General features: G+C 45.0%; 5 protein-coding genes and 1 non-coding gene across 24 annotated transcripts; 2 read left to right on the forward strand and 4 right to left on the reverse strand.

Annotated features, from left to right (window-relative positions):
- Positions 1 to 30,367: 30,367 nt before the first annotated feature.
- ZBTB9 (zinc finger and BTB domain containing 9) lies at positions 30,368 to 33,170 on the reverse strand. 2 transcript variants are annotated; one of them, XM_037134456.2, is made up of 2 exons: positions 33,026 to 33,170; positions 30,368 to 32,801 (listed from the first exon to the last, which is right to left on the reverse strand). In XM_037134456.2, the coding sequence occupies exon 2, from the start codon at positions 32,717 to 32,719 to the stop codon at positions 31,322 to 31,324; it is 1,398 nt and encodes a 465-aa protein (XP_036990351.2). In that variant the 5' UTR covers positions 32,720 to 32,801; positions 33,026 to 33,170; the 3' UTR covers positions 30,368 to 31,321. The 2 variants fall into 2 exon arrangements, with proteins under 2 accessions (XP_036990351.2, XP_036990352.2); XM_037134457.2 differs by having other exon boundaries at positions 32,963 to 33,041.
- Positions 33,171 to 34,048: 878 nt separating this feature from the next.
- Positions 34,049 to 64,779, reverse strand: SYNGAP1 (synaptic Ras GTPase activating protein 1). Of its 13 annotated transcripts, XR_005080991.2 has the most exons (20): positions 64,713 to 64,779; positions 61,472 to 61,593; positions 58,803 to 58,908; positions 52,716 to 52,807; positions 52,194 to 52,315; positions 50,284 to 50,437; positions 49,969 to 50,067; positions 48,331 to 48,957; positions 48,051 to 48,195; positions 47,717 to 47,861; positions 45,988 to 46,224; positions 45,671 to 45,872; positions 45,285 to 45,463; positions 43,121 to 44,180; positions 42,567 to 42,740; positions 40,705 to 40,916; positions 39,597 to 39,687; positions 38,688 to 38,767; positions 36,587 to 36,704; positions 35,858 to 35,945 (listed from the first exon to the last, which is right to left on the reverse strand). XR_005080991.2 is itself a non-coding variant. In XM_037134405.2 (18 exons), exons 1-18 carry the CDS (start codon positions 64,777 to 64,779, stop codon positions 35,799 to 35,801), a joined length of 3,975 nt encoding a protein of 1,324 aa, XP_036990300.2. In that variant the 3' UTR covers positions 34,049 to 35,798. The 13 variants fall into 13 exon arrangements, 9 of the variants coding, with proteins under 9 accessions (XP_036990300.2, XP_036990299.2, XP_036990306.2 ...); XR_005080994.2 differs by lacking the exon at positions 38,688 to 38,767; XR_005080995.2 differs by lacking the exon at positions 38,688 to 38,767 and having other exon boundaries at positions 39,597 to 39,700.
- Positions 64,780 to 66,922: 2,143 nt separating this feature from the next.
- CUTA (cutA divalent cation tolerance homolog) lies at positions 66,923 to 68,462 on the forward strand. 2 transcript variants are annotated; one of them, XM_037134416.2, is made up of 6 exons: positions 66,923 to 66,991; positions 67,405 to 67,586; positions 67,725 to 67,784; positions 67,892 to 67,937; positions 68,062 to 68,111; positions 68,244 to 68,462. In XM_037134416.2, the coding sequence occupies exons 2-6, from the start codon at positions 67,405 to 67,407 to the stop codon at positions 68,347 to 68,349; spliced, it is 444 nt and encodes a 147-aa protein (XP_036990311.2). In that variant the 5' UTR covers positions 66,923 to 66,991; the 3' UTR covers positions 68,350 to 68,462. The 2 variants fall into 2 exon arrangements, with proteins under 2 accessions (XP_036990311.2, XP_036990313.2); XM_037134418.2 differs by lacking the exon at positions 66,923 to 66,991 and adding an exon at positions 66,998 to 67,126.
- Positions 68,463 to 68,562: 100 nt separating this feature from the next.
- On the reverse strand, positions 68,563 to 73,969 carry PHF1 (PHD finger protein 1). 2 transcript variants are annotated; one of them, XM_037134415.2, is made up of 15 exons: positions 73,517 to 73,969; positions 72,608 to 72,782; positions 72,434 to 72,515; positions 72,211 to 72,306; positions 71,689 to 71,789; positions 71,441 to 71,589; positions 71,171 to 71,266; positions 70,894 to 70,962; positions 70,641 to 70,764; positions 70,467 to 70,534; positions 70,195 to 70,299; positions 69,886 to 70,069; positions 69,703 to 69,797; positions 69,354 to 69,431; positions 68,563 to 69,199 (listed from the first exon to the last, which is right to left on the reverse strand). In XM_037134415.2, the coding sequence occupies exons 2-15, from the start codon at positions 72,764 to 72,766 to the stop codon at positions 68,911 to 68,913; spliced, it is 1,695 nt and encodes a 564-aa protein (XP_036990310.1). In that variant the 5' UTR covers positions 72,767 to 72,782; positions 73,517 to 73,969; the 3' UTR covers positions 68,563 to 68,910. The 2 variants fall into 2 exon arrangements, with proteins under 2 accessions (XP_036990310.1, XP_036990309.1); XM_037134414.2 differs by having other exon boundaries at positions 69,354 to 69,434; positions 73,517 to 73,964.
- A 552-nt stretch (positions 73,970 to 74,521) lies between these two features.
- On the reverse strand, positions 74,522 to 85,216 carry KIFC1 (kinesin family member C1). 4 transcript variants are annotated; one of them, XM_037134458.2, is made up of 12 exons: positions 85,061 to 85,149; positions 82,385 to 82,481; positions 81,493 to 81,630; positions 81,229 to 81,328; positions 80,673 to 80,726; positions 80,501 to 80,551; positions 79,898 to 80,298; positions 78,529 to 79,308; positions 77,591 to 77,881; positions 77,429 to 77,502; positions 77,222 to 77,297; positions 74,654 to 74,908 (listed from the first exon to the last, which is right to left on the reverse strand). In XM_037134458.2, exons 3-12 carry the CDS (start codon positions 81,517 to 81,519, stop codon positions 74,864 to 74,866), a joined length of 1,899 nt encoding a protein of 632 aa, XP_036990353.2. In that variant the 5' UTR covers positions 81,520 to 81,630; positions 82,385 to 82,481; positions 85,061 to 85,149; the 3' UTR covers positions 74,654 to 74,863. The 4 variants fall into 4 exon arrangements, with proteins under 4 accessions (XP_053526651.1, XP_036990355.2, XP_036990353.2 ...); XM_037134459.2 differs by having other exon boundaries at positions 81,493 to 81,633; XM_053670676.1 differs by lacking the exon at positions 82,385 to 82,481 and having other exon boundaries at positions 74,522 to 74,908; positions 79,898 to 80,295; positions 81,493 to 81,633; positions 85,061 to 85,167.
- A 14,500-nt stretch (positions 85,217 to 99,716) lies between these two features.
- On the forward strand, positions 99,717 to 99,848 carry LOC119041255 (small nucleolar RNA SNORA51). Its single transcript, XR_005081009.2, has one exon. It is a non-coding gene; the product is annotated as a small nucleolar RNA SNORA51 (small nucleolar RNA).
- Positions 99,849 to 141,524: the final 41,676 nt, after the last annotated feature.

Genomic DNA, 141,524 nt, shown 5'->3' on the forward strand with positions numbered 1-141,524 from the left:
TGTGAATTAAATATGAAGGGCTAGGAATCACTAGCCCTGCTTCTTTCAAGTCTTTGATGGGGTAATTAATGTCTGCATTTCCCCCAGGGATGCAGTATTGCTTCTGGTTTAATTATCTTGGCAATGGGTGGAAGTTCTAGAGGCTTCCACTTGGCCCTGCCTACCATAGTGACCCCATAATGACCCCATAGGTCAGAGCCAATGTAGAGATTCTGTCAATTGCCAAGTATATCTATTCTAATTAGTTTCCAGTAACCAGGAAAATAACCACAGGATGAGTCGTCAGTCAACTGGGCCCACTGTGACTCAAAATAAGTTGAGATTCAATCTGTCCCCTGCCCACCATATACCCCTACTTTGAGTGGTGAGCCACAGTGGCATTTTGAATCCCAAAGAACTGGCATCAGTTTGAGCCAGTGTGTTGTAATTCTGACAGCTCTGGGTATTTCCTTTTCCCCAATGCCACTTACTCTAGTAAATGTCTGCAGGTCCCTTTAGGGAATGCTGAAGGAAGATTGAAGTGTTTATTTGTGAAGGTGATGCAAGGTCCTCCTTCAAGGGAAGCTGACCTCTTCCAGACTTAAGTCTGGAAACTGGGTGAAAAGGCAGCATTCTCTATTATGATGACTAAACTAGGGTGTTTGGCACCAGCCCTGGAGTTTTCCTGGTATATAGATCAAGCGTTATTCTAGTAGGCCAATTTTCTAGTTCATTCCTGGGACACCATGATCAGTTAGCTACCACTGAAGATCTATGCAGGACAAGGTGTTCTGATTGTGGAAACATCCCTGATGCCCTTTATGGTTGAAGTGCCCACCTTGTCTTTGATGGTTAAATGCTTCCACTGGCCCATGCTACAGTGGAATACCACCACCCTCACTGAAATCAGAAGCCCATCTTAAAGTTGGCACATACAGTCATAGCTGGCCTATAACGGGAGCAACCACAGAACTTTCCAAGGATGCAGGAGACACCCTCACTAATACATTTGTCACTGCCTTAGTATAGGGGCTGTCTTCTCAGGCCTTCACACAGAATGTAGTTAAGAGATAGGTCACACATGATGCATCCAATCTAACACTGCAGTCTCCCCATGCCTTTGGCTGTCCTCCTCCACTTCATGCCAGGAAACCTTTGACATCTTTACCATATTAAATTTAACCTCACTAAACCCGAATATTGAATTCAGGTTTAGATGAATTCCATATTGAATTCAAGTTTCAGTCAAATAACAAAATAAGTTAGAGACACCTCTAGCTACATGAGCTAACACATTAACCCTGGAATCTAGTAAGCATATTAATATAAAAAATTTGGCCTGCTATAGTATTATATTTTTCTCTGCTTGATCTACCAATCTTAGAATCCATTCCCACACACGTTCCTCAGGTTACTGTGAATATATATTAGCAAAGCCCTGCAATTCTTTTGGTGACTAAGCTACTTCCTCCTGGGTCACACAGTGTTCCTGTTTCTCTAGACCATGCCAAGGTTTGACACTATGTGTGGGCCTCGTGGCAACAGGCAATGGCTGTGGTGGATCCAGAGGCGAATGAGCATCCTCTCTCAAGGCATCTGCCTCAGATAAGATTGTCACAAGTTTTTCAAGTCCAGAAAACTTGGACACCAGAGGGCAAATGACTCCACTGATAAGGGGCCTCAGAATGACCTGACAGTTCAAGGCTTTCAAGATTATCACTTTTATTTGGACATCTCAATTCACTTGAGATGTTTCAGTTTCCGAGTTTTGTATCCTATTCCTTCATGACCAACGTCCTAACTTTCACATGAAAACCTTTGCAAGCTTCTTAATTCAACAGTCATTATAATTCATCTACCAACACAATTACATTTTATTTTTGATTTTCAGCATTATTTTGAAGCTACAAGAAATAAGAAATTCTTTTAGGGTTATCACGGAAGCTCTCTGGTTCTCATTCCAAGACTTGAGCTGAGAGTTAACAGGCCTGAGCTTGCCATTTTCTCCTTATAATAACCTGTCTTGTGCCATACGGTTATTATTACTGCCATAACAGGGAAAGGCAGCAGCCCATGAGCTCCCCAGACATGTGTGCCAACAGGCACTTAATCACACTAAACACAGGTGGCAGTTCGATATATTGTGATGCCACTGATTAGTATGGGTTACTGACCCCCATTTTTTATTGACAAAGAGGTCAGCACTGTGCTCAAACCCAAGGGCACAGACCAGTACCCAAATCCTACCTTCATGGGTCTATTTCTTGGGACATTCAAGGTATCAATTCTTTTTTTTTCTTATAAAGATTTTACCTATTTATTTTTAGAGGGGAAGGGAGGGAGAAAAAGAGGGAGAGAAATATTAATGTGTGGTTGCCTCTTGCACTCCCCCAACTGGAGACCTGGCCTGCAACCCAGGCATGTGCCCTGACTGGGAATCGAACTGGCGGCACTTTGGTTAGTGGGCTGGCACTCAATCCACTGAGCCACACCAGCCAAGGCCTGGTATCAGTTCTTTATTCGTGTGTGTCCAATCAAGACACAGAAACCACATAGTAATTTAAACTGCATAGTTTAATATAAAGAATTACTAAACAATGATAGGAAAGTAACTATAAAGATGTGTAGAAGATTCTAGAAAGTATCTTAGAGATGAATGAGGGAGCATCCCCAAGGCCCCAAGGCTGCGGTTCTAGGACCTGGATGGGAGAGCAGTTTGCTGTCTTGCCCAGACAGCTAGTCACCAATCACCAGGCAAGCAGGAAACACCAATCACCAGGTGCAGGTGAGCTAAGGCTGGTGGACAGGCATGCAGAGGCAACTGAGGTGCCTGGAGTATGTGGTGTTCACATCAGGAGGGTTGTGGGAAATAACTCTCTGGGGTGAAGTGAGCTGAGGCTGGTGGGAGGCCATGCCGAGGGAGTCAGGGCACTACCATGGGCATGAGGCTGGCAGTGTGCTGTGCCTGCATTGAGAAGGCAGCAGCTAAGTGATCACTGGGCCCATGCTGGGGCTTCCTGGTAGCCGAGGGGACTGCTTCACATGGGTACCTGGCTAGAGCAGAGCACCCCTGGATGGCTCCCCCTGCCTCCAAAAAATCATGTACACATTGCTGTAGACCATGTAGCAGGAGCGAAAAAGAAAAATGCATTGGAACTAGGAAGGAAAACTCCCTTCCTCCTGCATTGTTCCTCCTGTGCCCTCTCCATTATGCTCACTGTAGAGAAGAAATGCTTAAATATTCTAGTGCATTACTACAGAGTAAGTACCAAATAATAATTTAGAGCTGAGAGTTAATAGGTTAATAACTGGTATATGCTATCGATTCATTTGTAAGGAAAACTACTATAACATTTTAAAATATTTATTGATGACCTACTATGTACCAGGCATTGTCATAGGCCCTAGCATAATAGCAATGTGCAAGACAGATCAATTGCCTCTTCTCACAGAGCTCATGTTGTAGTGAGGGAAGACAGACAATGAACAAACACACACAAAGATGTCAATTGTACATAAGTGATATACAAAATAAAGCAAGAAAAGGTGTGCAGAGTGCAGATATTCCCTGTCTTAGCTGTAATGGACAGGCTTATAGCAGGCTAGCCCTCCCACCAAGAGCAAGAAGGACTAGATAAAAATAAAAACAAACAATTTTTTTTATTTGAAGTCATCAAAGAGCTACTAAGACAGCCAGAACTTGAGGGGCCAAGTTTCAAGAGAGAATGAAAAATCATTTAGGAGAGCCCAAATTCTACTTCACTTTTCATCCAAAAGGATTTGCCAGATTGTAAGTGGTATAGGTTGCGAGGCTAAGAAGTTTATCAGAAAGTGGGGGGGGGGGGGCGGCAGGGTTGGGAGTATAAGACAAAACTGTACTTGAACAATAATTAAATAAATCTAAATAAAAATAAAGAAAGTGGCCACCAAGACTTCTGGCCTAGATGGAGGCACAGGTAGATACACTTTGCCTCCTGGCACAACCAAAAGAAGGACAACAACAACTATAAAAAATCACCAAAACTATCAGAAAAATCAGACAGTATGAAAGTCCAACAACCAAGGAGTTAAACAAGAAACATTCATCCAGACTGGTGGGAGGGGTGAAGACAGGCAACCAGGGTGGAAAGGACTTGAGGAAGGAGGCAGCTGAGGACTAGGTGAGGTGGCAGCTGGCAGACTGGGTGGTCCCACATTTGCATGTGGATAAACCAGGAGGAGTGACTGGAGAGCAAGACAGACCATGCAACCTAGGGTTCCAGTGCAAGGAAATAAAGCCTCAAAACTTCTGGCTGTAAACACCTGGGGGAGTTCTGGTAGTGGTAAATACTCCCAGCCTCACAGGGGAGACTGTTGGAGTGACCCACAGGGTCTTAGAATATACACAAACCCACGCACCTAAAAATCAGCACCAGAAGAGTCCAATTTACTTCAGGATAGTGGGGAAGTAACTGAAACCCAGCCCACAGCCAAGTAAACTGCATGGCTCCCTCTTAAAACCCTCCTTGTACCCCAGCACCAAAATGCAGCAAGATGGGTTGCCCCACCCTGGCAAATACCTAAGGCTCCACCCATTACTACATAACAGGCATGCCCAGACAAAACAATATGATCCAAATGGAAAAAGAAAAAACGATGAAAGCTCCAAAAATAGAACTAATCAATGAAGAGAGAGTGAACATATCAGGTGCAGAATTCCAAACATTGATAATAGGGATGCTCACAGAACTGGTTGAGTATGGTCACAAAATAGAGGAAAAAGTGAAGGCTATGCAAAGTGAAATAAAGGAAGATGTATAGGGAACCAATAGAGAAGGGAAGGAAATTGAGACTCAAATCAATGGTTTGGAGCAGAAGGAAGAAATAAACATTCAACCAGAACAGAATGAAGAAGCAAGAATTCAGAAAAATGAGGAGAGGCTTAGGAACTTCTGGGACAACTTTAAATGTTCCAACATCTGAATCATAGGGCTGCCAGAAGGAGAGGAAGAGCAAGAAATGGAAAATGTATCCGAAAAAATAATGAAAGAGAACTTACCCAATCTGGCAAAGAAAATAGACTTCCAGGAAGCCCAGGAAGCCCAGGAAGCTAAGGGGATCCCAAAGAAGTTGGGCTCAAAGAAGCATATACCAAGGCACAACAAAATTACATTTTCCAAGATCAAAGGTAAGGAGAGAACCTTTTAAAAAAAATATATATATATATATTACTAATTATGCTATTATAATTGTCCCATTTCCCTCCACTTTATTTGCCTCTGCCCTGTACCTCACCCCCATTTCTTCCCCCGTAATATATGTCCATGGATCATACATATAAGTTCCTTGGCTTCTCCATTTCCCTTACTATTCTTTACCTCCCCCTGTCAAATTGGTATCTACCATTTATGCTTCTTATTCCTTGTACCTTTTCCCCCTCCCCCTCCCTACTGATGACCCTCCATGGGATCTCCATTTCTGTGATTCTGTTCCTGTTCTAGTTGTTTGCTTAGTTTATTTTCATTTTAGGTTCAGTTGTTGATAGTTGTGAGTTTGTTGTCATTTTGCTTTTCATATTTTTGATCTTATTTTTTTCAGATGAGTCCCTTTAACATTTCATATAATAAGGGCTTGGTGATGATGAACTCCTTTAACTTGACCTTATCTGTGGGGCACTTTATCTGCCCTTCCATTTTAAATGATAGCTTTGCTGCATAGAATAATCTTGGATGTAGTTCCTTACCTTTCATGACTGTGAATACTTCTTTCCAGTCCTTTCTTACATATATTTATCTTGAGAAATCAGCTGATAGTCTTATGGGAACTCCTTTGTATATAACTCTCTCCTTTCCTCTTGCTGCTTTTAAGATTCTCTCCTTATCTTGAATCTTGGCTAACTTAATGATTATGTGCCATGGTGTGTGCTTCCTTGGGTCCAACTTCTTTGGGACTCTTTGAGGTTCCTGGACTTCCTGGAAGTCTATTTCCTTTGCCAGATTGGGAAAGATTTTTTTTTTTTAGTTTTTATTTTTCATTAAGTTTTTAATTAAAAAAAAGTTTCATTATTTTTTCAAATATGTTTTCAATTTCTTGCTCTTCCTCTTCTCCTCCTGGCACCCCTATGTTGCAATGTTTAAAGTTGTCCTGAAAGTTTGTAAGCCTCTTCTCATTTTTTAAATTCTTATTTCTTCATTTTGTTCCACTTACATATTTATTTATTCCTTCTGGTCCAAACCATTGATTTGATTCTCAGTTTCCTTCCCTTCACTGTTGGTTCCCTGCACATTTTCTTTTATTTCACTTTTCATAGCCTTCACTTTTCTCTCTATTTTGTGACCATACTCAACCAGTTCTGTGAGCATCCTGATTACCAGTGTTTTGAATTCTGCATCTGATAGATTGGCTATCTCTGCATCACTTAGTTGTATTTTTTCTAGAGCTTTTGTCTGTTCTCTTATTTGGGCCTTGTTTCTTCTTGGTGCATCTGTTATGTAGTAAGAGGTGGAGCCTTAGGTATTTGCCAGGATGGGGCAACCCACATCGCTGGGTTGTGGTGCTGTATGTGGGGGAGGGGTCCAAATGGGAGCAATGCCTCTTGCTGGAGTCTCAGCCAGCTTTTAGTCAATTCTCCCACTATCCACAAGCAAATTGGCCCCTTCTGGTGCTGATTCCCAGGTGGGTTTGTATACATTCTAGGACCCTGTGAGCCTGTCCAATGAACTCTTCTGTGAGGATGGGAGTTTCTCCTGCCATCTTAACTCCCAGAGGTTTTTTCAGTGAGAGGCTTTATTTCCCCACACTGGAACCCTGGGTCATATGGTCTGTCTTGCTCCCCAGTTGTTCCTCCCAGTTTATCTGCATGCAAATGTGGGACCACCTGGCCCTCCAGCTGCTGCTTAGCCATGTATGCTCTCAACCCTGGCTGCCCGTCTCCACTCCACCTACCAGTCTGAATGAATGTTTCTTCTTTAACTCCTTGGTTGTCGGACTTCCATACAGTTTGATTTTCTGGCAGTTCTGGTTGTTTTTTGTTATTTAAGCTTATTGTTGTCCTTCCTTTGGTTGTGCAAGGAGGCACAATGTATCTACTACACCTGCATTACGGCAGGAAGTCAAAAGATAAGAAGGGAATCTTAAAAGCAGCAATAGAAAAAGACAGTTATCTACAAAGGAGTTCCCATAAGACTATCAGCTGATTTCTCAAAAGAAATCTTGCAGGCAAGAAGGGCCAGGAAAGAAGTATTCACAGTCATGAAAGGCAAGGAACTACATCCAAGATTACTTTGTCCAGCAAAGCTATCATTTAGAATGGAAGGGCAGATAAAGTGCCTCCCAGATAAGGTCAAGTTAAAGGAGTTCACCATCATCAAGCCCTTATTATATGAAATGTTAAAGGGACTTATCTGAGAAAAAGAAGATCAAAGATATGAACAGCAAAATGACAACAAACTCACAATGATTAACAACCACACCTAAAACAAAAACAAAAGCAAACTAAGCAAACAACTAGAACAGGAACAGAATCACAGAAATGGAGATCACATGGAGGGTTATCAACAGGGGAGTGGGAGGAGTAGAGAAGGGGGGGAAGGTACAGAGAATAAGTAGCATAAATAGTAGGTTGAAGATAGACAGAGTGAGGTTAAGAATAGTATAGGAAATGTAGGAGCCAAAGAACTTATATGTATGACCCATGGACATGAACTAAAGTGGGAGAATGTGGATGGGAGGGGGTGTGCAGGGAAGAGGGGAATAAAGGGGGGAAATGGGACAACTGTAATACCATAATCAATAAAATGTGTGTGCGTGTACATATATGTGTATATATATATATGTACAAATTGGGAAGTACAGAATAGACACAGGGATGTTAAGAACAGAATAGGAAATTGAGTATTAAGATAATTTATATGCATGGCCCATGGGCTTGAACAATGTGGGGGATTGCTGGAGGCAGTGGGAAGTAAAATATTAAAAATAAAAAAATTTTAATTTAAAAAAATTTAAATTTTTGTGTATCAAAAGACACTATCAAAAGAATGAAAAGACCACCAATAGAATGGGAGAAAATACTTTCAAATCATAAGTTACAGACAGGGAGAAATAGTTGGAAAAAATATATATATGTAAGGGCCTAGTATCTAGAATATGTAAAAAACTACAATTTAACAATCAAAAGAGACTTCCGCCAAGATGGAGACATAGGTGGAGGAACCACCTTGCCTCTGTGCACAACCAAATCTAAGAACAACTATTTTTAACAACAATCACAACCAAGCCACACAGAAAATCGACAATACGGAGTCCAAAGACAACTAAATACTCAGCTAAACCGGTAAGAGAAGCGAAGCCAGCAGCGGAGCAGGTTAGCAAGAAAAAATTCCTGGGTGGTGCGCGGTGCGCAAGCAGCCGAAGGCGCTGATCGCGAGCTAGCTACGGGAGTGCACAGGGAAGAGGCGTGGCAGGCTGTCTGTGGTCGGTGGTCGTGCATCTGCGTGCGGAGAAACCAGTGAGAAGGGAAGCCTGTGCGGGGCAGCAGGCTTGCACAATTCCGATCCAATAAACAAGGCTGGGGCGAGTGGTGTGACTGGATGGGCTGGGCTAGCGGAGAGGACCGCCATTGCTCCTTCTATGACCACGCCCCCACACGCAGCATCACAAACCAGCGACCTGGGTCGCCCCGTCCTGGTAAACAACTAAGGCTTCGCTCCGCTTACTTAACAGCATGAATAGACCAAAAATGGCTCTAGGACAACTCAGAGCCCCAGAACCGATAGATCTAAGCGATGAAGAAATAGCCAGTCTTTCAGATGCACAGTTCAAAACACTGGTTATCAGGATCCTTACAGAACTGGTTGATTTTAGTCACAAATTAGAGAAACATATGGAAGCTAAACTAATTGAAATGAATGGTAATACAAAGGAAACCAATAGTAATGGAAAGAAAATTGGGACTTAAATCAAGGGAGTGGACCAGAAGGAAGAAAAAAATGATCAAACACAAAAGAATGAAGAAATAAGAATTCAGAAAAATGAGGAGAAGCTTAGGAACCTCCAGGACATCTTTAAACGTTCCAACATCCGAATTATAGGAGTACCAGAAGGGGGAAAGGCACAGCCACCAGTGGAAAACTTATTTGAACAAATAGTAAAAGAGAATTTCCCCAATCTGGCAAAGGAAATAGACTTCCAGGAAATCCAGGAAGCTCAGAGAGTCCCAAAGAAGTTGGACCCAAGAAGGAACACACCAAGGCACATCATCATTACATTAGCCAAGATTAAAATGGAGAGAATCCTAGAAGCAGCAAGAGCTAAGGGGACAGTCACCTACAAAGGAGTTCCCATCAGACTGTCAGCTGATTTCTCAAAAGAGACCTTACAGGCAAGAAGGGGCTGGAAAGAGGTATTCCAAGTCATGAAAACCAAAGACCTACAACCAAGATTGCTCTACCCAGCAAAGTTTTCATTTAGAATGGAAGGACAGATAAAGTGCTTCTCAGATAAGACCAAATTCAAGGAGTTCATCATCACCAAGCCCTTATTATATGAAATGTTAAAGGGACTTACCTAAGAAAAAGAAGATAAAAAAGATGAACAGTGAAAGGACAGCAAACTCACAGTTAGTAACAACCACACCTAAAACAAAAGCAAACTGAGAGGACACCTAGATCAGGAGCAGAACCATAGAAATGAAGATCTCATGGAGGGTTAGCAACAGGGGAGTGGGAGGAGGAGAAGGGGGGAGAAGGTACAGAAAATAAGTAGCATAGACAGTAGATAGAAAATAGATAGGGGGAGGGTAAGAATAGTAGGGGAAATACAGAATCTAAAGAATTTGAGACACGTGTTCATGAACTAAAGGGGGAAATGGTGGGGGAGGGGTATGCAGGGTGGAGGGGAATGGAGGGGGGGAATAGAGCAAATGTAATGGCATAATCAATAAAAAAGTTTTAAAAAAACAATCAAAGGACAAGCAACCCCATTTTTTAAAAAATATTTTATTTATTTTAGACAGAGGGAAAGGGAAGGAGAAAGATAGGGAGAGAAATATCAATGTGTGGCTGCCTCTCATGCACCCTGCACCAGGAAACCTGGCCTGCAACCCAGGCATGTGCCCTGACTGGTAATCAAACCAGTGACCCTTTAGTTTGCAGGTTGGCGCTCAGTCCACTGAGCCACACCAGCCAGGGCACAACCCAGTTTTTTTTTTTTTTTAAGATTTTATTTATTTATCTGTAGAGAAGAAGGGAAGGAGAGAGGGAGAGAAACATCAATGTATGGTTGCCTTCGTTGCGTCCCCTGCTGGGAACTGGCCTGCAGGGAACCGGCCTGCAACCCGGTATGTGCCCTGACTGGGAATCGAACCGCGACTGTCTGGTTCACAGGCCCGAGCTCAATCCACTGAGCTACACCAGCCAGGGCTAACAACCCAGTTTTTAAATGGGCAAAATGTTAACAGGAATGTAAAATGGGGCAGCTGTTGTAGAAAACAAAATGAGGGCTCCTCAAAAAAAATATAGACATAGAATTACCATATGATCCAGCATTCCACTTCTGGTTACATAGTCAAAAAAAAAAAGGGAAACAAGAATTCAAATGTTCACAACATTTGTTCCTAATAGCATTATTCACAACAGTCAAAAAGTGAAACAGGCCTTTGACATCTCTGCCAATGGTGACAGGGTGCAGCTATGGGCACCCCAAGTGGGAATTTGTAATGGGGTCCAGAGCTCGGGGTGTCCAGGAAATTTTTAAAAAATATATGGGATGTCCTTACACTGCTCCCGGTCTGAACTGGAGGATGGGACACATGGAGCAGGGCCAGGGAGAGTTGTTTTGCACAGCAACTGTTTTACAAATAACCTCAGGCATGGTCATTTAACGTATTTTTAAGTTTTAACTGGTTTCATGGATATGTTAAATAGCTGTGGCCATGCATTTGAACCAGGGACATGGGAGTGACTTCCACCCAGGATGTAACTGGGAGGCAACTTTCCCTGGTTACAGTGCCTTCATGAGAGCTTGGAGATGATTGGCTCCATGCTATGGGGCCATGCCTGCCCAAACTTACTATGGCAGCCAAGAAAGGCTGGAAAAAAAAATACAAGAATGCTGGCAGGTGTAACTGATTGTGGGAGAAATTGGAAAAGGGCTGCAGAGGAAGATTGGTACTGGGATTTAAACCCAGGTGCAGCAACCATGCTGGAGGGTTGGGACCATGCAGCTTCGGGTATTCCCTTTTGTCATGTGCCTTAGGAAGCAGGAGAGACCTTGCTGGGAAGGAAAGGGGTGAAAGGACTCTTGCTGGTGGGCCATGAGAAGGTGCCACATGGTTTTGGATTAACTGGAGATCGCAGCAACGACACAGCTGATGGTGCTGGGAGCTGAGGGGCTACCTGAGCCACAGGCTTCTACATCTTTTCCTGAGATACAGTACCCCAGACTGGGCAGAGGGAGGACTGTGTGCCTTTGTGGGTATTCTAAAGGACTTTAGTATTTTAATGAAGACATTTTGTCATTACTCTAAGTCCGTATAATTCTTTGAAGAAACAATTCCCTTCCTTTTCACCAATCTCTGGCATTTAGATATGTCTTTCCCTGGTGGTGGGCAAGGCAAATCTAGTACAGGGGGCACTCCTGGAGCAGAAGGGGGCATCCATTTGGTAATAGTGTATCACACACACATACACACACACACACCGCCCAGGTCTGTTTGTAACAAGCCCTTGGGCTATGTCTCATTTGAGCTGTTTGCAGACAGACTTCCAAAGACAGTAGGAAACTTTCATACTCTGAGTACTGGGGAGAAAGGATTTGGTTATAAAGTTCTTGATTTTGCAGAATTGTTCTAGGATTTATGTGCCAGTGTGATGACTTCACACACCACAATGGCACAGGTGGCAGGTCCATGTACGGGGAGAAATTTGATGAGAATTTTGAAGCATGTCCTGGCATTTTGTCCATGGTGAATGCTGGACCCAACACAGAGAGTGCCCAGTTTTTCATCTGCAGTGCCAAGACTGAGTGGCTGGAGGGCAAGCATGTGGTCTTTGGCCAGGTAAGAGATGGCATGGATGCTGCGACAGCCATGAAACGCTATGCAACCAAGAATGGCAAGACCAGCAAGAAGATCACCATTACTGGCTGTAGAGAATTCTAATAAATTTGATTTGTGTGTGTGTGTGTTTTAAAGATTTTATTTATTTATTTTTAGGAAAAGAGGAAGAAAGGGAGAGAAACATTGATGTGTAAGAGATACACTGATCTGTTGCCTCTTGCACACCCCCAACCGAGGACCTGGTCCACCACCCAGGCATGTGCCCTGATTGGTAATTGAACCGGGCAGTACTCAATCCACTGAGCCACACCAGCCAGAGCTGACTTGTGTTTTATCTTAACCACCAGACCATTCCTTCTGTAGCTCAGGACAGCACCCCTTTTACCCCTGGTTGCTTGGAATGTTCTATAACCTTTGTGCTCTTACAGCAATTCATTGGGTTGCATATTTTCCTAACAGCTTCCAAGTCAAGTTGTATTACAGATTTAAGTTTATGATTATGGAATAAAAAATAAGCAAGAACGAATAGGTGGAAATAACCCAAATGTCAATTAATGGATAAATGGATAAACAAAACATGCTATATACATACAATGGACTATTATTCAGACATAAAGTATTGTTTTTATGTATTATTCATACTTAAAAATGCATGAAGTACTAATACATTGTACACAAACCTTTTAAAATTTATTGCTTTTAGAGAGAGGAAGGGAGAAAGAGACAGAACAAAACATCAGTTTGTTGTTCCACTTATTTATGCATTCATTGGTTGATTCTTGTATGTGCCCTGCCTGGGGATTGAACCCACAACCTTGGTTGGGATGACATTCTAACCAACTGAGCTAATAGGCCAGGGCCCTCTACATGAACTTTTGATACCATAAAGGGCACCTGGCCCTGAGAGAGTCTGCTTAGGGCCAGCCAGTAGTATGTGGGTTCTTGACTTAATGCAAAGAAGATTTCACAACATGAATCCAGATGACTATGAGGGTATGTTTATTAAAGCTGGGACAGTGAAACAAGGAAGGACTCAGCATGGAAGAAGCAACAGGATTGCTTAGGCTGGGCTGCCTTAGTTCACTGGGAAGTCAAGAGAAAACGGGGCCTTGGGGACAGGATCAGGGTGTTAACCCAAGATAAGCTGCCGCAGCTCATTGCTCCCCGGTTGCAAGTCTCATGGGGACCCTGGGACTTCTGGAGATGCCTGCCTTTGGGGGCAGGAGAGAGGAAAGGGAAAGTGAAAGGTGCAGGCATGCTCCTGTGCTCTGGGGAGGGAAAGTGTACCCTTGGTCCTTGGTTTTGAGGGTTTTTAAAGGCTGGGAGTTTAGGGGAGGTCTTAGGGGAAGGTTTCAATATAATATTCATCAGCTTTATGCTGATGTGCCAAAATGAGATTTATTCCCTCAACTTCACCTATTCATGGATATGGTTGACACGAATTGCACTAACTGGATTTCTGCTATCTAGCTCCCTGAGTAGGGTTATTTAAGCTATTCATCCTCTGGTTGCAGAGGAGAAGTGTAAACCATTTACTCTGAACTGTCCTTATTTAGGGAAGATAGAATTTTGAGATTTACCTGATGGCAGTAAACTGCTTGGCCATTTAACTGCCTGTCTCAGTTTCCCTGTTTCCCTTGTCTTGACTTACTGGCTTGTCTCATTTTGAAAACATGCTAAGAAGCCAAAAATAAAAGGCCACTTTTGCATAATTCTATTTATGTGACATATTTAGAGTAGGCAAATCCACCCTGGCCAGGTCCCTCAGTTGGCTAGAGCGTCATCCCCCTTATGCCAAGGTTGGAGTTTTGATTGCTCAGTCAGGAAACATACAAGCATGCATCAACCAATGAATGCATAAATAAGTGGAACAACAAATCAATGTCTGTCTATCTGTCTGTCTCTCCTCCCCTTCCTCTCTAAAATCAATAAATAAAAAATTTTAAAAAAGAATAGGCAAATCCATGGAGACAGAGCAGATTGAAGGAGCTGGTAGATGGGGAAATAGGGAGCAACTGCTAATGCACACAGGGTTTCTGCTTGGGGTGGTCAAGATGTTCTGGAACTAGACAGACGTGGTACTGCATGGCATTTTGGATGTACTTAATACACAATGTTACTTTAAAACAGTTAAAGAATTTAAACACATAGTTTAAATTATGTGTATTTTACAATAATAAAAACATTATTGATTCAATATTATAAAGCTATCAGTTCTTCCCAAGTTAATTAATAGATTTAAGGTACTCACAGGCAAAACCCCAGCAGGTATTTTGTGGAAATTGTCAAATTGACTCTAAAATGTGTATGGAATTGCAAAAGGCAAAGGATAGCAAAAAAATCTTAAGAGTAAAAGAACACAGTCAGAGGTACCATGACTCACCATAAAAATATAATCATCTTTAAGATGGTGTGGTATTGGTGCAAGGAATGACAGTCTAAGGTTACACGTTTTCTGTATCAACTTCCCAAATCAGAAAATGAAAATGACTGAAGTGGAAAATTGTGAAGAGAGCCAGTGAACCTACAAGACTAGAGAAGCATGTATATTGACAGTGATAAAGTTTTCTAAAGGTGAAAGTATAAAAAGATATCTGCATGGACATGCTCACATTTCTACTTACCATGAATACTGTACTTCCTGTGTGTGAGAAAATAAAAACATTATTAAAATGACATTGACTATGGAAAAATTTACAAATATCCTTCCAAGAAACATATTCCATTGGAAGAATAATGTTGGGAGGAAGTAAGTTGGAAGAAGAGGAGTGCTGTAGACCAAGTGGTTCCATAGTGTGGACTGTGTGGACCACACAGTTCATATGTTGAGGCCCTAATGCTCAAGGTGACTGCATTTGGAGGCAGGGCCTTTAAGAGGTAATTAAGGCTAGGCCCTGGCTGGTGTAGCTCAGTGGATTGAGCGCGGGCCTGCAAACCACATGATCGCAGTTCGATTCCCAGTCAGGGCACATGTCTGGGTTGCAGGCCGGTTCCCTGCAGGCCAGTTCCCAGCAGAGGATGCATGAAAGGCAACCATACATTGATGTTTCTCTCCCTCTCTCCTTCCCTTCCCCTCTAAAGATAAATAAATAAAATCTCAAAAAAAAAAAGAGGTAATTAAGGCTAAATAAGGTCATAAGAGTGAAGGCTCATCCAACCGTACTGATGTCCCTGTAAAAACAGAGACACCAGGAGTGTCTGTGCACTGAGAAAGGCCATGTGAAGACCCAGTGAGGAGGCGGCAGTCTGCAAGCCTCAGGAGAAACCACACCTGCCAGCATCTTGATCTTGAGCTTCCAGTGTCCAGAGCTGTGAGAAGACAAACATCTGTTTTTTAAGCTGCACAGCCTGTGGTATTCTGTAGTAGCAGCCCTAGCAAGCTAATATAAAGAGCCACTGATACTTGACAAGAAATATTTAAATGAAATTTTAGATCATGTAGAGAGGACAGTTTCTGTTGCTTACAAGAGATCATAATTATGACAAGAGCAGAGAAATCACATTAAAAAATGCAACTTCTCGCCCTGGCTGGTGTAGCTCAGTGGATTGAGCGTGGGCCTGCGAACCACACGATCACGGTTCGATTCCCAGTCAGGGCACATGTCTGGGTTGCAGGCCAGTTCCCAGCAAGGGACTCATGAAAGGCAACCACACATTGATATTTCTCTCCTTCTTTCCTCTCTAACAATAAATAAATAAAATCTTTAAAAAAATGCAACTTCCCGCACAGTATAGCTTGTTATGCAGCTATCAGAAGCTGCATAACTTAAGCAAAGGTAATGTAACACTTGTCCATTTTGCACTTCTTGTCAGCTTCGTCAATACTTTCACAAGATGACTCACTTCTGAAGACTCCATTGCCAAGGCAAGCAGACTATCCACTAGCTTTGTGGATCCAGGCCTGCGTGGGCCTTACCACTTACGGCTTCACTCCTTCTGAAGCTTATTCACCTTCACCCACCACTAAACGGCAGCACTGACTACAGCCTCCAGTTCTCCCTTCTCACCTCCAAACCTCACTCAGGAAACACTGCGATCTTCAGTAACCATGTTTAAAAACTTGCCTTGTTTATTTTATCATTGCTAAGTGTTATCCGCCTTCATTATGTGTCTTTAACATATTATTTCACTGTTCATTTGCATTACAGCACATGTGTTGCGGTTAAAAGGAAAATACGGTTCACATCCAATAATGTTCTTGCACAAAGAAAGTCATTAATGAGTAAATTAAGTGTTGAACAATTGGGTAACTGGTGTTTTAAAAGCATTATATTAAGCAAAAAAACCCAAAAAACCTGGTGGATTGTCACATGTATTTTTTACAGTGTTTCAAGTACTGAGAGAAATTGGTTGGGGTTTTTAGATGTCCTGGGAATAAATTATTATTATTTTTTCATTTAAAATAATTATGTAGAGAGTCCCACTATCTAAAAATTCAGTATCCAAGATGTTTTTAGGAATGGATTGTATCCTCTGAAGGACAACCGAACTAGGAAACAAGGTACTGGAAAGAACAAAGTCATATAGTTATCAAATTACTGTGTACTTATTGTTGCATTCCATTAGAAGACACGTGATCAACCATTCATAAGCCTAAGACTGACCCCCCAGATTAGGGTGGTGACACTTTGATCACTTGGTTTATGGTTAACATTTCTCTCGAGACTAGAAAGTACTCTCTGTGGTGTAACTTTGGCTCTATATGAATGTTTACAGCCTTCAATCATCCACTGGTTTTAACACCAATTGATAATCTTGCCCAAATCAATACTTTTGTGGAAGTTTGTAAGATTTTGTTTTTCTAATTATTTTATGTCTTTTACTAGAAACTATTTTATTTCTTTTGTTTAACCAGAATTCTGTGAAGATTTTTTTTTTCATTGACTATACTATTTGGTTATCCAAAAATAAATTTTTATTGACACACCAAAATAAATGGTTACTATTTTTCTTTTATTACCAATTCTCAAAATTAAGTAAACTGTTTTTAATAGTTGCCTCAGATGGTAACAAATCGGACTTCTTGATTTATTCTCATGTTGAGTCTCAGGGCAGAGCTGCTTTGACTCTGTCTTGGTAGTGTGACCTAATGTAGTAGGTGTCCTGTAGGCACAGCATCTCCTACCACCTAAGCTGGATACTGCAGGTGTGTCTGTGTGGACTGAGTACACCCTCCTCTTGTAGTTGAGCCTCGGTTGATGTTGGCAAATCTACGGGAGGAATTTACCCAGGCCAGTCATCTTCAAGGACTGGCTGTGACCACTGACCACCAACCTCCACTGTCTGTGGAGGATGAGCTGTGCAGGGGCAGGGTGGTGGTGCTCCAGTGTGGGCTGTAGCTGTGCACTGGGTATGCTGGCCTTGGGCTTTCCTGGGTTGTGCAGGTCAAGATCTGCTCCCACCTGTGTTGCCTGGGGGCACCCTGCCTTGGCTGTAAAGCAATCTGAGATGGCTGCTACTTGTGCTGGGCCTGGAGATTCCCAGGTGAATCTGACTTAGAATTGCCAAGCTGACTCTAATCTGGCTGCTGATAGAGCTCACTGATGCCAGCTGTTGCTTGTTTGATAGAATTTAGGGGCCACACCAGTCATTTTTACGGAAAAGCAGCTTGGGTGGGCCCATAAATTGGTTGGGGTAGAGCCTCTAGGGATCTCCAAGGTGGGTCAAACAGTGTTAGCCAGGTTGATGGAGTCTCAGATGGACTCAGATGGAGTCTAGCCTACCTGCTCTGTGGGGGGCTAAGGTTTAACAAAGGGACAATGACCTCTGCTTGTCTTGATGCCAGACATTTCAGTGTTGTACTGCTCTGTCATGGTTTTAGGAAATTGTATCTCGATCCCTTGTGGCTAAGGGCCAGAGGAACAACCTCTGGAATGCGAGCCACAGGAGACAAAGCCTGTCTCTAGTAGCAAACGCTGCCTCAGTTCCTCTCCCTGACCCAAAGCTTGGTTGGAAGTCCATGATGGGTAAGACCCCTCACAGTGGGGGGCAACCTAAGCCAGACTGGATCACTTGGGAGGCCTTCATGGAAGGACTCAGGGGCTTCAACAAAGAGCAATGGACTCTCGCCCCCGCCCCCTCTGGCTTTAACATAGCCCAAGTCCCCATGCCCTCTGGGAGAAGTACTTCCTGGCTCTAATCCCCTTAAGCCTGAATATCTGTTGGGGAGAGGTGCATCTCCTTGCCTTGCTAGAGCGTGTCCTGGGGAAAAATCTGACATCACAAAGACTTGCTGATAAACCTGTGAAATCTACTCTGCTAAGAGTGCTTTCATTCATATGATAAGAGTCCTCGAAGAAATAAGTATGTCTCACAAAGTTTCTGCAACTCTCTTCCTGACAGACACTGACTCAGACTCTGAAGCCCTCAGATTTCTTTCAAATGTTATCTACTGTTTGATCCTTGCTGCCCAGTATTCCTGTGTATTACAACCCAATAAAAGGCTATGGAGCAGGGCACTCGGGGCCTTCTCCTCAGAGAAACTGGCTGCCGCTGGCCATTGTCTCCCCTGAGAAACTGGCCACAGCCCACTTCTTCTCCCCTAAGCAGATCTCAGCATCTCTCGGCCATATTTATTCACTCATGTCCGTGGCACGGGGCGGGGGGGGGGACTCTCGAAGAAGTCACCCCCACACTTCAGTTTCTCCCTGTGTATCACTGGTGCCTTTCAAGCTGCTACCTTGCTGCTGGAGCTCAGAAGGAGTGAGTCTGAGTAGCTGAGTCTGTGTGTGGGTTCTCTAAGAGGAGCTGCCTGGAGCTCCAGCAGTTTCTTCCACTGACTCAATCCCAGCCAGAAGTTGTGGTGACTTACCTTCCTGGAACTGGAATCCTGGGCTGGGTGGGGGGTGCTGGTGTGGATATGGAACTCCTCGCTCCTGAGATATCCCTCCTGAATTTTTATCCATGTGGGCATTGGACCAGCCCATTCTGCATCTGAACCTCTCTTTCCAGTCCAGATGGATGTGGTTTCTTTAATTCTGCAGTTGATAGACTTCCATTCAACTTGATTTCTGATGTTCTGAATGACAGTCGTTCTATATTTTAGTTGTAATTTTGATGTAGTTTTGTGAAGAGGCCAGCCATGTCTGCCCACACTGCCATCTTGACCAGAAGTTTCATTATTTTTTTAGTCAGTCAGATTACCACAACTTTGTTTAGTGAGAAAACTTTCATATGGGCTCCTGTGCCCTTTTTACATGAAATTATCTTCAAAAACTTTTTGGCTTCTTTTTTTTTTAATTTAAATATTTTATTTATTTATCTTTAGAGGGAAAAGGAAGGAGAGAGGGAGAGAAACATCAGTGTATGGTTGCCTTTCGTGCGTCCCCTGCTGGGAATTGGCCTGCAGGGAACTGGCCTGCAACCCAGGAATGTGCCCTGACCGGGAATCGAACCGCGATTGTCTGGTTCACAGGCCCGTGCTCAATCCACTGAGCTACACTGGCCAGGGCCTTTTTGGCTTCTTAACACAAAAACATGTCCCAGGCACATCTTGTAAAGTGTCTGCTAAAGATTTGAATCAGAGGTTTCTAGAAGAATCCATACTTTGTTTTAATGGGGAATGGGATTAGAGATCACAACATGGGCACTGGGGTGCTCATTGCTTCTAGTTTATTGTATAGAATCAGATGTGAGAAAAACCATCTCCATCTTTGTGTCCTTTCATTTTTGTGAGCTTTTTTTTTTTTTTTTAGATTTTATTTATCTCTAGAGGGGAAGGGAAGGAGAGAGGGAGAGAACTATCAATGTATGGTTGCCTCTCATGCATCCCCTGCTGGGGACTGGCCTGCAACCCAGGCAATGTGCCCTGACTGGGAATCAAACCACAATCTTTTGGTTCTCAGGTCCACACTCAATCCACTGAGCTACACCAGCTGGGGCTCATTCTGTGAGCTTTGAGCAACCTCACTGTCCTTAGTAAGCATACCAAAACTTGCTAGTTGATGATTATCTGTGTAGCCAGCCAAAAATATTCTTATTAGTAACACCTGGAATGGCATGACAACTGAGATAAATATCAAACTGGTAAGGCTATGAATTATAATCATCTATAACAAGATCCCCTGGAGACATGGTCCCTGGTGCTACTGCATTCTTTGTCCCTTTGTCTTGTTGTTCAGGTATATATAGTATATACCTGGATTATACTATTTAGAAAGTACTGAAGCAAGGGTCTATTAGTGGAGAAGTTGTGCAAAACTACTGGATGTCTGTCTGCTATAGCCCAATGTTCCTGTAAGTAAATTACCCTATAATAAATTGCCATATTCTATGGAATTGTGATGCAGACACCAGCCAGCGGTGTCTGAGGTGTTGTGGATGAGACAAGATAAATTCACATGGACTACCGAGTCCTGTGGAGAAAAAGGGACAGGATAGCCACTCTCTCAAGGGGAGAGTGCCCCAACCCTTGCCTTAACAGGCTTTTATTGGCTTTCTAATAGCATACATCAAAGAAGGTTATCTTTCATAATGAATGAAAGAAGGTTTTCATTCATTATGCTTAGGTTTGCTTTAGGTAATTACTTTTTACAGATAGCAATGGAAGAGATGTTACTGATTATTTCTTATAAATTAACAAGAAAAATGTTGCAAATGCAAGGGAACAATAACAGTAATTGGTCTGGTTGCACTTTAGTCCTTGGGAGAATTAGCACAGACTTCAGGAAGTTACTTTACAGATATGCAGTAAGCATTTCTGTCTCGACTCAGGGTGAGGGAGTTTTAGCAAGAGCAAGTCACAAAAGCACCCTAGGTATAATGCAGGCCTGATTTCCCATGAAAGAACCAATCAGTGGGTTTGGCTTCTATGTGCCACAATGCGCCTATTGGGCTTTTCAATATGGCTGAGCTACAATTACCATTGCCAGGCAGATCGGTTCCCTATAGAATTGCCTACTTGTACTTCATTCTGAAGATACCTTCTCATTGTGGTGACCAGTACACCTTTGCCCCACTACAGGACATCCATTTCATTGGAGAGGGCCAGAAGATAGATATTTGAAAACTCATGAGTTTATATTTATTTTTAATTTTTAATACTATTATATTTTCATGTTTTCACTTAGTTTCTTTGGTTATATAATTCTATATCTTTTACAGCAAAATATTCATTCCTTACATTATTAATATAATTACTAATGTCATTTAATCTATTTATAAGAAAATACTGTGTTTTCAAAATTTCAGTACTGGAATACTATGAACAATATAACTTCTGGGAGAAGGTTAAAATTTAAGCAATTTTATTTAATATTTAAGGGTTTAGAGACTTCCGCCAAGATGGAGGCGTAGATGGAAACACCGTGCCTTCTCACACAACCAAGTTTAAAAACAACAAAGTTTTAGCAACAAAAATACAGCCAAACCACAGAAAATTGAACTATATAGAAGTCCGACAACAACGAACCCTTCAGCCAAACCGATAAACCAGTGAAGGAGTGAGCAGTGAGACGGACTGCACAAGCCCCAGTGGCAGGAAGCGGCAGAGGAGACCAACATTGTCCCTCTGTGACCCGCCCCCACGTACAGCGTCACAAACCAGTGACCTGGGTGGCCTTACCCTGGTGAACATCTAAGGCTCCGCTCCTCATATGTAAAGGCACGAACAGAAAAAAACATTATGGCTCAAGAACAACTCAGAGCCCCAGAGCCGATAAATGTAAGTGACGAAGAAATAGCCAAACTTTCAGATGCACAGTTCAAAACACTGGTGATCAGGATGCTCACAGAACTGGTTGATTTTAGTCACAAATTAGAGGAACATATGAAGGCTAAACTAATTGAAATGAAGGGAAATGCACAGGAAACCAAGAGTAATGGAAAGGAAACTGGGACTCAAATCAAGGGAGCAGACCAGAAGGAAGGAAAAAATGACCAAACAGAAAAGAATGAAGAAACAAGAATTCAAAAAAATGAGGAGAGGCTTAGGAACCTCCAGGACATCTTTAAACGTTCCAACATCCAAATTATAGGGGTACCAGAAGGGGAAGAGGAAGAGCAACAAGTGGAACACTTACTTGAACAAATAATAAAGGAGAACTTCCCCAATCTGGCAAAGGAAATACACTACCAGGAAATCCAGGAAGCTCAGAGAGTCCCAAAGAAGTTGGACCCAAGAAGGAACACACCAAGGTACATCATAATTACATTAGCCAAGATTAAAATTAAGAGAGAGAATCCTAGAAGCAGCAGGAGATAAGGGGACAGTCACCTACAGGTGAGTTCCCATCAGACTGTCATCTGACTTCTCAAAAGAGACCTTACAGGCAAGAAGGGGCTAGAAAGAAGTATTCCAAGTCATGACATCCAAAGACCTACATCCAAGATTGCTCTATCTAGCAAAGCTTTCATTTAGAATGGAAGGACAGATAAAGTGCTTCTCAGATAAGATCAAATTCAAGGAGTTCATCATCACCAAGCCCTTATTATATGAAATGTTAAAGGGACTTACCTAAGAAAAAGAAGATAAAAAAAAGATGAACAGTGAAAGGACAGCAAACTCACAGTTATTAACAACCACACCTAAAACAAAAGCAAACTAAGAGGACAGCTAGATCAGGAGCAGAACCATAGAAATAGAGATCATATGGAGGGTTAGTAACAGTGGAGTGGGAGGAACAGAAGGGGGAGAAGGTACAGAGAATAAGTAGCATAGACGGTAGGTAGAAAATAGACAGGGGGGAAGGCAAGAATAGTAGGGGAAATATAGAATCTAAAGAACTTGAGACACGTGGTCATAAACTAAGGGGGGAATGATGGGGGAGGGGGTGTGCAGGGGGAGGAGAATAAGGGGGGAAGGAAATAGAACTGTAATGGCATAATCAATAAAATATATATTTTTTAAAAAGTTTAAAGTTTGAAATTTTGGTTGGAGTTTTTCTGTTTTTGGGGGGGTGGGGTTTGTCCTTAGAGTACATCCCATTAAGGATGTAAAGTTTTTAGAATTAACTCTTTCTCTATGTGATTCTATCGCCAAGTTAATATGATTCATCTGTTCTCAAATTAAAAGAATTTAAAATTTTTGCCCTAGCTGGTGTGGCCCATTGGATTGAGTGCCAGCCTGCAAACCAAAAGGTTTCTGGTTCTATTCCCAGTCAGGGCACATGCCTAGGTTGCAGGCCAGGTTCCCCAGTGTGGGGCACACAAAAAGCAACCACACATTGATGTTTCTCTCCCTTTCTTCCTCCCTTCTCCTCTGTCCAAAACTAACTAAATAAAATAAATAAAATAAAAAATTTTACTTTTACTTTTGATCAGGTAATGGGATATATGATTCAGAGTACTGAAAAGTCCACTTCAGTGGCATGATGTGGTCATAAGCAAGGACTGTACATGCCACTGTTATTAAATGTCTATACTTGTATAAAGACTGTGAAATACCAAAAAAGAAAAAAAGAGTACACATATAGGAATCTTAAAGCACAGCAGTCTTGTTTCTGGCCTTACCTAACTTCCCGTTTTTATTGGTTTATTTATTCTAGCAGTGCTTCTTTTTGCAAATATAAGCAAATATTATATCTTTATTTCCTCCCTCCTTCACTGTCTCTCATATATACAACATAGCATGCTTTATATACTATTCTGTACTTTGCTTCTTTCACGCAACAATATATACTGGAGATCTTTCTACATCAATACATAGAGCAATTGATTACTTTAAGAGTCAAGAAGAAAGTTTTAACTTGGACCCAAACACAAACCAGAATGTATTTGTAATATAAAATATCTGATTAGACATTCTTAAAGTGTATAGCTATTTCCAAATTCATTTCTCAATCTTTTGAAAAGTGAACTTATACATACACAAGTTATAATTTAATTTATAGTTATCTAGAGCTCATATATATATATATTTGGCATTTTTATTCAATCCATAACTATGGATAAATTTATCTAATCATAAAAATCCAATGCCATAAAAAAGGGGCCCTTTTAAACCTTAACCACAATCCCAATATCAGTACTAAAAATTTTAATGATAATTCCCTAATGTCATCAAGTGTCTAGCCAGTGAGTTGAGTTCCTGGTTGTCTCATAAAAGCCATGTTTTAAAATTAATTTTTTTAAAAACTATGTTCCAAATAAGGTCCACACATTATAATTGGTTGACATCTTTTAAATCTTTCAAACCATAGGTTTCCCTTCATTCCTTTTTCCCCTTTGCAAATTTTTAATGAAGAAAATGTGTTGTTTGTTCCTTAGTATTTCCTACAGCCTAGCTTTGCAGATTGTATCACTGTGGTGTGGTTTAATGTTTCCCTGCCCTCTGCATTTTCTGTGAAATTAGTTATATCTTGAGACTTGATCACATTCAAGTTCGATATTTTGGGCCAGAATAATTCATAGGTGGTAGTAGTGGTGGTGTTTTCCATAAGAAGCAAATAATGTGTTTTTTTCTTTTTTTTTTTTTTTGTGGTGTTAACAGCTACTAATGCCCAATATCTAGATTCATTAGGTCATTAGTGGTTCATTTATTTATTTTTATTGTGGCAAAATATACATAAACTTTACCATTGAAACCAGCAGTCCCCGACCTCTTGGGCACTAAGGACCGATTGAGTGGCACACAATTTTTCCATGGACAAGGGTGGGGAGTCAAAGGGAGTGAAGCCTGGGTGGTAACTCGAGCAGCATCCATGGACTGGGAGGAGGATTGGGGATCCCTGATTTAAACAACTTAAAATTTTTTATTTACTTATTTTAGAGAGAGGCAGTGGGGGAGAGAGAGAGGGAGGGGAAGAGGGAGAGAGAGAAACATTAATTCGTTGTTCTATTTTTTATGCATTCATTTGTTGACTCTTATATGTGCCCTGACTGAGTATTGAACCCCTGACCTTGCTGTATCAGATGATACTGTAACCAACTGAGCTAACTGGCCAGGGCCTAAACCATTTTTAAGTGTATATAGTTCAGTAGCATTAAGTCCATTCACAATGTTGTGCAACCATCACCACTATCTATCTACAGAACTTTTTTCATCTTTCCAAACGGAAACTCTGTACCCATTAAACAATCACTCCTCATTCTCTGCCCCCAAGCACCTGGCAACCACCAGTCTACTTTCTATCTTTACAAACATGACTGCTCTAAGTTCTTCATGTAAGGGGAATCATAAAAGTATTTGTCCTTTTGTGGCTGGCTTATTTCACTTAGCATAATGTCGTCAAGAGTCATTCACGTTGTAGCCTATGTCAGAATTTCCTTCCTTTTTAAAGCTGAATAATATTCCATTGTACGTACGTATATATCATACTTCATTTATCCACTCATCTGTCAGTGGACACTTGCTGCAGATGTGATGTTTCTTAATGAATTTAACCTAAAATCATGAGGCAAAACAGTGCTTATATGTGAAATGTATATTGCAGCTAAGTCATCAAAGTTGTTTAACTAACAGGTAATGTGCTGTTAGGCCCACTCCCTGTGCTATCGAAAGTTAAAACATAAAGCAAGATCTCTATTTCCACATAAATCTGCAGCTTTCTCTGACTCAAAATATAGTCCCAGCAGTGTTTTCTAGACTTCACTGTAACTACAAAAAAAAAAATTCTGTACTTAACTTCACAATTAAGGGGCTTCCACCAGTCAACCAGATGTGATTAATCTACAGTGTAGTGGCATGATAAAAGGTGAGTATCAAAAGAAGAATATAACAGAATTCTATAAATGCCTTTTAGGTGATGAATATGCCCAATTAAAGTAATATACTTTGGATTATAAGTATTTGGCTGTGCTGTGTGAAGACATTTTCAAAAATGAAATGTGTAAAATCTCATTACAGATCAGCATTAAAAGAGATAAACATTTGCAACTCGTTTTGATGACAGGAAACGCTAACTTTGAATCCCAATTAAGCAGTGGACCTGTATTACAAAAAAAATTGTATTCAATTATATTTTGAATTCTGCCAATAAAAAATTTGATGTTTTAATTTTTATGTGCTTACACACTTTATTTTGCTTCTTGACATACAAACCCTAACATTTACTATCTGGTCTCACAGATTTTCCAACCCTGGCCTGGAAGAACACTGGACAGTTATACTGGGCTGCCCATTGAGTGCCTCTAGTCATTCAAACAAAAAAACCTTAATCTACTCCCAAGTTCTTCTATAATGTTAGAATGTCCTGTGTCTTCCCACCTTCAAATATAATAAATACCTTTAATCCATCTACTTCTCTCCCTATCTGCTGCTTTAACCTGCACTATTGAAAGTTTAATTGGTCTCCCTGCTTTCACTCTTGCCCCCTAAAGATGCAATATTCAATGTAGCCAGAGTAATTTCTTTAAAATGTTACTCCCCAACTTTAACCTCCTTTTTGCGTTCCTACTGCATTTAGAATAAAATCCAATTCCTCATCACAATCTTAAGGGATTTAAATAACCCAGCCCCAGCCCACCTCTTCAATCACATCTGCAATGGACTTAATATTTGTATCCTTCCCATCCCCAATTCATATGTTGAATTCCTAACCCCCAATGTGATGGTATTAGGAGGTAGAGCCTTTGGGAAGCGATTAGGTCATGAAGATGGAGCCCTCATGAATGGCATTAGTGCCCTTATAAAAGATAACCCAGAGAGCTCCCTTTCTCTTCCCACCATGTGAGGATACAGTGAGATGAAGGTCTATGAACTAGGGAGCAGGTCCTCACAACACAGAATCTACAGATGCTTAATCTTGGACTTCCAGGCCTCTAAAACTGAGACATAAATTTCTGTTCACAAGCTATACAGTCTATGGTATTCCACAGCAGCCCAACCAGATTAAAACAGCACCTCATGCCTCTCTAGCTGCATTGATTACCTTGTGAAACATACCAACCCCTTTCTCTTTCTTTTATTTTGTAAGGTTTTACTGATTTATTTTTAGAGAGAGGGAGAAAGAGGAGAAACATCAATGTGTGGTTGCTTCTCACGCACCCCCCTCCTGGGGACCTGGCCGTGCAACCCAGGCATGTGCCCTAAACCAGGACTTGAACCAGTGACCCTTTGGCTCGCAGGTTGGCACTCGATCCACTGAGCCACACTAGCCAGGGCCCCTTTCTCTTTCTTTATTTTTGCATTGCTAAACACTTTACAGGAACCAACTTCCTTGCTTTGCTTTGCATCTCTGGGTCTTCCTTTTCCTTTGGATACCAGATCAATGTACACAGTATACCTTCCTTTTGTTACTCTTCACCTTACTAGCTGGTTTATTTCATTTACGGCACTGGAATGTAATCTTATGAGGGCAAGCAATGTCTGCCATGCCCAAAACAGCATCTACATGTAATAGTGGATAGCTGGCAAATACCTTACCAAATAAAGAAAATTCCAAGAAAGTCTCATGATATGGGAAAATAAGAGTTAGTAGAGCACATAGCAAAGATCCTAATGATCACGAATATTTATAGAGGAAGTGATGTTTAAGCTGATATCTAATGAGAATAGGTATTATGCCATTGAGGGCTATTTCTGGGTAACTATTCCAGGTAGAGATGAGCAAGAGAAGCAGGGAAAAGAGCAGAGGCCTAGGGGAGACAGTAATGAGCAATAACACCAGATCATTTGGACTTCATGAAAGAGCAAGAGGAGGTAAATGAAATGTTTATGCTGAAGAAATGGTGAAACAGTACTTTTTTGCCTTAGGAAGGTCACTCTGGCCATAGTGTGTAGAGTGAAAAATAGGGGGAAGAGAGACAGAATACAACGAGTTAGGTTACAGTAGCAGTAGTGAGAATGAAGGCATGTATCAATTTGAAATATTTGGGAAATAGCATTGGTAGGACAGGTACAGGAGGTGAGACAGGTGTTAGGGAACAATCCTAGGTTTCAGTCTTGAGCATTCATTGAGAAGATGGAACCATTACTAAACCTGGAAAAAGTGGAGAAATAGCATTTGAGATATGTTAGGCTTGAAACATCTATGAAGTATCTACATAGCTAGTTTAGTATTTGTCTCTTAGATAATCCCAGGTCTAAGCCCTTGATACCGTCTGCTCTTTTTATCAGTGCCTGGTACACAGCAGGCATTTATTGTTGAAGGAAGGAAAGAACAAATTTAAGAGCACAGGTGGCAAACACAAGGCCTGTGTGCCAAATCCTGCCCTCCACCTTGTTTTATCCAGCCTGGCACCTTGTTTCTACCCAGCGGCAGCACCAAGCTCCTTGCCCCTAGTTAAGGAGGAGTTACATTTATACAGTCCTAAAATTACATTGAGCGCTTTGAAGGCAACCACAAGGCTAACATGGCCCCCTGTGAAAATGAGTTTGACACCGTTGTCTAAGAGGGCCTGGGGGCGTCAGTTAAACTGGATATAAAATTAGGGGTCATCAGTATGTAAATGGTTCACTCAGATGAGTGGATAACAACCACCCGGGAGTGTATAAAGTTAGAAGATGAAAAGAGCCTTGAAGAAATTTAGCTTTATGAAAAGGGTAATAACAGCAAGATAACTTCAAATCCTTACTGAGTGCTGTATGCCTCCTTTCCCTTTTAGTTGAAAATATTTTCCCTTTATGTAAGTGATCCCTGAGAGAACTACTCCCAGTAAAGATGTGGGTAACTGACTAATGTTCTCTCATGATAATAGCTAACATTTATTGAGTTGACTGAGTGCAAAGCACTGTTCTGAGCATTTTGCATGTATTCTCACAACTCATGAGCATGATTCACTGCAAATGAGGAACTACACAGAGTGAAGACACAGGACAGAGGGGGTAATTACACAAAGGTTCTGAGAAGGGGTGAGCCTTGGATAGTAGGAGGAACATCTCTTCCACTAAAGGAGAAAAACCAGAGGCAGAAAGGTACACATTTAAGTTTAAAATAAACTTTCATCATGAAAATGACTTTTTGTACAATACCTAATAACTTTTAGAATAAAATTCTTAACATGGTGTGTTACTTGGCTTTACAGAGTAATAACAAAGTGCTGTGGGGATTAAGGAGAGGACAGAAACGCTTCTGCCTTAAGTTCAGAGGGCAAAGGTGGAAGTTGGGCAGATTAGACCTATCTTGAATATCTATCAAGTCCCAAGGTGGGTAACATGTAGAGATGGTCTGGGGTGGGTCTCTGCCCTGTGGTCTGGCCAGCAACTATTCCCCACTCTTCTATCCCAGGACTTCAACTGCCCCCTGTCTACTCTGGGGGCAGGATGCCATGTTCACTCTGTTACTCTGATGGAACATATGATCAAGGTGCTCTGGCCAGAGCTCTCACCTGGGAAATTTTGAGTGACACAAGAAATAAGGAGGACTGGATCATTATCCCAAAATATATCACCTGAAGAGATTCCCAGGAGTTCCTGATCCCTGAACTCTCAAATGTGACCCAGGTCTTGTCTTTCCAAAGGCCGGTCCCTTCACATCTTCCTTCCATTTCAGGACCCACTCCACATCCTTTCACAGATTCATTTTGATAAGATTAAGTTAGTGCCAGCTTATATTGCTTAAAACCAAAGGATCCTGGCAAATGGATATAGACACCTACAGAAGTGTGCTAAAAGAATGGCAGCTGGGTGGGATTGCAGTAGACTGCAGATTGGAGCCTACTCCCTGACTCCTTTCCCAGTGTGTTCACAGTCCTTAATGGTACCATGGCATGGCTCTTTTAGAGAGGCTGACAGATACCAGCTACAATTCACCTTCTCAGCCACAAAGTCACATTTTTAAGCCTCTCTGGGTGCCATACCTAGTAACTTTTGAGGTACATGCTTTGGAAGAGTAAAGCTGTGACTTCAACTCATGTTCACCATTTCTAAATCAGTTCAGTCACCCACACCCATTGCACATGGAGTTCTTCGTGAAACCTCTGTGGACCTATAATAGGTCTTGGCTCAGCTTCCTTTGTGCCACTACACTAGCTAGTACTGCCCAATACCATAGACTTGTCATATTATATTGTCATTACTTGTCTAACTTCAGTAGTAGCTGTGAACTCCTTGAGAGTAGAGTATAAATCAGGGTCTGACACAGTGCTTTGCACTAAATGTCTGTAGACCAAACATTATACAAAATACATAAGATGAACAATATTATAGGTAAAGATGATGTAAACCAAACCCTTTTTAAAAAAGGCAGAGAATCAGTTAGGACATATATACTAACCCATCAAAAAAAAAAGTTAAGAGTTCAGACTCTGAAAGATAAGGTAAATTACCAGAGGTTACTCAGTGGCGGGTCTGGGTCTCTGGGACTAGAATCTAGCACACTGAAGTCCAGGACTATTTTCTCTGCACCAGTGTGAAACTATGCCCATTCTTTCCCCATCAACATAAGCCAGATGTAAAACATATCCAAGTCTCGGCAATTCTTTTTCATGTTCCCTCTCCCACATAAATTACTCATTCCAGCCCACTGTCAGCTCTTGATTTCAGGGCAAAGTTTATTTGAAGAAATTAAGTAACCTGCAACAATCTCCCCACTTCAAAAGCTGTTTGTCAACCAAGGAGCTGCCATGAGCAGGTGGGGATGGAAAAATAGGGGATGTGGTCCCACAATTATATTTACTCTCTAGACTTCAGTATGTGCTGTCTCAGCCCTGAATCCCTCTAACCAAGACGACTTATGCAGAGCAGTGGTGCTACCTCGAGAGCATTTTAGGTCAGTGGCCATTTTCTGAATTCACTGGTCACAGTCCAGTCACTATAATCAATATGAGTGACCAGTAGTGGTCAAAGTAGACCAGAGGCACAGGCTGTTGAGAGACCCTCTATTAAAGAGGGTTCTAATAACACATGGAATGCTCAATTTGTTAAAGTGCTCAACTACAACATAAAAATAAAGGTGTTGGGAAGATATCTACTGGTGAGGAATCAAGTTGTAATCTGAGGGGCTTTTAAAAAGATATAACAAGGAAAGTACATGAACTCTGCTCACATTTCAGCAATGATGAAGGAAAGAAAAGTTTAGAGCTTAGTCTCTGAATTACTAAAACTCTAAATCAAACACATCTCTAGATGGAGACCAGCTCCTTTGACTCCTCATGGAGGCCAAATGAAACCTTTTATCATTGTCTTTTTTCTCTAACTCTTCTCCAAATAAACCTCTAATCTGAAATCTGGTTTCCTGTATGGAAAGGTCTGTTATGGGCAAATGGCCAACTTACATATGACCTGTAAACCACTTTCCTGTAAGGTAATTTAATAAAAACCTGGAGATGAGAAATCTGTTTCCAAATCTGCCAGGAATAAGAGGTCCATAATATTTCTATCCTCTTGGCATGATTAGAAGATCCACAATTGAGGTGCCATGGTAGTGAGGGGCAAGTATCCATCAGCAGCATTGGCTCGTCCTAGAAGTTAGTGTGTGGCCTCAGTAGTCATTTGTAAGTCCAGTGAGCTGTGGCCCAGCCCTGGCCCTTGCATAGGTCCCGGTGGCGAAGGAAACAGGCATGGACTCGGAACCGACGACCACAATGGGGACAGGCATGCAGGGCTCCTGCATGGGTCTTCATATGCTCTGTCAGATGGTGCTTCAGCTTGAAGCGCTTGTTGCAGATGCCACAGCCAAAGGGCCGAAGGCTGAAGGTCAGCATAATGTGCCGGTCACGCTTTGGTTTCACTGCAAACCTCTTCCCACACAAGCAACCAAAGCATTTTCCATCTGCAGGGGGTGTCCCCCCTAGCTTCACAGGCCCATGAACAGCCTGCCCCGTTCCCCCAGGTCCCCCACCCCCAGACAAGATTTCATTACCATGAAGATCCACTGGTTTCCACGATGGACCTCCTCCTCCTGCAGATGCTGCCCCTGTTCCTGAGGGTGTCAAGAACCCTAGCTCTTCAGTCCCTTCAGTGTTCCCTCCAGGAAACACTGTGGTCTCCTCCTTTACTCCTCCAGCCTGAGTTCCTCCTCCTGATATCTCCTCCTTAGGCTCAAAGGGTTCCTGCTTAATGTAGAAGATTTTGGAGGGTGGTGCAGAAGGGGTCAGAGACTCAAGTGGTGCACTCTCATCGTCTGGAAGCCTACGGGGAGTAGCAGATATGGGCAGTGGATGGGATCCATGAGGATGAGGAACCCCTGATACTCTTGCAGGCTGAGGAGTCTGAGAGAATGCTGCTGACCTCTGGTCTTCATCCTCCTCCTCTTCTTCCTCCTCCTCCTCAACTTGAATCCGTAACACGTTTCCCAGTTCACTCCCGTCCCCTCCAGTGGGGTTCTGGGTAGAAGCAGAAGCTTGCACAGGACTCTGGAATGAGGAAGAGCGAATGCACCATCCTCCTGTCGAAGATGTGGAGGAAAGAAGTGTGCGATAAGGGGTTGCTCCACGGGCTGAAATTCCACCACCTGAGGTTTCTAATTCTCTAAGAATCTCTGAGCACTGATCTACTACTTGCCACATTTGGAGGCCACTGGCCACAAGGAGATGGGCAGGGAGAGCATCCAGTGGCAGGTGGAGGCGCCCTGAATAAATGAGCTGGAGCAGCCCCTCGAAAGCATCAGCTTCAATGACGCTGGGCAAGGTGAGACGTGGTGCATCCCCCAGAAGAAGCTTGTCATGGAAGTAAGGAGAGGCAGCAGCCAACACTGCTTTGTGAGCCCTAAGTTCCCGGCCCTGCACCAAAAGGGACACATCACAGAACTTTCCCTCTAGTCTGTGACGGTTCAGGGCTTCCAGAAGCAATGAGCTATGCTGAGAGAACTCTATCTGGATAGTCCGTGGGGCTGGGTTGCAGTTCTGGGACTGGGGGACAGGAGGCAAAGGTGTCGAGGTATCCATGGCCCCCTCGGAAGGAGATCCCAGAGGATCGAGTCCAGGACAGGAGACGAGGAGCTGGGGTAGACCCCGCGCCGAATGAAGGCTGTAGAGGAATGGAGACGGGGGTTACGAGAGCTCTGAATAAGGAGACCGTACCGCCTCAAACACCACATGCTTCCCCAAGCCCCCCGACACGTGGAAACTTTTCAGTGAAATAAGCCCCGCGCACTCCCCACCAACAAAACAGAAACAACCAAAACCAACCGGGGGTTTAACTTCCAGGCCTGTGGAAGATGAGGAGTTCCTTCAGCCACGAGCCTGACTTACCCCGCTGGCCCGGAACTGCGCCTGCTGCCGCTCCGTTTCCCCTACGGTGCCCACAGGGCCCGGCTACCGGGAAACCGGGGCCGCTGGAAAGCCACGAGAGCCGCCAGGCAGCCGGCACGTAGTACGTCTGCAGCTACCCCGCCGTCGCGGGCCGGAAGGCCCCGCCTCTGCCCGGAAGCCAACGCCGCCAGTGGTGGGCGGGGCTAGGCACAGCCAATTGGAGGCCTACGAACTTCGTGTGCTGGGTTGCGCGGGCGAGAAGGCAGTGAGTGCTTTGAGAAGCGGTGCTGGCCTCGAGGCGGCGGAGTGGGCTCTACAGAGCGCTATGCAATCGGAGCGGCTACGAGTGAGCCACCTCGTATCGAATGTGGCGCCTACACCCCATTAGGCGCAGAGAGCGAGATTAAATACGCACCTGTAGTGTGGGCTAGGCATTGTCCACATCATCATACAGCTTACCCCCTCCCTGCGAGGTTGGTGTTACCCCGTTTTCTGTGGCTGGCAAGTGGTGGGTCTGGGGTTGAGCCCAACTTGCTAAGGAACCGTGTTCTTTCCTCCATTCTGTACAGGAGCATTTTAACTAGCAATTAACCCTTATTTCTAGATGATTATTTCAAGGCACGTATTATAGCTAGATATTTGAAATCTTTTATCAGATAATGTGCTATTCCTTGGCCTCTACTTGGCATTAGTGAAGGGTGAGTTAGACTGGGTGTTTGGCCAGTGCAAAAACCCTGTTGAAAAACAGCAGGTCCAAAACGGAGTCACTTGTGCCAAGACCAAGTCTGCAAACTACTACTTAATATTTAACCTAACTGCAGTTTCACTTTCTCCTCAGAATGTAATCTTTAACCAGTCAGCCTGGATTACTTCAAGTACTGGTGAGGTAAACTGATCCCTTCCATGCCTTTTAGGAGGGCAGCCTTGCCTAAAACAATGCTTTCTTTGCTCCTAAACCTCCTTTCAAAAAGCAGGTATTATCACCTGGCTGGTGGTCCCAGCTTACGAAAGTCAGCATAACGATAAAAGAACAATCTCCGTTTATTAAACATGATTTTTCTGTTTCACCACACACTCCAGAAAAAAAGGAAATGGGGCTGGGAGTGGAGAAAAAGAGGCAGTGGTGGGGGTAAAGAAGGCTGGGAGTAGGGTTGGGTAGGGAAGGAAAACCAGAAAAAAATAAAACGAGTAGGAAGAGCATCTCCCTGCCCTTAGGGTGGTGGGTGGGGAGGGTAGCATGGGGGAGGGGCCCAGGAAGCTCTGTACACAGGGGTTGCCCCCAGCCCCCACACACACACCCCAGATATGTACAGTACAAACCCCAATAATTACAACAGCCAAATAAGAGAAGAAAGGGGTCCCAGGTAGGGTGTGAGGTTGGGGAAGAAAGGAAAGGGCACAGGGATAAAATTTCACATATTTACAACTTTTATATAAGTATAAATTTGGCCCCAGCTGGGTGTATGTAGTTAGGAGACTGAAGGGTTAGTGTCCATACAAAACAAAGAAGGGTGGAGTCTACGAAGAGTCTGAAACGCATGAAGGGATGAGGGGGGCAAGGCTGGGTAGGGGGCAGCAGTCAAGGAAGAGGGGGTTGTCAAGGAGGGGATTCTCCTCTCCCTGGACCTACCCACCCCAAACCCCATCCATCCTACCTCCCCTATCCCGCCAGAGAGCTATGTACAGAGAAACACCGAAAAATTGTGGAGCTGGCGGGAGGGAGAGAGGTGGAGGGAGATTGGGAGTGGGGAGGATGAGAGGGTATCCCAGCCCTGTCCTACCTCCCCCAGGGGACAGAGTCATGGAAAGGGGCCCCCAGCACCCCTCTTCCACACAGGTCCCCCATCCTGGGGGAGAGGGACATGGCTTTTCCTAGAGTAAGTTCCCCCCTCCCCCTGGGAGTAGAGGCCAAGAAGAGAGAGGGGAGGGGCACAGGGGGACAGTGTGTGTCATGGTAGGGCAGATCAGCTATTCTGTCCTCCCCAACATACACACCCTCCTTAAACCCTAACCCCTCACCCTAACCTCAATTCCACCCCACCCAACACACTGGGGGAGGGGGGGGCATCAGCCCCCTCACCCCGCTCTGGGACCAGCCAAGAGCAGATCAGGTGTGGGAGGAAAGGGAGACGGCTCCCATTTCCCCCCTTGCTGCCCCCACCCTGCCCCGGTGGCCCCACCACCCCATCTGGGTTCTGGGTGGGGAGGAAATAAATTTAAGAGTGCTAGGAGAAGGAGTTTGTGCGTGCTGAGCCCCCCCAGACGCTCCTGAGAAATCAAGGGGTAATAGGGTCCCCTCACCTGGGGTCCCCTCCCCATAACAAGGGGGACAGGGGAGGCCAAAATGGGGTAGTGGAGGGAAGTTAGATTGTCAGCTCTGGTTACTGCTAAAAAATCACCCTGAAGTTGAAAGTTTGGAGGTGCCACACCCCCAGGGTGGGTGTGAGGGTCTGTCCCCCAGTGCTCAGGGGAACGATGAGGCAGAGGATGGGGATAGCACCCCGGAGTGAAGGGGTCAGTGTGGGGTAGGGGTGTCCTGGGGCAAGGGTCCCTGGGGGTCACAGGGGGAAGCACCCCAACAGAAAGGAAAGAAGAGCAGCTAAGGTTTCCCGCTTTCCCTCCTGGAAATGGTGCAGTGGGGTGGGGGACTGGTGCCCCCTAAGGAGGCATTCAGGGAGGTGATCCCGCTGTCCTTCAGCGTCGTCCAGTCCTGGTGGTTGGTGCTGTTCCAGGGTGGGGTGCATGGGCAGGGAGGTCTGTGGTGCTGGGTGGGCTAGTGGTCCGCGGTGTTTCGGAACTCGCCGTTCTCGGTGATCTGCAGCCTGGGTGGGGGGGGTGGGGCTGGGGGGGCCAGGCCGTTCCAAGGTGGGGCCAGCGTCACACGCGGGTTTGTTGGACCCAAGGGGGGAAGCTGCCTCTCCTGCAAGACACCAAAGAGGAGAGCGCGGACTTATTGAGATGCTTCGCAGGGGCCTGGATGCCAGTCCCCTAGCAATGGGGCCTCCCCCATTGCCAGCCCACTTCATAAGCCATGTCCCATCCCCTTCCCCCAGGACAACCCTTGCCCCCACCTCCTATTTTGTTTCTCACCTTCAGTAGAAGTTACATCTTCTGGGATCAGAGAGAAGAGACTCTTACCCTAGATTCCTAACAGGGGCCCTTCAACCCAGGGAGTCACACCAGGACACCAGTTCAAAAGAAGCAAGTTCCTACCTCCCCCCACCCCCCCAACCTAACCCTTGTTATCTTCCCCTGCCCAGCCCACCCACGATTCCAGGTAGGAACTCTGTGTTGAGGGAACAGGGAAGGCAGTACAGCAAAACCTCATCGATCCAAACACCCATGGATTTGGAATTTTTTCATAATTTGAATAAAAACAGGGCTTGAGTTTTCATTTATGTATGAAGAAAGGGTGTGCTAAGCAAATGAATAGTGGAAATGTGTCTGTAGGAGGAACATTTAACCTATACCAGAAAACAACTTTTCAACACTATCTATTCATTAACACATGCTCCCTAACGGCCTTGAGTGGAAAAGCCTTATTCATTGAAGTTTACTTACTGTATATATTTTGAAGACATGCATTTCATTAAATAGACACTGTCATTCAGTTTTGTCACTTATTCAGAGTGGCCATCTTCTCAAATATAACATTCCAAATTAGAGAGGTTTAACTGTACTGGGGGGAAAGGAAGGGGATTCAGGGAAGTGATGTGGGAGGGCTGCCTCTCTCTCATGCTAACCAGAACCACCAGGAGCTCCTGCAGGGACACAGCAGGCCCCAGTCTCCGCACCCAAAGGAAGCAGAAACGCTTCATTCCTTCCCAAGCCCACATTCCTTTCAATCCCTCCCTGGGCTCCTACTCAAAAGGTGAGGTGCACCAGACCCTACTCCCATCCATGGTCCTATTTTATCTCTTCCTACCACTCCTGGACCAGCTCCTGGCTGCTGCCCTCAGCTCTGGCTTCTGTTCCTCTGCTGGGAGAGAAGAGAGCCATCTGTACTGTACTTTTGGTTGCTGCTCACTTGCCTTAAAATACAGGCAAAAATTAATTTTTTAAATAATGGCTAAGTTGTAGAGGCACCAATACCTAAAAGTGGCTTAGCAAACATTTCCAAATTATTTCCTGGGTGACAGGGCATTTAGGGCTGGCAACCCAGTTATGTCTGACCTTATCTCCAGAGAATACAGGGTCATTCCAAGTAGAAGCTCCCAAATCAGCTCTTTCTTCCAAATCAAAGAGCTCCCTCCCAGAAGGTCACTAAAATCCCAGCCATAAGCAAGCTGCCTGCCTTCTTAGCTTGCAGAGCATCTCACACACTTTCTACAAGTCAGCAAGAGAGGGAATGAAGGATGGTAGGAGATCCTGAGTATGGCTGGAGAGCAGGGGAGGAAGGAAGCCTTAGATTCCCTTCTTCTGCTTGTCTGCTGGCGACAGCACACAGGCAGGCCCCTACACCCCCATGCACCCAAATTTAGAAAGTAGATAAATTAGGGTGCCATTATTCATTTTACAAAAGAATTCACTGCAGGAGTCTTTTAAATGGTGAGGTCCCCTGGTGCCTTTCAGCATCTGTTTACAGATCACTAACTACTCTGACAGAGAGGCTGGGCAGGCAGAGTGTTAAATTACAGTGTGAGGAGCCACTGCCCGCTGCAGATCAATCCCATAGAAAATAAAGCATCTCAGAAATGATGTCAGGGACCGCCAGGTTCCCATTTATTAGTATTTTAGGTAGGGTTGTGTCTGGCAAGGCCACTGGGTGGTGGGAGAAGAGGAGAGAGTGGTATTAACAATCCTGGGATGTGAGCTCTGACAGGAAGAGAGGTTATTTAACATGCTGTTCCTAGCATCTCTGCCTGGAAATCAACATGCCCATGGAGCCCACGATCTTATCTAGGAAGTCGTCTTACCCCACTTGCAGCCGTCACACCACTCGGGCCAGTCCACATTCTATCATCTGTCATGGCTCCTTTCTTCCTCCTTCTTGTTCCACTCACCCTGCCTACTGTTCTGCCATCTGAAGAGCATTCTTTTCCGGCCCCCCAAAGCCTCCCTGAGTTAACTACCTTCTCCTAATTCCCACCTAATGGGGCCAAATAGGAGCCCCAGACGCCTTCTACCTCACAGATGTGAGAAGGAAAAGAGAGAGAAGCAAGTGAGCGGCAGAAGGAACAGGGACAGAGAACAAAGGTTAGGGAAGGGAGAGGAAACCCAACCTACCTGCTGCAGTCAGAACAGCCCCTCTAGTCAGGGTCCCCCATCCATCATCACTGCCACTCCTCAACAAACCCCACCCCCAACCCCAACCCCCAAGGACGCTCTGGTGAAATGGGGGGTGACAGACATACACTGGAGAGGAAAAGGAAGAGGACTAAGAGTGAAGAGGAGGCTGGGGGTAGGTTTTGTAGGAAAGGGCGTGTGATCTGAGAATGTGCTAGCCTGTCCAGGTATCACTGGCGTTGGTAAGGCATCACTGAACTGGCTGGGAGGTGGCAGAAAGTACTCTCTCTGGCCAGTGCCTCCAGAGATGGGTCTATGGGGGAGGTACCAGGAGGGCAGGGTCTGTGCAGGTTCTCAGGTGTGGAGGGCAGCAGTGAGGAGGGAGAGGATGTAGAGACTGTAGAGAGTTGGAGAGGAAATGGGCTTCATGACCAACCTGCAGTGGTCCGGAGTCACCTCCCCCTGTGTCCTCCACCCGTGGTCAAAGCAGAACCAGGAGAATTACCTGATGAGGAGCTGCAGGGATAGAGAGTGGGGTCATGGGGTCAGGAACCTTGGAGGTGGAGGGGAAGCCTGGCCTTCAGAGCAGGAGGAGAAGCATGGGTAGGACAGTGAGCAGAATTTGGGGACAGCAAGGGTGCAGGAGGACGGTTCTAAAAGCTGGCTGGTGAGAGAGAGAGAGGGCAGCAGAGAAGTGTAGAGCTAATTAGGTGTGAGGACCAGAGGAGGAAGTAGGCCAAAGGAGGCTGGACTTAAAACACTGAGGGAAGGGGAAGCTTACAGGGTAGGAGCGATCAAGAGCTGAAGAGTCAGGAAGACTGTGTGAGGGCTGCGTAGGAGTCAGGAAAACTGGGGGGCAAAGAGGACCATCCAGAGCCTCGGGGAAACTAGAATTCAAACTGCCTTATGCACTATTCTCGTGAAATGCAGCTTCTAGCCCTCCTGGCCCGAGAAGAACTCAGAGGAAGCTGAACTCCCTGACTGAACAGGAGCAGGCACTGAAGAGGCAAGGATTCCAGGAACTGGGTGTAGTGTGGGGGTGGAGAGAGTCAGGTTCTGGTAGGTCCTGAGACGCAGACAGAAGTGGGGAAGAGGGTGGGAAGGCACGGGGGGGTGGGGCTGACACTGCCAAGATTGACAAAGGCACAGACGGGATGCCTTTGGGATGGGGTGAAGATGGGGTCACTGAGAGGCGAGGCTGCTCAGAGCAGCCAGTGGACAAACGGAGGACAATGGGAGAGACAGACAGCAATGAGGCTGGGATGCTGGTGCAGTGAGTGCACAAAGGACCGTGGGATGGATGGGGATGGGACACAGAGAAGATAAATGACATTGTAATTTCCACCTGAGCGTCGAGCAGCCTCTTCTTGGGTTCGGGTAGCGGCTCAGCCATGGTGGGGTGGTCCCGGCGCAGCTCCTCCTCCACCAGCATCAGCCTGAAGGGACGGGCTTCAGTGGGGTTAGTGGCGGGCACTAACCTGCCCATAGGACTCCAGACCCCAGGGAACCCATACAGCTCTCAGGCATCCTCCTCCCCTGCCCTCATAATCCCTCCATGGTCCTTTATTCACTTCCTCTCCGGAACCTTCACATTTCTCTGCTAAGAACAGCTTTCTGAGACCTCTACAATTCAGACACCCCTGTCCTTCCACCCTCACATTCAGGACAGTGCTCTCCCACATACCCTCTGTGGCTGAACACCTGGCTTCCACGTCCCCCAAGCTACCTCCCTGAGTCTAGGCCACCTCCTGTGCAGCCCCAGTGATGCCCCTCAGAAGGGTCTCTATGATCACTGTTCAGCATTTCTCTGCCTTTGATAGAGATTCTCAAGGAGATTTCTCATATAGGACAGCAATTATACCAGTGGTTTTTTTTTTTAAAGTTTCAAATGACACCTTGTTCTTTTAACCTTACTCAAAAACATTTACAATGGATCAAAATGAAGCTGGCTCTGGCTGGAATGAGGCCCAGGGTACCACCCAGTCCTCAAGATAACTGAGCTCCGCAAAGCAGTTGAGTACGTGCACAGGCTTTATCAAAGAAGGGGTATTCCTTTTCTAATGGGACACCCTTCTAAGGCTGGAGAGGAAGGGTGGCCTAGGATGGGATGGTCAGAGGCTGCCCTGGCCAGGGATCCCTACCCAGGTTTAAGGTGAATATCACGGGCTGTGTTGAAAGTAACCAATGGGGAGTCCCAGCCTAAGCTGAGTCCAGACAGATAGTGACTGAGGGTTGGATAATAACAAGTACATTTTCCAAGGGCTTCAGAAGTTATTCTATCAGGACAGAAGTCGGGGTGTAGTAAAGGGACACGTGCTACACTAAGCAAGAAATTTCCTCCCATCTGTTGATGGGTTAAGTGTAGGGGAGTATAAGTTTCTAGACTTGGGGTCTGAGGGGCTCTCTCTAACCTCAAGCTTTCCCTCGCTACCCCTCCCCAGGCCGCCCCTCACCTGCCAATGATGCTCTTGATCTGTGAATCCTTCTCCACCTGCTGCTGCCTTAGCCTCTTCTCACTCTGCTCCAGTCGGGCCTGGTACTGCATCAGGATTTTGCTGGTCTGTTCTTCCTGGGAGAGCAGCCTTCGCTCATACTCTTCCAGCTTCCGGTTGGACATGTGCAGTCGCTCCTTCAGTGAGTGGATCTCCTCCTCATACTCCTTCACCTGCCCACCGGGCACATGACCCCGCACTGTGAGAGGTGCCCTGCCCTGACTCCAACACCCAGCCTCCATCCCTGCCTGCCAAGCCCAGTTGCTGCTGGATAAGGAACATCCCAACTACCTCCTTCATCCCTTTCCCTGCCTGTTGATCATACATACACACCCACTTTTTTAAAGGCCCTTCCATGGAGCTGAGGATCCCTCAAAGTGGAGCATGGTCATAGACTCCCACACCCTGAGAGTATATACATGTCCTCATATGTGCACCTGGACAAATGAGGACCCATACAAGAACCTAGACAGACTCACGCACACAACTTGAATGAGACCGTACCTAGAAATTAAACTTAAGGTAACTCCTTAGCCCCAACCCAGGCCAGAGAGCACATGTAGGAGGCCAAGAAGGAGAGATGTTTGCTGGGGAGAGAAAAGACTCTACCCTGGACAGAGGGTCTGGATTTCAGGTGAGCCCAGGCTGAGAATCTATGAATGCCTCTCTCTTGTTAATGACCCTGGAATTCTAAAGCTGGAAGAGTGCAAAAGAGTAATTTTGTCTGCCCTGTTGGCTCTAAATTCTGGAGCTGTGCTATCTAATATAGTAGCTACTAGCCACGTGTGGTTATTTAAAAATTAAACTAAAACTTCAGTCCCTCAGCTGCCACCAGCCACACATGCCCAATGGCTACCATATTGGACAGTGGGGATCATAGACATCTCCATCACCACAGAAAGCTCTACTACACAGGACTAGTCTAGAGCCTTCCTCAACAAAGATTCTTCATCTGAACCACAAAACAGAAAACAGTAATTTGAGAGATTCTTTTCCCATTATCTGAAGAGTGTACACACATAACCACCCCTATCCTAGAGGCTAAGAGATGTTAATTCACTACCAGCAGGGCTTAATTCTCTCATGAAGCTTGCTGAACCAAATTCATCTAACACAGTCCCAACGTTTTCCTATGTTCAAACCTCAATTCTCCCAAGTAAGCTCTCTCTGCTGCCCAAGTTGAAGCCATACATTATCAACATTAAACTAATTCTGCAGCCACTTTCCTTCAGGGTTCTTGGAGTGATGGTTTCTCTAAGGAACTCTCTGCTGAATTATCTGTGTGTGCCCCATAGCTCCTGCTGTCTTTTTCTCTGGGCTACCACCAGCTGAGAGTCTGAATGGTCTTTCCACACATGGGCCAATACAAACCATTTTGCAACACCAACCCTCTGTCACCTATGCCCACGGCACAGTGACTGGTTCAACTGGACATTGCTTATAGTGTAATTGTGACCCATCTGCTCTCGCCCAATTTATCAGCTCACACTGCTAGTAACTTTCCTTTTCCTGAGCAGTCATAGGAACCAGGGCTTATGTTCTTCTTGAGGAAGAACATGAAGATAAGCCTAATATATAACATGTTTCTCTCCAGATAGTCTATGATGTGTTATAACCCACAAAATAAAGAGCTGGAACTGAGTTTCAACAGACTGATTATATCTGGTCTCTCCTAACAGACTGAAGTCTTCTCAAGTGAACAAGTGTTTTTCTTTTTTTCCCCATAACTACCCAATCCTGGATGCTTCCCTTGGCAATGACAAGAGCCCTTCCCTTCGGGTAAAAGGAAGGACAGGGGCTTGGGGCTGGGAGGCCAGGCGTACCCTGTCCAGCCGGCTCTCATCCATCGACTTAGAGTACTCCTTGAGCTTGTACTCTTCCCGCTCAATATGGGCACTTTCGATGTCAGCTGACAGGTGAGGCATATTGGAGACCCAGGCCACTGTCCGCTCAGAGGCTGGCATTGTGGGGTTCAGTGTGGATGGTGTCTGAGAGTGCTGAGAGAGGACGAGGTGGGGACAAATAGAGAGAGGAAAGGTGAGAGAAGGCCGGGTCCATTTACAGTGAGCACAGACAAGAGAGGGTTCCCAATCCCAGTTCCCTGCTCTAACTCTGAGCACCTTGTGAATGCCATGCAAGTTACTCATTGTTATCTCCCCTCTGAATGTGAACTCCATGACGGTAGGCATTTTTGTCTGTTCACTGCCAAATCCACGGTGCCTGCGGCAGCACATACCATATAGCAGGCACTGCACAAATTTGTTTAACAAGTGGAAGGAGGTGAGAAAAGTGTAAATTCAGACCACAAACTAATCTACTTTCACCTCCCCAACCTATTTCCCTCTTCCCTTCCTGCCTTCCTTCCACCCTCACCTACCTGCTTGGTGATGGAGGGCTTTAGCCCCCCACCCCCTCCGCTGCCCCCGCTGCCCCCAATGCTGCCCTCCTTGCTGAGGCTCTGTTGCCGTGGACGGGCAGGGCCGTAACTTGGCTCCGGTGACTGCAATAGATTCCCGCTGGATGGCCGGGGTTTCTGGGCAGCGCTGACTGTCAACTGCTGTGACTTGCCCCTCTGCAATGGAGGCGGCTGACCCCCGCCACTGACCCCTCCGCCACTCCCACCTCCAGGCCCTGAGGGAGCAGGCCTCTGGGGACCAATGGTGATCTGGGGAGGGGACAGCATGTGCTGCAGGTTGTCCTGGAGTGACAGCTGCCGACGAGTGAAGTCAGTACCAGAGGGTCCAAACTCATCACTATAGCTGTGACTATGAAGAATGGAAGCGGCAGGGGGCTTGGGGACCCCTGAGGAGAGGTCCTCGCTCTTGCTATAGCCATGGAATGGGGCAAAGGTGTCCCCTGGGGGTTCTCCACCTCGGTGGTGGTGATGGTGGTGATGGTGGTGATGGGAGGAGGGTGGGCCGTGGCCACCACCCCCTCCATGGCCCCCTGGGGGACCTGGCCCATCAGCGGCCATGTGGAAGAGAGGGTTCTGGAAGGAGAGGGGGATGCGCAGTTGTTGGGCGGGGACACCGTCCGTGGTGACACCCATCTGGCTGAGGCGCATGCCAGCCGCCGTGATAGACGAGCCACTCCCCTGGGAGAGGCGTCCAGCGGGTGCAGGCCGAAGCCCCAAGGCGGCTGTCAGGGAGGCCTGACTCGAGTGCAGCAGGTCCCCGACAGCTGCCAGATTGGATACACTGCTGCTGTTGAGGCGGCCACTGGGCCCGTCACCCTGCAGATCCAGCATGGAGACACTCTTGTTGACACTCAGCATCTTCTGCTCCGGCTCTGTGATGTCTGAGCTACTCGTGCAGTATGCTGGCGAGGAACGGGCCAGGGGTGGACGGCTTACATAGAACAGGTCTTTTCCCCCACCAGGAGGTGGTGGGGGTGGTTTTTCCTTGGTTGGGGAGGGGAGGCGAGCCATGTCCATAGAGCTGTTGAAAGGGAAGGGGCACACAAGCAGGAGGTAAGGCCAGGGCAACTGGCAATTAGCCTGCTGGGGTTTGGCACAGGCCTCGGGGTGAAAAGTGGGACCTGCAGGGAAGGGCTGAGAGCTGGTGGTGGCAGCTCTGGACAGGGCAGGGAAAGTGGGAGGGGACACATGGGAAAAGGAAAGGACAAGACCCCTTCAGGAAGGGAGTGAGGCTTAGAGAAGGGGAGAGGAGGGCAGCCAAGAAGAGGTAGGAGGGTCAAGTCTGGGCAGATATGGAGGAGGTGAGGGTGCATGGAAGAGGACAGGAGAGGAGGAAGGTGAAGGCCACTGGAGTGGGAGAGGGGAGAAGAGGAGAGGAGGGCGGGGGAGGGGAGAGCCCCTCACCTGTTGAGGCCTCGCGCCATGAAGGACTGAAGGTCGATGGAGCTGGAGAGAGATGGAAAGAGGGGCAAGCACAGACAGAGAGGAGAGAGATGGGCAGAAGGCATGGACGAATGGAAGGAGAGGCAGGAATAGTGGAATGGATGTGGCACCACGGAGGGAGAGACACAGGCAGAGGAACAAGCAGGGCGGTCATCAAAATGATGAACAGCAGCTGAGACAAGCACTGCCCATCAGCACAGCCGCAGTGGCTCGAGTGGCCCTGCTAGGGGGTCCAGGTGTTACTTTTCTAGCACGGGGTGGTGGTGAGGTCTGAGGCAGTGCTTATTTCTAATTAGTACAGAGATATTGGAATGTTTGGATACTACACAGCTGGTCCAACATGTGCAGGCTTAACCTCAGCTCAGGGACGGGCATGGGCGAGCATGAGGACAAAGCAAGTAAGCAAGTCAGAGCTGGCAGTGGAACCCCCTAGGCTCACAGCAAGCTGGCGCTGAAGCCCCTGCACTTTTCGGGGCTCCGTGTTTCTTGCTCCACCTGGCTTTAAAGGGCTCTCATTGCCTAACCGCTAACTGTACCTGTCTCCTTACCATTTTCTCTGACACCTGCTTCTTCTTCCTTTCTTTTAAGCCCTACAGAGGTGCACATGGAGCCCAGTGAAGTCTACTGAAAACAGAAAAGTAGGGGTCCTAGGGCACAGGTGTGGGGCTCCCAAGGTGCTCACCTGTTGAGGTCCCGCATCATGTAGCCCTGCATCTCGGCCGACGGGCCCCGAAGCACCACAGGCTGAGGCCGGGGTCGTTCGCTCTGGCGGCTTGGCTGCCTTTGGATATTGGGGTTCCTCAAAGCTGTGCTGATGTCGTTGAGGAGCCGGGGCAGTGGGCCCAGCTTCAGGAGGGCTTCCTGTAAGGGTGAGACTTTTACCCAGGGGCTAAGTGCCCAGCCCCTTGAGGGCCTCAGAGGGCGCACATGGAAGGTGTCTGAGCTGGGGGAGCGGTAGTGATAAGTCTGGGAGCAGGGAGGGGAGAAAATTCTGTGCAGTGGGTGGTCTCCCAGGCCACAGGAGCCTCTGGAGACAACTGGGGATGAGACAAAGAGGTGTTTGCTGACCTTGCTGAGCTGGGGCAGCACCTCCCAGAGCAGAGCATGCAGTGTGGAGAGCTCTCGGCCCAAGTCGATGTAACCCTCAAAGCTACTGCTATTGGTCAGAGTGTCTAGGTTGGAGATCTCATACAGGAACTGCTGCATGGAACCCCACTCCAGCTCCAGAAACTCATTCATGAATCCTAGAAAGTCCTCCTTTGAGGTAAACCTGGCCAAGGAATCCAGAAGGCAGAGGTCACACACACACAAGGCCTTACACCCACACCTGTCTCAGCATCTCAGGAGATCCCTGCTGCCCACCCCCAGCCTGAAGCTTCCCTTACTTGGAAAAGTTGGCCAAGTTCTGGATGACCTTGGCAATGAGGGTAAGGGTTCGTGAGGTCTGCTCATCTGGGTACTCCTGCATGAGCCCAAAGAGACTGGGCGACATAATGGCTGGGCAGAGGAAGCGCAGGAAGAGCGAGGCGCTGATCAGCCTGTCAGCAATGTCTTCCCGACCCCGCTCTGCGCAGCGCAATCGCCAGGATGCAAACACCTCCTTCAGCTCCCTCGGGAACACGCTGAGGGAAAAGGGTGGGGAGACAGAGAGAGAGAGAAAGAAAGAGAGAGACCGGGACTGAGCCCCAGAGACCCTCAGCTTCCAGGGAACATGCTGAGGGGGGTGGCAGGAGGTGAGGGCGTGAAAACAGGTGAGAGAGACAGGTAGGGAGGGGCTGCAGGAGGAGACGGGAGGCTGTCAGAAAAAGAGGGCTATGGCAGAAGTAACAGACAGATTAGGGGAGAGAAATGGAGGGGGAGAGAAGGTGAGGGGAGGGGACACGTGGGAGAGACAGGGGTCGTGTGAGAGAGACAAGGAAAGAAGAAAACAGACACCAGGAAGAGACAGAGATGGGAGAGAGATGGAGGGTCACTTGAGGTACAGGGAGCTCAGACCCCCCAACCGTTCTGAACTCCAGGGAAGTGAGGCATGGTCCCCAGTCCCTGGTGTGACTCAAGAGCTCACTCCCTCCATCTCCTGGTCCACTTTACCGTCCCACTGACACCTCGAACCCTGACTCTGGTAAACGGAGCTCACCACTACTCCCACACCTCCAACCGGCTCCTTCTCCTGACTTTCCTGGTTCTGCCAGTGAAGCCACAGGTCTCCCAAACACCAGCCTCATGGAGTCTTGAGTCATCCTGACTCCCCACAGATATGCCCTCTCCTTTCCAATCCACTGACAACTGCTGCTGACCCTTTCCTCAGAGGGCCTTTCCCCCAGCTCTTCTCTACTTTGCCTGCCGCCACCCTGAGCAGGATCTGATCTCCACGCCTGGCTGCTGAACAGTAGCCCCCAACTATTCTGGACTTCATTCCCCCTGCTCCAGTCACCCCCACCCCCACTCGGCCAAAGGATTAATCTTCTCAGTCATGATACTTGGCACCAGCACCATCAATGGCATCCCATGACCTAGCAATGAACTCAAACTTCTTAACCCTGCCGCTGAGGCCGTCTAGATTCTAATTCTAATCCCCTTGTCCAGACATCTCTCCCACCACTCTCCATTATGAGCCATGTGCTCCATTAAAACTGTCCTAGTTGCTGTCTCCTGAAAGTTCCCAGGCCTTCTCATATTCATGCATGTGCCTTCTTCCATAGACTTCTCCTGCAATGTCCTCTTTCCCCACCATATCCAAATATCAGAACCTGACCCAGTTTTCAAAGCCCAGCCCAGCCCAGGGAGTACCTCCTCCATGAAGCCTTCCCTGCTTTATCTCAAAGCTCTGCCTTCTCTGACCTTATGTTACATTGTGGTGGGGGAAGGGGACACCTTCACTCGGCACTTAACATATCCTACAGCTGTTTTGTGACTTTAATGCATCTAACTTGTTCCTACTCATCCTGGTGCAGGTCTTCTGAAGGCAGAGGTCAGGCCCTATTTTACAGCACCCTGCACAATGCTTTGCCCGTAAGTGGTCCTCAGTCCTCTTTGAGGATGGACAGATGAATGAACAGATGAACACATATCTCCCCCGACCCTGGCCCCGCAACCCAACGTTCCCAGTCTCACCAATGGGAGTTGACCACCTTGCACAGGGCCAACTCACAGCACATTCGCAGGTTGGCCTGGTGCTCTGCCAGACTGGACGCCGTGCACTTGATAGGGTCCACCTCACAGTTCTCCTCAGACTCATACAGAGCACGGATAAATTCCCCTGGGGGGGGAGCACAACAGGGGTGGTCACACCCTCCAACGGCAGGGACAGGGCTGTTGGATTGGGAGAATCTAAGAACCAAGTGGTTGGAAGCATAAAGCCTGAGGGAGGGTGGACTTGGGGTCCAAAGTAGCCAGGTTTAGGGCTGGGGTAGACATTTGGTAGGTTTAGGAAGAAGGTGGGCCCTACCAATGGCATCCTTGAGGTATTTCTGACCAATCAGTCTCATGTACTCTTCTATGGCTTTAGTGGCGAGCGTGTTCTCGCGGAATATGAGATGCTCTCGTTCCATGAACCGGTCCACTTCTGACATGGCCATGTCTGAAAGGAAGTCCTGAGGCCCAAGAAAATCCAAGCGTCAACCTCTGTACCTCCCAACCTCAAGATGAAAGTGCCCTATCCTCACTGTACACTCCCCCAAGGAAGTGCCCACTCCCGGGTCACCTTTTTCTGAGGGTATAACACTCACCTTGGCCTTGCCTGTACTCTGCAGGATGTGAACCAGTGCACTGGCTACCTCCTCCTTGCCTTTGACATTCAGGGCGGGCTCCAATACTGCACAGAGCATCCGATAATGGTTGGTGACATACTCTGCAAACTCCTTATACAGCTCCATGGGCAGGATGCTCATTGTCTGGTAACGTGCTTTCAGCCGCACAGCCGGGCAACCTCCTTTGCCCTTGCCCCCTGAACCGCCCCCTGAACCCCCTCCCCCTCCAGAGCCCCCCATTCCCCCAGAACCCCCGCTGCCTGTCGGCAGGGTGACGGGGTACCACTGCTCTGTGAAGTGGCGCCCGGCCAGAGTGGCCACAGGCACAGTCACCAGGCCGACATAGCCTGCCTTGTCCTTCTTGCGCTTTTTGTCTGAGTCACGGTACAGATGTAGCCGCAGGGCACGGACAGCTGGCAGGTTGTTAAACTCGAAGTGCTCGCCCCAGAAGACGGTGTCCCCCGAGGCTGAGCGGGGCTTGGAGGTGGTACGCGCATACAGCATGTCATCCAGGCAGAGCTCACAGTAGTACCGCTTCTTGGGGGGCAACTCCCGGGCCTCTATGATCCACAGCTTCAACACATTGTCCACCCTGCGACTATTGTCCTGGCACGGTGGGGTGGGCATGGCAGAGAAAGTGGGAGGGGAGAGAGACATGAAAAGATGAAATATAGTGAGAAAGGGAGGCAGAGTATCTGAGACAGAAATCATAAAGCTGAGAAATTCATGTTCACTTGGAATCTTTGAATGTGACCTTATTTGGAAACAGGATCCTTGCAGATACAGTCACAATGAGGAGCGGTCATGCAAGATTAGCGTGGGCCCTAGACTCCATGACTGGTGTCTACATGGAAAAGGAGATTTGGAAACCAGAGACAGAGAGAGAGAAGACGGCTATGTGAATTCTGATGGCGGCAGAAACTGGACGGATGCAGGTCAAGTCAAAGAAAGCAAAGACCCCTGAGAAGCCACCAGAAACTCTGAAGAGACAAGGAAGGATTCTTTCTAGAGCGACAGAGGAGGCAAGACACTGCCAACATCTTGATTTTGGATTTTTACTCTCCTGAACTATGAGAAAATAAAGTTCTGTTCCCCCGAAGAGGGCCACAGGGACTGTGTGTCACCAGAAAACGGGATGCATGGAACAGCTGACGGGATGGGGAGCACTTCTCCGGGGAAATATACAGTCTTGAGAAAAACAGACTCGTACCACTTGTGAGCCAAAGGGACCTTAGAGATCACGGGGCTCAACTCCATTCCCACCAGTTCTACAGAGGGAAAGCCAAGGTCTAGAGACCTAGCTGCCTGACAGCTGTATGTGTCCTGCAGAAATGCTGTAAGCAGGGACTGGGCGACCCCGTCCGGGTACTGGCGGAGCACTTCTGCTTGCCGGGTAAGACAGACCAGAGGACTTCAGGAGCCCCACAGCAGGGAAACAGATCATGAGGTAGGAAAAAAAGGGAAAAGAAATGAGGGACTCAGAGAAAAATGGGGGTCACCTCCTGCTCATCCAAGTCCCTGCCACCTCAGTTCCCTCTTTTCCCGAGTCTCACCTTCCCCCCAGGCCCCTTAATTCCCCGTGGCCTGACCTCTGCCCTGCCCCTATACTCCTAATACCTTGTTTGGTTTTACCGCCCTCTGTAGATTCTCAATCCATTTGTCCCTTTCGGCCGCAGAACGACAGGCAAAACATTTTGTTCCTGATGATGTTGTTACCTAGAGAGGGGTGTGGAATTGAGATGGGCTGAAGAGGGGAAGTGATTCCTAAGGACTGGAGACTCTACCACCATCTCTTCCTCCCTGGCCTTCTTCCCAGCCCCTGAGGTTTCGGTTTCCTCAGCATCCCCACCTGTGCCATCTTCTCGAGGCCTCTCTGTCCTCCACCTCCATCACCCTGCCCCACAGTCCTTCCCAGCACAACAGACCCAGTACCTCAAAACAGAACTCCTGACCCAGGATGGAGCTGTGCACTGGCTTGATAATGGAATCTTCATCCAAGTTGAGCTCCAAGGCCTCGGCTGCACTGCTAGGACTCAGCAAGGACTCATGAGAGTGTGACTCCTTAAAGCTCTGCATCAGCCGGGCCCTGGCAAGTGGGAGGTTCAGGAGAGAGAATCAGGGCCCCCACTCTTATACACCAGGGCCTGCATCATCAATCTGGCTCCAGGACAGAGGCTTGGGGAAAGCGCCTCCTGAACCCCCTTTCCACAGAGACACAGACAGAAAGAAACCAGCCTATCCCCGTGGAAGGACGTGAGAAACTAGAACTCTTAAAAAAAAAAAAATCCTGGCCCCTAATTCACACCTAAGGGATTGTGAGGACTGGGGATACCCAAGAATATCTCAACCCAGAAATGGACCATGGCAAAGAAAAAAAGGAGACCAGGTGGGGCTGGGATACTTCTAGGTGGGACTTCCAGGTGACCTCCAAAATGCAGAGGTTCAACATAAGGAAGACAAAGTACAGGTAAAGAGCCAAAAGTGCAAAGATGTCTGTCTGGGCCTGGTACACAGCTAGTGCTTACAAACACTTAACAATTCAAAGAATGAATGAAGAATGAATGAGTGAGGTAAGACGGCAAGCTTTAGCAAAATCGGGGTTTGTGGTAACTTGTTACAGCACCAAGGAAATTCAGAGGGGAAAATGACAAGTGACAGGAGAAAGCTGTGGGCAGAAAAGTGAGAATGGAAGAGAATGAAAATGCGGACTGGGGAAGAAGAGAGCTTGGTCAAGCAAAAAAGGGGAGGCAAAGGTATGTGCAGAAATACAGAGGATGGGGAAGGTGAGGAGGGGTAGCTGGAAAGGTGGATGTGGGAAAAGAGATGGGAGACTGGGGAGGAAATATGGGGGAAAGCAGAAGATAAAGGGCTGAGGAATGGGGGATGGGGACACAGAACACAGGAGCAGGATAGTGAGCACTACGAAGATGGCTAGGGGCTGAGACTAGAGAGCAGTAGGAAAGCGGGAGGGGGAGCTCGGGTGTGGGAGCCTCCATGAAGCTATTTATAGCAGCCCCGTCATCTCCAGCTCCACTGCCGTCAGCGCCACGCTCCCCCGGCCCCCCGCCCCCACGGCCAGGAATACCATGCCCTCACCCCCCCCCCCCACCACCAGTCCCAAATCCAGCTCTGGTGACACTGGAGGGGGGAGGGGAAGGTGTGACTCACCTACCCCCAGCTCCCTACCTGCCCAATCCTGGGGGTGGCCAGACATGGGGGAAAGGAGGACAGGGTTCTTCTTGGGGATTGACTGGGTGAGGGGGAAGCCCAAAGAGAGACCCCAAGAAGCCAGCAATAGAAGCAGACATCAGATGTCCCTCAATTCCAGCCTCCGTGACACTGCACTCTGGACTTCTCTGAGGACCTCCTCCTTGTGCTTCAGTCCCTGGATTAACCCCATAGCCTCCTCTCCCCAGCCCGCCTGTCCGCCTGTGCCAGCCTCCCCTCACCCATTAGTATCTCTCAGCCCCAGCCCCACTCCAACCTGCTGCCCTCCCCTCATACCCTCCTAGCTACATCACACTGCTCCTCTCCTACCAACCCCCGCCCAACCCCACCCTGGATTCCCTCCTGGCTCCACCACTCCTTCTCTGTCCCTCCATATAGCTCCTTCCTTCCTTGGCTGGAACCTATCTTCATTGGCCAGAAGAGTCGTCCCTCCTTGGCTTCAACTTCACTCTCTTTCCTGCCTCTCTGCTTGTCCTCTCTGTCCCTTACCCCATAACATCCCACAGCGAAACTGAGGCCTTCAACCTCGGTACTCGGATAACCCCCGTTCCTCAATCTCACTGGACAGCCTCCTCTGCTGCAACCAACCCATCCCTCCCACCCTAGCCCTGTACCGGTCATGGTCAGCACTTCGGAAGCGAGGCAGGATCTGGCGAAAACTGCTGGTCCGGTCAAGTTTGGGTTGTGACTTCGTGCGTTTGATGGAGCTTTTTAGCCTCCGGCTCAGGAAGCCTTGCTGGGGGACAGGAAATGGGGATAAGGGTGGGTTGGGGTAGGGTCAGTTCTACCTACTAAGTCCTCAGCTGGTAGAAGCCCTGGCTGGAGGTGGGATGGAGGGAAAAGGGAAGTCTTTAGAGGTAAGAAAAGGCAGGTAAGAACCCTGTTACCAGTTTGTCTCCCTTTGCCCCCACAGGTGCAAGTGTGCACACATACACACACACCAGCTTCTGAAGGTGGGAGGGCTGGTCTGAGAAGCAGGGAGGGCAGAGCAAAGAAGGAGGAACCAAAGAGGTGAGGAGTCTGTCTCTCTCTCTCCCCCGTGCCGCTCCTACCCCTTTTCTTATAATTCTGGGGCTCCAGCTGGGAATGGAAAGGGGGACCCAGCTGAGCCACATTTGGCAGGCATCTTCACTCACCGAGGGCCGGAAGGGCGCAGCGGGGGCGGCCTCCATGCTGTACTGCTTTCCCCCTGGGACGCTCTTCCTCCTCGAGCGACCCAAGTGGTATTCTGGAGGGAAGGAAAGGGCCAGAGGGAAGTTGGGGAGGGGGTCACTGTCAGTCCAGGTCTCCAGCCCTGGCCCCAGCACACTCACCCACCTCCCTCTGTCCCTCACTCCAGCCTCACCTACCCCCCGGAAAGCAGCAGGAAGAGCAGCGGCGGCTGAGAGGCTGGCGGTGGGTAGAAGGGGGCAAGGAACCCGAGCCAGAGCCCCCAGACGGGGACGGTGTGGGAGGCCTTAGGCCCATGACTGGGGCTGGCAGTCAGCAGAGGGGCATGGCTGGAGGGTCAGTAAGACCCAAATAATAAAGAACACGGATCCACAAAAAATAGGTCCTCGGTGCCCACCCCCCCCACCCCCCCAGGAAGAGGCTAGCTGGTAGGGGGGTGTTGGGTTAAGGTCATTGCCCATAGGTAAGCTTTCCTCTTCCCTCAGCTGGGCACATCTTGTACCTGCCCCCCTCCTCCTGGAACCCCTGTCTGTCTGGAGGGCCAGGGCTGCCTCCCATGACCCCCTCCCTGGACTGGAGGGGTTAAGTCTTGGAAGAGACCGGTGAGGGAAGAAGCCTGAGGACAGAAAATCAGAAGGGCCAGGTAGTGGGGAGGGGAGATGGGGGCTGGTTCCACTTGCACTGCAGTGGCAGGGACTCAGAAGGGAAGGAGTGAAAAGGAAAAGATTAAGATGCAGGGGAGTGGGGAAAATGGGCAGTGGGGGTTGGGGGACTCCCAAGTGAGGGCTGGGAGAAGAGGAGGAGGGGAGGTGAATGCGGATGAAGCTTAGGACTGCCAAGAGTCTAGAGGGGTAGCAGCTCAAAGGAGGGAAGCAGAGGCTCTGCTGGCAGGGAATTTAGGGGGGCGAGGGGCTAGAGGAGAATGAAAGTGAGGGATGCCAAGCTCCGGATCCTGCTCCAGAATGGCTGCCCAGGCCTGGGCTCCCCCCTCAGTCCTACAGCCACCACTGCAGCCAATGGGGGGGCAGGTGCTGCATCAGGGGCGGGGCTACCATCTCCAGGGCAACAAGAAGCTACAGGCTAGAGGGGGTTGGACCGGAAGGGCTGCCAGTTAACCCTCTAGATTCCAAAGCAAGGGAGGGCCACAGTTACTATTTCATGTCTGCTTCCAGATTTGCAAATTTCCCTAGAATCAGTCCCCAGGTTCCCTTTGCCTCCAAAACCTAAGTGTTAGGAGGTCTGCACACAAAAATGTGGATCCCATGAAATAGGAGCCCTCGTCAGTCCCTCAGGAATACAAGTGTAAAGCACAGAAACATGTATTAAGCTGTGGGGGTACATAGATATGGGTACCATGATGCAAAACTAAATAGGTATCTAGGTGCTTAGAAGGTGTACAGACAATTGTGGGCACACGGGTGCTGCCAATCCACGTGTGGCCCGAGTCGCTCGGGCAATCAGGTAGGCAGCACATTACAGAAATGAACATTTAACCCTGAGACGCACAATGATCATGATACATGCTCAAGCACACCATGCTCTCGGCCACATCAAGGTGTCTCCGAATCCCACAAGCACAAATATCTTTCATTCACATGGGAAGTACAACTACAGCCACTCTGTCTCAGGACAGCCCCTTCCCCTCCCCACCCCCTTCCCTGATTTCAAACAGGCATCTGTGATTGCTACCAGGATAAAGAAAAAACAAGGAGTAAATGCGTTCATTATCCTCCTGTTATACACTCCACAATGCACATAAAGGTTCAAGATATCTTTGTCCTAGCCTCTGCATTCCTCAGGTATGCTGTCTCACTCTCATTCCAGGGAACCCAGCTCTGCCATTATTTTCAGAAGAAAGCTCCTCTAATAAAGGCATAAAGTCTAACTTTAAATCCACTAAAATTTTGCTTTGGAACTAAAGAATTGAAGGAAAGAAAAGTCACTTGCTAATTGGTTCGCTTGGTTCTCATTAGTAAATAACCTTCCACAGATGACCAGGAACTAAGATGCATGAACTCACACCTAAGTCACAGGTACACAGAGGCCACACACATATATGCTTACAAAGGCTCACTCCCACAAGAGTCAGAGTAGCAGAAACACACAGGAAAAGGGGGCAGAGAGACAGAAATCCAGTTCACTCTAGTGTCAGTGCTGCATGCAGTGACATGTATAGAAAGCATAACACACACCCGTGTACGTGCACACAGCAAACCCGATTCTCGTACATTGTGATCCTGGGTCTCCATGTCCCGTCCCTGGCACGACGTATACAGGCATGCACACACATAACAGCCACCTACACAGACCCGTAACACAGGCATTGTGCAAACACCCACACATGTATACACCCTATATACACACACAATTGCTCTCACACGCACGCACAGCAAGAGCTTGAACTCCTGCCTCTTCAACCTCTTAAATCTTGCCCACCCACAGAATCTCCCCCTGCCTTGCAGTCCCCTAAATACAGAACCTTCCCTTTGGCCTTTTTTCCTTATCACACCCAGCTGGCAGCTTTCATGGGGAGCCAGGAGAGTGAGGTTGGCAGACCAGGGAAGAAACAGAGTTGAAAAGAGAGCAGAGAAATGGAGGGCAGAACACTTCACTGGAGACAGGAACCTCTAATGACAGTCCCCACTGTGACATGCCTCACTATGAGCCAACCTTAGTGGCCTCCCCTGATCATACAGGGCCTACGTGAACCAATGCCATCTTCTATCTTCCTACTTCCTTCTCTCAGAGATCACTTTACCAAAAGGCCTGACTTCCCACCCACCACTAAGTCTCCCGGGGCCCCCTGTCCCACTGTTACCACCCAGTTCCCATCCTAAACTCTTTTTATCCTCTCTGCTCTCTTCCAAATCCGCCTGTCTTCCAGATTCGCAGGCTCCAGCTACCCTTTCTCCCCGGCTCTCTTTTCTCCTCTCCAAGCCTCTCTCATTCTTCCTCTTTTTCGCTTTTCCTCCCTACCCCACTTTTCCCCCTTTTGGCTTTTCTGTCCCTACTCCCCGACCAAGTAGGGGCTCACATCTGCCTAGGCCAAAGATGTTTCATACAGAGTAGGATTCCAAGGAACACCCCTGCCCCCACTTGCACACCAGACACACCCTGGACACCCATGCTGGGACTGACACACATACCCAGATCAGTGATGGAACACACATGCAAAGACACACACCTGCCACCAGGGACACAGAAAATCCTGCTCATGCAGCCACATACATCCCCACACACAGGAGACTGACCAGAAGTGAGCCCCAGCTAAGGACATACATGCTCAGGGTCAAAGTTGACATGTACCAGTATGGTCACCGACTGTCCCACAAGCCAGTGGCCAGTCCAGCAGCTCCCTAGACAGGAAGGGGACAGAGGCAGGATAAGACAGGACAGGTTTGCACCACTTGGCTGGATGCACATGTGTGCAACAGTAACTGGGCCCCTATGTGCACATGGCACTGACACACACGGGACACGATATGGGCACAAACACAAACGTGGACACAGGGGCTGCCGCCTCCACAGAACGGGCTCCAGGACCATCCCACACCAGCCGCCCACGCGCGCGCACGAGACCCTAACCCCCCATGGGCCAAGACAGGTCTCCAAACACCCCAACACCCCCACGGACCTCCACTGCCCCCTCTCCAGTTACCATAACTCCCCCCACTCGGAAGATGCAGCGAAAACATGCGGAGGGAGCAGCTGCCACCGCCGCCGCGGCGGCTTCCTCACCCCCTCCCGGATCCCACGCACACGCGCACCTTCACCCCCGCGCACCCCCCACGCGTGCTTCCTGTCCGCCCGGCCCCGCCCTTACCTTGCACCGCCTGGGGGGGTCGAGGGGCGTCCCAGGTGGGGGAGGGGCCCCGCCCCTGCGCGGGGGGAGGGGCGGGGTGCAGCAGGAGAGGGGGCAGCGCGGCGAGGCCCCCAGCTCCAACCGCCCAGCGTGGTGGGGGCGGCGGCGGGTCCCGGGACTGCCGGGACGGCCGCGCGGTGACGGCCGCGGAACGGTTCCTTCCGCCGCCGCTCCCGCCGCTGCAGCCGTTGCCCGGGCCCCGCCGCCGTTGCTAGGCGACCGATGCTGCCGTGGCCGCCTCTGTCACGAGCCCCGTCGCCCGGAGACAGCGCGAGAGACGCAGGAGGGGGCGAGGGGACCCCCGAAACCAACCGGGCCTCCCACTATCCCCTCCAAGCAGAACCCCCCCCCCAAACCGCGGAGGGAACGAGGGGCGGCGGCTCCACCCAACAGAGGAGGAGCCCTGGATTCCAATGCCCCTCAAAGGTCCGACGACGACCTCTCCACAGCCCCAACAGATACCCTCGCAGACCCAGGCCCCTGGGTCCCCATGTCCCCTGCACATCCTCCACGCCCTTTGCACTTTCGACATCCTCCTGAAAACCGCAGAAAGCTATCAACTCTTTCACTAAACCTTCCCCCCAAATATATATACCCCTGGGAGCCCTGGGCCTCCAGGTCTCAACCCATACCGAACCCCAACTCAACAACCTCCACATACCATCTCCAAACCCAAACACACATGGGTGCCTCCCCATGGAGGCTCACGCGAGCCCCCAGACACTGAGGACTCTGGGGAAAGAGAAAGATGCGGAATATGTGAGCAGAGAAACCAACCACTGAACATATGAAAAATATGTCCCATGAACACGTGATCATTCTGGCCTGGACACACAGGTATTCACATGTGCACACAAACCTTTCCCAGACATGGCCATGACATACACACAGATGTAACACACACACATTATCTGTATACAATCCACCACCACCACCACCACCACCACCACCACTGGGCTCTGCCTCAGAGATGTACTACCCACACACACCCAGGGTCAGAGGTTTCCATGATAATGACACACGTCCCCAGCCATCCACCCACCCAGGGTCTCAGAGCTGGCCCCCAAGGGCACCGAGGCCTGGGCCTATCAAAAGAGGGCTGAAGGGGAGCCAAGAGACAGGGACAGGCCACTGGCTCTAGAGGAAGAGAAACTGAAAGCCCGAGTATCTGAGGGGAGGAGAACTGGTAGGAGAAAGGAGTCACCAGGGGTGGGGGGGGGGGCGAGGGTTGTGGAGAAGGTGGAGGCCCTGGATCCTTGGTCCCGGAAGGGGAAGGAATGGTAGGGGGCAGTGAAAAGGGGGTTTCGGGGGCGGGGCTGAGGGTGTCTCTCTGCACCTTGGCTGCAAATCTGTGTTCTCTGCCTTCAGCTCCCCTCACTGTTCCCATGGAAACCTTTTAAGTGAACTTCTCAGGAAGACAAAAATCTTTTTTTAAATGACTAAAGAGGGGGGTGGAAGGGGGCAGAAAGAGGGAGGGAGGCGAAGAGGCAGATGGAGGAAGAAAGAGAGAGAGAGGTGGAGAGACAGACTGCGCCAACAGCTTTACAGACAGAAAGGAGACGACACGGGTGGGGGTCTGATGGCGTCCCACCGGAAGCAGGGCGGAGAGACAGAGGAATCAAGAGGGGCAGAGAAAATATGGGAAATCTGGAGGAAAGAGAAAAGGGGTAATGGAGTTGGAGGAGAAAGAAGCAGATGATGAGAAGTGGAAAAGGGGGCAAGAAAAAAGGGGCGGCCTAGAGCCCAGGTGCGAAAGAAGAATCAGGAACGTGGGGGTGGGGCAGGGGTGGGGGGTGGGGGGAGGGCAGGAACTAGGTTATTCTCTCCAAGATCTCAGACCAAGGGAGGCCTAAGGATGGGAGCTCTCGAACAGGAAGCTAAAGATCTAAGGAGACTATTTTTACAAGCACCAGGAAAAGTCAAACTTCGCTTCTGGAGAGGAAAAGGGAACGAAACAGCAATAACTGTCACCCGCAGCCCCGGTCCCGCTCCAGATCCCAGAGGAGGGCGCCTTCTCCCAGGCTCCAACTCTTAGGACGTCTCCAGACGTCCAACTCCAGTCTGTCTCCACCTCCTCCCAGCCAGAGACTGCTCCTTCAGTTCCCCTACTTCCCCCGCCCCGGCAGCCCCTTCCACCTTCAGCCCTCTCCCTGCGACTGCCCGGCGCACCAGGGCTGCTCGGCCGCCGTACCATGCTCGCCGTGCGGCCGCCCCTCCACCGGCACGGAGACTGTGCGTCTCAGCAGTTTGTTGCGGCTGGACTCGCTCCTCCGGTCCCGGATCAGAAGGGGGTGTATCTAGGGGGATGCGGGGTGTGTCAGAGCTCACCACCCCGGCCGCCCCACCCCTCCCTCCCCAGCCAAGCCGGCTGAACCTCCCCTTCCACCAGGCCTACTCACCTTCGGCCCCTGCCCCGCCACAGCCTAAGTGTCTCTGGGTGAGTCAATTTCTCTTTCCTCCCTCTCTCCTTCACTCCCTCCAGTCCTACTTTCCTCTCTTCTCCCTCCATTTCTTTGGAAACATCTTCTAGGGAATTCTCCCAAACCCTACTCATTTCTTCAGGGAACCCTCCAGGAGTTTGCTACTCCCCAATCCACTTTCCTCTTGACCTTCAAGTCCTCCATTCTCCCTGCTTTAATCCCAACCTCCAACCTCCACCCCCCACCCCCATCCCCTTCCCTTCCTCCGTGCCTGTCACAGGGGTAGCAGAAGCTGCATTTATAATCAGGATCCACAGCTTGTCTCCCTCCCACGCCGGGCTTGTGGCCAGACTGGGACCCAACCTCCCCACACCCAAGAAGGCCTGGTCACCCCCTCCCACCTTTCATATCCCTCACCCCTTAACTCAGCCTCTCACTTCCCTTCTTCCCTTTAGCCATTACTTCTCCCGGAGACTCATCCCCATCACCCCTTTGCCACCACCTTCCCAACTGCCCCCTCTTCCGAGCCCTCAATTTCCTCCACCCCACTAGTCCCCAGCCACAGTTCCACAACCCATCTAGTTCTTGCCTCTGGTGGCCCTACACACTATTCATTTTTCCAATTCTACCCCCCACTCGCTTTCTATTGAACTCTGGCCACTCCTGTTGACCCTCAGCTTGCTGGCCACTAGTCACTTCAGTCCCCTCAACTTGTCCCCATATCTCTTATGCCTTCATTACCCCATCCACTGTCCTCCCTCTTCATCCTCACATCTCACAACAGTCCCCACACTTATTGGTTCTGGTTTTCCCAATTCATCCTACAGACCCCAAACCCTTGGTCAAGACTGGTAACCACTAGTTGAGTCACTCACATGTCCCCCAAAGCCTAAAATTTTGACCACCCAAACCACCTCCCCCTTTAAGTCACCATCCTTTCTTGGGTGCCTTGACTTTACTCCAAGGCTTGAAACCTCTCTACCCAGCCATCTCTCCACAATCTCACTTGCCCCCTTCAGTTCCCTCAAAACCCTGGTTAACCCCAACTCCAAGTCTAACCACAGTCTCTCCAACAGCTTTTTAAAAAAATTATTTATTAATTTTAGAGAAAGGAAGTTGGGGAGAGAGATAAACATCCATTAAGGCACTCATTGGTTGTATGTGTCCTGACCAGACATCAAACCTACAACCTTGGCATATAGCTCCAGCCAACTAAGCTATCCGGCCAGGGTCCTAACAGCTTTTGGGGCTCATCTTACTATTTCTCTGGTCTCATAGACTACCCTGTCACTCCCCCCAGCCTTGACCAATGTGGCTTGGTTGGGCATTGTCCTGTAAAACAAAATGAGACTGGTTTGATTCCTAGTCAGGGCACATGCCTAGCCTGTCTATTCGGTCCCCAGCTGGGCATGTACGGAGAGGCGACCGATCGGTGTTTCCCTCTCTTCCTTTCCCTCTCTCTAAAAATTAAAATAGTAATAAAAGTGCCCCCCCCCCCAAATCACCCTACTCCCTGAATCATACCCCTGGGCATCAACCTTTCATATTGGCATCTCCTTTTTCTTCTCACGGACCCTCCACTGCTGACCCAGCTCCCAAATCTGAACTACACTCCCCTGGCTCTCTAATCATGCTGCATGACTACCATGTCCCACAGAAACCCTCTGTTTATTTCATGTACTTTGCGCTCTGGCTAGTCCCTACCCCTATCTCAATATTCTTACTCTTTTAGACAACTTCCCATGCTTCCAGTTCCCCTCGTTTCCAGGCATCTCCTCCCTTATATTCCTTCCTGATGTCCCTGGGATAAGCCCTCTCAGTGTCTCCCTAAACCCTGATCTCAGTTACCTTCCCCGTCTTTCACTCTCCCTGCCAAGATCCACTGACCTCTGTCATCTCTCCCAGGACCCCCAGCCCCTTCCCAGTTTCCCAAAGACCCCACTGTCCCCTGCCTTTTCTCTGAGTCCCTCAGTCCCCCTTCCCTGCACTCTACCCCATGATGGAGAAAGGACTGGAAGTGGTGAGTGATGGGTCTTGCTCAGTGGGGAAAGTGGAGGGGTCCCCAAGGCTCACTTTAAAGGCGATTCCCTCCAAAGCAATCCCCATTTCTTCACCCTTCAGTTTCTTTTTCCCATCCTAATCTATCCCATAATACAGGCAGGTGAAAACAGGAAGCATCCCCAAATCTTCAGAACCACATCTCCTCCCCAATACTGCACGCGGCCCTCAAACACCCCCTAACAAAGGTGAGAGAATGGTTGCCCCTTTCCACATCCCAACCCAAATCTCAATGTCCACCCTCCTCCCACCACTTGAAAGTGTCACTTTGTCTCCCTTCTCTGTCTCTTGCCCTTTTACTACCGTGGATTTTCCCCTTCTTTCTCTCTACATTCTCCCGTGCTACCCAATGGTCATTTTTCAGCCTTCCCACCCTGCTCACCTCGTCCTCATCCAGCATGAGAAGCTGGTTCCCCGAGATGATGCAGAACCGAGGGTTCCAACCAGGACGATCATACGGGGAATGGACGTATTGGGTTCGGTGCATAGGGGGTCCCCGTACATCTGGGGAGCAGAGACACACAGAAACAGTAAGGGGAGATTCTATGCATTTGGAAGACAGAGGCCTAAAATTGTGAGAGCCCACAAAGTGGGAGAAGGAGACCCCTCCTGCCTTGAGGTAACAGATGGGATTGAGGCACCTGGGAACTTTAAAACAGAAAATAAGCCTCTATATCTGGGGAAAAAGAGGGACAGAAATCACACCACAGAGCCCTGTTGACCTGAGGGAATAAATAGGAAGGGTGGCTCAGGGAGAGGAATTATATCATGACAGAGAAGGTGCACCTTTGGAGGCAGAAAAAGGTGAAGAAGCTGTCCATCCACTTCAAAAAAATAAAAAGGTGGTGGGCAGCAAAACTGGCGGAAGGAAAACACAGACAGGTTGATGGCAGGTTATCTGGGAAGAGGGAGGGCATCCAAATAACTGAAGAAGACAAGAACTTGGAAGGGGTATGACCCATCTGCAAGAGTAAGAGGAAAGCTATACTGCTGTGGGGAAGGAGGATGGTGTGGGAACAAGTGGGTCCTAAGATTCTGAGAGCTAGACATCTGGAAAAGAGAGTGAGGGAGCTAGCTTCTTCAGAGTCAGGGATATGAGTGGGCCTCCCCTCCTGCCCCTCCTCTATCCTCTGCTCCCTCTTCTCCTAGTGCAACTCTGCTCATCCTTTGGGTTCTTCAGATGGTAGAGGGTAGATGGGTCTTGTGAAGGGGCTGGGAGTGAGGAGGTAGGAAGTATGTCCTTGTTTGAGTAGAGACTGAATTGATCTCTTCCCCCACTTCATGCTCAGAGATCAAAGATTCAATACCCTCACTCCCCACCTAGTCTCCATGGACAGTGTGGAAGCCAATTCCAAGGACATAGGAATCTTCCCCAAGGTGCAGTGAGGAAGAAAGAGGGGAGGAAAGAATGGAAGATCCAGGCCTGTGACATAAAGGGGGCCTCCAAAGCCTGGAGCTTGGGATGGAGACAAAACTAGAACAGTAGACCAAGGATTGCCCATGCTCAGAGGTGCCCCCAGGGTCACCCTTCCCCAGCTCTACTGTCCTTCCCATGCCACCAGCTGTGCATATGGCCTCTTCTTTAAACCTCAATGCTACACAGGGGACAGGCTCTATGGAAGAGAGAAATCAAACTTGTGATATCAAAGTGAGAGAAAAGAGGCTTAAGGCATCAAAGTGTGAGACAGTTTAGAGGAAGAAACAGCAAATTCTGTCACCTTTACAGGATAATTAATCATGGGTATACTGCAGGGGGAAAAAACTGATCTTTGAGCTTCATTCCAACTGAATGCCCTAAGTAAAAGAGTTTTGAAAAATCTAGCCCCTTTCTGTCCACAAACATGTCCTTCAGATTTACCCAACCTACAGGTCAGTCAGAGATGAGTCTCCAGATTATAGATATCTGGAAAACACCAAACACTGAAACTACTATCTCAGGGACGATATCAGCAATATCCTCTATATACAGAGATGACCAAGGTTCTGAGGCTGCAGACACTGCAGGCAATATGCCCAATGCACTCAGACTCTGAAGACCCCCAGAGGACAAATTAGTTTGATACACATAACCATTATGGGAGGGACTGGTTCAGGCTACAGCCACAGGGAGGCAGCTTAGACTTCAGGGGCACCTTCTTCCAAGGAGCAGGAAGGACACAGGGAACTTAGCTTAGAAGCAACTCTGGAAACATTCGTATTGTCTGCACTTAAGTGAGGATGATTCTGGGAGGCAGATGGAAGAGACGGGGGAACGCAGCTGGAAAAGGGGAAAGGATGGGAAATCACACAGGGCTCAGATGGAGGTCTCTTGTGGTCCCTGTTCCAACCATCAAAACCTGTGTCTTTTCACCCCAAATCTCCAACAAGTCAAAAAGTAGAGGAGACAAAAGAGGAATGGGTGACGAGCTGGAGTATTAGGGGAAATTGTGTAGACACAGACTCGTGGTGACAAGATGGGGAATGGGGTAGGGAATAGAGGATGGGCTGGGGGACATGACAGGGATGGATCTAGGAGAAGAGGTAGAAATGATGGCAAATTGCTAGTGACAAGGAAATATACCAGAAGGGCCCAACTGGACACAGGGCAGAGGAAATCAAGTAGACCTAATAGAAATATTAAGACAAGGGGGGTCAAGAAGGACGGGGTGAAGAGGTGGTAGAGATATAAGGGAGCTACTACAAAGGAGAGGGAGAGAGAATGGACAGCAAAGAAGGGACTGATATAGGGAAAGGACAGAAGGGGGACGCTCATAAGGAACGGACACCATATAGGGGGAAAGATATAAGTGATGGACACCAGAGGAGGGAAGAGGAATGGAAATAAGGATTGGAGGTGGGGGAGGGGGTAAAAGTGGTTACGTGAATGGAACGGAAGAGCCCCAGGGGTGGTTACATTGGTCAAAGCCGCAATGAGGGTCGATGTCTGGGCAGTCTAACCTGCTGCCCTACTCCCAACACTCAATTCTATTTGCATTGCGTCCCCCCCCCCCCAACAAACACACATGTTTGTCCTTCCCCATCCCCTGGTCTCTCCTCCCCCAACACATTCCCTCTCTTCTCTTCCCTCCATCTGGACCCTCCATCCCTTCCCCCCTCACACACAGCCTCCCTCTCCATCTGGCCCCTTATTCTCTCCCTCCATCCTCCTCTCTTTTTCTACCCCATTCCATTCTTTGAGCCCTGCCACCATATTCTGACCCCCATCTTCTTGGCTTCTCTTTGCACCCCTGTGTTTTCATTTCCCCCTCAAAGCCCCTCTCCTGACTCTGCCCTTCTATTTCCTTGATATTTTCCACATCTTTCAGTTCCCATCTCTAAACTGCTTCTGCCGCTTTCCCACCAACCCTATCTTCCCACCCTTTCTGGCGCTCTCTTTCCCCTTCACCATTTTCACCTCAGCCCCCTTTCAGGCCGATTTCCTGGCCCCTCAGGTTCCTATCTACCCCTGTGCTGTGGCCTCCAATCCCTTCTCCCTCACTGCTTCTGTCCTGTCTTCCCAGTCCTCCTGTCTCCCTCCATTTCAGCTGCTCTCTTCCCTGGCCTCGGCTCTGCCCCCTCCTCAGCCCTGCCCCTCCCCCCTTTACCCCCTCCAACTGGCCCTCCCCCTCCCCTCACCAACGTACCTCTGAAGGGGGCATAGGACATCGCGGGGATGCTCCCCCGGTGGATGGAGGCGCGAGACCTGCTCATCAGGCCTGGGGCGGGGGGGCGGGGAGGGGGCGGGGGACGGGGGAGAAAGAGAAGAGAGAAAGAGGGGGAGAGAGAGGGGGAGAAGGAGGAGGAGGTGGAGGAGGAGGAGAGAGGAGGAGAGAGGAGCGGAGTGGAGCAGAGAGGAGGAGAGAGGAGGAGGAGGAGGAGAATAGGAGCCAACGGCAGCAGCGGCAGCCGGGAGAGAGAAAGAGGGGGGCGGGGGAGTGAGCGAGAGAGGAGAGCAGGAGGAGGAGGAGGAGGAGAAAGAGACTGCAGCCCCCACCCCTACCCAGTAAGAACCAGAGAGACAGAGACCCCTGAGTCGAAAACCCCAGAGACAGAAAAGACAGTTCTAAAGATGCAGACCCAGAGAAAGATACCTTGACGCCCCGGGGGCGGTGGGATGGGTTGGGGGATGGGGGGTTAATCTGAGGCACAAATCCAAAATCTAGACGGAAACGGACCTCAAACTCAGTAAAAAACAAAAAACGACGCCCCCCCCAATCTAGATCTCCTTGAGAGAGGGGTCAAAATCTGAACAACCAGTCTCAAAAAGGTCCTTCATAGTCACAGACTCAAATGGTAATTTCAGGGACCAAGACCCGAAACCTGGACTCAACAGAAAAAGACCCATATTCAGAAAGAACCCAGACATAGAATTAGAGAACTCAAGACTCACATCAGAGACCCCCGACTTAGATCTCACAGAAAGGAAACTGCAGACTCAGAGACTGGTAACTCAAAAAACTCCAGACCTTGGGGTTGGGGGTCGGGGAAGGAGAAGGGGGAGAGAGGAAGAAAGAAGGAAAGACAGCTAATTCAGAGATGGAGAACTCAGTGACCTCAAATTCATAAAGACTTTGAGAGACCTTGGAGAGTGATCACAGACCCTGAAAAACAAATACCTAAAAGAGAAAAACAAAAGGAAACCGGGTCCTGAGAAAGAAACCAATGCAACACTGAAAGACCACACAAAAATGTCTCAGCGACAAACTTCAAACCAGAGTCAGAAATCTCGGGGAGACCCTAACCCCAGAGAGGCAGGTATAAGAGAAGTCTGATATCAGCCTGGGAAATGCCCAGTCACACTCACCCAGCTGACCCGAGACCCCAGACCTTGGAAGGAGGAGGAGGGATACTGGGTAAACGGAGAGGCAAGAGCCCTTTTCTCTACTTGGTCCTTTCACCGCTCTCTCGTCTTACTGGCCCTTTCCATTTTTTGGTCACAGGATGTGTAAGGCAGGTCCTGACTTCTAGGGGGATGAGTTAAGGGACGGAGACCCAAGGCCGACAGGTAGACCAGCCCTGAAGAGTGAAACAGGAAGGGGATACGGGATGAAAGGTCCATCACTACTTCCTGGTGCCCTCTCCCTAATCCCCAGCCTGCAGCCCTCATCTCTTTTTCTGGATTCACCAATCTGTCTCCAGTTTTGGCGTTTCAAATTAGGAAGGCCAAGGCGCCGGTAGCCCCATTTTTATCCATTTATGGGGTCTTACGCTGTCCTTTTAGAATGAGCCTTTTCTCACCCAGCCATGGTCTAGCCACGACAGCGCCTGCCTAATCACTGCCCCCAGGAATAGTTGGCTTCTGAGATTATCATTGTTCGTTCCCGAACTCAGGCAGGTGTCGGTCCTAGCCAAAAGGGCAGGGGGCGCTTCAGCTTTCTCAGACCCTCCCACTCCTTCAGGTCTCGGGAACAGTGTAGGGGTTGTTACGAGGCACACTCTTGGGATGAAGAATGAACCCCCCACTCCACAACCTGACGCATCGAGTGTGCGGGACCCACAGCCCGGCTTATCACAATTCTTTCATCACACTGTCTGCGGAGCTGGCTTGCTATTGGCTTCTCCGCGTCGCTCACGGTGATGCAGCCAACCAAGGCCCGACCTCCTCACGTGACACAAGAACGCGGCAGCGGCAGAAGCAGAAGCAGCTGTAGCAGCAGAAGCAGCGACCGACCAGAGCGAGCAATTGGCCCTTTTCGGCTCACACGGAAACCGGCGTGCCATTTCCGTACAAGCTTGCAGATTCGCTTGTCAATTGGTCAGCTCCTATTCGCTCCTCCTCCACAAGGCGGGGCAAACTGGGCCCCATTGGAGCCGGGATTGGCTGGCTCTAGAGGCTCCCGTGGTGCCAGTCCTGCTGTCACGTGGTGTCAGTCCTGCTGTCACGTGGTGTGTGTTGTTTCCTTATCACGTGGCTGCCGCCCAGGTAAGAAGAGGCCGCTCTTCTTCGGTTTGGGGTTTTTTCTCGGCGTTGCTTGCGGCCTTTGATGTTCAGAGCTCCTGTAGCAGCGTAGGCTGCATGAGGGGGGTGCGGGCTCCGGCAGTCCTGCTCGGCGGAGGGGTGAGTGACCTGCGCCCCCCCAGACCTCGAGGCCTCGCCCACCACAACCCGTACCCCAAATCCAGGAGGTTGGCCTGAGGGAATAAAAACTGAGCGTTTCCCTTAATTTTTTTAAGGTCTCTCTCTCTCTCTCTCTCAGCTTCAGGGACCTTTTCCTTCGGGTGCATTAGAGGGCAAAAGCCAAGTGTCTGTACAAGCGAAGGATTTCTGGGGAGCTGTTGCCTGGGGTATTTGTGGGGAGACCAAATTCGCTGCCTGCCCTCCTGTGGCTTCTTTAGATGCCGGCGCTGCTCCCTGTGGCCTCCTGCCTTTTGTTGCTACCCCGAGCCCTGCTGTCAATGGCTTCAGGAAGTCCCCCTCCCCAGCCCTCGACGGCCTCTGACTCCAGCTACGTTCCTGGTTCGGTCTCTGCAGCCTTTGTCACCTGCCCCAATGAGAAGGTCGCCAAGGAGATAGCTAGGTGGGAACTACAGCGTGGAGAAAGGATGATCTTGAAAGGAGAGTTGGGGGTGCTCCAGCTTTGGAAACCCGTCTCTGGGCTGGCGGTGCACAAATCCGAGTCATGGGGTGCTCTAAATGGGGCTCTCTTCACCTGTAGGGCAGTGGTGGAGAAGCGCCTGGCAGCCTGCGTCAACCTCATCCCTCAGATTACATCCATGTGAGTCCCAGGAGTTCACAGTTAACCTAACTCTAGGGGCTGACTGGCAAACTTTCCTTGGGTAAAAAAAATCTTTGCTCCCATAATACTTTCCCTGACCTTTACAGCTATGAGTGGAAAGGCAAGATTGAAGAAGACAGTGAGGTGCTGATGGTGAGAATCATTTCCCCACCCTAAAAAACTTTAATTCTGTTCCCTATGACCCCTTGCCCTCAAGAGATCACAAAATCAACCCCACCCTGGGATTCAACCTTGTTTGTCCCCCCCACCCCCTTAGATGATTAAAACGCGAAGTTCCCTGGTTCCAGCTTTGACAGATTTTGTTCGGTGAGACCTTTGAGATGGCTGGGGTGAGGGTGGGTACTGTGGGATGGGACTTACAGGGCAGTCTGAGGGGATGGGGGGGTTCTTTGAGTACATCTTTGAGTGACACCCTTCCCTCTTTTTTTTTTTTTGCAGCTCTGTGCATCCTTATGAAGTGGCTGAGGTGATTGCATTGCCTGTGGAGCAGGGAAACTCCCCATACCTGCATTGGGTGCACCAGGTTACAGAGTCAAGTTTTTAATTCCAACTCACCTCTACCATGATGAGCCCTGCTCCTGCCATGTTCCCCTTATATACCTCTATGCTCTGACTTCCAGGGGATGACTGGGCTAATAAATCCTGTCTTTGATTTTTTCTGCCTTTGCCTTTTCTTGTCAACATATGTGAATCTGGTTGGGAAGATTAGAAGTGTTTCTAGTACCTGTGCTAGTATCTTTCAGAATGACTCAACTGCTAGATTTGTTTATCTTTATTTCAATCATACAGAACCCGGGATCCTTTATCATCCCTCCCCTCCTCAGTCTCCGTCCCCAGGGATTAAATAATTTTTAAAAATATTTTAAAAGCTGTAACAAAATAACATCAAAGGAAATGGGAAAGGGGGGTGGGGGGAAGCTCAGGAATCATGAAGGGAGTAGAGAAGAGAGAACCTCTTCTCCACTCCCCAACCTGGATTCCGCCTGGGCGGTAGGGAGAACTACCCCCTACCTCCCCAGGTACATCCCAGCTGCAGGTGAGGTCAGAGGTCAGGGTACAAAAGTGCCGGTGTGTGTGAATGGGGAGGTGGGCAGAGGCAGGCTGTTCAGAAGATGCCCCCACCTCCCCACTCAACCAGGTACTGCACAGAACCGTCGGGCCGTACTCTCCGAGCAAGGACCCTGACCGGATCCCCTCGGGACAGATAGCCAACCCCACCTCTGGCTCCTCCCCCAGTACCTGGAGACAAACTACGGCACAGAGGAGAAGAGGTTGCTAAGCGTCTAGGAAGACCTGGGGAGGGGGCTGGGACTGAGGAAGATGAGGCAGTCATCAAGTGAGGGGCACTTTTAGGAATGTCTGTGGGGAAACCAATGTGAAGTTCCAGGGGTGACCTGAGGAGAGAAGGCAATTGTGAGTCCAGTCACACAGGTAATTACTGACCAGAAACAGATGATATATGAATCAGAAAAATGAAATAGTTGGAGACTGAGGACCTTAAGAACACAGAGGCTGAGGGGTGTCAAAGGTAAAGGGGCAAAACCTCACCTGTCTGGGGGTTCACCATCCCCAGAGGTCCCTGCAGTGTTGGCAGAAGGGTGGAAGGAAGCGAACATCCTGATGGGACTGCTGGGGTTGGGAAGGAAGAGAAGTCAGGACCTGAAGCAGGGGAACAGGACATTCTATCCAAGCACAGCTCTAACACTGCCCCTGAGGAATCCCCATCCCCAAGACACTGGGGTTCAGACATTGTTTCTAGAAGTCTCTCTAGGACAAGAAGTGGGTAGCCAAGGGGTAGAGGGAAAAGAATTATGGGTGAGAAAGTCCAGAGGCTATATATAACTGGAGGAGAGATTGTCAAGGAGCAGATCTAGTTGGAGTGGGTAGGAGTACTGACCTGGGCAGGCAGCGGGCATCTGTGGGCCGGAAGTTGTAGCCGCTGCTGCCCTGGTAACTCTGGTTAGAGCTGGGGGGTGGTGGAGACACTGAAGCCTAGAGGTAGGAGCAAAGGACTGAGAGATAACCCTTGATTCCTTCCCATATCGGCATTTTCCCCAAGGGACTCCCCAGGTCTCTGTACCTGCAGTGCTTTCTGCAGAGAGGCCCGCTCCCTCTGCTCCTGGGGCTCTGACTGATTGTGCACTGCTGAAGGTGGCCCCAGCTCCTCCATCTTCTCCTGCTTCTTCAGGGGCTCTGGCTCCAGCCTCCGGCGCTTCCCCAGGGGACGTGGAACCCCTCCCCCTGGGCCCTGCCCTGAAGGGAAGCTGTAAGAGGCCTCCTTATCCCCCCAGCCCCCTCCCGGACCACCCCAAAGACTTCCCCATCTTCATATATATTTATCCCCAGATTAATACCCTGAGAATTTCCCCATGCCCCCTGGACCAGTGACCTGGTAGGGGCTCCATCTCCAGTAGGGGGCTCCACAGGAGGAGGGATGCGAACATGGAGACCAAACAAACACTTCCTCTTCTTAATCTCCCTCCCTGAAATGAAACTGGGGTGAGGAGAGAAATGATACAGGTCAGTACTGGAGAAAATGGCCTCTCGTTTGCCATTACTCAATCTTTTCCAGAGATGATCTTCCAGATGGATTTCAGCACCTCCCCTCCCAGCCTTCTATATCCACATCTCTGTACCTTTCTAAGCCTCTCTTCAACTTACCGATCCTTGTGGCTATTGAGTGCAGAGAGGAGCTTGGAAGAACGTTCTCCCTTCGGGGTGTCTGAGAGCTGGGGAAGGGGAGGGAAGGTAGGGTCAAGGAAGCAGTGATCCCTCCCCGCTTTTCTTCACATCTCCTTATTCCACCATAACCCCCAAAGTTTCACTACCCCTTACCTCCCCAAGGAGCAAACTGTCCCAGTTCTCAGAGGTGAAGGGGAGGATCTCACGATCAAAATCAAAGTATTTTTTCTTACAGCAAACGCTGAGGTGATACAGGACAAGATGGGCCACGTCCACCCTGGAGAAGCATTGAGTTGTCAAGGTTGTGGAAGCATCACAAAAGCCGAGGGAGTCCAGAGTGGGAGGTTGGGCAGGTACAGTGAAAAATGGGGAGTTGAGAGAAGGGTTACACTGAGGTCATGCTCACCAGCGAAGCTGTAGTCTCCTGACCTTCTCAGGCCCCCCCCGACACACACAGCATTCAAACTCATAGAACCTAGGTGTGAACAAGACGGAGAGAACACATCAAACAGGAAAACGGTGTCATGCTATCGAAGACTCACGAAGCTGGGTAGGATGAACTAATGAACGCTTCAGGGGCTGGGAAGAGAACAGATGACACAGGCAGAGGTGGGGAAACTGAGAGAGGGTGGGACAGATCAAGAGGGCTCCCTGGGCTCCTGGAGAGTCTGCCCTGGTCTCACCTGTCTCCATAGAGGAGGGGCTTGCTCAGACATTGGGTGCAAGCCTCATGGAACCACTGCAAGCAGCTCCGGCACTGCAGCATTTTCAGGTTCCACCTGATGGGGCACACAGGACTAGTGACCTCCAGATACCTGCCCTCTTAACAGCCCCAAACCCTGATCATTATCTACTGCCATACCCTTCCCTGTTCTTTCTCTTGCATTCCCTGGGATTTCCCACATCACCACACCACATCACTTGTTCCTTAACCCCTGCCCCTCATTACTCACTCCCCAGGACCACCACAGTAACAGTAGCTCTGCTGCCGGTTGCTCAGATGTCCAGCATCCCAGTCCAGCCCCTTCAGTCCATATGGCAGAGATAGCTTCATACCCAGCATGGCCCGGGCATAGGGGCCCTTCTTCAGTGCACCGCCCCTCTGCAGAAATAGAACAGGTAGGCCACCTCAGAGGGTGGGTAGAGGAAAGGCTTGGGGAGAGGTTGTGGGTGGGAGACTCTCATAGGAAGGTGCTTTTACCTTGGTGGCGATGGCAAAGACGCACTGGCGGCAGACCCAAGATGTGCCCTCTCCCTCTCCAGGGGCTGGGGCCCTTGGAACATGGCAGTCCTGGTGATAAGCTGAATAATGATATTGATGGTAGAGCACTTACTGAATTGTAAACCTGTGTACTAGGTATTGGGAGAAGAGTCTATCTCATTTAATCCTTGACTGTGGTACTATTTGGGGATGAGATTATTAGCCTTATTTTATAAGTGAGAGAACTGAGGTTCCTAGTACTTTAGAGACTTGCCCAAAGTCATATGCTTTAGAAAGAGGATTTGAACCACCCTCTGCCTGTGAAGTTCACACATCCCCATTCCATGGCTGCCTCTCCCTGTGTTGAACAGGAACTAAGGTTACAGGATTGAGGAGACTGGTCAGAGCAGTGGCTTGAGGACTCTGGCCAGGTGGCATAAGGACCAGTACCAGTGGGAAGGGTCAGAGGCAGCCTGTAATGTCCAGGACAAGCTGGACCATTCAGGTATCCTGCCCTCTCACCGTGGCGACACTTCTCACAGCTGACCAGCCGGTTCCCAGGGACCACAGTCTCAGAGCGACAGACACAGCAGAGGAGTTCCTCCCCAGGGAGGGCAGCTGTGAGGGAATACAGCGTTAGGGTGGGGGGTAGGGGGATGGAGTCTGTTCTTAAGCCCCTTTCTGTCCCCCAAGTCAGGTTTCTGTCTTCCGCGGGATGTACACTCTCAGGCCTCTGGGGTCTCACCAGGGCTAATGTCTTTCCATAGAACCAGAAACTGGGAGTCATCCTCAAACTGGACCAGACACACCTCCCGAGCACTGTCCACCTGGAATGGGTGAGGGCAGAGGGTAAAAATGGGAATCAGGACTAGATAAGGGAAATGGGGGAAGGTGACAGGTCAGAGGTCAAAGGTCTTACCTTCTTGATGGTCCCCAAGTATAACAGCCCATCTGTCCATCTGGCCAGAACATCTTGACCCTCCCAAAGTCGAGGCTTGGGGCCAGAGGTGGGAGCAGGAGAAGCTGGATCCCAAAGTGGGGGGGCACCAGAGCGGCTCAGCCGGGGGGGCTGTGCCATTGCATCCTGGGGGGGCCTAGCCAGGAGTGGAATGCGAGTTATGAAAGCTGAAAAACACTCCTTATTTTCTTTGCCTATTTTTCTGTCAAGGACTCAAGCAGCTGTGGCCCCAGTCTCCAAATCCCTGAGACACCTGGATAGGAAACCACTCAATAGGAAACCACTCCTGAGCTTCCTGACTCCATCTCTTCCAACTATGGTGACTGGGGCTCCTCTCCTTAACAACCACCCTCCTCTAGCTTCCCAGCTTCCAGAGCTCCCCTGGGGTATTATATCCTGGCCTTGAGATTTTAACAGAAACGATGGTTGCAGAAGCAAATGTTACTACTCAGTTTCTACTGTCACCTTCTCCTGCTGTTTAAAGGTATCATCGCAGGGTGCTCTGCTACACAGAGACATATTTTGGGAGCTTTTCTGGAAATATTTTCCAGAGTAGACAGCTACCTCCCCAGGCCCGCGTGTCTCATTCAGAACAATCATCCGGGTGCCAGGTTATATCAGGTCACCCTCAAATTCGGGGCTCCCTGCCCTCGGGTTAGATAACTTCCCTGAGAGCCTCGGGAGGGGGGCGTGTCCCAGTCGCGGTCTCTACTACCCTTGACCGAGAGTCCAATACGGGACTTGAATCGGCCCAGCCCGACCCGACGCCAGGGCGGGGAGGCTCTCTCGCCCGCGCTCTGCGCGCTGACCCCGGGCTCCCAGCCGCACCGCCCCCCCCCCCCCCAGGAGCACCTCCTGCCGCTTCCTTACCAGTGACAGCTGGGGCCGCCGGGAGCCGGGCAGAGGCAGACTTGGGACACCGAGGCAAAACCCCGGCGCAGGAGAGGACGTCTGAGCGTCAGGGGCGTGCAGGCAGAGGCCAGGGGGTCCCCAGGCCCAACCCCTTCGTCCCGACGGCTCTGGGGCGTATGACGCAGCAGCCAAAGCAGCGGCAGCAGGAGGAGGAGGCGTCCGGGGGAAGGAGGGGAAAAGAGGGGAGGGACAAACCGGCTCAGGGGGAGGGTGGTGGGAGGGGAGGACTGGAGAGGAGGAGCTGGAGGGGGGTTGGGGGCGGTGCGGGCACCACCTCACCCCACTTCCCTCACCTCCAGCAGGCCAGGAGGGTGCCCGGCCAGCGGCAACCTGGCTGCGGTTGGGCGGGCGGACAGTCGGACCCGGCTGGAAAGGGAATCCCAGAAGCCCCTTCCTCCTAAGGGAGACCTGCACTGGTGGCAGGAGGGAATTCACCCCTCCCAGCAGCCGGTCTCCGGACTGGTCCCCGCCCCATTTCTTAACTGTGCCCCCAACCTCCATGGTCGCTCTTAAGTCCCGCCCCCCATCCCTCTGCCACCCCAGTCCATGACCCCACCCTCCATTCACCATTCCCTTTGCCCCTGCCACGCCCTCTTCTCCCGCCTTTGCCCCGGCCCCACCCTCCCGGTGGCAAGTCAGCTCTGTGCTTCTGCGCACGCGTGACCCCTCCCGCGCGCGGAACCTAGGAAGACCGAGCCCCTCCTTTCTGGGGAGGTGGCCTTTGTCGGTTGGCGGGAGGGGCTCAGCAGGCGTGATTCCGGCCCTGCGCTTGCCGAGCAGGGGCGCAGACCAGGAGGGCCCGCAGCGAAGCCGTGACGCCGCAGAAAACCAGCCAATGGACAGCGGGCAGGGCCAGCCCAGGCCGTTCGAATGGGAAGGCAGGGAAAGGGCGGGAGGAAAGAGTCGTCAGTTAATGGGAGGGTGAGTCCCGTCTTTTGGCTCTGGTTGCCGCCTTTCTTGGGTTAAGATAGTCTGCGGCAAGCGGGAGAGCTAAGGGTCACACCTCCTACAGGTGGCCGACAGGGGTATGGGAGCTGAAGGGCCCCCAGACTACATAGGACGGCTTGTCAGGAGAAAAGAGGCTGTAACTCTGCAAAACACGTAAATGCTGGGTAGAGTGACAGTTCCCATCTTCACAGATATGAAAAATATCTCCTTTCTTGGGCAACTGCTAACAAAATCTTTATTAAGAGAGGAAAAAAACACTTTTATTTGCTAGGCCCACATAACACATTGTACCCTCCATCCCCCAAAAAGCATCCCTTAGCCCCACCATCATCACTCTCAGAGAATCTGGATCGGTCTTCATTTCCTGTTGGCCTGGGCAGTACCAATAACACATTGGTTCACCTGTGGGCAGGGGGTACAGACAAGATAAAAATGTTTTCAGAATAACCAAGATGCTCAGTTTCCGAAGACCACCTCCCAGCCCCTAATATTAGGGCTGTACTCAGAGAATACTGAAATAAGGACTCTGAAGACAGGTTCACGCTGGTCTCGGTTATAGTTAGTTCTCCCAGTGTGACACACTATAGGTAGTCTCTCCTAGACACACTAGGTCTACATGAGGTGAAAAGGCCTGAGTAGGGACAAAGACCAGCACAGAAGCAGAGACAGAAGAAACTTTCACTTCTAGCAATATCATGGACTAGAAACCTCAAAGCCCTCCCACCACTAATGTTTAATCAACTAAATGGCACAATAACGATACTCATTCAGGAACCAAGACTCCTTGGAAAATCCATGATTCCTAGCCTAGGGCAGAAAATGTACAAGATAAACCTGGAATACAGACTACTGGGGACCAAAAGGACACAAAAACTAAGATGAAGCGCTCCACTGGATGAAGATAAAGCAATTTAAGCATCAGAATGACAACTGCAAAGGACATATATCAAATATATAACCATGTGTAAAATGATAACACCTAATGGAAACTCACTGGTCACCTTTGGAAGTTGCCAGGGTATCAATTTATAATACTGAAAATTGATCAAGAATTCAGCACTTATCCTGCCTTTCCCATATGGACTGAATTTCAGAGTAACCAAATAGATGGAAAGGGAAAGTACTTTATAAAACCCGGACTAATAAATGTAGAACATAGAAAATTAGAAAAATCAAAATTTTAACACTCCCTAATGAAATAACAGACCTGGGTAGAATCACTGCTTGATAAAATCACCAGGTGAAAAAGTTGATAGATAGTTTTTTTTAATAGATCAGGCTGACAACACCGAAATCCAATGATTAATATTTGTATCATTAAACATGAAAAACTAGATTTTAGTTGCCTCCTGATATGATGCAACAGAAAAGTGACCACCCTTGGCAAGTTTTCTTGCCAAGAAACTTAAACCTGATTCAAATCTAATCAACAAACAAGTCAACAAAAATTATGAAGAGGGAGCAATATCCAGATTATTCTATAGGACAAATGATCCTATTTCTTTAACAAATAAAGGAAGTAGAGTTATTATGGATTAAGAGATATTTAAGAGATGATGTCAACTAAATAATCCGGGTGGCCCTTGCTTTGGATCCGAATTAGAACAAGCCTAATGTATAAAAGACATTTCTGAGACAATCAGGTGAAATGTAATATAAACTGGATACTAAAGAATTCATGTTGTTTGGATATTAACTGAGTTGTCAGATAGCAAGGGAAATCCTGATCAAAGCAGAACACCAGGTAAGGGTGCTAAGGTGGCTTGATGACTTCCACAACAAAGGCTCAAGCCCCAGTGTAGCAGAAGTGCACACCCGATCAGAGACCCTGAATAAAGCCAGCACCCATCATGAGGCTATAGCCTCAGGAAATAAGTAACCAGAGAGAAAAAAATTACCTTTCAGAGGCAGACAGTAAAGAAACTTAGTTCTAGTGGAAGGAGCATTAAGTCTCCTAGAGAATGCACAGCCATGGCCACAGCTGACCCTCATGAGGTCTGGAGCCTGAACTCACACTATTTGGAATGGTGTGAAAAACCTCTAAGTCTCTTTTGATCCAGCAATCCCATTTCAAGGAATCCTTCCTTAGACATTTGGATGTAATCAACAAATAGAAAATTATATACACACAAGGTCAGTCAACATGGCCTTGTTTGTAACAGAAAAAGGATGGAAGGAATTCAAGTGTCCAGTAGGGGGAACTGGTGAATAAACTTTGGTCCATCTAAACAGTGGAGTCCTAGGCAGATGTAAAAACAATTGGATGATTCCTGTGTGCTAAAGGGCAGTGATCCGGAGGCAGCCTTGGTAAGCAAAACAAAGTACAGAATAACATATATGTAAAACGGAGAGATGTTTTATATGAGGAGGAGGAGAATAAGCACATGCATATTGCTTATATTTACAAAAGAAAACATTAGAATTAGTAAAGTGATAAATAAAAAATGACAGGTGGGGAGGAAAATGTAGATAGAAATGTATAGCTTTTTATGTAATTTTGACCTTTTAACTACCTATTTTTAATAACTTAATTGAAAATCCCCAAAGCCAATAGTTAAAAATCAGTCTAGGTGGGTTTGTGCTGCAGATGACTGGCCAGTGTAAATCCTTTCTGGATGAATGTGCCCTTGGCCTAAAGGACAGAAGGGGTTGAGATGGAAAAACCCATAGTCACCCGGGCATCCTGACAGGGCCTGGGCTTGGTGGTACCCGCACCTTGGAGGCAAAGCGTAGGGAGTTGAGAGACTCAGAGGCGTTCTCTTCTAGGGGGGAAATGTTCACAAACATGAGCCTGTGGAGAGAGGAGAGGGGGCCAAACTCCAGCATTAGTGGCCAGGTGGGACCTGGACCAGGTCTGAGCCCACCCCTGACCCCAACATTATAGTTCCCACACGATCCCTTCCATCTATTCCTTTCACTCACATCTTAGCACTTCCACCTAAAGAGTTCTGCAGCAGATAGGTGAGTTTGCTGTTCCGGTATGGCACATGGGACTCCTACAAAGTTGAAGGGGACAGTGATTATGATTGGACAGGGTTCAGCACAGTTAGCCCCAGTTCCTACCTGCCCCAACCCCATTCCCACCTTGTTGCTCAAAGCCATGATGACGAGCCCCAGTGTGGACAGGCTGCTGTTAATGGCCTGTGTTTCCCGAAGGCGTTCCCGCTCTCCAGGACCAAGGGCTAAGCCAGGGTCTAGTCGTTCGCTCCCAGCCAGGTCCACAAGATTGAGGGGGGCCCCACAATGTAGGCCCCGTCCAGCATGGTCCCCAGAGATCTGCAGCTGGAACACACTGTGGCTGCGTGATGAGCGCTCATTCTGGGCTGTGCGGGCTACAGCCCGGTTCTGGCGGGCCAGATGGAGTAGAGCCTCTACCTATGGAGGGGGAAGAGCAACGGTAAAGGTAGGCAGGAAGTCAGTATGGAGCAAGGTTGGGAATGGCAATGAATAAGAGTCAGTCCTGCATTCTGGAAGCTTTCTTTGTAGCCAGTGAAGAGACAAATAAGTAAAACACAAAACATGTCTGAGAGTACTAAAGAGTAAAATAAAACAGAGAAATAGAGCGTGAGGATGACATGAGGGTTGCAATTTTAGATAGGAGGGTCAGATCTTAAGGGAACAAGCAATTCCAGCAGATGATCATTAAGGCAAAAGGAAGTAGTAAGCAAAGGCCCTGATACAAGATAGGAGTATGAATGGCAGATTGAGGAACAAGCCAAGGAGCCAACACGGCTAGAGTGTAGTGAGCAAGGAGAGTAGTAGGAAATAAGCACTGAGAGGCAGTGGTCAGGGGGCCGGCACAGCCCTGCATTAGCAGGTGCCTCTCTCCTCCCCACTCCCCAGTTATTAAGGCAGATCTACCTCATAGTTCCCAAGGCCAAACTGAATGCGGCAACGGATCCACACCTCTCCCCTCCCTTTCATCCTCCAACATTCTCCTGCTCCCTACTCTATCCACCTCCATCTCATATCACCCTGTTCACTCCTCCCCATTTTCCAGTCACAGTGCCATCAGTGCTTACCTCTTTCTCACAGGAGACAGGAACATAGCGGGCATTGGTGACAGTAAGCTCCTCGCTCCCTGGCCCTACCCTGCGAATCTCACAATCACCCCCCTGTCCCTTCCGAGTCCCAGTGGCCAGGAGGTCTCGAACAGTCTCATTGTAGATCTCCACATAGCTTGCCACAAAGCTGTAGGTCCAGCCCTGGCTGCTCAGCTCCTGGGCCACGGAGAACAGGTGCCGCAGGGCCCTGGGGATTAGTCCCTCCAACTGGGGGTCTCCCCCAGGCCCACCCTCCATTGTGAAGGTCTTGCCGCTTCCTGTCTGGCCATAGGCAAAGATGCATACGGGGTAGCCATCCAGGGCTGACTGGACAAGCATGGCAATCTCCTCAAACACTTCGTCCTGTCCACTCCCTGGTGGGAATACTCGGTCAAAGGAGAAGTCATAGCGGGTGGGGGCAGCTGGCACCCCACTCAGGGTCCCACGCCGCTCATCAGACCGGAAGAGGCTGAGGTGGGTTGAAGGATCAGAGGACCCACCAGGGCCAGAGGGAAACAGGAGGAAGCCAGGGGGTGGAGTGGGCTCCCCTGGAAGGACTGGGCGGACCCGACAGAAAACACGGATGTTGCCTTTGAGCTCCTGTAACTGGTTGTGTAGTCGTCGGCGCTCCATCTCTAGCCAATGGAGACGTTCTCCCCGCTCAGCTAGTAAAGCCACCTGGGCTGCAGCCTCCTTGCGTAGAGATGCCACCTCTGCTTGGCTGCCTGACAGAGCTGCTTCTGATGCCTGAAGCCTCCTCTGCCCAGAACAAAACAGACACAGAGGGCAAGATGAAACCAAGAATCAGAACAAGTCATGATGGGGTAGGTGGAGGGGGGAGGGGGGGTGGTCCATGCCTCCAAGGACTTCACAGTCTGCTAAAGAAAGACTTAAGAAAAAAGGAATCATGGTATTAGAATAGGGAGGGCAATGGGCCTATCCAGAAGGTGCATGGGAAGGTAATGTCTAGGCTGACACCCAAAAGTATAGGAGTAAACCAAGGAAAGGATGCAGTATAGAAAGAACATTCCACAAAGACGAAAGCGCATATGCAAAATCCCCTGAGTGAGAATTGAGTCCCTTCAGACCATTGAATGAGTGATTCAATCCAGTTGGTGCTCACCAAGGAGTTGAATGGACATGAGAAGAGCGAGAGAGAATGCTCCAGGGTTTTCGATCAGGAAAGACAGAGAGGGATGGAGGAGGAACAGAGGAGACACAGACTAGGGAAACAACAAAAATGGAGGGGAGAAGAAGGGCTGAGGACAGAGGTATGCTGCCGGACAGAGGAGGTCAGGGATTCTAAGCCCAAACCTAGAGCAACGTTTGGTGAGAAGCTGGCCCTTACCTCCTGCTCCTCTAGCCGGGTGGCCAGTCCCCTCCGCTCCTCCTGCAACCCCAATTGTTCTTTCTGGAGCTCTTCCACCAAGTTCTCCTGTGTACTCAGCCGCTCTTCTAGATCCAGGACATGAGCACTCAGGTTCCCCAGCTCCCGTTGGCCCTGCTCAGCCTGGGCCCGTACCCTGGACAACTCCTCTTCTAGTGTCCTGCGCTCTGCCCCCAGGTCCATCGCCTGCTGCTGGGCTTCCCTGAGCTGGTCCTGAAGCTGCTGGTTCTCCTGGTCCAAAGTCCGAGCCTTCTCACGGTAGCACTTCAGCTCTGCGTTTCGGTCACATAACTGACCCTTTAAGTCCCAGGCTGGACGTTTCTTGGGTTTCTTCCCTTCAAGCTTGGGAGAAGCAGCTGCTGCTAAGATGGGCACAGAAAGGACAAAAGTCAAGGGAGTCCTGGTTCCCTATTTCTCCTCCCTCCTAGCCTTTAGGGCCTCCACACCTGATGCTACATCTTCTTCTCCTCCAGATAGGGAGGGACCAAATGGATTCTTCTGGGTACTCACCACCTTCTCTTCCCTACCCCAGCCTCTCACCCAACAGCTGTGTTTGTCACCTACTGCCAGGCTTCTGCGCAGGAGCAGCAGGGTCTGGCTTCTGATTCTTCAACACTAGAATATTGGGAAATTGACATCAGGAATTATAGCACAGTGACCTTCCGCTTCCACCATTTTCCCTTTACACGCACCTCACACCCCTTCTCAGCCCAGCTCTTAAGAACTGACTAATTACCTGTGGCAACAGCTGTGGAACATCGGAGTCCTGTCTTCTTGGGAAGTTTTGGAGCTGTCAGGAAATGGGAGGGAGGTAAAAGAATCATCACTCTCAGGATGGCATGTACTCTGGCCAGGCCAGGGGCAGAGGAGTTTTTACTGAGGATTAGAAATAAAAAAACTTCCCTCTTCCCCTAGCCCCTAAAGATATCCTGTCTTAGGACCAGAAATTATTGAACATGCCAAGAAACAAGCTGGACCAAGAAAAGCAAAAATAGCAGGGGCCAGGACCATATGAAAAATACATCTGTGTAAAAAAAATGTTGGGGAACGTCATACTTGCTTGAGACTACGCACAGAACATCCCTGAAAGGACACACAGTTGTCCCTGGGGAGGGAAACGGGGTGGCTGGGGGACAGAGGTAGGAGGGAAACTTTTCAAAAGTATAACAACTTTTGTGCCTTTGAAATTCTGAAATAAGTGAAACATATTACCTATTCAAAATAAGCTAAAATTGGAAGAAAAGCAAAAGTCAGCTGGACAGCACTGATCTCTGCCCACCTCCAGAACCCACCTGCAGTCTGGCCTTGTGCCTGTGGCACTGTGGTGCGGACCTGTGCTCTGGGTTGGGATGCAGCAAATTTGGAAGCTGTGCCCAGGCCTCGTGTCCTTTTCTAGGGAAACACAAGGAGTCTGTAGTTATCCTCCCTGATTGGTTTACATACACTGTCTCTCTCTCTCTCTCTCTCTCTCTCTCTCTCTCTCTCACACACACACACACACACACACACACACACACACACACACGTACCTGTACAGCTATCCAAACCCAGCTCACCTTCTCAGGCTCCAAGACATCCTCCATCTGGTCACGCCCTCTCTTAAAACTCCTTCCTGGGAGAGGCAGCCGGGAATGGGCCTTGACCAGGGGTCTCTTCAACTCTATGTTCCCCTTTACTGCCAACAAGGGGGACCTCTGCTGGGAAAAGAGAGCCAGTTAAGACAACACTCTGGAGCCCAAATGTCCAAAGAACTGCTCTTTGTGGCCCCCCAGCCTAATTCTCAACAGTACCAACAGGCATTAACTTTGTACCTCTTGTGCCACAGATTATGTGCCAACAAAAAGCATGGAGAAGTGGGACACAATACAAAAGTGGGAGCAATCTCTAAGGGAGAAGCTGGACAGACGTCTGACTTCAGCTAACTCTAACAGCAGTACTGAAACAAAGAGTCCTGACTGGTGTTGTCAGTGAGTTGGGCACAAACTGAAAGGTCTCTGGTTCAATTCCTAGTCAGGGCATGTGCCTGGGTTGTGGGCCAGGTCCCCAGCAGGGGGCACACGAGAGGCAGCCAATGGCTATTTCTCTCCCACATCCATGTTTCTCTCCCTCCTTTCCTCTCTCTCTAAAAATAAGTAAATAAAATTTCAGTGCTAAAACCAGATCATTCCCACCCAAATAGGGACAATTAGTCATCTCACTCCAACCCCACCACCAGGAAACCACCATGTATAGATCGACTTCTGATTTTCACTAGAGGCAGCTTAATTCCAAGGCCAGCCTCTCTCTTCCTTTCAGTTTACCTCATTCAATCAATGTGTACTAAGTTCTGTTTAAGTGCCAGGAAATGATCTGAGTTCTGGAGTAACAGCTGTGGCCTGTGCCCTCAAGATGCTCATGGGACATTGGGGAAGGGAAGCATTTTAAAGAAATGATTAAACCTTTACTTACCAGTATCCTAAAAGGATCCCAGAGGATGGGGTGGGCATCTAGTTTAAATGGTGAGAGTGTCAGAGAACACTTCTAAAAAGTGTTTTTTACGAGGAGCCTTGAGGATGAGAAAGAGTTGGTTTGATGGGTTTGGGCCAAGAGTATTCCAGGTAAAAAGCAAGGAAGAGTGCATTTAACAAATGACAAATTGTTCTGTTCAGCTGAACACAGGGAATTGCATAGAGAGTGGGGAGATGAAAACCAAGGCAGAAGAAAAAAGATTGCAGTGGTCAGTATGCAATGATAGACTCCAGAGTTTACTGACGGCAAGAGGGACCCTGTTGACTTTTAATCAGGAGAAAAATAGGACTAGATTTGTACTGAAAAAGTGAACTATCAGCAAAGTAAAGAATGAATATAGTAGAGGATGAGGGGTATCAGAAGCAGAGACTGCATCATTCATTCATTTATTCAACAAGATTTTTGCATTAAGATTTGTTGGAAGACAGCTCTGTAACAGATGCTCTTCTAGGTACTGGAGAGTAATGAACATAAAGTCTCTGCTTTCCCAGAGCTTATTTTCTAAGGCAGCCTTTCCAAAATGGGGCACCACAAGAGACCTAAGCCCTGCAATCTATTTTCTCAGTTCTCCCAAAGATACATACAGCTCTTAACCTTCTAGGTGCCTAAGAGAAGTTAATTCACTGGATACAAAGGAATGCCTTAGGGCATTAAAGCTTTCTTAATTCTCACAGAACTCAATTGAGAGGGGCTGTTCTAAGAGTTTAAGGGCTAAGTAGAAATCCATCTGAGAGAAGGTCAAAAAGGGGCTGGATTACATCAAACCAAGTGCAGTAGTTCCCTCCTCATCTGCATATCTTCCAAGATCCCTAGTGGCTGCCTAAAACCTCACAGAGTACTGAACCCTATATAAAATGTTTTTCCTATAACTACACAACTATAATAAAGTTTAATTTAGAGATTAATGACCATAACCAATAAAACAGAACACTTTTAACAATATATTAGCTTTGGAGTCATTACTGAGTAAAATAAGGGTTACTAGAACACGAGCACTACAACACCCTGACTGTTGATTCCATAACTGAGACGGCTACTAAGTGATTGAGAGGCAGGTGGCATAAACAGCATGGATAGGCTGGACAAAGGGGTGATCCATGTACCAGGCTGGACAGAATGAAATGCAATTTAAAACGTTATGAATTGTTTATTTCTGGAATTCTCCATTTAATATTTTTAAACCACAGTTGATTGTGAATAACTGAAACCACGAAAAGCAAAACTTCAGATAAAAGGGACCTCTGTGTTGACCTAACTGCCTTGGGGAAGGGAGACGGAGGGCGGGCAGTGAGGAAGATGGAGGCATCCAGGCTGACTCCAAAATACCTGCCATGGTTCCATTAATTAGGATCAAAGGCTGTGTTTTGTTTTGTTTTTTAATTAAGCTTTTCATGTTAAAATAATTGTAAATTCGCATGAGTTGTAAGAAATAATACAGAGAGATCTGAGAGTATCCAAAAGGCTAGTTTGGGAAGTTCAACTTTGGGAAACCTGTGATACAAATAGATATAATCAAGGATGTTCACAAAGCATTGCTATAGAGAAAACTCTGAAACAACTTGATACTCTGGCTTCTTAAACTTTGGTTTATTGGTTTACTGTCTATCCTTATATTAGATTATGGGCATTACATGAACCCATCTGTTTTGTTCACAACTCTGTAACCAGAGAGCCTAGTACAATGTCTGCTACATTGTAGGACTCAATACATTTTTAAAGGAATAAAGACGTCCATCAGTGGAAGAATAATTAAACTGTAATACATCCAAACCAATGGCTTCTATACAAATAGAAGGGGAGACGGACGGGACATATTTTCCTCCTGCCACCTGCAGAAGTGTTATTTCAATTTAATTTAATCAAATGTAGTGTGAAAACCAATTTTTTCTTTAAATTTTCCAAGGTCTAACACTGAACTTTTTTTTAATAACCCATGTCTTGCAGTCTCTCTATACTACCATAGTGGATCTACTAAAAGACCTACCACCATGGAATTTGTGTGGGCTCAGAAAATGTGTTCAAAAGTTCGTTTATTATTCAGGACAACTTCAAGAGTACAGTATTTATTTTTCTCCCATCTATAAAGCTAGACACCATGACTCCCAACTTTGCACCATCACCATAAGCACTTAGCCTGTAAAAATAGATATTCATCCAACCCCTCCTACACCCACTTCCCTGCCCCTAAAGCAACTTCTCCGTGCGCAAGAGATCCACCCTTTCATCTACTCACGAACTTCAGCAATCCTTCCTTCTCTCCTCTATCCTCTACATCATCAACTTTTCATTCTCTCCTGGTTCATTCCATTTAGTATGCAACACATGCTATTCACTTCTCCCAACCTAAGAGTTTCTTGATTCTGCATTCCCTGCCAGCTACTGTGTCGCCCTTTATTCTGTGTTGCTCTCTGCAGCAAAACGCCTCAAAAGTGTTGCCTACATAGTACTCACTGCGTTCAATTTCTCTCCTAAACCATCCCAACCCAGCTTTCACTCGGGGAGCACAGACTTCGCTCTCCAGGCAGGCTGGAGCTCGGCGGATAGGGCGTCCAGGGACCCGGGGTGGGGTGGGGGGGAGCGCCGTGGCTCGCAGTCATCTCCGCCGACCCCACTCACCTGCGACTCCATGTCCAGCTCCGTGCCACACGTGTCAGGGAGGTTCAGTGGAAAGAGGACAGGGTGCCTCGGCTCCCGGGACCCGCGTTCTCTATTCCTCTCGCGACGCAGAGCCCGAGCGCTCCAGGGCCCCTCAGCCACTAACTCCGCGCCACACCCGCCACTTTTGAATTCCAACGGCTGCCACCACACTCACCTCGCTCCGCACGCAGGGGCCAATCGTCGCCGTCGCCACAATTGAGGGCCAATCGCAGCGCCCTCCGCCTCCCGAGACCACACCCGCCGGTCTGGCGCCTTCCCGTTATAGCTTCGCTGGCGCGCAGAAGGGAAGCGGATTAGTCACATTTGCGACATCTTAAACCGGGTCACGCTGGGCTTTCGACTCCAGCCGCCGCCCGCAACCTCAGAAAACGTAGGAGAAAGCCCAGGAACGTAACTGTTGTTGTGGGCGGGACGCTGGAGGAAAGTAATCGCGCGTGCGCAAACTAGGACCCCTGCGGGGCTGGAGTCCGGACGAGCGCCTCTTAGCTACTGCAGTGGGGAGCGCACTCGTGCCCCTTAAGGGATTGCAGCGTTTTCGCGGTGTCTCCCTGCAGAGTGGGACGGGCGCCCTCACGCGGATGAGAGGGTGGCGGCGCCAACCCATTTCCAGGTTGTTTGGACATTTCTTAGGAAACTTGGGTACTTTCGGTGCAGTTTGACGGTCCAAGGAAGCTCGTCGGTGTGGGATCGAGGAAGGAAGGAGGACCTTTTTCTGCAGACTCCTCTATACCTCCGTACCTGGACGCCATTTACTGGTGATAAGAGAACCGGTTTAGGACCTTTAGAGCCTCCAACCCACAGAAGCTTTACTGTATCCATTTATGGGGTGTTTTATGCGTTTTTTTCAGACTAATCTGCACGTGCATTATCTCGGTTTAATCGTCCCTAAATTAACTGCTTTTCATATTTATTTGCAAGCTAGATGAAGGTTTAAAAAGGTTAAGAATGTCAACTTAAAAAAATTAATTGAAGAATGGAGCGTTTATTTAGAAATCTAAAAGTTCCAATTCCTGAAGCACAGATTCAGGCAGAAACCCAAATAGTATCCTAATTACATGGGGAAAGTAAGGGATTTTCATGAGACAAAAGGAATAGTTATATGAAAAGAAGAAAAAATCTTACAAACTGAGGAATCTTGGCCATACAGAATGGCTTACTAGTTCTATCCTGGGACAGGTCTGTAATTATCAGTCCTTGTGATCAGCATGTCTGCTTTCCTGCTGACTTCATGGGTGTCCCTGGACCACCCCTGGACACTTCAGGGGTGTCCAGCTCCCTGCCCAGGATTACTATGAGTGGGGCCCAACACAAAATTGTAAATTTACTTAAAACTTTTTTTGCTCATCAGTTTTCATTAGTGTTTGGGTGTTTAATGTGTGGTCCAGTACAACTTTTCTTCTTCCGGTGTGGCCCAGAGACGCCAAAAGGTTGGACACCCATGTTTAAAACAATTGGGAGTTAGCCCAGTCCAAAGTTTCAAGGAACAAGATGAGCAATGCAGTTCCTCTAGAATGATTGCTCTGACTCCATTTAAAAATGGTTCCACAACAAACAAAAATTGCTAAGGAGGATGTGGAGAAAGGAGAACCCTTGTGTGCTGTTGGTGGGAATGCAGATTGGTGCTGCAACTATGGAAAACAGTATGGAGTTTTGTAAAAAAATTAAATGTGGAATTCCCTTTTGACCCAGCAATTCCACTTCTGAGAATTTATCTGAAGCAACCAAAAACACTAATTCGAAAGAATATATGTATTCCTATGTTCTTTGTGGCATTATTCACAACAGCCAAGATTTGGAAGCAGCCCTTGTCCATGCATAGGTGAGTGGATAAAACAGCAATGGTACATTTATAGAGTGGAATACTACTTGGCCATAAAAGAGAAGAAAATTTTACCCTTTGTGACAGCATGGATGGACTCGGAGAACATTATGCTAAGTGAAATAAGCCGGTCAGATAAAGACAAATACCATATTATTTCATTCGTGTGTGGAATCTAATGAACAAACTGAAGGAACAAACAAAATAGAGACGGACTCATAGAGAGCAGGCGGACAGTCCTGGGTGTGGGGGTGGCAGGAGCAAATGAAAAAAAACTCATGGACAAGGACAACAGTGTGGTGATTGTTGCGGGGAGATGTGTGGAGGTGGAAGAGGGTTTAAGAGTGATAAATGGTAATGGAAAGAATACAATAAAAATTGTTTCATTTATGCCCTTTTACAGGTAATAAAGAGTCACACTGATTGGGAGTGGATCTAGATTCCATTAGCTTTAAATACAAGCTGTAACCATCCTGGTAACAAAAAACAACCTGTGGATAATTTGTAGAATGGTTCTACTACATTTACTCACCTGTGTTTCCAATCAATCCTGGTGGTAGGCAGGACAGGGATTTTATTTATGAGACTGAAAGACAGGGGGCTTGATACATAATTAGAGACTGACAAAACCAGAACTCAAGCCACCTATCCTCTAATCCAGTGCTTTAACTTTGATTCATGCCTGCTCATGGAGGGGAGCTGACTGGGGGGGCATGACACTTATAATGCCTAAAAATCCTGTCCTTATCCCCCAACCTTTGGTATCTTAGGAAACCTAAATAAAACAGAAGCTTGAAAATAAGAACCCGGGACCCAAGGAGTAAAAGAGGAAACTTGGAGAAGATCAACATTTAATGGATGGGTAAAGAGGGAGAACTGAAATGAAACCTGAGAAGAAATGTGTAGCAAAAAATATTAATAAAAAAGCAAATGTTAGGAGAAATGTGGACACTTTAGTACAATAAAGGAGAATGTTTATTCATCTGAATTGATGTAAAAAATAAAATATTTCAACATCCTTTGATATTAAAAAAAAACCCATAATCTGAAAAAGGACATCTTCAAAAATCCTACAGCACACATCACAATACTGGTGAAACATGGAAAGCATTCCTCTTTTTCATTTATTATTATTATTATTATTATTTTTTATTATTATTATTATTATTATTATTATTATTATTTTATTTATCTTTAGAAGGGAAGGAAAAGAGAGAGAAATATCAATGTATGGTTGCCTCTTATGTGTTCCCTACTGGGAACTGGCCTGCAACTCAGGCATGTGCCCTGACTGGGAATCAAACCGCGATCCTCTGGTTCTCAGGCCTGCACTCAATCCACTGAGCTATACCAGCCAGGGCTGAAAGCATTCCTCTTTAATGAAGAACAAGTCAAGGACGACTGCTCTCAATAATCCTAGTCAATACAATAATGGAAGTTTTGGCCAGTCCATGAAATGACAACAAAAATATATAAGGATTGGAAAGAAACAAGAATGTCAGTATTTGCAGATGAAATTATTGCATGTGTAGTAACACCAAAAGAATATTCAAATAAAATTAATAAGTGAGTTTAGCAAGGTTGCTGGGTACAAAATCAATATAGAAAAAAATCTATATACAAAATATATTGCATTTCTATTATCAGCACCCAACAGTTAGAAAGTATAACTTTAAAAAATGTATTTGCCATTTGGTTATATGAATATACTAGTATACCTATATGAAAGTCAACTTAGTTTGTGCACTCTATGTTATACTGCAATAAAAAGTTTTAATAAATACCTGGCTGGTGTAGCTCAGTGGATTGAGTGTGGGCCTGCGAACCAGAGGATCGCAGTTTGATTCCCAGTCAGGGCACATATCTGGGTTGCCCGCCAGTTCCCAGCAGGGGACACATGAGAGGCAACCATACATTGATATTTCTCTCCCTCTCTACCTCCCCTCCCCTCTAAAGATAAATAAAATATTTTAAAAATAGTTTTAATAAATATACCACTTGCAATAGCAACAAAATATGAAGTACTTAGTAATAAATTTAACAATAAGTGTTCAAAGCCTTTGAATGATAAAGCTTTACTGAAATATATTAAAGAGAATCTAAAGTAACAGAAACAAACTATGTACTTGCAGAGAGAGACTTGATATTGTAGAGATGTCAGTTCTCTCCAAGACCTTGGTGTTGGGTTAAAGAGGATAATAGAGTTCTTAATGCCTGGTCTAGCTAGAGATCCTCATCTGCTAATGTCAGGAGCAAGTTGAGTGGGACAGCCCTGTGTGGTCTTTTTCGCCAACCCAGAGATCCCTCCTACAAGCCAGAGAGGATTTTTCAAAAATATTTTATTTATTTATTTTTCGAGAGAGGGGAAGGGAAGGAGAAAGAGGGAGAGAAATATTAATGTATGGTTGCCTCTCGTGTGTTCCCTGCCAGGAACTGGCCTGCAACCCAGGCGTGTGCCCTGACTGGGAATCGAACTGCGATACTCTGGTTCACAGGCCTGCGCTCAATCCACTGAGCTACGCCAGCCAGGGCTCAGAGAGGATTTTTTACCTTGAAAGTAATATTCCTGAATTTTATGTGCCCACCTGCCCACCCCTGGTTTTCTCTCTGGCTTCTCTGGCAGATTCCTTTTCTCCCGCCCAGTCTTTTGCAGGCTTTTTCCACAGGCGGAAAGGTGCACAATGAAGTTACCTTGATTATGTATGAAGAACATCAATCCTTCATCACCCCCCCTCCCCATCTCACCCTAACATCTTGTGTCTACTCTTATGGAAGATATGTAACTTAGGCTCTAGTCCTTGCAGGTTTTTGCCTTCTTCTACCTTCTCCCACAAAGTTGATTGTCACTGCCTTGACCCTCAGACCCCTTAATTTCAAAGTAGGAAAGCCCTATCCAGTTTAGGGGTTCTTTCCCCAGCTTGGAACATAGGATTTAGAAAGAACTGCACACTTCTCCCAGCCCAACTGACCCTTGATGAACTAGAGCATCTTCCTCCCAAGTCTCTTTCATAGACCCACTTGGAAATTCACACAGAAACACATTTGCACATTTAAACCTTTCTTAGCTCATAGGGCTATTTTTCAAAAATTATTTTAGAGCAAATCCCAGAGCTTGTATAATTTGCCTGGAAATCCCTGGCTGGTGTGGCTTAGTGGATTGAGCATTGACTTGAGGACCAAAGGGTTGCCAGTTCGATTCCCCAGATCAGGGCACATGTCTGGGCTGTAGGTCAGGTCCCACCACACATTGATGTTTCTCTCTTTTTCTCTTTCTCCCTTCCCCTCTGTCTAAAAATAAATGTAAAAAAATAATTTAAATTCACCTAGAAAATACATACATACTTATGATATACACACATATATCACGGTATTATGGATAGATATACATACATACCATTATTATATATTATATACCAGCAAAATGAACAAAAACCCTCAATATCACCTAATAAACAGTCAGAGTTTAATTTTTCATAATTGTCCCCAACTATTTTTGGGAGGTTGCTTTACAATAAGAATCTGACAAGACCCACAGATGACATTTGATTGGTTTGTCTCTTCCATCTCTTCATCACAACACCCCGCCAACCCTGCCCCTCTACATACAATTTTAAAATGTCCTTTTATTTATTGAATAAATAAATAATTCATTGTATTGTGCTACTTTCTGAGTTGGATCTATTGTGGTTTTGTGGTGTCATTTAATGTGCTCTCCTCTTCTCTGGGAATTCAATTGCATCTCCTCACTTCTCCATCATCCTTTTATCCCCTAAGGAAAGAAGTATTTGGGGTGAGAGAAAAGCCTCCAGATTGTCTAGGCTGAGCAGACAGTGAAGACCAAGTTGGCATGGTGACCACACAACTTGAAGTGTGTCAAGGCAGAGGGAAGTTTTTACATTTTGAACCATGTGAATATATTACACAATAACAAATAGAATTAAAAGGAAATGAGAAGAATGAAATATGTATCTCTGTCAAATTGGTACTCCCATACATTATTGCTGATAGTATAAATTGGTATTTCTTTCCTAGAAGTTTAGGAATCTTGAAAGAACCAAGACCTCTTAATACAGCATTCAAGTTTAAGAATTTAATTTAAGGGAATAACCATAAACAGGCATAAAAATTTACAAAAATAAAGTACTGGAAACAATCAAAATTTCCACCAATGGATGGAAGATGGAAGGTAACAAAACTATTACATAGTGCAAAGTTAATTAATATATTTATAATATCACATATATTACATCTTACATATAATCTAACTAAGGAGATATATATACACACACACACACAACATATCTACAGTTGGTGATTCGACCACAAGCCAAAATTTACATGGCCCTCCCCTTAGGGAACTTATAGTCAAATGATGAGACAAACATTTAACACACAGCCACAACATTCAGTGTACAGTTGTAAAGTGAGATGTATTCCATGAAAGCAAGGCATTTGAGAACATGTGAAATATGATGCAGCCACTGATACTAGTAATTTTACAGACTCCATAGTAACATGTGGCATAAAAATAACTAGAAATTTAAGAAGAATGCACTTAAACCTTGGTTCAAATCAGTTATAAGCGATGATGATATCTCATGGGAAATGTGACAAGAAAATAAATTTGTAGACACGAGTTCTTTCAATGCAGGGTAGGTACAGGAACAGGTATAGATACTATGTATTATGATAGACTCCAGGTCACAGTGAACCGACATATGGTCAAGGAGAAGAAGTTTTTTTAATTGGTTTATGTGCCCTGGCTGGTGTGGCTCAGTGGATTGAGTGCTGGCCTAAGAACCAAGGAGTTTCTGGTTCAATTCCCAGTCTAGGGCACCTGCCTGGGTTGCAGGCCAGGTCCCAGCACACATTGATGTTTCTCTCTGACTCTTTCTCCCTCCCTTCCTCTCTCTGAAAATAAATAAATTAATTAATTTAAAAAATAATTGGTTTATGCATGCTCTGTCTATAGTAAAGGTAACTACCATTTCATTTTATTTTTTTATTTATTTTTTTAAATAAATTTATTTATTTTTTTGAATTGTTTATGCTGTTACAGTTGTTCTATTCCCCCCTTCATTCCCCTCCACCCTGCCCCCCCAACCCTACCATTACCCCCCTTTAGCTTATGTCCATGTGTCTCAAGTCCTTTAGGTTCTATATTTCCCATACTATTCTTGCCCCCCCCCATCTATTTTCTATCTACTGTCTATGCTACTTGTTTTCTGTACCTTCTCCCCCCGTCTCCTCCTCCCACTCCCCTGTTGCTAACCCTCCTTGAGATCTTCATTTCTATGTTTCCACTCCTGATCTAGCTGTCCTTTTAGTTTGCTTTCGTTTTAGGTGTGGTTGTTAATAACTGTGAGTTTGTTGTCCTTTCACTGTTCATGTTTCTTTAACTTCTTTTTCTTAGATAAGTCCCTTTAACATTTCATATAATAAGGGCTTGGTGATGATGAACTCCTTGAATTTGGTCTTATCTGAGAAGCACCTTATCTGTCCTTCCGTTCTAAATGAAAGTTTTGCTGGATAGAGCAATCTTGGTTGTAGGTCTTTAGATTTCATGACTTGGAATATTTCTTTCCAGCCCCTTCTTGCCTGTAAGGTCTCTTTTGAGAAATCTGCTGACAGCCTGATGGGGACTCCTTTGTAGGTGATTGTCCCCTTAGCTCTTGCTGCTTCCAGGATTCTCTCCTTCGTTTTAATTTTGGCTAATGTAATTATGATATGCCTTGGTGTGTTTCTTCTTGAGTCCAACTTTTTTGGTACTCTCTGGGCTTCTTGGATTTCTTGGAAGTCTGTTTCCTTTGCCAGATTGGGGAAATTTTCTTTTATTATTTGTTCAAATAGTTTTTCCACTGGTGGTTGTGTCTTTCCCCCTTCTGGTACCCCTATAATTCGGATATTGGAGCGTTTAAAGATGTCCTGGAGGTTCCTAAGCTTCTCCTCATTTTTCTGAATTCTTATATCTTCATTCCTTTCTGATTGAACATTTTTTTCTTCCTTCTGGTTCACTCTATTGATTTGAGTCCCAGTTTTTTTTTCATCTCTATGGGTTTCCTGTGGAATTCCATTCATTTCCCTTAATTTAGCCTTCATATGTTTCTCTAATTTGTGGCTATAGTCCACCAGATCTGTGAGGAAGCTGATGACCAGTGTTTTAAACTGTGCGTCTGAGAGATTTGCTATTTCTTCGTCACTTAGATTTATCTCCGGGGCTTTGAGGTCCCCCTGCGACATTTTTGGTCTGTTCTGGCCCTTTAAGTGAGAGAAGCGGCGCCTTGGACTCCCAGGTCGCTGGGTTGTGACGCTGTATGTGGGGGCGTGGTCAGAGCGGGGAAATGGCCGCCGCCGCCGGTCCGACCGCTCACTCCCTCACCCGCGCGCAACCGGGCAACCACAGTCAACTCGCTGCCACCGCCTCCCCACTGACTCCTCCGTAGTCGCTCACCCGGTGGGCCGCTCGGTCGCTCACTAGGTCCAATCCTGGGTTTGGAACCCGTACGACTGGATTCGCGCGTCTGGATTCCGCGCCCGGGTCGTTCGAGCTCTCCTTTGTATCTCCTCACCCGACGCCGGTTTCGCCCCTTACCGGTCGGGCGGAAGAATTTGTTGTTAGCGGACTTCCGAAAAGTTCAGTTTTCCGTGTTCTGGTTGTGTTTTCTGATGCTAATATTTAGTTGTCCCTAAACTTGGTTGTGTGAGGAGGCAAGGCACATCCACCTAAACCTCCATCTTGGCGGAAGTCCCTACCATTTCATTTTAAAAAGTGGAACAAAGTAAAGTAGCCCTGTGAAAGTCTACTTCTAACTCCAGAAATTATAGCCTAAAGTGTAAGGCTTTGATTATTTGTTATAGGACTTTCATTTGGAAGAATGTTGGTTATCGCAAATTGTGTTTTCTCACTTCAAGTTAAGCCTACACAGTGTTAGTTATATGAAGTTACACTAATATACCAACCTTATATTTATAACCCACTATTTAGGACCTCACTGATCTTGCTAAAATTAATCATATCTGTATTATCTTGCTAAGTTAGATTCCAAATCTAGAGTTTCCCTCCTTGAGGGTTGTGCAATTTTTAAAAAGGTGTTATTTTATTTGTTTCCTTTCAAAAACACACTACTATAGGCTTTGGGTCAAGATGGCAGAGTAGGTAACTGTGATACTCACCTCCTCCCACAGCCACATCAAAATTACAACCTAACTGCAGAACAACAATCATTCAGAGCTGCCTGAAATCTAGCTGAATAGAAGTCCTCTCTCAGCATAATGCTTTCCAGTTCCATCCATGTTGTTGCAAAAGGTAGTAGCTCCTTCTTTCTCTCTGCAGCATAATTCCACTGTGTATATGTATCACAATTTTTTGATCCATTCATTTACTGATGGGCACCTAGGTTGCTTCCAACTCTTGGCTATTGTAAATTGTGCTGCTATGAACATTGTGGTGCATAGGTTCTTTGATATTGATGTTTTAGGATTCTTAGGATATAATCCCAGCAGTGGAATTGCTGGGTCAAAAGGCAGGTCGATTTTTATTTTTCTGAGAAAATTCCATACTGTTTTCCATAATGGTTGTACCAGTCTACAATCCCACCAACAGTGAACTAAGGACCCCTTTTCCCCACAACCTCTCCAACATTTGTTGTTTGTTGCTTTGTTTATGATAGCCATCCTGACTGGTGTAAAGTGGTATCTCATTGTGGTTTTAATTTGCATCTCTCTGATAGCTAACGATATTGAGCATATCTTCATGTGTCTCTGAATGTTCTGTATGTCCTCCTTGGAGAAGTGTTTGTTCAAGTCCTTTTCCCATTTTTTAATTGGGTTGGGTGTCTTCTTAGAGTAGAGTCGTGTAAGTTCTTTGTATATTTTGGCCAGGTGCTGAAAGACAAATACCATATGATCTCACCTTTAACAGGAAGCTAAACAACAAAACAAACAAGCAAGCAGAAAAAAAAAACAAAGACACTGAAATAGAGAACAAGGGGATAGTGACCAGAGGGGAGAAGGAAGAAAAGTTAAGGGGAAAAAGGGGGAGGGATTTGGAGGAACAAATAGGAAGGACACAGGGACGAGAACTAAGGGGGGTGGAAATGGGAGGGAGGTGGGGAGCAAGGGGCGGGGGAGGCTGGAATGGGAAAAATAGACAAAAAAAACTGTACTTGAAAAATAACTAAATAAAATTAATTTAAAAAAAAAGAAGTCCTCTCATTAAGGTTATAAAAAAGAAGCCACATTAAGACTGGTGGACTCAAAGCAGGCTGGTTCCACAGCCACATGTGGCAATTAATAATCAGGAGGGATATCTTGGGTGTGGAGGTTCCCCCTGAAGAGTGAGTGGTTGCAGCTCTACGCCAGACCCCCCAGCCCAGGGTTCCCGTGCCAGGAAGGGAAATCCCCCTAACTTCTGGCTGTGAAAACCAGCAGAGTTGCAGCTCAGTGAGCCAGAGAGGCTGCTGGATACCAGGTGTTTCTCTCTCTCTCTCTGTCTTATTTTTTAAATTTATTTTTATTTTTTCAATTACAGTTTACTTTCAGCATTATTTTTTGTTGGTTTCATGTGTACCATTTACAACAGTGTGGATGGACCTAGAGGGTATTATGCTAAGGGAAGTAAATCACTCTGAGAAAGACAAATACCATATGATTTTACTTATACATGGAATCTAAAGAACAAAATAAACAGCACTAGCCAGGTGGCTCAGGTGGTTGAGGCATTGTTGCATGTACCAAAAGGTTGAGGGTTTGATTCCTGGTCAGGGCATATACCTGGGTTGCAGGATCAATACCCAGTTGAGTGGGTATGGGAGGTAACCAATCGACGTTTCTCCAGCATCAGTGTTTCTCCCTCCCTCCTTTCCTGTCTCTCTCTCAAATCAATAAACATATTCTTGGATGAAGTTTTTTTAAAAGAACAAAATGAATGAAAAATGAAACTGAAAGAAACTCATAGACACAGACCAGACTCTCTGGTAATTGCCAGAGAGTAAGAGGTTTGGGAGGCTGATTGAAAAGGGTAAAGGGATTAAGAAGTATAAATTGGTAGTTAAAGAATAGTCATAGGACTATAAAGTACAACATAGGGAATATAGTCAATAATAGATAACCAAGCATGCCTCTTAATGAGCCTTCCCACAAAATTACTTGGATTCATGTGCTCCGAGGTCCAGTGCTGGGGTGGCAACTCCAAAGGCACCAGAAACATAAGGGAAGAAACTAAATTGTCTGGCTTTGGGGTGAGGGCTTAAGGGTCAGCTTTCTCCCAGACAGAAGTGCTGGCAGAAGCCATTGTTCCTTTGCTGAACCCTCCCCCAACAGAGCAAGCAGGCATGTGCCATATATGACTAACCTAACACTGTTTGCTCTGCTCTGGTGATTCCCTGAGATGCCACTTCACCCAATTTGCAGGCCCACCCAAACTGATTCCAGTATTCCATACAAATAGCCTGTCTTGGCTCATGCTGTGGTATAAAATATCTCAAAGTTCAAACAAGCAGCATCTGACCTTGGTTTGCCCCATACCTCTTGCTAAGTGGCCCCTCTCTCTAAAAATAAATAAGTAAAACATTTAATAAATAAATAAGTGGAACAACAAATCAATGTTTCTCTCTCTTAAAAAACAACATGTAAAAAAAAAGAAAATATAAAAAAAAACAGTCAGGAATGAAGAATACAATAACTGAAATGAAGAATACATTAATAAAAAACAAACAGTACAGTAAGTGAAGCAGAAGATCAAAGCAACGATTTGGAAAGCAAGAAAGCAAAAAAAAAAAAAGAAAGAAAGAAAACAAACCATACTCAATCAGAACAGCAAAAAGAAAAAAAATGAATCCAAGAAAAATGAGGATAGTGTAAGGAGCCCCTGGGACAACTTCAAGCACACTAACAATTGCATGCATCATGGGGGTGCCAGAAGGAGAAAAGAAAGAACAGGAATTGAAAATGTAAATGAAAAAATAACAGAAAACTTCCTGATCTGGTGAAGGAAATAGAAACACAGAGAGTCCCAAACAAGAATTCAAAGAGGTCCACACCAAGATACATCATAATTAAAAAGGCAAAGGTTAAAGACAAAGAGAATTTTAAAAGCAGAAGAGAAAAGCAGTTAGTTACCTATAAAAGAGCTCCCATGAAACTCTCAGCTGATTTCTCAAAAGAAACTTTTCGAGCCAGAAGAGATTGGCAGAAAATGTTTAGAGTAATGAAAAGCAAGGACCTACACCAAGATTACTCTACCCAGCAAAACTATCAGAATCAAAGGTCAGATAAAGAGCTTCCCAGACAAGAAATAGCTAAACCAGCTCATCACCACAAAAACAGGATTCAGAAAATGTTAAAGAGTATTTTTTAAGAAGAAGAAAAAATATATATACACAATATAAATAATGAAGTGGTAATCAATACATATCCATCAGCAATTATTTCAAATGCAAATGTATTAACTACTTCAATAAAAAAAACACAAGGTGACAGAACAGATAACAAGACTCTTACATATGCTGTCTACAGAGACTCACTTCAAATCAAAGACACAGACTGAAAGTAAAGTGATGGAAAAAGATATTTCATGAAAATGGAAACAAACAAACAATCAAATAAAAAAAGCTGGGGTAGCAATACTTAAACCAGACAAAATAGACTTTAAAACAAAGGTGATCCAGCAATTCTGGATTGCACAAAAGAGGACCCAGCAATTCTGCTGCTGGGTAGTTATCTGAAGAACCCAAAACACTAAATTGAAAAGACATATACATCCATATGTTTACTATAGCATTATTTCAATAGGCAAGATATGGAAGCAGCCTAAGTATCCGTCGATAGATGAATGGATAAAGAAGAGGTGCACATATACAATGGAACATGACTCAGCCATAAAAAAAAAAACAAACCAAAACCTTGTTATTTGCAACAGCATAAATGGACCTAGAAGGTATTGTGCTGAGTAAAATAAGTCAGACAGAGAAAGACAAATACCATATATGGAATCTAAAAAACAAACAACCAGACCAGAAACCCACTTATAGATACAGAGAACATTTTGAGTTGTCAGGTGGGAGTGGGTAAGGGGATAGTTGGGTGGGTGAGTGAAAAAGGGGAAGGATTAAGAAATATAAATTGGACCTTGGCTAGTGTAACTCGATTGGTTGGAGTATTGTCCCATAACCAAAATGTTGTGGGTGCATTTCCCAGTCAGGGCACATACCTACGTTGTGGGTTCAATTCTGGGTCTGGGCACATACAGAAGGCAACCAATCGATGCTTCTCTCTCTGCCTCCTCTTTCTCTAAAAGCAATGAAAAAATGTCCTTGGGTGAAAATAAATAAATAAACAAACAAACAAATAAATAAATGGTATGCCTTAAAAAAAGAAGTATAAATTGGTAATTACAGAATAGTCATGAGGATGTAAAGTACAACATAGAAAATATAGTTAATAATATTCTAGTAACTATGTATGGTGTCAGATAGGTACTAGATTTATCAGGGAATTGCCTCATAAGTTTATAAATGTCTAACCACTAGGTTCTACACATGAAACTAATATAATATTATATGTCAACTAATTGGAAAATTTTAAAAATTATTTTTAAAAACATTATTTCATCTGGATTTTAAGTAGGAAAGAATTTATGTGAGGTAAGTGAAGAAGACTGCCACCTTCTTTACAAATTACATTTATAATTACGTTTAGGGGAAAAAAGGGTGCATAAGAAAAAGAGTGCAGAAAAATAATCAAAATGCAAAACTTTCACTATGTTTTCAAATGTCTATAACATGGTTATCAAACCTAGGTATGAAAACATTACTTTAAAAAAGTGTTCTTGACATGAAGGAGTGAATCTCCTCCCAAATGTTATCAATTGAAATACTCTTGAGAACACTAAGATCAGATGGAGGACACTGGAAAATTCCTGTTTGCATTTGTGGTCATCATCAGTGAAGCTCTGTAACACCGTAGACAGAGTTATCAGAAGCAAGTTCACATATGACACAGTCCTAAGTAATTAAACTAAGTATTAAGTAAACAGTATTAGGTAACTGTGAGGCAAAGGAGCTATGTTGTTTCAATCCAAACAGATTCCAAAGAGTTATGATGTTGTAAAACAATGATAGCATTGCTATTGGATTGGCCAAAAAGTCCATATGGTTTCTTCCATAGAATAAGACACATTTTTCAGCCTGGTTGCTGTGGCTCAGTAGATTGAGTGCTAGCTTTACAATTTACCTAGCTTTACCATTTGATTCCCAGTCAGGGCACACACCTGGGTTGCACACCAAGTCCCCAGCTGGGGGTATACGAGAGGCAACCAATCAATGTAACTCTTGCACATTGATGTTTCTCTCCCTCTCTTTTTCCCTCCCTTCTCTTCTCTCTAAAAATAAATAAATAAAAATATTTTAAAAAACCACATTTTTAGCAATAACTTTATTGATTTGGGTATTTTGACTATGTTGGCTCTCTCTTGCTATTGATTTCTAGTAGGTAGAGACCAGGGGTGATGCTAAACATCTTCCAATGCATAAGACAGCCCCACAGCAAAGAATTATTTGGCCAAAATGCCGATAGTATCAGGAAAGTTCACAAACCACTTTTGAAAAGTTTGATTAGTCACAGCAACTTCTTCATGCACTGCATAAATCCCTTTTTTTGCATTTCAATTGAATTTTTACCTCTCTTGAAATAATAAAACATAATATGCCAAAAATGTTGTATATTTTCATCTTCAATATTAAATGGCTACCAAAAAATTCACCAATTTTGATTTTTTTTTAAACACATGCTGATATAGGCCTCCCAGTGCTTACCGCAGGCTGTGTTCTTACACCTCCTGTACAGAAAGAGAAGGTAGAGTAAACCCACCCCATGTACACCTCAGCCCAGGCCCTTTGCCTGCTCTGTATTGTGAATGGAGGGACATGGAGAAAAAAAAAAGATAAATAAATAAATAAGTTTTAAAAATGCATGCTGATATAACTGACAGTTATCACAATACAACATAACAAAAATATTTTCAAATGAAGTTAAAGACTTCTAGAAGTCTAAAGTTAAGCACTATTATAGCCATTGTATAGAAGAAAACTAAATGCACTTTTTTGCCAACCCAATATATCTGTTTCTTGGCAATGGGTCATATAAAATTATCCAAGTGCTTATCTTTTCACCCATCAACCTAAATTTTCATCAATATGTCACTATACTTCACTTGGGCCTATGTATCTTGTAATATAGTTTTAAATCAATTTGTTCATAGATTTGCTTAAGCCCTGTACACCCTAGGTGCCACCCTGCCTCATTATGTCCAAACAGAACTCTTAGCTTTCTCCCTGGCATTTGCTCCTCAGTGTGTGCCTGTATCCCACTGACTTTGTCCCTCCTCTACCACCACCAGGTGTATATCTAATTCTCTTTCATGTGCTGCAGATTTTTATGTGCTAAGCATCCGTCCACATCTCTGACCTCTCTGTCTCTCCACTGCTACCACCAAAGGCCAGGCTTCTCTTGCCTCTCACCTGGACTACTACAGCAGTATCCTAACTACCCCCTCATTCTCTCCTGACTCCTGCTAACTATTTCTCCATTTCGGAGCCAGCATGATCTTTCAAAAGTGCAAATACCATCCCTCCTTGGATTAAGAAGCATTGCCTCTTACTCCTGAAGTCTAAAGTCTAAACTTCTTACCATAACGTGCAAGAGAAAGCGAAAACAAGAACATTGTTCTGTGTTTGGGTTTCCAGGGTATGGGGGGGTGGGAGAAACTTTAAGAATATCCTTCATCTCTTACTGGTGTGGCCCAGTGGTTTGGCCATCCTCCCACAGGCTGAGAGGTAGCCAGTTTGATTCCCTGTAACAGCACTTACCTGGGTTGTCAGCCAGATCCCCAGTTGAGGGTGTGAGAGAAACAGCCTATTGCTGTTTCTCTTGCACATTAATGTTTCTCTCCCTCTTTCTTCCTCCCTTGCTCTTGCTCTAAAAATGAATAAATAAAATTTTAAAAAGAATGTACATTTAAAAATAATAATGGGATGAGTCTTTTAACATCATAACCACAAACTGATATATTTGTCTTTGAATATCAATTATCTCAACTGATACAAATTTTGAGCTATCACTAAATTTCACAGATATCATTGTAAGTTATCTGAACAATGTGTTACAAACTCTTGAAACAACAAAATTATAAAATAGGTGGTCTTTGCTATTTATCAGCCCTAGGAGACTTTTATTTTTCTTCTCTGTTGGAGACCACTCTGCCTGGTTTCAGGGAATGTAACTCTACCCCCCCCCATGGCTAAGGATGAGCAAGTGACCTCCGGAATGCAAGCCACAGGAGACAAGGCTTGTCTCTGGTAGCAAATGCTGACTCAGTTTCCCCCCTTGCCCCCAAAGCATGGTAGGAAGTTCATGAGAGGTAAGACCCCTCACAGTGGGGGGCAACCTAAGCCAGACTCGGATCACTTGGGAGGCCCTCATGGAAGGCCTGTGGGGCTGCAATAAAGAGGGAACAATGGACCCTCGCCCCCCAGCTATGTGACATAGCCCAAGTCCTCATGCCCTCTGGGAGAAGCGCTTCCTGACTCTAATCCACTTAAGCCTGAAAACCTAATGGGGGGGGGTACAGCTCCTTGCCTTGCTAGAGCAGATCGGGGGAAATCTGGCATCAGAAAGAATTCCTAAAAATCCTGTGAAACCTGCTCTGCTAAGAGTGTTTTCATTCATATGATAAGAGTCCGAGCAAGAAATGAGTATGTCTCCAAAGTTTCTGCAAAACTCCCTTCCTGACAGACACTGACTCAGACTAAGCCCTCAGGTTTCTTTGAAATGTTATCTACTGTTTGATCCTTGCTGCCTGTATTCCTGTGTATTACAACCCAATAAAAGCCCCTGGAAGAAGGGGCTCCTGGCCTTTTTCCCCTGAGAAATTGGCCACCTCTCCTCCCCAAGAAGATCATGTCTTGGTAGTATTTACTTTCATCCATGGTGGATGGGGGGACTTGAGGGCAAAGTTGCCCCCACATTTCTCTTTTGTTGCCAGAATCTTGACAGCAGTAAGTGCAAAGTAAAAATGTATTCACTTTGGGAACTATACTTTGTTTAGTAAGGTTTTCCAAATCTAGTTAGCAAGCCCTTTACTAGTTAAGAATGAACTTTCATTCTTCAAAGAAAAATTCATATATATGATCTTACATTTTCTTAGAAAATATAAGTGCTCCCAGTGGACAGCTACAAACCACGTCAGAGCACCATGACCCTGCCCCTGCACAGCTGATCCTCCACAGACAGTGAAGGTTGGTGGTCAGGGTCACAGCCAGTCCTTGCAGCTGTCTGGCCTGGGTAAATCCCTCCCACTGATCTGCCGACAGCAACCAAGGGTCAATTACAAGAGGAGGATGCACTCAGCCCACACAAAGGGTGCACCTTGGGTACCCAGCTTGGGTGAGTGAGGAGGATGTGGACCCTACAGGACACCTGCTACATTAGGCCACACTACCAAGACATGGAGTTGTAGCAGCTCTGCCTAATATGTACAAATAAACATGAGGAGGCTGCCAAAATAAGAAGACAAAGAAACATGGCCCAAATGAAAGAACAGATCAAAACTCCACAAATAGAGCTAAACAAAATGAAGAGAAATAATCTATCCTATGCAGATTTCAAAACATTGGTTGTAAGGATGCTCAAGGAACTTAGTGAGAACCTCAACAGCATAAAAAAGACCCAGTGAGAAACAAAGGATACACTAATTGAAATAAAGAACAATCTACAGAGAAACAACAGTAGAGTGGATGAGGCCAAGAATCAAATCGATAATTTGGAACATAAGGACAGAAAAAAAATAACGGATGGGAACAAGAAGATAAAAAATTTTTTAAAATGAGAATAGTATAAGCAGCCTCTGGGAAAACTTCAAGAGGTCCAACATTTGCAGCACAGGAGTGCCAGAAGAAGAGAAAGAGTATGAAACTGGAAATGTGTCTGAAAAAACTAGTGGAAGAAAACTTCTCTAATTTGGCGAAGGAAATAAACCTGCAAGTCCAGGAAGCACAGAGAGTCCTGATTATGATGGCTACAAAGAGGCCCACTCCAAGACACATCATAATTAAAATGCCAAAAGTTGAAGATAAAGAGAGACTCTTAAAAAGCAGCAATAGAAAAGAAGTTTGTTACCAGATGGTTGCCAGATGGGAGGGGGGAGGAGAATGGGTGAAGAGGTGAGGGGATTAAGTACAAATAGGTATTTACATAATTGCCATGGGGATGTAAAGTACAGTGTGGGAAATGGAGCAGCCAAAGAGTATATACCCATGACCCAGGGACACAAACAATGGTAGAAGAATTGCCTGAGGGAAGAGGGGGTGCTGGGTGGAGGGGCACAAAAGGGGAAAAATTAGGGCAACTGTAGTAGCATGATCAATAAAATATAATTTTTTTAAAAAAGTCAAGCCTTACATATTTTTTTCTTTCAAAACAGCTTAAATAGTCCAATGTGCTGGTCCATGCCCACCTGGCCAAATCCACCCTCACACTGAAATCTGGCTACAGAAGTTATTATCTTCTCAAAAGTGCTACTACATTCTCTCTCATATCCAGGCCTTCGCATTTAAAGTTTAAAACAATTTTCTTCCTTCTTTTTTTGTCTTTCAAATGATTGAATAGTTAAGCAGAAAACTACAAAGTATAGCCACAATGAATCTCACAGAATGACTGACCCATTATCCGACACTAATAATTTGTTCTATCTTTTAAAATCAGTAGAATATTATAAACTTGGCTGATGCCCCTGCATAGCTCTTCCTAGTACTCTTACCCACTTCCAGAGGTAATCTCTAGCCTGAATGTGATTATCATTCCCAAGAATGGTTTTGTACTATTACCATATTTTTATATATCTGTGAAACTATATAGCATTTTTAATGTGCTCAAACCAGATTTACTTATTAGCTAACATGCTGCAGTTTGGTTTAATGCTCACATTATGTTTGTCTGTTGCCCCTTTCCTTTACAAGTAATTTCAAGACTTTTTCCCCCCACATCAAAAGGTTTTCACTGCTACAAGTAGTTAACACAGAGAATTGAGCAAATCTTGTAGATGCTTCAGTGCAAATATTCAAATTTCTCATTCTGTGTAAATTGTAAAATATCACAGAAAAGAAACACAAGGTTACTTTGTTTTAGATAACCTGGCGGGAGGTTCCAATAAAGAACTAATAAATATGGTTTGCCAAAATCCAAACAGGCTGTACATGCACTGGGCCTTTTTATTGAATTGGTTGGGTCAGGAGAATTCCCTTAATATACTTAAATAGAGGATACAATTGCATGGTTTGAAATTTAAAAGATACAAAAGGTATATTTGGGAAGTCCACCCACCATTCACCCTCATCACACACTTGCCTCCCCTGAAGACAACCGTCACTCATTTCTTCCAAACTACTTGAATGGAAGGGCACTCTAGGTGCCCTTCTGCAACTGGCTTGCTTTTTCCTATCAACCTTATACTTTTGAGATTATGCAGTTTGAAACTTGTAGACCCAGATAGCTCATTATTTGTCTGTGACAATGCTGTCCATAAAACCTTCTGCAATGATGAAAGTGGTCTATGTCTACACTGTCCATTATGGTGGCCACTAGCCACATGTGGCTGCTGAGCACTTGAAATGCAGCTAATATAGCCGAGGAAATAAATTTAAATTTTAAAACACATAATTAATTTTAATTAATTTAACCCTACTTTAAAAAGTCAGATGTGGCATATAGCTACTGTATTGGACAGTGCAGTTCTGTAATATTCAATGATATAAATAGACTGCAAATAATGTATCCAGCTTTTTGTATGGATATTAAAACTATTTCCAATTTATCACTATATAAAACAATGCTTCAATGAGCATATTCTGTATGCCTTCCTATGCAAATGTGGGAGAGTTTAGGTATAAACTTACAAGTGGAATTGTATTATCAACTGTACTGGATATTGCAAAGTGGTCTCTACAATGGTTTTCCAGTTTATCTTCCCACCCAATGTAAGAGGGTCTCTATTGCCCCAGAGGCTAACCAACACTTTACCCCTTTCCCACTTTTTGTAATTTTTTACACTCTACTGCACTCATACTCACCCCCTGTTTATTTCTTTGTTTTCCTTTTAAAATGTCCAGTTACCTCTACTAGTCAAAGCGGTGTTTTATTCATGCTGGACCCTTTTCCTTATTGCAATAGTATATTATTTACTAAAATCTGTCCTTACCACAAAACTAGTGCCCAGCTTTATCTTTGCTACGATCCCAATATTCTACTCCTAGCCATATACCCAAGAGAAATGAAAACATACGTCCACACAGAAACTTATATAAGAATATTTATAGCATCCTTGGCTGGTATAGCTCAGTGGATTGAGCGCAGGCCTGTGAACCAAGGAATGTGGTTCGATTCCCAGTCAGGGCACATGCCTGGGTTGCAGGCCAGTTCCCAGCAGGGGACGCAGGAGAGGCAACCATACATTGATATTTCTCTCCCTCTCTCCTTTCCTTCCCCTCTAAAGATAAATAAATAAAATCTTTTTGAAAAAAGAATATTTATAGTGCTTTTTATAACAGCAGAAATGTGGCAACAGCCCAAAGTCCATCAGCGGACAAATGGATAAACAAATTGTGATATGTACTCAGGATAGAATAGATCCTTTTCAGCCAAAAAAAAGAACATAGTACTGTTACATGCTACAATTTTGATGAACCTCAAAATATTATTCTTTTTTAAAGCTATATCCTTTTTTAAAAAATATTTATTTATTTTTAGAAAGGGGAAAAGGAGGGAGAAAGAAAGGGAAAAAAGCATCAATGTGAGAGAGAAACATGGATTGAGTGCCTCTTGCATGCGTCCTGACGGGGCACTGAACCCACAGTCCAGGCATGAACCCTGACCAGGAATCAAACCAATGACCTTTTGCTTTGTGAGTTGACTCTCAACCAACTGAGCCATGCTGGTCGGGGCAAAAAACATTATTCTAAGTAAAAGAAGCCAGACATAAAAAAGTCACACATTATGTGTTTCTTTTTATATGATTTATCCTGGATGAGCAAGTACATAGGGATAGAGAGCAGAGTAGAGGTCACCAGAAGGTGGTTCAGGGAACTGTGGAGTGATTATTTCATGAATAACCATGAAGTGTCTTTATGTGGTGATGGCAAAGCTTTGAAACTAGAGAAAGGTAGTGGCTGCACAAGGTTGTATTGGGGTAGCCAAAAAGTCCTTTTAATTTTTTCATAAAATAAAAGACATTTTTCATTTTCACCTATAACTTTATTGATTTGGATATTTTGAGTATGTTGGCTATCTTCTGCATGGTATAATGTTGATTGTTCTCAACGAATGTCTCAATTTGATTACTATCAGCTGGTCTACCCAACTGCGGAGCCTTGTCCAGCAAGAAATCTCTAGCATGAAACTTCAAAATTCTTAAACTTGTTTCAAATGAAGTTAAAGACAACTAAGCACTACTAGAGTCATCTTATGGAAAAAACCAAGTGAACTTTTTGGCCAACCCCATAAATACACTAAATATTTCTGAACTGAACATTTTCAGTTGGTTAACTGTTAGTGAACTTCACCTTTAAAAAAGATAACCAATTAAAAGTCTCCCTCATAATTCTATGGCTGGGCTACTCTGTTACACCTTCTCAGAGGTAATGTTAATGTGCACTAGAAACATCAATCTGTTGCCTCTTGAACACCCCCAGCAGGGGACCTGGCCCACAACCCAGGCACGTGCCCTGATCAGGAATTGAATCGGCAACCATTTTAGTTCACTGTCCAATGCTCAACCCACTGAGCAACCCCAGCCAGATCTAGAGGTTATTAATTTTAACACAAATTTATCAGTCTTTTCCATGAAGGCTTGTGTTTTTCAAGTATCTTGTTTCAGAAATTCTATCTTATCCCAATAACCTATAATCTTATATTTTCTGAAAGTTAAACATTTTTGCTTTTCACATTTTGGTGTTTGGTCAAGCGGCACCTCCTTTTTCTGTACAGAATGAGATAGAAATCTAATTTCATATAAAATAATTTTTCTCAGATGAATAACCAATTGCTTCCCACAATTCATTGAGTACTCAATCCTATCCACAGCACAAGAACAGCCTACCTATGTCTAATATTGGGTGTTCATTAACATGCATATTTTTTGTAAGGTCTCTTTTGTGCTCTACTGGACTATTACTTTATTCCTGTATCAATACCAGACTATCCTAATTACTAAAGAGTTACTATAATACTTGATATATAGTAAGGCAAACCCTCAAACTTATCTTAGTTATTCTTGGCCTTGTGTTCATCCATATAAATTTTAAAAATAGTCTGTGGAGTCCAAATATTACTGAGTATTTTCATTAGAATTGCATTACATTCACAGATTAATTTAGGGGAAGATGACAGCACTGTAGTTTGAGTCTTCTCATTCATAAACATGGTATGTCTCTCTGTTTATTTAGGTCTTCTTTAGCACCTTTCAATAAAATGCTATAATTTTTTCAGAAATTTCTTGAACATTTTTATTTGATTTATTTCTAGTTATCTTAATTCTTTATTGCATTATAAAGAGCTTTTATAAAATTATGTTTTCTTACTATCTGCTGCTAGTATAAAGGAAAACAATTATTTTGCTTACTAATCTCATATCCAGTAACATATGTAAGCTTTTCTATCAATTCTGATGATGTGCTGGGTTTTCTATGTAGACAATCAAATGCTTATTTATGTTTATTCCCTCTTTTATTGTCAGGTTAGCATTATACTCACATGCACATGCACACACACATGCTGCTGGATTTGACTTGCACACATTTTATTTAGGATTTTTCCAGCTATGTTTGTCAATGAGACTAGCCTATAGTTTTTTCTTTCTTGTGTTATCTTGTTTAATGTTATAAAGGTTATATAAAATCTTTTAAATTATTTGAAAGTATACTCTCTTTTTCCTCTTCTCTGGAAAAGTATATGTTGTTTTTTAATGTTGGTTATAGCTCTGTATCCAAGTAATATTAATCTCATGAAGTGTTTTTCTACTGCCAGAAACAATTTGTATAAAACAGTGAGCTTTTCAGCCCCCAACTCTTCCACTGGACTAGTTTCTACTAGTGGTGAACTTGGCATCCTTAGAAAGCTCTTTGTCTCACACTCGATTAGGCGTCCCTGCTCGACATCTCTCATAACACATTTCATTTCTTCTCTTCTAACTCACTCCACATTTCATTGTAATGTCTCACCAAATGTTTGTTCGCCACTACTCCAGAGCTTAGCATATTAATGGCATGAAGTTGGCCATCAATACATATTTGTTGACTGTTTAAGTAAGTGAGTGAAAGAAACAGCCTCAAAATCAAACATTAATCAATCTATCCCTGAATATGGGTAAATTTGAGCTTCTTTTGAATGTCTCCTGCTTCAGAACAAGAAGAAGATAAGTACCAAGAAAGCCAGCAGTTCCAGCCAGTGTAGAGAGAGGCCTGTGGAAGGAGGTGTATACACCATCCTGGTCCCTCTGTGCAGAAACCTGATATAAAAAAACAGTGATGGGCCCTGGCTGGTGTGGCTCAGTGGATTGAATACCAGCCTGCAAACCAGAGTATCCAGTTTGATTCCCAATCTAAATCACATACCTGGGTTGTCTGCTGGGTCCCCAGTAGGGGACACATGAGGCCACCACACATTGATATTTGTCTCTCTCCTCCTCCCTTCCCCTCTTCCTAAAAATAAATATATAAAATCTTTATTAAAAAACAGTGATGAGGCAAAGATGTGTCAACACTGGAGACCCCTTCATCACTGGAGTTACGCCAGAACTCTAGGGGTTCTACCAGAGGTGGCAAGGGACGTGTAGAGATTCTGGAATGGTCATCATGACACCTGAAAGCCAAGTGTTAAGCAGGATCATGGAAAAGATCCTAGAGATTCTCTCACAGACAGAGACTGCACTTGGACATTGCTAGATTTCTCTTTCTACTGCAGGCAGAGTCCCCAAAATATGCTGGGGTGTTTTTTCCACTGTGTGACCAAATTGTATCCAAATCTGATAGATAACACTTTCAAAATTCCCAAATCCTCTCAAGGCAGAGATGGCTCAGTGGCTTCTCGGGGCCCCTAAGGAAATCTCCCTCACTATGTCCTCACCCCTCTGACTTCTGCTCAGTGACTATGATGTTTATTCTGCATCTGACTTATTCTGCATCTGCACCTCAGTACCAGGAAGTGCATGGGCATAAGTACAAGAAATTCACCCACTGGAGAAATCATATCATATCCCAGGTATCTTAGCTCATCTGTATCTTATGACTTTGATTAGCATTGGTTCACCCCTTGAACTTCAATAACAATACAGTGGCAAAGAGAACTTTAGCCTTACAGTGAGGATCATCAGACCCTGCCCCCAGGCAGTGGTCTGTTCATTTATTCAGTACACCCTGACTTAAACCTCCTGTCTAGGAAACCATGGTTGGGTCTTCCTTGGCACTTAGCAAGAGAGCATTTCTGTGTGACCCAGAAATCTTGATCTACTGGGTAGACTTGAAGACTGATGGCTGAGGACTGCTATTTGCTTAATTTCTTTCTCATTGTTTCAAAGGAAAATAAGGGGGAGGTGTGAGGAGGTGCTTGGGAAGGCTTGGTTTAAACCTGCAGTTGGACTAAATTGTTGAGTGGGGTCACCATCACATAACATGTAATATAAACCTTGACATTTTTTTTCTTTTTAATGGAAGTCCCTGACTTACACTCTGATTACAGGGGCATGCAGTTCAGAGATGGCTCTATGCAGGAGCTTCATGCAGGGAGAAAGGTCATGTTATGTGCTTGAATAAACACATGACTAAATAAAGAGTCAGATCACTTTCCCCTCCCAGACTCGTTTTAGAGATTGCTGAAATCAAAACGGAGACTAAACTTGAAAATTTACAGAGCAGATAAAACCAGTTGAGTCATATAAACAAATATTAATATAGCTTATTTTGTAAGACTAATTTGATCTGGGTCCTTCTTCTCTTTTTTCAAAAAAAAGATTTTATTTCTTTTTAGAGAGGAGAAGGGAGGGAGAAAGAGAGGGAAAGAAACATCAATGTGTGATTGCCTTTCAGGCACCCCCTAATGGGGACCTGGTCTGCAACCCAGGCATGTGCTGTAGACTGGGAATTGAACCAGCAACCCTTTAGTTCACAGGCCAACACTCAATCCACTCAGCTACAGCCAGGAATCATTTGGTTCATTTCTTGACTATGCCTCTGAGAACTGTAAGTAAAACTTACACAGTTTCCCAGGGTTGCTATAAGGTAACTGTTGACCAATTTCCTGTCATTGAAGAAAATTCTAACATTAGAACCAATCACTGTGAAGAATAAAGTCATTGCCTCCTCACAATTTAAACTGCTTTATAACAATATACCCTTAACCATAATTGATATTTTGATTTGAGTGCTCCCTGTTTGCAAGCTGTCTTTTTGATGTATACTTAACTGATCCCTTACTTTTAATTCTGTTATTTCTGAACTTTTGGTTAGATTTTGGTTGATTTTGATAAATGACCATTTGGGCCACTTGTTTTTTTTTTTCTCTTCCTGCTCTTTAAGTTCCCACTCATGTTTTAAATTCACCAGTGAAAAGTGAGCCTCAGAAACTCTAGGCTCCTACCCCATAAAACAGAACCCCAAGCTCATGCACGTACTCTCTCACTCTCTACCCATGACGTCCCTATGTGGCCCTATGAGTACTATGCAGTTTTCAGGTCCTGTAAGTAACAAATCTTTACTTGATAGTTATTGTTGAAGGGCATCCAGTAATCATAATAAGAGCCACAGGGCCAGTCCAATGACATTGGTTATTGTTAGGCTGAGCCCAGCACATAACATGACATCTCCCCCTACATAAAGCTCAGGGGACTCCAGGATTAGCCCTACATTTGGGGTTCTGACTCCTCTCCGAGTTGGATGGCTTCAGGGCCAGCCCAAGGTCCTGTTGATACAGGTATACCTTGGATATATTGCAAGTTCCATTCCAGACCACCACAATAAAGGGAATATCACAATAAAGCGAGCCATATGAATGTTTTTCTCCCAGGGCATATACAGGTTATGTTTATAATACACTGCAGCCTATTAAGTGTGCAATATATTATGCCTAAAAAAACAATGTATAGCCCTGGATGGTGTGGCTCAGTGGTTGAGTGCTGGCCTGTGAAGCTAAGAGTTGCTGGTTCGATTCCCGGTCAGGGCACATGCCTGAGTTGTGGGCCAGGTCCCCAGGATGGGGTGTGTGAGAGGCAATCACACATTGATGTTTCTCTCTCTCTCTTTCTCCTTCCCTTCCCCTCTCTCTAAGACAAATAAATAAAATGTTTAAAAATATTGTACTTATTTTAATTTAGAAATAATTAGTTGATAAAAAATGCTCACAGTCATCTGAGCCTTCAAGTCATAATCTTTTTGCTGGTGCAGGATCTTGCCTTAATGACTGAACGGGATGGTGGGGTGACTGTGGAGATTTTAAAAATAAAACAACAATGAAATTTGCCACAGTGGTTGACTCTTCCTTTCACAAATGATTCTCTGTGATATATGATGCTATTCGATAGCATTCTACCCACAATAGAACTTTCAAAATTGGAGTCAATACTTTCAAACCCTGTTTTATCAACAAAGCTTATGTAACATTCTAAATCCTTTGTTGTCATTATAAAAAGATGCTCAGTATCCTTACCTATCAGAGAGGTGAAAATTAAAACCACGATGAGATACCACCTTCCACCAGTCAGAATGGCCATCATAAACAAAGCAACAAACAACAACTGTTGGAGAGGTTGTGGAGGAAAGGGAACCCTAATGCACTGTTGGTGGGATTGCAGACTGGTGCAGCCACTGTGGAAAACAGTATGGAATTTTCTAAGAAAACTAAAAGTGGAACTGCCTTTTGACCCAGCAATTCCACTGCTAGGATTATATCCTAAGAACCCTGAAACACCAATCCAAATGAACCTATACACCCCAATGTTCATAGCAGCACAATTTACAATAGCCAAGTGCTGGAAGCAACCCAGGTGCCAATCAGTAAATGAATGGATCAGAAAACTATGGTACGTTTACACAATGGAATTCTATGCAGCAGAAAGAAAGCAAGAGCTCCTAGCCTTTGCAACAGCATGGATGGAACTGGAAAGCATCATGCTGAGTGAAATAAGCCAGGCGGTAAAAGATAAATACCATATGATCTCACCTTTAACAGGAACCTAATCACCAAAATGAACAAACAAGCAAAATATAACCAAAGACACTAAAATAAAAAACAGGCGGACAGTGACCAGAGGGGAGGGCATTTCAGGGGAAAAGGTGAAGGGTTTGTAGGGACAAGTATAAAGGACACATGGACAATAACAAGGGGGTGGATATGGGAGAGGGAGGTGGGGAGAGCTGAGGTGTTGGGCTGGATTGGGGGGAGGCAGAAAACTGTACTTGAACAACAATTAAAAAAATGAACTAAAAAATAAATAAACTCTTTGTTGTCATTTCAACATCTTCACCAGAAATAGAGTCTATATCAAGAAAGCACTTTCTTGCCCTGGCTGGTGTAGCTCAGTGGATTGAGCGTGGGCCTGCGAACCAGACATTCGCGGTTCGATTCTTAGTCGGAGCACATGCCTGGGTTGCAAGCCGGTTCCCTGCAGGCCAGTTCCCAGCAGGAGACACAGGAAGGCAACCATACATTGATGTTTCTCTCCCTCTCTCCTTCCCTTCCCCTCTGAAGATAAACAAATAAAATCTTAAAAAAAAAAAAGAAAGCACTTTCTTTGCTCATCCATTAGAAGCAACTTCTCATCCATTAAAGTTTTATCAATTCAGTCATATCTTCAGGTTTCACTTCTAATTCTAGTTCTCTTGCTGTTTCCATCATAACTATGCTACTTCCTCCACTGAAGTCTTGAATCCCTCAAAGTCATCCACAAGGATCGAATCTACTTTTTCCAAACTCCTGCTAATGTCGACATTTTGACCTCTTCATGAATCACAACGTTCTTAATGGCATCTGCAATGACAAATCTTTTGCAGAAGATTTTAAACCTTTGCCCAAATCCATCAGTGGAATCACTCTCTATGATAGCTAAATATACCTTATGAGGTGTATTTCTTAAATAATAAGGCTTGACAGTTGAAATTACTCCTTTACCTATGAGCTGCAGAATAAATATGTTACCAAATGTTTGCCTGTGTGCATTAAAGCCCAATAGGAGTTTGCAGCAAAGAAAGTAAAGATTTATTTTAGGAAGTGGTGTCAAGCCTGAGACACAGATGAGCAAGTGCTCTAAGACCTGGTGCCCTGATGGCTCCTAGGGGATAGAATATATAGGAGAAAAATCATTAGTCATTGTGACCAATCAGAGCTCTTGGGTGACAGGGTACATTTTCAATGAGCAGTAATATTTTGAAAGGAATCTTTTTTTCTGACTAGTAGGTTTCAATAGTGGTCTTAAAATATTCAGTAAACTGCCTTGACTTGCATGGCTCAATTGGTCGTGTGTTGTTCTGTAAGGCGAAAAGTTGCTGGTTCAATTACTGGTCAGGGCACATGCCTGGGTTGCAGGTCCAGTCCCCCTGGGCAGGGTATCTACAAGAGGCAACTGATCAGTGTTTCTCTCCCTTTCTTTCTCCCTCCCTTCCCCTCTCTCTAAGAACAAATAAATAAAATCTTTTTAAAAATAAATAAAGTTATTAGTAAACCATGTTGTAAAAATGTGCTGTCATCCAGGCCTTGTTGTGCCATTTATACAACACAGGTGGAAGAGATTTAGCACAATTCTTAAGGGCCCTAGGATTTTTTAAATGGTAAAATTAGCATTGGCTTCGATTTAATCATACCAGCTGCATTAATTCCTTGTAAGAGAGTCAGCCTGGCCTTTGAAGACTTGAAGCCAGGCATGGAATTCTCTCTAGCTATGAAATTCGCAGATTGCATCTGCTTCCAATATAAGGCTTTTTTGTCTACATTGAAAATTGGTTGCGTGGTGTAGCCACCTTCATTAATTATCTTCTGGATAACTTGCTGCACCTTCTACATAAACTCCACCTTGCCCTTTTGTTATGGAGATGGTTTCTTTCCTGCAACCTCATGAGCCAACCTCTGCCAGCTTCCTACTTTTCTTCTGTAGCTTTCGCTCTTCTTTCAGACTTCACAGGATTACAGGGAGTTAGGGCCTTGTTCTGGATTAGACTTTGGTTTAAGGGAATGTTGTGGCTGGTTTGATATTCTATCCAGACAACTGAAACTTTCTCCATATTGGTATTAAGCCTGTTTTCATTTTCCTATCATTTGTGTATTTGCTGGAGTAGCACTTTTAATTTTCTTTAAGAATTTTTCATCTGGATTCATAAATTGGCTGTTTGGTGCAAGAGGTACTAGCTTTTGGCCGGTCTTGACTTTCAACATGTCTTCCTCACTTAGTTTAATCATTTCTAGCTATTGATTTAAAGTGAGAGATGTGTAATTCTTTCTTTCATGAAAGCTTAGAAGCTATTGTAGGGTTATTAATTTCACTAGTGCTCTATCTCAAGAAATAGGGAGGCCAGAGAAGAGGGAGAGATGTGGGGGAAAGGCTGAAAGGTGGAGCACTCAGAAAACACACAACATTTATTGGTTAAGTTTACCAGTTTTTTATTAACATGATTTGAGGTGCCCCAAAATAATTACAATAGTGACAGCAAAGATCACTGATCACAGATCACCATAACAAATATAATAATAATGAAAAAGTTTAAACTATAGGGTCCAGCATAAATAATGCCCCTTTTTATTACAAAATCTTTTATTACAAAATCATGAGTATGTAATTCTGTAACATAGCACTATCAAGCTCAAGCACACCATATGACATTTTAGGTGCAATGTTCAAATTAAGACTATAAATTATTATAACCATAATATTACCCTACGAACCACGCTCAAGCAGGAGTTACTTCTGCTAGACTCTGTATTTTTAGAATTACCAAAATATAACACAGAAACACCAAGTGGGCAAATTGTGCCAACAGAGTTGCTTGATGCAGGATTGCCACAAACTTTCAATTCGTTAAAAAAGAAAGAAAGAAAAAGCAGTACCTGTGAATTCAATAAAGCAAAGCGTAATAAAATGAGGTACACCTGCATGTTTTCCAACCATGCCCAGACTTTCCACTTTTTCACCATGGGGGCCTTTAAATACATTATCTTTTAAATCAACTGAGATGTACATAAGAGACTTCAGCCTCACGTAAGATTTGGAGGACAACTTCCAGCCAAGATGGATGTGTAAGTAGACACACTATGCCTTCTTGCACAACCAAATGAAGGACAACAACAATTTAAAAACAAAAAACAACCAGAACTGACAGAAAATTGAAATATATGGAAGTCCAACAACCAAGGAGTTGAAGAAGACAATCCAGACTAGTAGGAAGGGTGGAGACAGGCAGCAGGTTGGAGAGGACTTGTGGCAAAGCAGCGTGGAGGACTGGGGTGGGCAAGGCGGTGGCTGGCAGACCCAGAAAAGTGGTGGATTGTGAAGCGGGGCAGGCAAGGCTGCAGCTGGATGACAAAGTGGTGGCTGTTGGAGGTGGCAGTTCCACATTCATGTGCAGATAAACCAGGAGCAACACTTGGGGACTGAGACAGACCTCGAGACCCGAGGTTCCAGCTTGGGGAAATAAAGCCTCAAACCACCGATAGAAAACACCTTTGGGGGTTGAGGCAGCCATGGTAGAAACTCCCAGCCTCACAGAAGAGTTTGTTGGAGAGACCCACAGGGTCCTAGAACATATACAAACCTGCCCACATGAGAATCAGCACCAGAAGGGCCCACTTTACTTGTGGGTAGCAGGGGAAGTGACTGAAAACCGGCAGAGGGTGGAGCAAGCGCCATTGTTCTTTTTCAACCCCTTCCCCACATACAGAGTCACAGAGCAGTGACGTGAGTTGCCTTGCCCTGGTGAACACCTAAGTCTCCGCCCCTTATACATAGCAGGCCGGCTGAGAAAAAAAAAAAAAAGGCCCAAATGAAAGAACAGATCAAAGCTCCAGAAAAAACACAACTAAGCAACAAAGAGATAGCCAACCTACCAGATGCACAGTTCAAAACATTGGTAATCAGGATGCTCACAGGATTGGTTGAATTTAATCTCAAATGAAATGAAAAAATGAAGGCAATGCTAAGTGAAATAAAGGAAAATGTACAGGGAACCAATAGTGATGGGAAGAAAACTGGGACTCTATTCAATGATGTGGACCAGAAAGGAAGAAAGAAACATTCAATCAGAAAAGAATGAAGAAACAAGAATTAAAAAAAAAAATGAGGAGAGGCTTAGGAACCCCCAGGACATCTTTAAATGTTTCAACATCTGAATCATAGCGGCGCCAGAAGGAGAAGACGAAGAGCAACAAATTGAAAACTTATTTGAACAAATAATGAAGGACAACTTCCCCAATCTGGTGAAGTAAATAAACTTCCAGGAAGTCCAGGAAGCTCAGAGAGCCCCAAAGAAGTTGGACCCAAGGAGGAACACACCAAGGCACATCATAATTACATTAGTCAAGATTAAAGATGAGGAGAGAATCTTAGAAGCAGCAAGAAAAAAAAAGACAGTTACCTACAAAGGAGTTTTCATAAGACTGTCAGCTGATTTCTCTAAAGAAACCTTGCAGGCAAGAAGGGGCTGGAAAGAAATATTTGAAGTCGCGAAAGGCAAGGACCTACATCCAAGATTACTCTATCCAGCAAAGCTTTCATTTAGAATGGAAGGGCAGATAGAGTGCTTCTCAGATAAGGCCAAGTTCAAGGAGTTCATCATCACCAAGCCCTTATTATATGAAATGTTAAAGAGAGATTTATCAAGAAAAAGAAGATAACAAATATGTACAGTAAAGTGACAACTCACAGTTATTCACAACCACACCTAAAACAAAAGCAAACTAAGAGGACAGCTAGATCAGGAGTGGAACCATAGAAATGGAGATCACATGGAGGATTAGCAACAGAGGAGTGGGAGGAGGAGAAGGAGGGAGAAGGTACAGAGAATAAGTAGCATAGACAGTAGGTAGAGAATAGACAGGGGGAGGGTAAGAATAGTATAAAAATGTAGAAGCCAACAAACTTATAAGTATGACACATGGACATGAACTAAAGCAGGAGAATGTGGATGGGAGGGGGTGTGCAGGGTGAGGGAATAAAGGGGGGAAATGGGACAACTGTAATAGCATAATCAATAAAATATATTTAAAAAAAGATTTGGAGGACAGCATATAATAGTAGTTAAAAGCATGTGCTCTGAAGACAAAGCCTGGGTTCAAATCTAACATCCAGCACTCACTTCTCTGGACGTCATGAAAAATAGGAATAATAAAAATCCTGTAGCAGTTAAAATGTATTCAGCTGTTAACAACAGAAAACTCAGCTGAAAATAAAGCTATTAGCCCTGGCTGGTGTTGCTCTGTGGATTAAGCACCAGCCTGTAAACCAAAGGGTTGCCGGTTTGATTCCCAGTTAGGGCACATGCCTGGGTTGTAGGCCAGGTCCCCAGCTGAGGGTGTGTGAGAGGCAACCACACATTGATGTTTCTCTTCCTCCCTTTCTCTTTCTCCTTCTCTTTCTCTAAAAGTAAATAAATAAACTCTTTAAAAAGTATTGACTGTAAACTATAATTGAAAATTTAAAGAAAATAAAAATAAAAACAGTAAGTTATTTCATATTATAAAAATCTATGAAGGTAGGCAGCTGGTAAAACCCCTCAACTAAACCCCTCAAATATCTCATCATGCTCTTCCAGGCTCACCTCGTTCTGGTCTTGGTGTTCTGGCTTTTTGGGCCCCTCTGTCACACTCCACTGATATTCTTGGCTCACGGGAAACTTTCTCATGACTTCCCAGATCAATCTGGGAGTATTACTGTTTGGGTGTTGGGCAAGGGACAGTGGCCCTGTAGTGGTTTGTGTAGGAGACCGTTCTGCGTGACCTGGGCCAAGCTCCCACTTGGAGCAGAGCTGCACAGGATCCACACCCACAGGTAGGTTCTCCCATGGGGAATCAGGCCTGCAATACGCCTAGGCCGCTCTGAGTCTTTCTTTTTTGCTAAAAAAACTCCCTCACCCGGGTTTGTGGCAAACATTTACTGCAAAATAACTTCCTAAAATCCATTCTAAACCTTCCAAGGATGAGTGTAACCGGTTCAACCACTTTTCCCATTTCATTTGCAAATATCCTTCTTCTGTGGTGTGATTAGTGGCATTGGCTCCTTTGTTTTTGGTAAAAGGTAACCACCTAAAGCAACCTGTGCATAGTAAATGAGGACCATCATGTAATGTGCAGAAAAAACCAATAAAGGCTGGTTGCGGCAAGGGCCACGGCTTTTGCTCCCCTTGAGAGAAAAAGCCATGCTGTCCCTTTTCCTCTACAGGACTTGGTAGTCCGTGTGAATATCTCTCCCCCATCCACAATGTCACGGACCCCACAAGTTGGGGTCCGCATCAGTTTGGACTGTTTTTTCCCAATTCTTTGCTCTCTTTGTTATTTAAGTACACATCCATGTCCTTGGCTGTGTGACTTGCTTGGGCCAGTAGAATATCACAGGACATGAGGCAAACAGATGCTTTACATGTGCTTTTATAATTTGACTTGGCCTATGACAAGAGAAAAGCAAGTTTCAGTTATTCACTGCCCCTTCATCAAGGGTCCCTGAATAAAGACCCTGAATCAGAACTGAACACAACCAGAAGCCTAGAGCCTTCCTAATTCCTATTGAGCTTAACTTGAAGGTAGCCAAACCACAGCCACCTTCCAACACCATGAGCATGAAAATAAATGGTTGTTGTAAGCCACTGAATCTTGGGGTTTTTTGTTACATAGCAAAAACTGACTATTGCAGGCCATTTTTAGGGCCTCACCAATGTCTAAACTTTTTATTTTTTTAAGTATATTTTATTGATTATGCTGTTACAGTTTTCCCAAATTTTCCTTCTTTATCCCCTCTCTGCCCTGCACCCCCTGACCCTCCAGTATTCCCCGCCTTAGTTCATGTCCATGGGTTATACATACATGTTCTTTGAATTCTGTTTCCTATACCATTCTTAACTTCTCCCCAACTATTTTATGCCTACCAATTATGCTTCTCACTTCCTGTGTCTTTCCCCCCATTCCTTCCCTCCCCCTCCCCACTGAAAACTCTCCATGTGATGTCCATTTCTCTGATTCTGTTCTTGTTCTAGTTGTTTGCTTAGTTTTTGTTTTTGGTATTTTTCTTTTTCTTTTTTTAAGATTCAGTTGTTGATAGCTGTGAGTTGTCATTTTATTGTTCATAGTTTTTGATCTTCAATTTTTTAGATAAGTCCCTTTAACATTTCATACAATAAGGGCTTGGGGATGATGAACTCCTTTAGCTTGACCTTATCTGGGAAGCACTTTATCTGCCCCTTCATTCTACATGATAGCTTTGCTGAATAGAGTAATTCAAATACTTCTTTCCAGCCCCTTCTTGCCTGCAAGGTTTCTTCTGAGAAATCAACTGCTAGTCTTATGGGCACTCCTTTATAGGTAACTGTCTCCTTTCATGTTGCCGTTTTTAAGATTCTCTCCTTATCTTTTATCTTGGGTAACTTAATGATGATGTGCCTGGGTGTGTGCTTCCTTGGGTCCAACTTCTTTGGGACTCTCTGGGCTTCCTAGACTTCAGTCTATTTCTTTCCCCAGATTGGGAAAGGTTTCCCTCATTATTTGTTCAAATGAATTTTCAACTTTTTGCTCTTCCTCTTCCCTTTCTGGTACCCCTATAATTCTGATGTTAGAGCATTTAAAGTTGTCCCAGAGGTTCCTAAGCCTCTCCTCATTTTTTTTTCCAATTCTTATTTCTTCACTCTGTTCTGGTTGAATGTTTATTTTTTCCTTTTGTTCCAAATCTTTGATTTGAGTCCTGGTTTCCTTCCCTTCACTGTTGGTTCCCTGTATATTTTCTTTTATTTCAGTTTGTATAGCCTTCACTTCTTCCTTCATTTTGCAACTGAGCTCACTCAGTTCTCTGTGCATCCTGATTACCAGTATTTTGAACTCTGCATCAGGTAGGTTGGCTATCTCCTCATCACTCAGCTCTTTTCCTACAGTTTTGATCTGTTCTTTCATTTGGGCCATATTTGACTCTGTGCACTCATCTTGGTGAATGTTTTTTTTTTTTTAACTCATTGGCTGTTGGAGACCCATGCAGTTTTTTTTTGGCACTTCTGGTTGTTTTTTGTTTTTAGATTGATTGTTACACTCTTTTGATTGTGCAAGGAAGTGAAACATTTCTACCTATGTCTTCATCTTGACCAGAGCTACTTTAAAGTCAGTATCTGATGGGTCTCTCTTGGCTGGTTCTGATCTCATTGGTACTCCTGGATGACTCAACCTCCATGTGGCTCTGGTGCTCGAGTTTCATTTTTTTGCATGTAGCTGTCCAGATCTCCCAAAACCATTTGTTGAAGAGGCTATTTTTACTCCATTTTATGTTGCTGCCCCCTTTGTCAAATATTAATTGACCACAGAGACTTGGATTTATTTCTGGGCTCTCTGTTCTCTTCCATTGGTCTATGTGCCTGTTTTTATGCCAGTACCAGGCTGTTTTGATCACAGTGGCTTTGTAATACATTTTGGTATCAGGTATTGTGATCCCTCCTACTTTGCTCTTCTTTCTCAAAATTGCAGCAGCTATTTGGGGTTGTTTATGGTTCCATATAAGTTTTTGAAGTGTTTGTTCTATGTCTGTGAAATATGCCACTGGTACTTTAATAGGTATTGCATTGAATCTGTAAATTGCTTTGGGTAGTATGGACACTTTGATGATGTTAACTCTTCCAATCCATGAACACAGTATATGTTTTCATTTATTTATGTCTTCCTTGATTTCTTTCTTCAGTGCTGTGTAGTTTTCTGTATACAGGTCTTTTACCTCCTTGGTTAGGTTTATTCCTAGGTATTTTATTTTTCTTGTTACTATATCAAATGGGATTTTTTAAATTTGATTTTTTTTATTTTCTTGATTTCTGCTTCTGCTGATTCATTGTTTGTATACAAAAATGCCTTTGATTTCTGGATATTGACTTTGTATTCTGCTGTTTTGCCAAATTCATTTATTAGGTCGAGCAGTTTTTTGGTGAGTCTATAGGATTTTCTGTGTACACTATCCTGTCATCTGCAAACTATGACAATTTTGTTTCCTCCTTTCTGATTTGATGCCTTTTATTTCCTTTTCTTGTCTGAATGCTGTGGCTAAAACTTCCAACACTATGTAGAATAGAAGTGGTGAAAGTAGACAACCTTGCGTTGTTCCTGATCTGAGTGGGAGAGCTTTTAGTTTTTGTTTATTGAGTATGATGTCGGTTGTAGGTCTCTCATATATGGCCTTCATTATATTGAGGAATGCTCCTTGTATTTCCACTTTGCTGAGTGTTTTTATTATAAATGGGTGTTGTACCTTATCAATTTTTTTCAGCTATTGATATGATCATGTGATTTTTGTCTTTGCTTTTGTTTATGTGATGTATTACATTTATTGATTCATGAATATTGTACCATCCTTGCATGCCCGGGATGAATCGTACTTGGTCATGGTGTATGATCTTTTTAATGTATTGTTGGGTGTGGTTTGCCAATATTTTACTGAGAATTTTAGTGTCTATGTTCACCAGTGATATTGGCCTGAAGTTGTCTTTCTTTGTTGTGTCTTTATCTGGTTTTGAGATTAGGATTATGCTGGCTTCATAAAAAGAGTTTGGGAGTCTTTCATCATTTTGGATTTTTTTGGAATCATCTGTGAAGGATAGGGGTTAGCTCTTCCTTAAATGCTTTGTAGAATTCTCCTGTGAAAGCATTCAGTCCAGTGCTTTTGTGTGTCAAGAATTTTTTATTACTACTTCAATTTTATCAGGTGTTATTGGTCTGTTCAGGCTTTCTGCTTCTTCTTCATTGAGTTTTGGAAGGTTATATTTTTCTAGAAATTTGTCCATTTCACCTAGCATACAATTTCACCTAGCATTTCTTGGCATACAATTATTTGTAGTAATTTCTTACAATCATTTGTGTTTCTGTGGTATCAGTTGTAATCTCTTCTCTTTCATTTCTGATTGTGTTTATTTGGGTCTTCTCTCTTTTTTTCTTGATGAGCCTGCTTAAAGGCTTGTTGATTTTGTTTATCTTTTCAGAGAACCAGCTCCTGGATTTGTTGATCCTTAGAATTGTGCTTTTAGTCTCTATGTCATTTAATTCTGCTCTGATCTTGGTTATTTCCTTCCTTCTACTTGCTCTGGGTTTTGTTGTTGTTCCTCGAGTTCTTGTTGGCATAGGGTTAGGTTGTTTGAAATGTTTCTATTTTTTTTTAGGTAGGCCTGTATCACTATGAATTTCCCTCTCAGGACTGCCTTTGTTGTGTCCCATAAACTTTGGGTTTTTGTGAGTTCGTTCTCATGTGTTTCCAGAAACTTTTTGATTTCTTCCCTAATTTCATTCTTGACCCAGTTGTTGTTTAATAGCATGCTATTCAATCTCTATGATTTTGAGTGTTTGGGGTTTTTTCCCTTGGGGTTGGTTTCTAGTTTCAGTCCCTTGTGGTCAGAGAAAATGCTTGATATGATTTCAATTTTCTTGAACTTGTTGAGGCTTGTTTTGTGTCCTTTCATGTGGTCTATCTTCAAAAATGTTCCATGTCCATTTGAAAAGAATGTGTATTTAGCTTCTTTGGGATGAAGGGCTCTGTATATATCAGTTAAGTCCATTTCATCTAGGGCATTGTTCAATTCCACAATATCTTTGTTGATATTTTGTTTGAAAGATCTGTCTATTTTTGACAGCGGGGTGTTAAAATCCCCTACTATAATGGTGTTGCTGTCAATATCTTTCTTGAAGTCCTCTAAGATTTTCTTTATGTATTTGGGTGCTCCTATATTGGGTGCATATATATTTACAATGTTTATGTCTTTTTGGTGGATTCTTCCCTTGAGTATTATGAAGTGACCTGGGTTTCTCATTATGGCCCTTTTTTTGAAGTTTATTTTGTCTGATATGAGTATTGCTATCCTGGCTTTTTATTCCTGTCCATTTGATCGGAAATTTTGTTTCTAGCCCTTCACTTTCAGTCTGTGATGGTCTTTTGTCCTGAGGTGGGTCTCTTGTAGGCAACATATGTGTGGGTCATGCTTTCTTATACATTCAGCCATTCTATGTTTTTGATTGGCGCATTTAATCCATTTACATTTAAGGTTATTATTGATAGGTACTTATTTATTGCCATTTTCATACCCGTGTTCCTCTCTTTCTCTCTTTTTCTTCCTTTCCTTAAAGCAGTCCTTTTAGCATCTCTTGCACAGCTGGTTTGGAGGAGGTATATTCTTTTAGACTTCTTTTGTCTTGGAAGCTCCTTATTTGGCCTTCTATCTTGATTGAGAGCCTTGCTGGGTAAAGTAGTCTTTGTTGCAGGCCTCTGGTTTTCATGACTTGGAATATTTCTTGCTGTTCTCTTCTGGCTTGGAGCATTGAGAAGTCAGTAGCTAACCTTATTGGGGCTCCCTTGTATGTTACTTCCTGTTTCTCCTTCGCTGCCTGTAAGATTCCCTCTTTGTCTTGAAATTTGCCATTTTAATGATGATGTGTCTTGAAGTGGGCCTCTTTGGGTTCCTCTTGATTGGGACTTTCTGTGCTTCCTGGATTTGTGTGGCTTTTTCCCTCATCAAAATAGGGTAGTTTTCCATCGTTACTTTTTCAAATAAATATTCTATCCCTTGCTCTTCTTCTTCTCCTTCTGGTATCTCTATTATATGGATATTATTATATTTCATTTTGTCCTGCATTTCTCTTAATCCCTCTTCATTCTTTCTGAGACTCTTTTCCTTTTCTTGCTCTTTCTGGGTGTTTTGTTTTTTTTTTTTACTTTGTCTTCCAGCTTACTGATCTGATCTTCTGCTTCATTGATCCTGGTTTTGATTCCTTATACTGTGTTCTTCAGTTCAGAAATTGTATTCTTCATTTCTTCTTGATCCTTGTTGATAGTTTCTATTTCCTTTTTCATGTTGATATGGTTTGCAGTGAGTTTATTGTAGTTTCCCTGTTGTTTCTGATAATTCACTGTGAGCTCATTGAGCTTCCTAATAACCATTGCTTTGGACTCAATATCTGATAGTCGAGTTGCCTGTATTTCATTTAGCATTCTTTCTGAGGCTTCCTCCTTTCCTTTCATTTGGTGATTGTTTCTTTGTCTTTCTATTGTTTGTGAGACTCTTCTTGTTAGCCTCAGCTTCTTAAATTTATCTTTTCTGACTCCCTGGATTTATGGTGTGAAATTCTATGGTAGAATACCTGTGAGATTCAGTGGTGCTGTCTCCTTGATCTCCCAAGCTCACTGGTCTTGGGCTGTTGTTTAAGTTGGCTCTGTGTTTGGGTTTTGATTATTGTTGGGTCTTTTCTTGGTGGGTCCTTCCCACCAGCTGGTTAACTGAGGGCCACTCTGTCTACCAACTCTTTTATTTTGTTGTGCTGGTGTGGGCAGGTTGTGTTGAAGCTGGTTCTTCCATGTGTACAAGGTTTTGAAGATTCTCTTTTGCTCTTGTTCAATTGTTTGTTCTGGGTAATTTTTCCACTACTCAGTTGTATTTCCAGATAGGTCCTGGATTCAGGTTAGTGTGGCTTCCACTCCCTCTTTCACCTTCTTCTGTTTTTATCTGTTGGTGGTTCCTTTGTTAGTGGGTTTCCTCTTCCAGCAGGTACCCTGGTGTTCACAGCTTCCACCTACTCTTTTTTGTGATCAGTTGGAGCAGGAGGCAAAATGGTTTAAGTCAGCAAAGATGTATTCTATGATATTTACAGTAGTAGCTTGTAGAGAAGAGATAGGAGATCCCTTGGCTATGTATAGTGTTAACCGTGATATTCCACCCAACTAGCCACTTTTTAGAAAGGATGGAAAGAAGATAAGACTCTTGTTGGGAAAGAAGGATTGTGAGTTGGATCTAGAAAGTAGTGAGGTTATGGGAGGTCACACTCTGAGGTAAGGTGAGAGTAGAGGATATTAAATAGGTGTAGCATGTGAGAGAATAGAGTTAACCACAACAGTAATAAAGTTTAGGAAACCATGAAGTGGGGTAAGATCTGGGAGGGGTGTTGTGAAGTATTTACAATTGTATGGAACAGCTATTATTTACAATAATATTAGAGCAACAATCATATGACAGCATCTATGTGATATAGATAAGGAGAATGGGGCATGTAGGACGTTGAGTAGTGTGCTAATGGAATGCAAGTGAAGTGAAGGACAGTAAATTAGCAATACACTATGAAAGAGAGAACATGGGAAATCTGTCAAATGATACAATTTAACCAGTCAAGCAAAGAAGACTAAACAGAAAAAAGAGGAATACAAAAACACTATTAAAATAAAAGATATAAGCATAATAAAAAATAATAATACAAATATGCAATAACTTGCAGATTCTCTCTAATAGCAAAGTGAAATTTGTCTCACTGTCTCAGCTGTTGGGATGACCCCTCTTTGGGTCCAACTCAGGTCTTTTCACAGTTCCAGGTTTGTTTGGTCTCACTTGTGGGTATTTAAAAAAAAATGAAGAAGAAGAAGAAAGAAGAAATAAAATTGGGAAAAAAGGAAGAAGTAATAAACAAGAAAGAAGGAAAGAGAGGAAAAAGGAATTGAAAGATAAAAAAATAAAAATAAAAAATAAAGAATTACTTAAAAGAAAAAAAAAAGCCTCTGTCTGGTTTGCTGGTTTCAAACTGTCCAAACCAGTTTTGCTAGTCTTGCTGGCTGCAGTGGGCTGAGGGGCTATTGGTTTCGTTTTTTCCCTTCCTGATCCACACTCAGTCAGCCTAGGGCATGTACTCTCCCCAGGGCTAGCCAGGTGCCTCTTCCTGGATCTTTGGGTGTGGGATCCAAGCCTTCTGCATAGCATACTCTCCCCAGGTTTTGGGCTTGCGCACTCGGCCAGGCCTCTGGTCCCTCAGGTTTAGGTGTGTTCTCTTCCCAGTGCTATGGGGGTGCACAGGGCCTTTCTCACCGCCTTCAGAGTGCTGCCCAGCTGGGTGGGTAGGTGGCTGAAGTGGCTGCTATAGGAGAACTCCCGAAACAGTGTCTCCTTTTTTACTTTTTCTTTTTGAGAAATTTTCCTACTCAAGCTTGCTGTTCTGTACAGAGGCCTGGCCTCTCACACAGCTCAATTCTCCAACCAGTCTGGGGACTATCTGTTTTGGGGCCCATCACAGCCCAACTCTTAACACTCCCTAGCCAGCATCTACAGATTCTGTGGGTGTTTACAGCCCCTGTGTGTTTGCCACTTAGTCCTCATTCCCCCCTCTGTGACTTCAAGCAACCAGGTCTCTCCCTGTGCTGCTCAAACCTTGTTTGGCTGGGGAGGGAGCTGTTGATCTAGTTCTCTCCCAAGAACCCTGAGGCAGAACCAGCAGGCACCTGGCCTGGGGCTGCAGCCGCTCTGGTCCGGACAAGTCCGGACCTTATGGTCCTGAAGCACACTCTCCTTACTGTATGATTTTTCAATGTCCACTACAATTTTTGGTCTCCTATCTTCATACATGCTGGGGTACTGTTGGCTGTTTGCTCTGTTCCTCTGTAGATTGGCTAGGTTTTTCCCCCATGTGTAGGGGGAAGTGGACTCCTCTCCCTTCTACCTTGCCGCCATCTTCCCTCTCTACTTTCTACTTTAAAACTGACCCAGAGGTGTGTGGAAGAAGCCCACGGTGAAGAATCCAGACTTCCTGTGCACAAGATGAACGTGGCCAAGTGCAAACCCTACAGCATTAATCAGCCTGAGGGGCAGATGTCTCGGTATTTGAGTACAAACCATAGGGGCTGCTGGCTGGTGAGCACCATCTTCGGCTCTCCCTTTGTCTCCCTTCAGCCAAGAGGCACCTTTTTCTGAAAGCAACCTTTGAGGTAGGTGTCATCATTATCATTATGAAAAAATGAGAAAATCAAAAATAAGAGATTAAGTTACCTCCTGTTTGGTAGAAACTTGAATCTAGGTCTATATCTTGATTTTGTGAAATGGGAGCTAAATAATGTAGAAAATTATTTATTTCTCACAGAGTCCAGTTTTCAAGCCTATTGTCTTGCTGGAAATCCTATTTTTGAATTTCAATAGATTTATATTAGTTCTTGTTTTCTCTTTATATTCCTCTGAAACAACCCTAATCTTCTCCTCACGAGATGCCCAAATAAAAAGGTCATTTAGTTACTGAGGGCAAAGAGAAAGCACATGAATAGTATCCCCATATACTACCCATTCTACCTTCCTGCTTCCACCTGACTTCCCCACTCCAAAGTCCAGGGAATTTTTATCTAGTCCTTTAAGTGTGTGCATGCACACATGTGTCAGTGTGCAAATGTGTATATGTAGGAGTGTGTATGTGTGACATGTTGAGAAAAATGAACTCTCCAATTATTCTTCCAAAGCTGTTTTCTTATGTCACGAGTCTTTGGCTTTTAAATCCCAAAGTCAAATGTTTGACTCATTTGTAGTTGGGATGCTATTACATCATTCCTTTCTTAAGATAATAGAACCAGACCCTGTTTTTCTGTGATGAGAATAGTGAAGGGTTGCAGGATATATAGGATAATAGGTAACTATTTTAAAAATATGTATTTGCAGGAGCTTAGTCAATGGCAATATAGATAGAAAAGAGGATAGTGATGGTAACCCAACCAAACTGCCACTGAACTGTCCCAGCTGCTGGCTCCCCCTTTGATTTTGAGTCATCACCCTGGCTCCAAGAACCTCCAAAGGCAGGAAAATAAAGCCAAGATATTTTTGAGTCTCAGCCATATGCCCAAAAATATGTTTTGTACTTTCATATACATTACCTAATTTTATTCTCAAAGTAATCCTTGAAGTTAGGTATTAACATTCTTACTTTTTAATAATGAAAGAGCATAGACTGAAACAGGTTGAATAACTCCTCCAAAGCCTCACAGCTAAAACCTGAAAAAAGTGGAATTCAAACCCTATTCCCTGAGATTACCAACCTCACTCTCCCTTCCCTACAAGGTGCCTCTTGAGAGAATGTGCCAGCACTATGTGGGGAGGACTCTATAAAGATGAGTGTCTCTTTCTTTAGGAATTTATTTTGAAACAAGCTTAAAATAAGTTTACCTAACCTAGCTTAAACTAAAGGGGGCCATATTTAAGAACTTCCCAAGAAATATCACTGTTTTTGTGAGAGTGAGGCCCTGCTCCCCTGCCAAGTGTTAGCAGGAGCTCACCCTGGGATGGGTCAAGAACCCAATCTGAAAGCACTATTTGGGGCATTTCCCACTCTTATCTTTAAACTTGGCTTTTGAAGGCTATAACAATGGGTAAATAAAATAATGTTTATGGTTCATATTTTTTAAAGGATTTTATTTTATTCTTTAAAAGATTTTATTTATTTATTTTTAGAGGGGAAGGGAAGGAGAGAGGGAGAGAAATATCAACGTGTGGTTGCCTCCTGTGCATCCCCTGCTGGGAACTGGCTGGCAACCCAGGCATGTGTATCAAACCACAATCCTTTGGTTTGTAGGCCCATGCTCAATTAATCCACTGAGCTACACCAACAACCAGGGATGTTTTTAAAAGAATTTTAAAAGTTCTAAAATGCGTATTTTCTTTTGTATCAGCATATGTTTTTAGCTCCTCTGCATGTTCAGCTCTTTTCAAGCACAATAAAAATGTCATCAGACCTTCCTGGCCTATCGAGGCAATACCTCAAACACCAAGAACCTAAAGTTCCTCTTTTGGTTCAGTTTGGGTTATCTATGGATGCAAACAGGTGGCCTCAAAACTCAGTGTCTTAAAAAGTAACCATTGTATTGTTTCTTATAATTCAATGGGTTATATCCATTGGTAGGTGATGTCCACTGGGCTGGATGTCCATCAGGGGTTCTTCACTCATGTGTCTAGAGCCTCAGCTGGGAAGGCTCAAGTAAAACTGTTCAACTGAGCTCACATGCCCTAGGCTTCGGTTCTTTGTCATGAAATCTCAGGATCTTTCCTGCCACGTGTCCTCTCCATGCAGTCACTCCCACAGGGTAGAACTTAGACACTCCAAGTTCCCAAGAGAGGAAACATCTTACCAGGGTTTCTTAGGGTTAGGCTCAGAACTGGCATATAGTCATGTCTGCTGTACTTAATGGTTAAATCAGGTGACAGGATCAGTGCAGATTCAAGGAGAGGGGACTACACAAGGGTGTGAATATTGGGAGGCATCCATTAGGGGTTCCTAAAGTAACAGACCACCACAGGTCTCAAAGTGCATCAGCCAGCCCTGCAGAAATTTCTCTCCTCTGGTTCTAGACAAGCCCACACGAGGCCTTACATGTGTTCATAAACATCAGCTCTCACTACCGTGAAGTATCTGCCATGTTCCTCCTCTCCTATTATTCTGGTTCAACACCAAAGCTGCTCAAGAAAACTTTGCTGTTCCCTCAACTGAAACCTACAGAAGATGCCATCAGCCAATCCTCAGAGTATTACATTAGTGCTGGGATCTGTGACAAATCTGGACAATAAACCTCACCTTGGGAGCTGGGCCCCACAGCATTGTGGGGACTTGCATCTAGAGTCCCTGGCATCTCTCAACAAATAGCTCATTCTGATGAACGCAGGCCTGCTAATCACTGGCACTCAAACCCATACTACAGCCTGGGGTGGTGTTGAGCAGACATCATGTTATCCCATAACATGTAAATCTCTTTCCCATAAATGTAAGTCAGAAGGTCAATGCTCTCAAGCTTCTGAAGCAACACAAGCAGAAGGTGGAAGGGGGCAGATGTCTTCACTAGCCAGAAAAATGCCCTGTTACTCAAAATAATTGTGTGATAATCTCTGACAAATTATTGAAGTGACTTTCTCCCAAGTTATTAGAGTTGGAGATTAAATGTCACAAATGTCTGTGATAAAATAACAGGTCATAAAAGAATGCAGAGGGAATTTTAATGAGGTACTTTTTTCTTTTACTTTTTAAATGTATTTTATTGATTATGCTATTACAGTGTCCTAATTTTTCTCCCTTTGCCCCTCTCCACCCAGTACCTCCCACTCCCTCAAGCAATCCCCACACCATTGATCATGTCCATGGGTCATGTGTAGGTTCTTTGGCTACTCCACGTTCTACACTGTACTTTAATGAACTATAGAAATGATCCCTGAGAGTATAGTCTTTACACTGTACTTTACATCCCCATGGCTATTCTGTAACTACCTATTTGTACTTTTTAACCCCCTCATCTCTTCCTCCCTTCCCCTACACACCCTCCCATCTGGCAACCACCAAAATGCTCTCCATATCCATGACTCTGTCTCTGTTCTTCTTGTTTGCTTAGTTTGTTTTTTAGATTCCATTGTTGATAGATATGTATTTATTGCCATTTTGTTGTTCAAAGTCATGAAAAGCAGGGACCTACAGCCAACGTTGCTCTAACCAGAAAATATATTATTTAGAATTGAGGAGCAGATTAAAGCTTCCCAGACAAGAAAAAACTAAAGGAGTTTATTATCACCAAGTCATTATTATATGAAATGTTAAAGGGACTTATTTCAGTAAAAGAAGAAGCTGAAAATTATGAACAATAAAATGGCAATAAATACATATCTATCAACGATTGAATCTAAAAAACAAACTAAACAAACAAGAAGAGTGGAGACAGAATCATGGATACAGAGAAGGTTTTGATGGTGCCAGATGAGAGGGGAGAGGGGAGAATGGGTGAAGAGGTGAGGGGATTAAGAAGTACAAATATGTAGTTATAGAATAATCATGGGGCTGTAAAGTACAGTATAAGAAATGGATTAGCCAAAGAACTTATATTCATGACCCACGGACATGAACAGTGGTGTGGAGACTGCCTGAAGGAGTGAGGGTGCTAGATGGGGGGGGACAAAGGGGGAAAATTAGGACAACTGTAATAGCATAATCAATAAAGTATAATTTAAAAAATGAAAAAAGAAAGCTGAAAAGCAAATATAACTAATTCGGTAGATCAGAGAAAGCTGAGGAAAATAGAGAAGCAACCAGGTTTATAACACAGAAGCTGCAAAAGAAATTAGTGACCCTAGTTACCTATGGAGGTGAGGATGGGGATAAAAACAGAATATTTTCTTGAAAGCCTACTTAAAAAGTAGTTAAACCTCAGGTACCTTTCCTCTGAGAGCAGGTGTGTGACTTCCCCTCTTGCAACATAAGAAGTCTGAGAATTTTTACCCTTGAAGGTACCAATTATAGAGTCTGTGGATTGGGAGACACCAAAGAGCAGGGGTGTCATCCTGAACTAGGAGGGTGAAGTGAAAACAAAATTTCCCACTGAAAGTTGAGATTCCCAGCCTGCCCTCTCACTTAGCTCACAGAACCCTGGCAGCTAGATTGGAACCCTTCAGACAAGTGGTTGTCTGGAAAACATGAGAAAGACAAAAAGAAAAGGCCTCAGTACAGATGGGAGTTCCCAAGTAACAGTCCCACTAAGTGGCTGTAGCAGACATTATTCTCTCCACCCATATCCCCTGGGCAGTCCCACATCAATGTATTCCTACTGACTTCCAATTGCTGGTATCTGAGTTGCTTGCTTCAAGTTTCTCTCCAAAGACAGGGAAAGCTACTCTGCTCAGGCATCAGCCCGGCTAGGAGTGTTAGGGAATGAATACCCTCTCCCCAGGAGCGGCTCTCAGCTAATGACTGTCAGTATTTGATGTATAAATAATTCAGCCACCTTGACTTTGCATGCAGTAACTCTAAAATGTGTGATTTCACCATTTTCCAAAAATCTTTCTGTAGGATTAAGCCTTAGTCATTCTCAGTTCTACTTAGCATTATAACTGCCTTCTCTGCTTGTCTCATTTCTCTGCTCCCTTACTTTTGTATCTCTGAGTACTTACATTCAAATACATGTCTCAGGGTCTCTTTTAGGGGAACCCAAATTAAGACAAATCAAGGTGGAGTTCCAAAGCCCCACACCAGTGAACAGAGCTTCTAATCAGCCTTTTAGTTCCCCACCCTTAAGTAGAAGCAGACAGCCAAGGGTCACCAAAATTTTAAGAAAGAGAATTTAACGTGAAATATAGAGATCAAATAAAACAAAGATAAAAGAATAATTTGGAAGAAATAGAAACTAAAAAGGGAGAAGAAAACTTACAAAAAATCTATTATTAATATCTTCAAAGAGTTGATATTACATTTAAGAAATATGAAAGGAATACTATAAAAATAATATTCAGAGGACTGCCTGGGCTGCTGTGGCCTAGTGGACTGAGTGCTGGCCTGTGAACTGAAAGGTCACTGGTTTGATTCCCAGTCAGAGCACATGCCTGGGTTGTGGGCCAGGTCCCCAGTTGGAAGCATGTGAGAGGTGACCTATCAATGTTTCTCTCACACATCAATGTTTCTCTCCCTCTCTTCCTCCCTCCCTTCCCCTCTCTCTAAAAAAATAAATAGAATCTTAAACAAAATAAAAATTAAAAAATATTCAGAGAACAAAACAGCCTTGAAAATTAAAAAGTAACATGATAGCAGAAATTAAAACATGCTAAAAGATTTGGAAGGTAAAGTTAATGGAATCTCCCAGAAAATAGAGCAAAAGAAGGTAATAAGAAAAATGGGAGAAAAAGAGGATTAGAAAATCCAAGCGGTCCAATATCTTATTTGGTAAGTTATGTAAAGAGAAAATGAATAAAGAAGTTGAAAGGATATTATAAAAAATATAATTTAAAGGCCCTGGCTGGTGTAGCTCAGTGGTTCCATTCCCAGTCAGGGCACATGCCCGGATTGCAGGCCAGTTCCCAGCAGGGGACTCACGAGAGGCAACTATACATTGATATTCTCTCCTTCTCTCCTTCCCTTCCTCTCTAAAAATAAATAAATAAATAATTTTTAAAAATACTTAAAAAATATATATATATAATTTAAGGTCCTGGCTGGTGTGGCTCAGTGGATTGAACATTGGCCTGCAAACCAGAGAGGGTCACCAGTTCAATTCCTAGTCAGGGCACATACCTGAGTTGCAGGCCAAGCCCCTGGTTAGGGGCGTGTGAGAGCAACCAGTCGATGTATCTCATATATTGATCTTTCTCTCTGTTTCTCTCTCCCTTTCCATGTCTCTAAAAATAAATAAATAAAATCTTTTAAAAATAGAAATATATATAATTTAAGAAAATTTCCCAGAACTGATATTTGTAGAGTTGAAAAGGCCCAGCACCCCGAATAAAAATATGCTACTTCCACAGTTCCATCATTTTAAAATTTTACCAGTGAGGACAAAGAGAAGATTCTAAAAACTTCTGGGATAAAACTGGTTTTATATAAAGGAGCAAGAGTCAGAATGTCATGCACTGAATGCACAATGCCTTCAAATTCCTGAGGAAATTTTTTTTAAATCTAGGATTCTACACTAAACAATACTATTAATTCAGTATAAGCATAGAATAAATACATTTTCAGACATGCAAGAACTCAATGCATTTACTTCCCATGTACCTTTTCTCAGGAAGTTTTTAGAGGATGTCCTCTACCATGACAAGGAGATAAACAAAAACAATGACTTGATATGTATGGAACAGAGATGCAGCACAGGGGAGGAGGAAGAGAATTCCCAGGAAGACGGTGAAGGGAAACCCCAAGGACCACAGCTGTTCAGCAGGCCTGGAGGGCAGCCAGTGCACCCTGGAGCTGGTCAGAGGCTTCAAGAGGGAATTTCATTCAGATGTAATAGACTATATAATATGTTTGAACAGACTGAGAAGAGATACATAGTGGTGGATATCTGGGGGTTGAATTAATGGTAAAAAACACAGAAACGATTCACACATAGGCAATTATCAGATCAAGGGAAAACAAGAGTTGATGCAGTAACATCTGCGCAGTCATCATAGGTAAACAATGAATGTCCATCTAACCAAAATAACTTTTGTTGGGCTGATAGGGAGATGAGAAGTGGGCAGATGAAGCAGTGGGGGAGGGATGTGTTTCTTTTCATAAAAAGCCACATAGAATTATTTGAACCTTTAAAATACAGCCTTGGCTGTGTGGTTCAGTTGGTTAGAGCATTGTTACATACACCAAAAGGTTGCAGGTTTGATCCCCAGTCAGGGCACATGCCTAGGTTGTGGGGGTGGGGTGTGTGTGTGCAGGGGTTATCAGTCCCCAGTCAGGGTGCATGCTGGAGGCAATCGATCAGATGTTTCTCTCACATCTCTCTCTCTCCCCCTCCCTCCTTTTCTCTCTTTCTCAAAGCAATAAACATATCCTTGCATGAGGATTAAAACTAAATAAATAAATAAACTATGTACCTGAATAACTTTGATAAAATAACAAAATTTTGAGATTAATAGCAAAATAAACAGCTAAGTAAAATAAAAGCTGGAACCTCTAAACAGGAATGGAGATGAAAATAGGGGTCAGTGGCCTGTTGCTTTTTGTAAAAAAGCCTTATTAAATTATGTGACTCTTTGCTTTTCAGTTTCTTTGCTGATACTTTTTTCTTGATGTATAGCATACATACCTAAAGTGTACATATCATAAATATACAACTTGATTTTTTTCACAAATTGAACTACCCAGATCAAAAAACAGAATATTGCCCTTATTGGCCAGCACCATTTACTTCTTTCCAGTCACTACTGACAAAGGTACCTCTTCCTGACTCTAACGTTATATCAATAGATTGAGCTTGATTATTTTGCATTTTATATAAATGAAGTCACATAGTATGTCATCTTTTATGTCTTACTTCTCCATTTAATATTATGTCAAGGAGACCCATCTAGTTGTGTGCAGCTATGATTCATCCACTCTCATTTTTATTGTATTTCTTTGTGAGAATATGCCACAGTTTATCCATTCTACTGTTAATTGCATCTGCATCATTTCCAGTCTAACGCTACTATAAATAGTCCTACCAAGAATATTTTAGTAAATATTTTAATAGATATCATATACATATTTTTGTTGGGTATACATACATAAGGCTGGAATTGCTTGGTCATAGGTTATGTGTATGCTCAAACTTATGTAATGCCGGAAAATTGTCCAAAGTTGTACCAATTTTCATTCCCACTATCAGTGTGTAAGAGCTTCAGTTGATCCACATCCTTACCAATTCTCATTATTATTAACCTTTTTCATTTTAGTTAATCTGGAGATATGTAGTAGTATTGTTTTGTGGTTTTAATTAAAATTTCACTAATGACTAATGGAGTACTTTTTCATAGGTTTATTGGTCATTTGCATATCATCTTTCATAAAGTGTCTCTCCAGGTTGTTTGTTCAATTTTTCTATTGTGTTTTCTTCCTCTCATTGATTTGTAGAACTTTTTCACTTGTTTTCATATCAGTCTCTTGTTGTCTATACATATTGTAAATGTTTTCACTTACTCTTAGGGTTACCTGTTTTACTTTCAAACACTGTTACACAAATAAAAGCCAGAACCAAAATATACACCCTCTACAATTTATGTTAAAAGTAAAAAATGCAAAAAGACAAATTATACCGCTGGTATAGCTCACTGGATTGAGCATGGGCCTGTGAACCAAAAGATTGCGGTTCGATTCCCAGTCAGGGCACATGCCTAGGTTGCAGGCCAGTTCCCAGCAGGGGATGCATGAGAGGCAACCATACACTGATATTTCTCTCCCTCTCTCCTTCCCTTCCCCCTCTAAAGATAAATAAATAAAATCTTAAAACAAAAACAAGACAAATTATACAAACACTAAACAAAACAGAGGAGCTATATTAATACCAAACTAGATTAACAATAAGGACTATTACAAGGGATAAATAGGAACATAATGGTAAAGAAATCAATTCATGAAGAAGACATAACAGTTGGAGTATTTATACAACAAACACAGACTCAAAATACTTATAATAAAACTTATAGAACTAAAAGGCAAAATAGGTAAATCCACAAATTATCATTTAGAGATTTCAACACTCCTGTCTCAGTAATTGATAAAACAAGTGTACAGAAAATCAGTCAAGATATAAAGACCTGAACACATTGTCAACAAATCTGAGCTTCTGGTCAAGACAACAACATAGTAAATATGGTATTTGCTTCCTCCACAACCACATCAAAATTACAACTAAACTACCAAACAACCTGAACTGCCTGAAATCTGGCTGAATGGAAGTCTTTCAACAAGGGAATTAAAGAAGTCACATAGAAACTGGTAGGAAGGGTATAGATGGACAACAGGCTGGTCTCACATCCATGTGTGGTGGGTAAAAATCAGGAGGGCTATCTTGGCTGCACAGGTACCCCTGAGGAGTGAGGGATCCCAGCCCCACACCAGGCCCTCCAGCCCAGGGTTCCGGTGACAGGAAGAGAAGTCCTCATAACTTCTGGTTGTGAAAATCAGCAGGGATTGAGGTTAAGTGAGACAGGGTGGGGGTGGGGGGCGTGGTTCTGGAGTCCCAGGAAGATCCTCTTAAAGGGCTGGTGTATGGACTTACTCAGACTCACTCAGAGCTCCAGTGCTAAGGCAACAGTTCAAAAAGGCACCAGAGATATATGAGGAGTCCAATATCAAGGTGAGAGCTGGGGGAATGGCTTTTTCCCAGACAGACGTACCATCGTTCCTTTGATGAGGCTCATGGATACAGAGAACATTTTGATGGTTGTTAGATGAGAGGGTTTTGGGAGGCTGAGTGAAAAAGTGAGAGAATTAATAAGTATAAAGTTGTTGTCACACAGTAGTCATGGGGATGTGAAGTATGGTGTAAGGAATATAGAGAGAGCCCCCAACTGCTGGCTTTCTCTCACCTGCACTCTGTATCCCAAACCTCACATTTGTCTACCTGTTGAATTGGCTGCAATTCTCCACCCCTTTATGTAATCCTAGCCCTTTGCAATGTGCCTTGGCAGCTACTCCATCAAAAGGTGCGATTTATTTCTACACTCTTGAATCTTTTGGGGTAGTTGTGATACGCAACAATTAGCTAATTAATACAGTCTGTGAGAAGTTATCTGGTGTAAGGAATATAGTCAATAATATTCTAATAACTATGTATGGTATCAGATGGATGTGAGATTTACTGATATGATCACTTAGTAATTTATGTAATATTTAATCAATGGAGTATATACCTGAAATTAATATAATAATGTATATCAACTATAATTTAAAAAATTTTTAATTGTTTTTGAAAAATTTGAGCTTTTTAAAAAAGATTTTCCACCCTGGCTGGTGTAGCTCAGTGGATTGAGTGCGGACCTACGAACCAGACAATCGCGGTTCGATTCCCAGTCAGGGCACATGCCGGGGTTGCAGGCCAGTTCCCTGCAGGCCAGTTCCCAGCAGGGGATGCACAAAAGGCAACCATACATTGATGTTTCTCTCCCTCTCTCCTTCCCTTCCCCTCTAAAAGATAAATAAATAAAATCTTTAAAAAAAAAGATTTTTCTTTATTTTTACAGAGAGGGGAAGGGAAGGAGAAAGAGAGGGAGAGAAACATCAATGTGTGCTTGCCTCTTGCACACTCTTTGCGTACTGGAACACTGGCCCACAACCCAGGCATGTGCCCTGACTGGGAATTGAACCTGTGACCCTTTGGTTCACAGTCTAGCACTTTATCCACTGAGCCACACCAGCCAGGGCAAATTTTAAAATATTTAAAAAATACAAAATAGCCCTGGCTGTGTGTCTCGGTGGATTGAGCGCAGGCCTGCAAACCAAAGGATTGCGGTTTGATTCCCAGTCAGGGCTGGTGCCTGGGCTTCAGGCCAGTCCCCAGCAAGGGACACACACGAGGCAACCATACATTGATATTTCTCTCCCTTTCTCCTTCCCTTCCCCTCTAAAGATAAATAAATAAAATCTTAAAAAAAATAAATTTAGCCTAATTGACATTTATGTAACATTCCACCCAACAACAAACCAACATTCTTTTCAAGGGTACATGAAGCATTCACCAAGATAGATCATATTATGGGCCATAAAACAAGCCTCAATGAATTTAGAGTAATTTAAATAATCAAAAGTGTGTTCTCTGACCACAACTAAATATAACTAGAAATCAATAATGAAACAATATCAGGAAAATCTCACAAGTATTTGTGAATTATATAACACACTTCTAAATAATCCACGGATCAAAGAGGAGATCACAAGGGAAATTAGAAAATATTTTAAATTGAATAAAAATGAAAGCACCACATATCAAAATTTGTAGGACACAGACAAAGCTGTGCTTACATGGAAATTTAAAAATTAAACTAGAGCCCTAGCTGGTGTGGCTCAGTGGACTGTACTCCAGCCTGCAAACTGAAAGGTCACTTGTTCAGTTCCCAGTCAGGGCACATGCCTGGGTTACAGGCCAGGTCCCCAGCTGGGGGGCGTGAGAGAGGCAACTAGTTGGTGTGTCTCTTACCTCTCTTTCTCACTCCCTTCCCCTCTCTCTAAAAGTAAATAAATAAAATCTTTTAAAAATTAAGCTAGAAAACAAGAAAGGCTTTAAATCAGTAATTTAGTCTTCCATCTTAAGAAATCAGAAAAAAACAACAGATTAAATCCAAAGTAAACAAAGAAGGAAACAAAAAGATTAGAGCATAAATCATCTAGTTGAGAAAGGAAAGACAATAGAAAAAAAAGTCAATGAAACCAATAGCAAGTTCTTTAAAAAGATTATTAAAATCAGTTAACCTCTAGATAGACACAATAAAAAAAGTTCTGCCTTGGGACTTCCCACTAGCTACCCCCTCTGCCTGAAATGCTTTGACCGGTTCATTTTCCTACTTCAGGTTGCCCTCTGGGGGCCTCTCTAGACCACTCCATCAGGCAACTCCAGTGTCTTCCTACTTTCTCTGCCTATCTCTCCTGCTGTTTATTTGGTTCATATCCTCTATTGCAATCTGTTATTTTTTACTTTGTTTTTAAATTAGAGGGTAGGTTCTTTAAAAAATATTTTATTTATTTATTTTTAGAGAGAGGGGAAGGGAGGGAGTGAGGGAGAGAAACATCAATGGGTTGCTTCTCACATGGACCAAAACTGGACCCCACCCCCAGCTCAGGCACGTGCCCTGACTGGAACAGGTAACAACTTTCCTCTTTCCCAAACTGCCCCTTGGCATCTGCCCTGTGGGCTAGTTCTCCATTGCCTCTCAGTCCTTAGGAAGGCCACAGTGCATTTTTTGCTCAGTGTCTCAAATAAAAAGTTCTCCAAACTTTGTTTTAAATTCAATTTCTTCTCTCTGCCAGCAAAGACTGACTTCACATGGAAAGGTGTGATGTAAAAGCAGTGAGGCTGGTTTACAGAGAATTCTTTCCAGCCTCCCCCAGTGTCCTTCCCATCAGAGCCAAGTGCAGGGCAGTAAGAGGGGGAAACACTTAAGCAGCACAGATCAGAAGTACTTTTGGTTCCTCTGGCTGTTGCAGGTGTTCAGATTGGCTTTTGCTCTTGCGGGATGTTTGTGGATGAGAGAGAGCCCCCAGTTGCTGACTTTCTCTCACCTGCACTCTGTATACCAAACCTTGCATTTGTCTACCTGTTGAATTGGCTGCAGTTCTCCACCCCTTTATGTAATCCTAGCCCTTTGCAATGTGCCTTGGCAGCTACTCCATCAAAAGGTGCAGTTTATTTCTACACTCCTGAATCTGGATTGGCCCGGTGACTTGCTTTGGTCAATAGAACAAGGTGGAAGCAGTCGTGTGCCAGCTCTTGGTCTCCGGACACCTCGTACACTACTCTCAATCCTGGGAGCCTGCCCACAAACAAGCTCAGGCTAGTCTTCTGGATGACAAGACGTGGCCAGGCACCTCTTGTCACCACAGCAGCTGATCACAAACATATGAATGAGCCTTGCTGAAATTAAAAGAATTGCATACATGAGCCCAGCCCATAGTGCTAATTCACAGAATCACAAGTAATTAAATGGTTGTTGTTTTAAGACACCGAGTTTGGGGGTAGTGTGATACACAACAATTAGCTAATTATACAGTCTATGAGAAGTTATCTGTGCCAGCTGGATTCTGGTTCCTAATGTGCATGACCCTATTTTAAATTTTTTGTGTGTCCTTATGGTTATTTTTTTAAAGCCAAATAACAGGACACTATTATTTGTTTGGTCCTCCATGCTGACTTTTTCTTGGCATAAGCTCTTTGACTCTTACCTTGTAAGGTGAAGATTATTATTATTCTATTTTTATAGTTAACTGAGTCAAAAAATCAATAGATTTGCTGAAAGTCACCCAGATAGCAAGAAGCAGTGTTGGAATGGGAACTCAGCCTGGTTCCTCAGTTGATGCTATTAAACACCATCTACTCTGTTCCCTGTCAGACTTTGAGAAATATTTCCTGGAACATATGTAAACCAGGTTGAGGAGAATCAGTTTAAAACAGGGTATCTATATATCATACCTCTAGCCTTTACTTTCCCAAAGTTGCTCATAAATAAGAGGCAGCACTCCTCAAAGTACAAAAAGGTCTTTCAAATCAATAAGAATAAGACTGACAACTGAAAGAAATTGGGCAAAGGACATAAACTGCTTATAAGAAAACAAATTCAAATGTTTTTTAAATTAATTGAAATTGAAACATGCTAAATTTTATTCATAACTTATTAAATGTAAATGAAAATAACACCAGCATAATATTATTTGTCCGTCAGATAGACAAAGATAGAAAAGTTTGCTAACACATTCAGTGGGCAGGGGTGGGAGGAGGGAGTTGGTGTTGTCACACATTGTTGGGAGGGGACACTGGTGTAACCTTTACAGGTGGCACTTTTACAATTGTTACCAAGATTAAATATTTATACGTTCTTTCATCTGGCAGTTCTACTTCAAAGACATACATCTACACGGATATTTTTAAGAATCTTAAGGGAACCAAGTAGAAAAAAGGCCAACCCAGATATCTGCAAGTACAATCACTCTGACCATAAAGTATATACAAAAATATTGGAGCATTGCAGCATTATGTGTATTGGTAAAATATTGGAAATACCTCAACTATTCATCAATAAATGAATAGTTAAATAAAAGTATCAATTATCCTTACAATAGAGCAACATGATGATTAAAAGGAGACAACTCTGTAAATACTGGTTTCAAAATATTAAGTATAAAAAACAAGACAGAGAACAATGAGTATGGCATATAACTATGCATTTTTTAAAAGTATGTATGAGTACTGCATGTATATGAAGCTGCTGTCTTTGAGAGCATGAAAGATCCATGTGTTGGTTACCCTGAAACTTAAACAATTGAGGTGGCCCTCCCTGAAAAAAAAAATACAAAAAGTACAAACACAAAATTAGGTATAGAGCCTGGAAAGGAGCCTAACTGAGTGAGGGACTATCCTGTAGAAGCATCACTGGCATCACAGTCAATTGCCTCTATCCAGAAAGATTCAGGAGAAACCTGTATAGAATTTGGCTTCTGGGAGGTGGGCTGAGTAGCTGGGGAACAGGGGAAAACAAGGGATGTGACTTCATCCTTTTGAGCTTGGCACATTTGGAGAGAACAAGGAATTTCAGACCTATTTAAAAAGATAATGTTGCTCTGGCTAGTGTGGCTCAGTGCATTTAGTGCTGGCCTGAGAAC

The sequence above is a fragment of the Artibeus jamaicensis genome, unplaced genomic scaffold (assembly GCF_021234435.1).
Source record: "Artibeus jamaicensis isolate MK-2021 breed Jamaican fruit bat unplaced genomic scaffold, CSHL_Jam_final contig_601, whole genome shotgun sequence".
Taxonomy (NCBI): domain Eukaryota; kingdom Metazoa; phylum Chordata; class Mammalia; order Chiroptera; family Phyllostomidae; genus Artibeus; species Artibeus jamaicensis.

Excerpts from the sequence above, each read along its gene's own strand:
- ZBTB9 (XM_037134456.2), bottom strand. The coding sequence starts at position 32,719 with ATGGATACCTCGACACCTTTGCCTCCTGTCCCCCAGTCCCAGAACTGC.
- SYNGAP1 (XM_037134404.2), bottom strand. The coding sequence starts at position 64,779 with ATGAGCAGGTCTCGCGCCTCCATCCACCGGGGGAGCATCCCCGCGATG. Across the intron at positions 48,196-48,330 it reads AGAGTACAGGCAAGGCCAAG|GACTTCCTTTCAGACATGGC; the intron begins GTGAGTGTTATA and ends CTTGGGCCTCAG. Across the intron at positions 42,741-43,120 it reads AGCCCTCCATCACCAAGCAG|CACTCTCAGACACCATCCAC; the intron begins GTAGGTGAGGGT and ends GTCCTCTCTCAG.
- CUTA (XM_037134418.2), top strand. The coding sequence starts at position 67,085 with ATGAGGGGGGTGCGGGCTCCGGCAGTCCTGCTCGGCGGAGGG. Across the intron at positions 67,785-67,891 it reads ATCCCTCAGATTACATCCAT|CTATGAGTGGAAAGGCAAGA; the intron begins GTGAGTCCCAGG and ends TGACCTTTACAG. Across the intron at positions 68,112-68,243 it reads GCTTTGACAGATTTTGTTCG|CTCTGTGCATCCTTATGAAG; the intron begins GTGAGACCTTTG and ends TTTTTTTTGCAG.
- PHF1 (XM_037134414.2), bottom strand. The coding sequence starts at position 72,766 with ATGGCACAGCCCCCCCGGCTGAGCCGCTCTGGTGCCCCCCCACTTTGG. Across the intron at positions 72,307-72,433 it reads ATGGAAAGACATTAGCCCTG|CTGCCCTCCCTGGGGAGGAA; the intron begins GTGAGACCCCAG and ends ATTCCCTCACAG. Across the intron at positions 69,435-69,702 it reads GATGCCCGCTGCCTGCCCAG|CAGTCCCATCAGGATGTTCG; the intron begins GTCAGTACTCCT and ends TCCCAACCCCAG.
- KIFC1 (XM_037134460.2), bottom strand. Across the intron at positions 80,727-81,228 it reads GGCACAAGGCCAGACTGCAG|CTCCAAAACTTCCCAAGAAG; the intron begins GTGGGTTCTGGA and ends ATTTCCTGACAG. Across the intron at positions 77,503-77,590 it reads TCATGGCTTTGAGCAACAAG|GAGTCCCATGTGCCATACCG; the intron begins GTGGGAATGGGG and ends TCAACTTTGTAG.